At 43.3% G+C, this 144,179-nt stretch overlaps 3 protein-coding genes and 1 non-coding gene across 8 annotated transcripts; 3 read left to right on the top strand and 1 right to left on the bottom strand.

Annotated features, from left to right (window-relative positions):
- The first annotated feature begins 48,095 nt into the window (after window positions 1-48,095).
- Window positions 48,096-73,560, top strand: OVOL2 (ovo like zinc finger 2). 2 transcript variants are annotated; one of them, XM_073236959.1, is made up of 4 exons: window positions 48,096-48,496; window positions 49,171-49,373; window positions 62,154-62,343; window positions 69,144-69,520. In XM_073236959.1, exons 1-4 carry the CDS (start codon window positions 48,397-48,399, stop codon window positions 69,518-69,520), a joined length of 870 nt encoding a protein of 289 aa, XP_073093060.1. In that variant the 5' UTR covers window positions 48,096-48,396. The 2 variants fall into 2 exon arrangements, with proteins under 2 accessions (XP_073093060.1, XP_017496706.1); XM_017641217.3 differs by lacking the exon at window positions 69,144-69,520 and adding an exon at window positions 72,826-73,560 and having other exon boundaries at window positions 48,123-48,496.
- Window positions 69,882-97,627, bottom strand: MGME1 (mitochondrial genome maintenance exonuclease 1). 2 transcript variants are annotated; one of them, XM_073236958.1, is made up of 5 exons: window positions 97,471-97,627; window positions 96,288-96,871; window positions 92,597-92,816; window positions 90,059-90,191; window positions 69,882-70,019 (listed from the first exon to the last, which is right to left on the bottom strand). In XM_073236958.1, exons 2-5 carry the CDS (start codon window positions 96,799-96,801, stop codon window positions 69,981-69,983), a joined length of 906 nt encoding a protein of 301 aa, XP_073093059.1. In that variant the 5' UTR covers window positions 96,802-96,871; window positions 97,471-97,627; the 3' UTR covers window positions 69,882-69,980. The 2 variants fall into 2 exon arrangements, with proteins under 2 accessions (XP_073093059.1, XP_017496711.2); XM_017641222.3 differs by lacking the exon at window positions 69,882-70,019 and adding an exon at window positions 88,531-89,684 and having other exon boundaries at window positions 97,471-97,626.
- Window positions 97,628-97,735: 108 nt separating this feature from the next.
- On the top strand, window positions 97,736-126,392 carry SNX5 (sorting nexin 5). 3 transcript variants are annotated; one of them, XM_037022411.2, is made up of 14 exons: window positions 97,736-97,876; window positions 98,116-98,197; window positions 106,810-106,914; window positions 107,991-108,101; window positions 109,002-109,123; window positions 110,004-110,127; window positions 111,123-111,218; window positions 112,448-112,553; window positions 112,639-112,714; window positions 113,619-113,658; window positions 113,751-113,837; window positions 115,487-115,646; window positions 125,046-125,131; window positions 125,594-126,392. In XM_037022411.2, the coding sequence occupies exons 2-14, from the start codon at window positions 98,147-98,149 to the stop codon at window positions 125,642-125,644; spliced, it is 1,215 nt and encodes a 404-aa protein (XP_036878306.1). In that variant the 5' UTR covers window positions 97,736-97,876; window positions 98,116-98,146; the 3' UTR covers window positions 125,645-126,392. The 3 variants fall into 3 exon arrangements, with proteins under 3 accessions (XP_036878306.1, XP_036878307.1, XP_036878305.1); XM_037022412.2 differs by lacking the exon at window positions 97,736-97,876 and adding an exon at window positions 100,162-100,257 and having other exon boundaries at window positions 97,971-98,197; XM_037022410.2 differs by lacking the exon at window positions 97,736-97,876 and having other exon boundaries at window positions 97,973-98,197.
- Window positions 103,010-103,241, top strand: LOC118973184 (small nucleolar RNA SNORD17). The gene has a single exon (XR_005062421.1). It is a non-coding gene; the product is annotated as a small nucleolar RNA SNORD17 (small nucleolar RNA).
- Window positions 126,393-144,179: the final 17,787 nt, after the last annotated feature.

Genomic DNA, 144,179 nt, shown 5'->3' with positions numbered 1-144,179 from the left:
ACCCCACCAAAAATGAAAATTACAGACAAATACCCCTGATGAACATAGATGTAAAAATACTCAACAAAACATTAGCAAACGGAATTCAAAAGTACATCAAGAGGATCATACACCATGATCAAGTGGGATTCATCTCAAGGATGCAAAGATGGTACAACATTCAAAAATCCAACAACATCATCCACCACATCAACAAAAAGAAGGACAAAAATCACATGGTCATCTCCATAGACGCTGAAAAAGCTTTCGACAAAATTCAACATCCATACATGATAAAAACTCTCAGCAAAATGGGTATAGAGGGCAAGAACCTCAACATAATAAAGGCCATATATGATAAACCCACAGCCAACATCTTACTGAACAGCGATAAGCTGAAAGCATTTCCTCTAAGATTGGGAACAAGACAGGGATGCCCACTCTCCCCACTGTTATTCAACGTAGTACTGGAGGTCCTAGCCATGGCAATTAGACAAAACAAAGAAATACAAGGAATCCACATTGATCAAGAAGAAGTCAAACTGCCACTGTTTGCAGATGACATGATATTGTACATAAAAAACCCTAAAGACTCCACTCTGAAACTACTAGAACTAATATCAGAATACAGCAAAGTTGTAGGATACAAAATTAACACACAGAAATCTGTGGCTTTCCTATACACTAACAATGAACTTATAAAAAGAGAAACCAGGAAAACAATTCCATTCACAATTGCATCAGAAAAAATAAAATACCTAGGAATAAACCTAACCAAGGAAGTGAAAGACCTATACCCCAAAAACTACAAGACATTCTTAAGAGAGCTTAAAGAGGACACTAACAAATGGAAACTCATCCTATGCTCTTGGCTAGGAAGAATTAATATGGTCAAAATGGCCATCCTGCCCAAAGCAATATACAGATTCAGTGCAATCCCTATCAAATTACCAACAGCATTCTTCAACAAACTGGAACAAATAGTTCTAAAATTCATATGGAACGCCAAAAGACCCCAAACAGCCAAAGCAATCCTGAGAAAGAAGAATAAAGTGGGAGGGATCTTGCTCCCCAAGTTCAAGCTCTACTACAAAGCCACAGTAATCAAGACAATTTGGTACTGGCACAAGAACAGAGTCACAGACCAGTGGAACAGAATAGAGTCTCCAGACATTAACCCAAACATATATGGTCAATTAATGTATGATAAAGAAGCCATGGACATACAATAGGGAAATGACAGCCTCTTCAACAGCTGGTGTTGGCAAAACTGGACAGCTACATGTAAAAGAATAAAACTGGGTCATTGTCTAACCCCATACAAAAAAGTAAATTTGAAATGGATCAAAGACCTGAATATAAGCCATGAAACCATAAAACTCTTAGAAAAAGCATAGGCAAAAATCTCTTGGACATAAACATGAGTGACTTCTTCATAAACATATTGCCCCAGGCAAGGGAAACAAAAGCAAAAATGAACAAGTGGGACTACATCAAGCTGAAAAGCTTCTGTACAGCAAAGGACACCATCAATAGAACAAAAAGGTATCCTACAGTGTGGGAGAATGTATTCATAAATGACAGATCCGATAAAGGGTTGACATCCAAAATATATAAAGAGCTCACACACCTCAACAAACAAAAAGCAAACAATCCAATTAAAAAATGGGCAGAGTTGCTGAACAGACAGTTCTCCAAAGAAGAAATTCAGATGGCCAAATGACACATGAAAAGATGCTCCACATCGCTTGTCATCAGAGAAATGCAAATTAAAACCACAATGAGATATCACCTCATACCAGTAAGGATCGCCACCATCCAAAAGACAAACAACAACAAATGCTGGCGAGGTTGTGGAGAAAGGGGAACCCTCCTACACTGCTGGTGGGGATGTAAATTAGTTCAGCCATTGTGCACCACTTCTTTTGGGAAAGTGTTCTATGGCGATTGTTTTCCATCTCTGCAGTTGCAGGGATCCTCTGCCCATACTTTTTTGGGGATTGACTCCTGGATCTTCTGTCTTAGTATTTTGGTTTAAGTTTTCAGCCCAGACTGTCTTAGCTTTTCTGACAATGAATTTGAATTTTTCTTTCTTGTATCTCCTGGTTGATTTTCTATATTTCCTATCAGAAAGAAGAAATGTTGACTCTACTTCATCATTTTAGAACTGAAATTCCCTTTTCAATCTGTGGACAATTATTTTTACAAGACCTCATTCTTCATTTTATTGTAGTCCCTGAAGGTGTATCTCTATAGGTATTTTCTCTTATGCTGACAATTTCTTCAGAAAAGAAACCTCTAACATCCTGCTTTTGAGAAAATATGACTGGAAGTCAACATCCAGCAGGAGAAGGATGCCAGGAATCCCCCTGTTAGCAGGCAGACTTTAGCTCAATTCCCCCATTTTCCAGTAAGGCTTCTTCAGTGCCTGGTGTACCTGAGCAGAAAGATTCTTGGGTTTAGATGCTCCCTTCCAGGGGATGGGCAGAAGTTGCAGGAGAGGAAGGGACAGGATTGAGGCCTTAGGCCTTTCCTTATATGTAATATGCCCCACCTCTTACACCTGGCAAATTATATTCTCCCAAATGCCCCCCCCAACATACATCCCACCTGACAAACACCTTTCACAAACTGATGTTGACACACCTCCACTGAGAGGGAGGGGTCTGTGTTCCTTTCTCGTAAATCTGGATTGAACTTTGCACCTGCCTTCACCAACAGAATGCAGCAGAAGTGATGCTCGGTGACTTCCAAGCTAGGCCACAGGTGATATGACTTCATTCTGGCCCTTTCTTCTTCTTATCTTCAGGATACTCACTGCTGCATGCAGCTGGAGGAAGCTCAGGACACAGAGAGAGGCCACATGTGGTGTTCTTCCCGACTTCCCAGCTAAGGCCCCAGCTAAAATCTGGCATTAACCACCAGACGTGTGAGTGAATGAAGCCACAGGCTACTCCAGCCCCCACCTTTCAGTCTTTCAACTGAGCCCAGACAGTGTGGAGCAGACACTAGCCAACCTATGTGAATTCCTGACCCACAGGATCCATGACAAATAATAAATGGTTATATTTGCTTTAAGCCAGTAAGCTTTTGGGGGTCTCTGTTACTCAGCAGTAGCTAACTAATACACCCTGCCTCCAGCAGTCTCTTGTACTTCTAACTTGTGAGCTGTTCCAGTATTCAAACACAAAACATCAGCTTCCTTCCTTTTTATGCCCCTGTGGAACTTCCCCCAAAACCCTCCCTCCTCATTGCAACAAATCACTTTTCTCTGATGGACTAAGTCCATTCCTGTTTGTCCATCTACTTTGCATTTTTTCAAAACTCTGTTGGCATCTCTTATCTGCATCTTGTCACTTTTCCTGTTCTCCAAGTCCTAATAGAGTCCTCTTATTTTAAAGAAAAATCCCTGTGTGATTATTTTAGTGGAGTCAGGGATGAGTAGGGATAAATATGTGTGTTCAATCCACATGTTTAATTCTTGGTCACCCCGTGTACAATCAGGTTGAACCCAAGGTGATTTCATCCTTTCCTGAACCCTTGTAACATCATGTGATTTAATTTTGGCAATAGAAATGAACTCTGGCTAGCTCACAAACAGACACACACACATTAAGCATTATGAAGTTTTCAGATAATGGAAGGAAGAGTTGAATGACCAAGACATGGGGAGGGAAAATATTTACTGAATGTTCACAGATCTCTTTGTCTTGAGTAATGTTATCCAAGAAACAGAACATGAGCCACACATGTCATTTTACACTTTCTATTTCCATATCAACAATCCAAAAGAGTGAAATTCATTTTCATATATTTTATCTGGCCCAATATATCCAAAATACTTTCCTTTCAACATGAAATCAATATAAAAACTTGTTAATGAGATACTTTACATTTTGTTTTTTCTGCTGGGTCTTCAAAGTCTGGTACGCAATTTACAGTAAGTCTCAGGGCCGACTTGCCACATCTCAAGTGCTCCAGAGGCACATATGACTAGAGGCTACTATATTTCAGAGTCAAGTATGGAAAACAGTTGTTACTGCCCCTGAAGGATCTCAGCTCCTGAAATTTTCCTGCCTTTGTCTCTATGTTTCAAGTATCAAATTTTCAGGAGAAAGAATCTCACTGGTCCATCTTGGGCCCATTCTACACCAATCAGCCATGGCAGAGGGCCATCATGTAATACTGAAGACCTGGGCACTGGGGGCCATCATGGGCATCAGAGAAGGTGGAGTGTCTTGCCAATGGGTTTCAGCCCTGGAAAAGTTCACTATGGAGTCAGTGAGACCAAGAAAATGACAATGGAATCTTTTTGGAGTGACAGGGTTTATACCCAACTTTATTCCCACAGTGGCAGGTCAAGCGCTAGAATCCCATCCACTCAGAGTGAGTCTGCATGCAGCAAGCTGGTCTCTGCCTCTGGGCCTCTCTGTCCCCACAGTTGTCTCAGTCTCTATCATGGGCGCTGCCACCACTCCAGTCCCTGCTCTCCTGCAGCCTTGGGTAGAATTCTTTATATAGAGTCATTAACAATGTATTGCCCACACATGTGTAGTGACCAAGCCAGACAGGGCCAGGTGAGAATCCTGGCCATAGGAGCTCTCACTTTCTCCACATGGAGCTATAAGCTCTTCCAAGAGGGAGCACATCACTCTATGCTAATATTTCAAGTATTTCACATGCAATATCATAGGAATCTTTCTTTAGAATTTTCTGTATTTCCTGATGTGTTGACCTCTGGGGGGTCTAGCTGAACCTAGAGATTCTTCCTCTCCCAGAGTTGGCCAATTCCTAGAGACAGTAAAGGACTCACCTGTGAGTGTGTCTTTCATATAAAAACCACCAGTCCAGAGTCCATACCCCAATCATCAGCTCTGATACTCAGGCCAAGTACCAGGAAATTAGGGACAGCCCCTGTGGCCCAAAGTGCACTTAAGTGATCAAACTAGCCACCCCTAAGCCAGCTTACCCTGCCTCACCTGTCCCTTTCCTTGGAAACTTCAGTAAGGACTCTTGCCTACATTTCCCCCTCTTTCCCTCTGCCTCCTGTCCAACCCTGGTGCTTCCCTGAGGGGTCCCGCATGATGTTTGCAGGGAACCCTGAGCATAAATGTCTTACTTCCTGAGTCATTTTCATATCTGTGTGTCTTACCATACCTAATTAAAACAAGTTCTGGGTATATTTTAAAACAAATTTACTCATTTCACAAGGTTTCCAAAGCACTCAGTGAAAATTCTTCTTCCCATTTTCCCAGTTCTCCCTCTGCCCCAGGTAACCTCTGTCCTAGTTGTTCCCGAATCTTTCCAGAGTTGATGTATATGTAAGCAAATATAAATATCTTCCCTCCTTTCCACCAAAAAGGCAGCATAATATACACAGCAATAGATTTAATCATCATGTGTCCACTGATATCACTTCTGTTCTTGATGTCCTTGTAGGAATTTTTTTCTAATTCTAATATAGTCACATACAGTTTATTTAATTCTTGTATTATTAGTAGTATTTAATTTGCCATACCTATAGATTTCTTCACTGATGTCATATTTTAAATTTCTGTAGGGTAAAACTGTATGTTATTTATGTTTGACAGCCTGTCATCTACTGCAGTGCTTCCCACATGGTAAGTAAAAATAAACCAAATTTAAAGATGATGAACAGATCTTTGTGGAATAAATGAGTTAACATCAGGAAAATGTATATAACATCTATCCTTTTCTAACAGTAACCACTTTCATAAACACTGTGCTTTTCAAGTCAATTTAAAAAAAAACAGTCGTCTCAATTTTTTTCTGCTTGGAATGATTTTTTTGCATTTTAAGGATAGGCTTATAGAATTTAGGGGCTTGGAAGAAGGTAAGTGTCACAATCATACCAGAATGCCATTCAAAACTTAATGTGGGGAAAACCTCCTCACGTGAATGAGTCAAAGTTTAGTATTCTTTTTATAAGGAACAGACTTAAATTTTTCTTTAAGTTTTTGTGAGGAGCATGAAAGCATAAAACAAAGCAAGCATCAACCAAACTAACATGGGTCAAAAGGAAAGAACGGTATGTTCCCAGAAAGCTCTGTTAGAAACTAAATGGTGCACAAAAAAAGACCACGCTCCTCTGATCATTCTGGTATGAATTCTGCTTCTTGCTTTATAGTCCGTGGCAAGTTTTTCCTTTAGAAGTGGTCTGGAGTAAGTAAGGTCTAATCACCTTCCAACCCCTTGGTGGCATTATAAGTACTTTTAAAAACCTTTTTTCCTCTTGAGGAAATGGTCATTTATTCTCATGCAGCTGCACTTTTAACAAGCAGGACACAATATAATCCTGAACTTGGCATTCCCAGTCATACCCTTTGTCACCCACAGCACATAGTCATCAAGGGCAAAGACGGCATCTCTGCTCTGTTCACCTCCCGAGCTGGCACAATGCCCTGCCTGTATTTAAGTGGAGATAAGAAGCCTGCTGTCAAGGAATGAATAGCTAACAGTGAAGTTTAGTGCTTTGTACACCATCTAGACAGACAAATCAGATTAAAGTAATTTTAAACTGTCAACACTTAAAACACTGGGATATTATACAAGTAAAAGTACAAATCTTAAGTACACAGCTTTTACTAATGCAGAAGTTCATGGATCCACTACCAGATCAAGAGGAATCACATTTCTAGCACCCCTGAAGCATCCTTTATGTCCCCTGCAGTCATGATCCTGAATTGTATCATCCCTAGATCAATTCTCCTGTCTTTTGACATGATGTAAGTGGAATCATGCAATAAGTTCTCTTTTGTGTCTGGCCGCTTTCACATAACATTATGTGAGATTTGTCCATTCTACTGCACATACCACTAATTTGTTCTTTTCAGCTCTGGACGGTGTTTGTAATATAAACATGGCACAGTTTACATACCCATTCTCCTGAATGGCCTCTTGGGAGGCTCCCAGTTTAGGCCATCATAAATAAAGTGCTATAAATACTCCTGCATAATAATTTTTAAATGTTCTTTTTATTTATTTATTGACTTTTTTGGTGTGACATTTTATGAGTTTTAACATGTGTGTTGATTTATAATACCACCAAACAATCAAGATTTAGTCCCTTCACCCCAGAGAACTCTCTGCTACCCCTCACCCTGAATTCCCGACCACCACTAAACTACTCTGCACCACCATAGTTTGATCCTTTCTAGAATGTCAAATAGATGGAATTATGTAGTATGCAACGGTTGGAGACTGGCTTCTTTCACTCAGATAATTCCTGTGATATCCAGCAACAGTGGAGTTGAGCCTTCAACAACACGGATTTGAACTGCACAGATCCATTTATATTTGCTTTTTCCCAATAAATGTATTGGAAAAGTGTTTGGAGATGTGCCATAATTTTAAAAAACATTCTTTTTTCTCTAGTTTACTTTATTGTAACAATACAGAATATAATACATATGATGTACAAAATAGGTGTTAATCTACTGTTTATGTTATTGGTATGGCATCCAGACACTTGCAGGCTCTTAGTAGTTCTTAGGGTCGAAAATTATACATGGGTTTTTGACATTCAGGGGGTGAACACTGAACACCTGTGTTGTTCAAGGGTCAACTGTACAATCCTTTTTATTGACATTGTTACATGTCTTTTGATGGACATAAGCACTCACTTTTATTGGGTATATTTGTCAGCATGGAATTACTTGATCATAGTTTCTTCTTATATTTATTTTTGTACATGCAGCCAAATATTCTTCCAAAGTGATTGGGCCAACAGTGTAATACAGTTCTAATTGCTCTCTGTCTTCTCCAGCATTTGGAAACATTCTGGTCCATGTGTATGTAACATTTTACCCATTTTTATAGATGTGTACGTATTAAAATTTTAAGGTTTGTCATAAATCATGGAAAGAATTAGTCATCTTCTGTAACAGATGCTGTTGGTGCCCTGCCCAGCTCCCCTGGGATCCCTTCAAGGTCCCACACCCCTGCAGGTGTGTTACAAACCGGCTCACACCTGCAACTTTATCCAGCACTTGCCCTTGGGCCATTAGAGCTGCCACATAGTCTCCATCCCCTGGTCCCCACCCCCGACACACACACACACACACACTGGGGTGGTCCCAGCAATGACTGGCTATTATGGGGTGCAAAAGCCCAGGTCCCTTGCCTCAAGGTACACAGATTCACAGAGTTGCAATTTATACTTCAGAGTTTCCCCCAACATCAGGCTGAGACTGGCTTCACCTGAGACCACATCAGTGTTTGGCTTTTCCTCTGGCCAAGTCCTGCTCCCCTCACTTCCTTACAAGGCTTTCCTTGTGAGCACCCCCCAAATAAAGCACCTGGACACAAACCCCTGCTTTTGGCTCTGCTTCTAGGAAACATGCTCCAAGACAGTTTTGCGGCATCCATTTCTCCATCATCCTCCCCAAAGGCTCCGTTTTCTGTGCATACTGTCTAGTGAGAAAAACTAGACATTTGACTGAAACTAACGGAAAGCCTGCTAAGCAGTAGCTTAAACAAGCATTTGTTTTTCTCAAGCAAGTCTAGTCTCAATGTGACAAGTGCCAGGCTTCTGGGCAGAACTGTAAGATAAATGAAACTACCCTTGGCCATCCCACTTGCTCTTCAGGACCCTCCCACCTGTGTTGGTCCCTCTTTCTACTTGCTTCCCCCAAGTGTCCCAGTGATCTTGGAATGCATACCCCCATCATTTCCAAACAGTACCCCCTGAGAATTTTCAGGTTCCCAGGGTGCTGCAAGGAGTCTGCACATATATATTAATATTTCATGTTAAATAATAGGAAATTTTAAATCCTGAGATTTTTATCATGAGGTAAATTAATAATTAGGCAGGCAATTTCATTAAACTTTTCAAGATATCCCTCTAGTTACTTCTCTTCATGGTAAAGTTAACTCTTCCATGCTCAATAGTTAATGACATTCATTCATTCTTTGATTCAATTAGTTTTTATAGAGGGTCTGACCCAGGTTCTGAATTAGGTGTGCTACAAATATGAACAATTTGTAGAAGCTTTTTATAAAAGACTCTGAGATGTACACAGATTCCTTTTTTTTTACTCTATTGTGATTGTTAGTTTGCTGGTTTAGCTTTTCCATTAGAATGTAAGCCTCTTGATGTCCTTGTTTTATCTCCATGCTCCTATAACCAGAATAGAGATGGGAACATCAGGTAGTGTGTAGAAAGCAGAGTGGCAGAGAGGGACGAGGGAAGACAGAGAAACAGGCAGGAAAGGGAGGAAGGTGGTCACCCAGAAGCAGAGTCTATTTTCACTTCCCTTGGATCTGGGCTGATTCTGTGACTTGCCGTGACCAGCAGAATGCAGCAGGCATGACACAATTCCAGGCCTAAGCTTCAAGAAGGTCTGGCAGCTTCTGTTTTTGCTCCCTGGGGGAAGTCAGCCCTCTGGAAGAAATCCAGTGCTCTTGAGACTCCCATACTGTGAGGAAGCCCAAGACACCCTTGTAAAGAGTCCACGCAGAGGAGAGCTGAGGAACCCAGCCAACAACAAGGACTGAAACTCACACATATGACTCCAGTTGGATTGTTCCAAACAGATCTCAGCTATTTAAGCCATTCCAGCTGAGACCCTCAGACATCACAGAACAGAGACGAGCTATTCCCACTGTGTTCTGATCAAGTTACTGACTGAGGATTAAGTGAAGGTTCCTGTGGCAGGATTCTCACCTGGCCCTGGTTGGCTAGCTCACTACACACATGTGGGCAATACATTGTTATTGACTCTATGTAAAGAGCTCTGCCCAGTGCTCTGGGTGACACAGTGGCACGGCTGCAAGGCTGCAGGAGAGCAGAGATGATACTGGACTGGTGGCAGCACTGAGGACAGAGACTGAGATGGCTACAGGGGCAGAGAAGCCCAGAGGCAGACTGGCTTGCTGCATGCAGACTCACTCTGAGTGGATGGATTCTAGTGATTGACCTGCCACCGTGGGAATAAAGTTGGGTATAAACCCTTTCACCCCAAGAACATTTTAATGTCATTTCTTTGGTCTCATTGAATCCATAGTGAACTTGCCCGGGGCTGAAACCCATTGGCAAGACACTGACATACAAAATAATGTCCAAATAAAATGTTGTTTTAAGCCACTAAGTTTTGGGATGGTTTGTTACACAGCAAAAGATACCTGAAACTGGAGGTATTCACCATCAAAAGGACAATTTACTATCTCATTATGCTCCCTGGGGGAAGTCATACTTCCATTGAAGTATGCCTGTGAGAAGAGAGCAATTCCTAATACAAAGTAAAAGTTGTAATAGTGGAAATATTTGGGGGCAGAGGAAATACTTATGACACAATTCCTCATGCCCTATCAAGGTTATGGCATGCCTTGGTTCCTCATGTTGGATGCCTTGATTAGCACTAGGAGGGAAGCTGGGGAATCCACTACATGTGTTGAAACTCAATTATCTACTGTGGTCAGGGAGCCATGGCAAAAGAGGGAAGTGGGTCAATCATGGCAGGTGTAGGGAATGAGGGGAATGGTGGAGTGGGAGCTACCAGAACTTAGCCACAGCCAATTATAATCATGAGGGAACATGGACCTTCTGTTGCTGGATCTTCCATTTATTCCAGAAGCAAAAGAGCCATATTTTTTATATGAAATCCCCAGGCTATGGAGTGGAGACAGAGCCTGGAGTAGAGGCAGTATCTGAGGCAAAGGCTGGAGCAGAGGCAGATAGAGAGATGGACTTGCTACTTGTCCACTGCCCTGGAGGTGGATGGGATCCTAGCACTCAACCTAAAAAAAAAAAGTAAAAGAAAAAGAAATCTCCCAAGCTATAAAATTTGTTGGGCTGCCAATCTGAATTCCCTGATCCAGGGAATGAGAGCACTGGATGAGGTGTGACACTCATTGTAAGCATGTGTAACTCTCCAGGCATCCTGTGGCTTTTGAAAATGAAAGTTGATTATCTATGTGCTTTCCAGTGAAGTCCAGCTGGATCAGACTCAGTGTTTGAAGTTCTAAGTGTTGGTAGGGATGTGAAGCAACCAGGACTCCCCTTGCACCTCTAATGGGTGTGTGAACTGGTACAACCATTTTGGAGAACTATTTGGCAATAAATACCAAGACCAAACATATACTACCCTATCCCTATAACCCCACAATGCCACTCAGAGTAAATACCTAAGAGAAATGTAAAATATGTTTACCAAGAGACATGCATTAAAATGTGCATAGAAGCACTGTTGGTAAGGGTCAGATACTGGAAAATAGTGTCCAATGGTGGAATGGATAAATAAAGCATTTGTCAATGGAATATAACACAGCAATGCAAAAAACCCACACAATAGAAATGTATTGCTCGCTTTCTACATGCAACAACATAGATAAATCTCCCAAACAAAAGTCTGAGTGGAAGAACTGGAGGTGGAAGAGTCCATATGGTGTAGTCATATATGGTGTATGAGGCTTCTGGTTGCTCTGCATCTCCAACGCTCGGTATATAACGTTCAGAAATAGGCAAAACTAACCTATGGTTAGGCATGATGATGGCTACCCCTGCAGGGGTGGTAACTCGAGGGGTTATAGGGCTTCTGACACACTGGTCATGTTTTGTTCCTTGTCTGGTTACATGGGCGTATTGGTTTTGTGAAAACATTCACTAAGCTATACACTTTCGATTTGTGCACTTTTCTATATGAATGTCATATTTCAATGCAAAATTTTAAAAAGCAAGATTTGAAAAATGTAGCACTTCCTCAACCGAGGTCCTAAGGTGAGGATAACACCAACTGGGAGAAAGCATCAGCTACCTCACATGGACATGAAGCATGAGAGAGAGCTAAGCTTTTGTTTTCCTAAGTCACTAGAAAATGGAGCAATGCTCTAGAGAACCCTGCTAGTTGTCCTCTCATATCTTTTCTCCATCTTCCTAGGCAGGACTGCCTAACAGGGTGCATCACCCAGCCTCCCATTTCCAATGGGAAACAGGCAGAAGTGAATAGTATGAACAACTTTCTGGTTATCCCCAACTTTAAATGAGCCACTTGCCATAGACTTTTGCATTTACTCTTTCTCAGGTGCCTAATGTGATGGAAGGACCAGTGTTAGACCAAGCAGAGAAAAATAACACCTGAGGGAATGGCAGGGCCAATGCAAAGAAAGCAGATTTCTGAATGACCATGTGACCCAGAATCACCCTGTCATCCTGGATCATCTGGAATGTTGACATGAGAGAAACAAACCTCTTTCTTACTTAAGCTGCTTTATGTTGGAGTCTCTCTGTTACAGCAGCTAAGTCTCTGCCTTTTCCGGGATGTGACACCGAGCAGCAGTCATCACGTACCCCAAGCAGCAGAGACAGGGGGCTTATAGGCTGCAGATGTGGAATGACCTAATGGGCTGACGTCAGGCAGGATGACCATGTAGTCTGGGGCCTTTGTAGACATGTAGATGGAGAACTGAAGGAAATGGCAATGTGTTAAGTGTTGATATAGTGAGATGAACAGCAGTGTTCTCAAAGCCTGGCCCCGGGAACAGCTGGAACTCACTGGGATCTTGTTAGAAATGCAAACTCTTGGGTCCCACCCTAGACGGAATGAATCAGAGTCTCTGGGGATGGAGCTCAGCAGTATGTCTGCTAGCAAGTCCTCTGGGGGATTCTATCGTACACTCATTTGAGAACCACTGGCTTAGAGGGGTCAGCAAAACTCTTCTGTAAAGGGCCAAATAGTACATAGTTCTGAAGGTCTGCAGGTCAGACAGTTTCCACTGCAGGAGTAGTAGACGCCAAAGCAGCCCTAGGTGATATGTAAATGGCTGGGAGTGGCTGGATTTGGCTTAAGGTGGGCCTTAGAGAATTGGGTAAATGCAGGGCAAAATGATTTTCTTATTTTTGAGAAAGGGACTGTACCTGCGTCTCCATCTCTTGTCTGGTCAGTCTTACAGTCTCCACTAGGCACCGTCTTTCTCTTAGCTCAGGTCCCTTGTTTCACTCCCTTCCTGCCCCCCCGAAAAAATCTGCTCCCTGTGAAATTCTGTAATAAATAATTCTCAGATAAGAATTAAAGTCTGACAGTGACTGTGAACGGGTATGTGGGGGGGACTTGGTGAAGGAGGGGAGCCTAGTAAACATAATGTCCTTCATGTAATTGTAGATTAATGATACCAAAATAAAATTAAAAAAAAAAAGAATTAAAGTCTGATAGCAGTTAATTGTGTCATCTCTCCCAGGGGTATTTGCATCTTGAGTTGGGACAATACTAGTGGTGGTGAGAAAAGTACTTTGTCTGAATATTGCATAGGCCAATCAGTAGGTGGGTGTTTTTGGAGTGGGGGAAGCCTTCCTGTTTCCCTGCAGTCACCAACAGAAGACAGACTCTGCTTTCACGTGAGTCCTGATCTGTGTTGGGCTCAGACATTCCTGGAAGAAAAGCAAAAATCTGCTGCCCTAGTCCTCCCTGGGTATTGTAAGGTAAAATCCAGCCGAAATGACCAGGCGAGGAGGCAACAAAGGAGCCAAAAGTTTAATAGGGCAAAATCCTGGGCGATGTTCGGAGAAGTCGCGCCCAGCAGGGCAGGCAGTGAGTTTATAAAGAAGTTATGGGGAGGGAGAGCATAGGTCTACAGTGGCGTGACGTTTGGCTAGCCTAAGACACGTGTCATTGGCCTTTACAGTAGACAAAGGACTAGAAAGTTACTACTCCTTTTCCAGGTTGGGAGGGTGCAGTAGCTGGGGATTTTGGCACGTCATCAGGCCGGAATCTGTAGGTCTCTTTCCCTTACTAGGCCAGGGTTGGGGACTTTGCTGCCCCCTTTCCTTATTTGGTGAGGGCTGAGCTCGTCTGACATGCTCACCCCTCCCTCCGGTGCCTCCAGCCTTACAGGTATGGGCTGCAGAGTGTGCCTCGGGACCTGCGGGCAGCTGATTTTGCTCTGAGTTCAGAGTGCCTGGAGGGAGGAACATGCCGGCCATGCCTCCTTCCTGTAGGCTGGCCCCCTGGGCTGGGATGTCCAGCCCCTCAGGGATCAGAGCAGCCCATGTAGGTTTTCCCTCCTATGTAAGCAGAGAACAATTTCCACCCGTGTCTTTCTGCACCCACCTGCTAATGTCATAGAGCCAAGGTAGGCAAACATCTCCGTCTCTCAGAAAGGAGACCCAGGGGAAGGCCCCCCTTTCTCTTTCTTGTCTTCATTAGGAATCTTTGTCTCAATTTGAATTGGTTTTAAACTAAATAGGAAATTCCTGGTTCATTTAACTGAAAATGAGGAATAATCCGGGCTTGAAGCAGTTTGATTCAGGCACATATCTGTATCTATATATAAAGAGAAAGATCGACTTATTATAGGAATTGGTTCACATAGTTATGGAGGCTGAGAAGACTCACAGTCTGCCATCTGCACCTGGAGAACCAGAAAAACTTGCGGTATCATACAGCCTGAGTCTGAAGGCCTAAGAAGAAGTAACTTGGATGTCTGAGGGCAGAAGAGGATGATGTCCCATCTCAAGAAGAGAGAATTCACTCTTCCTTCGCCTTTCTGTTCTGTCCAAGCCCCCAGTGGATGGGATGACACTGCCCACAGTGGAGAGGGAGGAACCCTTAGTCCATGAACAAATGCTGGTCGCTTCCAGAAATCCCCCCACAGACATACCCAGAAGTAATATTTTACCAGCTCTCTGGCATCCCTGGCCCCATCAGGTTGACACATACAAGAACCATCACAATCCTCCCAGGCTCTGTCAGGAAGACTTCTCCAACTGTGAAAGTCTCATGCATTTCATTGGCTCTGAGTGTGTCACATGCTACCCTCAGGCCAATCCCATGACTGCTGAGAATTCAGTGCTGATTGGCTAGGTTGGATCCACGTGCTCTCAGCTGGAGCTGGGATGGAGCTACTATAGAAACAGCCTGAAAGTTGTGGGTGGGCATGGGGGGTTTCAAGGAAATCAACCCAGATGCTGTTTCTTAGTGTGGGTTCCCCCAGAATCACACCCTGAATCAATATTCAGATGCAAGTAGGTTATTTGCAAAGCAAGATAAAAAGAGAAGAGAACAATAGAGGCTTGTGTTATGAGGCAAGTTTCTTCTGTGGGCAGCTGGAGCCCAGTCCCACTGGGGAACTCTGGGATACAGTGTGGACTCTGCCTCGGAGTTATCCCAAAAGAGACACAAGGAAGCTGGGCTATTTATCCACCAGCCCCTCATCTACTGTAGCTATTTCCAGAGGCATTCATTCTCCAGAACTTTCAGCTTGTCCTGCACACAGTTGGAAAGCTTGCTTTCATGCACCACTCCATGCCCCCCTGAAAAACCTCTCAGGCAGAAGACTTGGAGGTGCTCACAGCAGGGGGCCACAATGTGTGGAGGTGAATGTCGAGGGGATGTGTTGGCGTATCAGCACACCTGCCATAGGATTCCAGGCAGCAAATGTCTATCCTATCGGCTGTGGATCCTTTCCCTCAGCAGGGGTTAGATACCATTCCTTCTCCTGATAAATGAAGGAAAACTTCAAGCCTGTAACAAAGAAATAAATTAGTACCCAGAGCTCCCTTTGACATTAAAGAGCCCTAATTTTGCAGGTATGTCCTGTGTAAGAAAAGGTTTGCAGGCAGCCTGAGCCACAAGAAAACGCTCTCAAAAGTATGTGGTTGAGGGGGGAGCCAAGATGGCGGCGTGAGTAGAGCAGTGGAAATCTCCTCCCAAAAACACATAGAGCTATGAAAATATAACAAAGAAAAATCTTCCTAAAATAGAGACCACAGGACACAGGACAACATCCAGACCACATCCACACCTGCAAGAACCCAGCGCCTTGTGAAGGGGGTAAGATACAAGCCCCAGCCCGGCGGGACCCGAGCGCCCCTCCCCCCGGCTCCCGGCGGGTGGAGAGAAACCGGAGCAGTTTTTTTTTTTGGCGAGCGCTTTTTGGAAGCCTTAGAGGGACGGGCCCCCGTTGCTGGGGAGGCAGGGTGGCGGGACCGGTGAGGAGGTGCCTGGGAATGGCGCCGGAGGACAAAGAATATCCCGCGTTTCTCCCTGCGAGACCTGGGGGCGGGTGCCTGAGACCAGTGCCTGAGGACGGAGGAGGTCGCGCGTTTTTCCCCCTTTTTTTTTTTTTCTCTTTTTGGCAAGCGCTTTTTGGAAGCCTTGAAGGGACGGGGACCCCAGTGCTAGGGAGGCACGGTGGCGGGACTGGTGAGCGGGTGGCTGGGACCGGCGCCTGAGGACAAAGAATATCCCCCGTTTTTCCCTGCGGGACCGGTGGGCGGGTGCCTGAGACCGGCACTTGAGGACAGAGGAAATCGCGCGTTTTTCCCCTTTTTTTTTTCTCTTTTCTGCGAGTGCTTTTTGGAAGCCTAAAAGGGACAGGGACCCCGGTGCTAGGGAGGCAGGGCGGCGGGACTGGTGAGCGGGTGCCTGGGACCGGCACCTGAGGACAAAGAATATCCCGCATTTTTCCCTGTGGGACCGGTGGGTGGGTGCCTGAGACCAGCACCTGAGGACGGAAGAAATCGCACGTTTTTCCCCTTTTTTTTTCTCTCTTTTTGCCAAGTGCTTTTTGGAAGCCTTGAAGGGACAGGGACCCCGGTGCTAGGGAGGCAGGGCGGCGGGACTGGTGAGCGGGTGCGTGGGACCAGTGCCTGAGGACCAAGAATATTGAGCGTTCCTTCCCTGCGGGACCGGTGGGTGGGTGCTTTTTGGAAGCCTTGAAAGGACAGGGACCCTGGTGCTAGGGAGACAGGGCAGCAGGACCAGTGCGCGGGTGCCTGGGACCGGCACCTGAGGAAAAAAAAAAAATCGTGTGTTTTTTCTTTTTTTTTTCCTTTCTGTTCCCTCTCTCATTGTTGCTGTTGTTGTTTTGGTTTGGAGAGTGCTTTTTGGAAATCTTAAAGGGGCAGGACAGGTCACTTAGACCAGAAGCAGGGAATCTGGGGATCTCTGGGCACTCTAACCCCCTGGGCAGCAGGGAGCACAGAGGCCCCTTACGGAGATAAATAGTCTCCTGGCTGCTCCCCCTCTAACGGGGCTCCACATTTTGGAGGAACAGCCCCAGCCAGGCCAAGCCCACAGCAACAGTGGAGATAAACCCCAAAGCAACTGGGCAGGAAGCAGAAGCCCTGTCTGCGCACAGCTGCCCAGCACAAGCCACTAGAGGTCGCTATTCTCCCAGGAAAAGGCTACAAACCAACAAGAAGGGAAGCTCTTCCAGCGGTCACTTGTACCAGCTCTGCAGACTATCTCTATCACCATGAAAAGGCAAAACTACAGGCAGACAAAGATCACAGAGACAACACCTGAGAAGGAGACAGACCTAACTAGTCCTCCTGAAAAAGAATTCAAAATAAAAATCATGAACATGCTGACAGAGATGCAGAAAAAAATGCAAGAGCAATGGGATGAGATGCAGAGAAAAATGCAAGAGCAGTGGGATGAGATGCAGAGAAAAATGCAAGAGCAGTGGGATGAAGTCCGGAAGGAGATCACAGATGTCAGGAAAGAGATCACAGAAGTGAAACAATCCCTGGAAGGATTTATAAGCAGAATGGATAAGATGCAAGAGGCCATTGAAGGAATAGAAGCCAGAGAACAGGAACGTATAGAAGCTGACATAGAGAGAGATAAAAGGATCTCCAGGAATGAAACAACACTAAGAGAAATATGTGACCAATACAAAAGGAAAAACATTCGTATTATAGGGATACCAGAAGAGGAAGAAAGAGGAAAAGGGATAGAAAGTGTCTTTGAAGAAATAATTGCTGAAAACTTCCCCAAACTGGGGGAGGAAATAATCGAACAGACCATGGAATTATACAGAACCCCCAACAGAAAGGATCCAAGGAGGACAACACCAAGACACATAATAATTAAAATGGCAAGGATCAAGGACAAGGAAAGAGTTTTAAAGGCAGCTAGAGAGAAAAAGGTCACCTATAAAGGAAAACCAATCAGGCTAACATCAGACTTCTCAACAGAAACCCTACAGGCCAGAAGAGAATGGCATGATATACTTAATGCAATGAAACAGAAGGGCCTTGAACCAAGGATACTGTATCCAGCACGACTATCATTTAAATATGATGGTGGGATCAAACAATTCCCAGACAAGCAAAAGCTGAGGGAATTTGCTTCCCACAAACCACCTCTACAGGGCATCCTACAGGGACTGCTCTAGATGGGAGCACCCCTAAAAAGAGCACAGAACAAAACACACAACATATGAAGAAGGGAGGAGGAGGAATAAGAAGGGAGAGAAGAAAAGACTCTCCAGACAGTGTATATAACAGCTCAATAAGCGAGCTAAGTTAGGCAGTAAGATACTAAAGAAGCTAACCTTGAACCTTTGGTAACCACGAATCTAAAGCCTGCAATGGCAATAAGTACATATCTTTCAATAGTCACCCTAAATGTAAATGGACTTAATGCACCAATCAAAAGACATAGAGTAATAGAATGGATAAAAAAGCAAGACCCATCTATATGCTGCTTACAAGAAACTCACCTTAAACCCAAAGATAAGCATAGACTAAAAGTCAAGGGATGGAAAAACATATTTCAGGCAAACAACAGTGAGAAGAAAGCAGGGGTTGCAGTACTAATATCAGACAAAATAGACTTCAAAACAAAGAAAGTAACAAGAGATAAAGAAGGCCACTACATAATGATAAAGGGCTTAGTCCAACAAGAGGATATAACCATTCTAAATATATATGCACCCAATACAGGAGCACCAGCATATGTGAAGCAAATACTAACAGAACTAAAGAGGGAAATAGACTGCAATGCATTCATTGTAGGAGACTTCAACACACCACTCACCCCAAAGGATAGATCCACCGGGCAGAAAATAAGTAAAGACACACAGGCACTGAACAACACACTAGAACAGATGGACCTAATAGACATCTATAGAACTTTACATCCAAAAGCAACAGGATATACATTCTTCTCAAGTGCACATGGAACATTCTCCAGAATAGACCACATACTAGCTCACAAAAAGAGCCTCAGTAAATTCCACAATATTGAAATTCTACCAACCAATTTTTCAGACCACAAAGGTATGAAAGTAGAAATAAATTCTACAAAGAAAACAAAAAGGCTCACAAACACATGGAGGCTTAACAACATGCTACTAAATAATCAATGGATCAATGAACAAATCAAAATAGAGATCAAGGAATATATAGAAACAAATGACAACAACAACACTAAGCCCCAACTTCTGTGGGATGCAGCGAAAGCAGTCTTAAGAGGAAAGTATATAGCAATCCAGGCACACTTGAAGAAGGAAGAACAATCCCAAATGAATAGTCTAACATCACAATTATTAAAACTGGAAAAAGAAGAACAAATGAGGCCTAAAGTCAGCAGAAGGAGGGACATAATAAAGATCAGAGAAGAAATAAACAAAATTGAGAAGAATAAAACAATAGCAAAAATCAACGAAACCAAGAGCTGGTTCTTTGAGAAAATAAACAAAATAGATAAGCCTCTAGCCCAACTTATTAAGAGAAAAAGAGAGTCAACACAAATCAACATAATCAGAAATGAGAATGGAAAAATCACGATAGACTCCACAGAAATACAAAGAATTATTAAAGACTACTATGAAAACCTATATGCCAACAAGCTGGAAAACCTAGAAGAAATGGACAACTTCCTAGAAAAATACAACCTCCCAAGACTGACCAAGGAAGAAACACAAAAGTTAAACAAACCAATTACAAGCAAAGAAATTGAAACAGTAATCAAAAAACTACCCAAGAACAAAACCCCGGGGCCGGACGGATTTACCTCGGAATTTTATCAGACACACAGAGAAGACATAATACCCATTCTCCTTAAAGTGTTCCACAAAATAGAAGAAGAGGGAATACTCCCAAACTCATTCTATGAAGCCAACATCACCCTAATACCAAAACCAGGCAAAGACCCCACCAAAAAAGAAAATTACAGACCAATATCCCTGATGAACGTAGATGCAAAAATACTCAATAAAATATTAGCAAACAGAATTCAACAGTATATCAAAAGGATCATACACCATGACCAAGTGGGGTTCATCCCAGGGATGCAAGGATGGTACAACATTCGAAAATCCATCAACATCATCCACCACATCAACAAAAAGAAAGACAAAAACCACATGATCATCTCCATAGATGCTGAAAAAGCATTTGACAAAATTCAACATCCATTCATGATAAAAACTCTCAGCAAAATGGGAATAGAGGGCAAGTACCTCAACATAATAAAGGCCATATATGATAAACCCACAGCCAGCATTATACTGAACAGCGAGAAGCTGAAAGCATTTCCACTGAGATCGGGAACCAGACAGGGATGCCCACTCTCCCCACTGTTATTTAACATAGTACTGGAGGTCCTAGCCACGGCAATCAGACAAAACAAAGAAATACAAGGAATCCAGATTGGTAAAGAAGAAGTTAAACTGTCACTATTTGCAGATGATATGATACTGTACATAAAAAACCCTAAAGACTCCACTCCAAAACTACTAGAACTGATATCGGAATACAGCAAAGTTGCAGGATACAAAATCAACACACAGAAATCTGTAGCTTTCCTATACACTAACAACGAATCAATAGAAAGAGAAATCAGGAAAACAATTCCATTCACCATTGCATCAAAAAGAATAAAATACCTAGGAATAAACCTAACCAAGGAAGTGAAAGACTTATACTCTGAAAACTACAAGTCACTCTTAAGAGAAATTAAAGGGGACACTAATAAATGGAAACTCATCCCATGCTCATGGCTAGGAAGAATTAATATCGTCAAAATGGCCATCCTGCCGAAAGCAATATACAAATTTGATGCAATCCCTCTCAAATTACCAGCAACATTCTTCAATGAATTGGAACAAATAATTCAAAAATTCATATGGAAACACCAAAGACCCCGAATAGCCAAAGCAATCCTGAAAAAGAAGAATAAAGTAGGGGGGATCTCACTCCCCAACTTCAAGCTCTACTACAAAGCCATAGTAATCAAGACAATTTGGTACTGGCACAAGAACAGAGCCACAGACCAGTGGAACAGATTAGAGACCCCAGAAATTAACCCAAACATATATGGTCAATTAATATTTGATAAAGGAGCTGTGGACATACAATGGCAAAATGACAGTCTCTTCAACAGATGGTGCTGGCAAAACTGGACAGCTACATGTAGGAGAATGAAACTGGACCATTGTCTAACCCCATATACAAAGGTAAACTCAAAATGGATCAAAGACCTGAATGTAAGTCACGAAACCATTAAACTCTTGGAAAAAAACATAGGCAAAAACCTCTTAGACATAAACATGAGTGATCTCTTCTTGAACATATCTCCCCGGGCAAGGAAAACAACAGCAAAAATGAGCAAGTGGGACTACATTAAGCTGAAAAGCTTCTGTACAGCGAAAGACACCATCAATAGAACAAAAAGGAACCCTACAGTATGGGAGAATATATTTGAAAATGACAGATCTGATAAAGGCTTGACGTCCAGAATATATAAAGAGCTCACACGCCTCAACAAACAAAAAACAAATAACCCAATTAAAAAATGGGCAGAGGAACTGAACAGACAGTTCTCCAAAAAAGAAATACAGATGGCCAAGAGACACATGAAAAGATGCTCCACATCGCTAATTATCAGAGAAATGCAAATTAAAACTACAATGAGGTATCACCTCACACCAGTAAGGATAGCTGCCATCCAAAAGACAAACAACAACAAATGTTGGCGAGGCTGTGGAGAAAGGGGAACCCTCCTACACTGCTGGTGGGAATGTAAATTAGTTCAACCATTGTGGAAAGCAGTATGGAGGTGCATCAAAATGCTCAAAACAGACCTACCATTTGACCCAGGAATTCCACTCCTAGGAATTTACCCTAAGAACGCAGCAATCAAGTTTGAGAAAGACAGATGCACTCCTATGTTTATCGCAGCACTATTTACAATAGCCAAGAATTGGAAGCAACCTAAATGTCCATCTGTAGATGAATGGATAAAGAAGATGTGGTACATATACACAATGGAATACTACTCAGCCATAAGAAGTGGAAAAATCCAACCATTTGCAGCAACACGGATGGAGCTGGAGAGTATTATGCTCAGTGAAATAAGCCAAGCAGAGAAAGAGAAATACCAAATGATTTCACTCATCTGAGGAGTATAGGAACAAAGGAAAAACTGAAGGAACAAAACAGCAGCAGAATTACAGAACCCAAAAATGGACTAACAGGTACCAAAGGGAAAGGAACTGGGGAGGATGGGTGGGCAGGGAGGGATAAGGGGGGGGAAGAAGAAGGGGGGTATTAAGATTAGCATGCATGGGGGGGAGGGAGAAAGGGGAGGGTGGGCTGCACAACACAGAGAGGACAAGTAGTGACTCTACAACATTTTGCTAAGCTGATGGACAGTAACCGTAATGTGGTTGTTAGGGGGGACCTGATATAGGGGAGAGCATAGTAAACATAGTATTCTTCAGGTAAGTGTAGATTAAAAATTTAAAAAAAAAAAAAGAAAGAAAGAAAGAAAAGGGGGATTACTCCTTAACAGGATAAAACTATTGGTAAATCAAAGATCAACGCATGCTTTAAATATCCTTAATGTTGATCACTTAAAGGGTGTCAGATGATCAGCTATGGAGGTACTCTTTTCTGATAATATTCCTTTCTCTTAATTAAAAAAAAAAAAAAAAAGCAGTTACTGTGTGCTGACCTCCAATGAGTTCTGCACAGTGGTATAGAGGGCATGTCAAAGTGTGGGCAAAGGGTCTGTTTGTTTCTACGCAGAAGATCAAGGCCTAGCTTGGATACCCAGAAAATGAACTAAGATACGATATGAGGAGGAGCTTCCGGCATCAGCACTCTCTGGAGGACTCGTGCCGGGGGATGATCATCAAAAAGCCTCCACAGGGATCCGGACGATGCTGCGGTTGTGGCTGCATCCAGCCCACCATCTCCTGGACTTGCCATAAGAAGGAGGAGGGAGATGTCTAGGCTGGCATGTGCATACAGTGAGACAACGAATTTGACTGGATCTGTACTGTTGGAACTCAACCAGGAGTTGGGAGGGGTGCAAGTTGTAGCACCCCAAAATCTCATGACTATAGACTATCTATGGTTAAAAGAACATATGGGATGTGAACAGATCCCAGAAATGGGCTGCTTTAATTTGTCTGATGGTTCAAGTACAGTTGGAAAATATCCATCATATCATAGATAAATTTTCACAAATGCCTAGGGTGCCTAAATGGTTTTCTTGGCTTCACTGGAGATGGCTGGTAATTATAGATTTGCTTTGTTTATGTCACCGTATTCCTATTATGTCAATATGTGTGTGCAAATTAGTTAGTAGTTTAAAACCTATACATACTTAAGGTACTATACAAGAAGATATGTCAAAGAAATAATCAATCCTCCCAAGTTTCCTTCATATGCTACATCTATAGCTTTTCTTCTTCCTTCCTAATTACAAACTTTAAATAGAATTCGTGCCTCATATCGAATTTACCGAGTATCATAATTCCTCCAGGTGGTAAAGATACCTCGAGACAAGTGCTGGGCATAGAAGCCACAGGGCATAAATCTGCAAAGAAGTAAAAAGCTAACCTTTGCAAACAATATGGCTTCTCTCTCACTTACCAACTTTACATTTCCCTGTATGGCCCCGGAAGATGACTGGTTAGCCAGAGACGGGTAAGATTCCTCAAGGGAGGAACAACCTAAGACAGGCACAGTCGCAGGGGGGCCATCAGGTGAGAATTTGGGGATCAACAGAGGTGAGGCTCAGAACCTCACCCCCCCTGCTTTGAGAGAAATCTTCTGCATCCGTGGATGTCTTGCTGCCCTTGTCTAGCCTGGATTAATACTTAGTCCATAGGCACACACCTGATCATCTGATCATCTACATTTGCCTTCTTACAGCACTAAACTATGTTTTCTACCTTTATCTTGCATCTACCTACCACTTCAGCATTTTATTAAAAATAAAAATAATAATAATAATAGGAGAAATGTGGGATCAACATATAAATCAAGTACAAAAATCAAATGAATATTCATATTTGACCTGATGGTTTATAGGTCATATTGCATGATCAAAACCGAAAGTTTCTGTGATGACTGCCCTTGTACTGTTCACCATGTAAGAATTTATTCACTCTGTAAGAATTCGTTCACCATGTAAGAACTTGTTCGTTATGCTTCAGAAGATTGGAGACTGACGAGAATTAGGCTTGAGATGGATTAATGATTGTACATTGAGCATTGACCCCCCTATACTGAATTTTATTGTTGTTAACAACCATTTGATCAATAAATATGAGAGATGCCCTCTCAAAAAAAAAAAAAAAAAAAAAAAAAAGTATGTGGTTGACTCAGTTGAACCAATGAAGCTAGTTAGAGGCACATGGACCAGGACTGCAGAGTGTGGATATCCAAAGACAGACAACTCAGAGAGGGGTGGATGGATGCTGGACCACCCAAACTCCCCACCCATGCTGGCTGTGATCGGAACTCTTCTATTTGTTGATGTACCAGAATGAGCAGCAGTTCTCAGGTCCACAACATGAATATGACAGTTCAGCATCTTGAAGTTCCCTTCTTCCCCCACTCCTCCCATTAGCTTATTTTTAAAATATCTCTTCATTACCTTTGTAACTTTAAAAAGAGGACTTATGCTTCTTTTCTTTATTCCTTAACTATGGTGGAGCTTTTTTGTTTGCTTTTTAAAAATTTTACTACCGTCTGTTTACTTTGTGGTTCAGGTTTTTCTGACCTCTTGGGGGTAGGGAAGCTTTAGAAAATGTCTTTTTTCTTTTTCCTTCTTTTCTCCCCCCGCCCCCCCTTTTTTTGTACAGTAATTTGTATAACATGGGAATTAGTTGATCCTTATAACTTGGACACCAGAATGGTCCCACTAATAAATTGTTTGGCCCTAACTCATTTTTAAGAAATATTTTAGACTTAAAAAAAATTTTTCTTTAGATGTGTCTTTTTGTAAGGAGTTTATAATTGAGTTGGAAACAAAAAGTACTTACTTTAAAATGGGAGGTTAAATTTTAATTCTTTTTTTTAATAATTTTTATTTTTTAGAGCAGTTTTAGATTTACAGAAAAATACAAAGGTAGTACACAGACTTCCCATATACCCTCCACCGTTTGCCATTTTACCATCACTTTTGATGTGTGGTACATTTGTTACAACTGATTCATCAATATTGACACATGATTATTAACTAAAGTTCATGCTCTAGGCAGATTTCCTTAGTTTCCCTTAATGTCTTTTTTCTGTCCAGGATCCCATGTAGGACACCACATTACATTTAGTCCTCGTGCCTCCTTAGACTCCTCTTAACTGTGACAGTTTCTCAGGCTTCCCTTGTTTTTGATGACATTGGGAGTTTTGAGGAGTCCAGGCAGGTATTTTGTAGAATGTTCCTCAACAGGAACTTATCTGGGGCTTTTCTCATGGTTAGGCTGGGGTAAGGGTTTTTCAGAGGAAGGCCCCTGGAGTAAAGTGCCTTCTCTTCTCATCAAGAGTGCATGCTACCCATGTGACTTTTCACTGTGGATGTTGACCTCCATCTCTACTATAAAGTTTGTCTCTTGTTACGCTGTCTATCCTGTCCCCTTTGGAAGGAGTCATTGTGCAAACCACCCTCGGGGAGTGGAGAGTTAGGCTTCACCGCCAAGATGCTTGATGCAGAGGACAGAGTAACATCCTACCAATATCTCGGCCCTAATGCCAGCACCTGCCAGGGTGTTCTGCAGCAAAGAGAGTTTAGGGATGTGGAGAGTGATGAGAGAAAGAATCAAGGGTGACCTTCAGATTTCTTGCTGGGACCACTAAATGAATGCCGTTTATTGAGATAAAGAAGCCTGGGGCAGGGATACAGAGAAGGAGAGATTAAGGAGAAGCATCAGGATTTTTTCAGACTTAGTGGAATGTTTAGGAGACATTCAGATGGAAATACCAAGTAAACAACCGGATCAAGGGAAATCTGAAACTTGCACGTGTGGGTTGCACATACTACTTTGGAGGTCATGGAATTTAACACTAAGGAATGGGCGCGATCTCCTTGGGGAAGAATGCAGATAAAGAAGATGAAAGGAGCCGGGACCGAGCCTTAAGGAGAAGTCAAGAACAGAAGTCAGGCTGGAGGGGGTTCTGTGGGAGGATTGGTGAACAGAAAACAAAAAGGAATGGGTACATACTGTGGTTCTCACACTCAGGCGGTTATCAGATTCCACCTGGAGGGCTTGTAAAACCCAGATTTCTGGGCTCAGAGTTTTGGTCTAGGCAAGTGCCTGGAAATTTGCATTTTGAACAAATTCCCAGATGATGCTGATGCTGCTAGACTGGGGACCAGTTTGAGAACCATGGTCAGAATGAACACTTTCATATGCTTGTCTATGAATGGGCATCAGAGAACTGGAGCAGTGTGAAGAGAATAGATGATTTCTAAAGACAAAAGATGACAGCATATGTGCTTGCTGGGGTAGTAAGCCAGTGGAGTGGATGCTGCAGAAGGGAAGGGGGTAAATGATGGGACCACACCCTGGGAATCTCAAAGGGGGCTGGATTCGGAGCACCACAGGGGCATTGACTTATGGTAGGAGGATAGACTTTCCTAGAGTACCAACTGTGCACAGATTGAGATTACCAGTCATACAGACTAAGCAGGCTTGCATCAGGGAGCCTCTATATTCTTAGTAAAGAATGGGGAGTTTATGTGGAAGCTTCTATATTCTGTGTTCTCAAGGAAGAATGAAAGGGGCATAGATGTTGACAGAGAGACAATGATGAAGAAGGTTTGAGGCAAAAGGAGAGATATGAACTAGTCATCTTGAGGAATGGGAAGCCAAGTCTCCCAGACCAATAGAACTTTCTGTAAACAGGGAAATGTATCATCTACATTGCCCAAATATGGTAGCCACTAGCTACATGAGACAATTTATATTTAAATTACTTAAAATTAAATAAAAAAATAGAAATCAGTTCCTCAAACTCACTAGTCATATCTCAAGTATCAGTGCTGTAATCATAGAGAAACAGTTGGGTTGTGAAGCTGTGTTGAAGATGTGCCTGTGATTCACAGAACTGGCCAGCCCCAGTATGTAATTTTTCTCCAGAAATGCTCACCAGGCCCAGAGAAGGTGTATGACACAGATCTTTCAGGGTAGAGTTTTTCCAGATAGGTAGGGCAAAGAGCAAGGGGGCCAAAGCATCACGGGCATTGGGGATGGAGTGATTATAATGCTGGACTGTGGAAATGTCTGGTTCAGGACTCTGGACAAGAAGAGCAATGAAGAGGACTCTCAAGTTTGTCTTCAATGCAAACACAACCCTTCCAGAATAAATTATCTTACCTTTTCTATGAACACTATCTCAGAGATAAATTATTGACAAGGGGAAGTTTCTCTTTATATAACATTCCACCTAATAAAGAAAGAATGATAGAATTAGACCAACAATAATCTACAAGTTCCTAATGAAGTAATAGTTAGAGGCAATGCTTGTCAATGGCTGCAAAACCACCCCAAAAGAGGACAGGGTATTGTGTGCCTTTTGATAGAAAACTCAATGCCACCTGCTGTATACTTACCAAAAGAAATCAACCCTAGGTCTGATCAAGCTTCTAGATCCAACGACCAATCGACAGAACATGTCAGCACCATGGGAACAGAATCAGTCAAATATAGACTGTGGGAAATTCTACCTGATAAATGACTCATTTTCTTCAACGAATTAATTGCAAAGGAAAGAAAAGAGATGGAGAGGGAACCTACAGATATTTATGAGACACATCAGCAGTAATGACAATGTGGTCATGTATTTTAGGCATCCAATACTTTAGCAATACATGCTGAAATATTAACAGGTGGAATTACATATCCCAGAAGTATTTCAAAATAATCCTGGTGGGGGCATAAATAAAAGAAGAAGTGGGTATTTGATAATAACAGTATCTTCCTGTCCTGGGTAGTTATCGCTGTGTAACAATCCACCCCAAAATTGAGGAATTTGAAACATTATTTATGGTCTCTGATGGTTCTGAGGATTGATAACCTCAGCTAAGCAGCTGTTGCTTGGTATCCTGCCAGTGGTTGCAGTTAAATGGTGCCCACGGCTTCAGCTGACTAAAGTTAACCCGACTGGCCTTCGCCTGGGGTGGCTGGAGCAGCTGAAGTTGTTCAGGTCCCTCTCTCCCTCTCTCCATGTGGCCTCACCCCAAAGCTAGCCTGGGCTTCCTTCTCAAGCTACTTGAACTTTTTACATGGCAGCTGGCTTCCTCTAGAGTGGCATTCAATGAGTCAGGAGGTGGAAACTTCTGATCTCTTAAAGCCTGGAACTGAGCACATCACTTCCACCATATTCTTTTGGTCAAAGCTGTCACAGAGCCTGCCAGGATTCCAAAGGAGGAGATTTAGTAAAGTACCAGAGAGAAAGTCTCGAAAGTCATTTAGATGTGAAGTAAACCCTACACCTTGTTATAAAAGCCCTTTCCTTTTCTCTTTCTCTCTCTTGCTCCCTATCTTCCAACACCTTCTAAATCAGAAAATTTCAAAATATTAATGTTCTACATATTAATTTGACTGCAAGAAACAGCAGTGTCTTAAATTATAGCCACTCTCATTATAAGGAATATGAGAATAGGCAAAAGCAGGCATTGCTTTAGCTGCTCAAGATTGCTTTCAAAGGTTCATGCTCTTTCTTTCTGTTCTATCAACTTTTTTGGCACCTGGGCTATCATCATCATGCCAGTATCCTCATGGTCACAAGATGGCTGCTACATCTCCGGACCTCAGATCCAAGCAGAGTTCTACTTACGACTCATTGGATAAAACTATGGCCATAGTTGGTACATTTTTATACAACCTAAAATTGGAGGTCTGTTATCAAGAAAAAAGTGGAGAATGAACATTTAGTAGGCAAAAAAACTGTTTGCCAGATTATGTCAGCCTCATTTACATGTGTAGCTCATTGCTCAGTATTTGGTAGGTAGTAAATATGACACAATGTTTCATGGATGGTGGCCCCTGTGGGTTGGAAAGTCAGGACTCCAGGTCACTATCTCTAAGGGAGAGTCCTTACTCCTCATCCTACATTAGAATTAACAGCTACATCTCTGACCAATAATACCCACAGAAACTTTTATCAAAGCACTTAAAAGATGTTGGATGCTTTTAAATTTACATTTTTGTCTCCTTCTACATTGTGGCCCTTTGGGGTCAGGAACCAAGAGTTTTCACCTTTGTGCCCACATCACCTAATACATGTTGTGAAAATGAATGTGATAGTGGGTTATAGGTTTGGTGAAAGTTTTGATGGCAGAAGTTCCTCTTAATAAAAGTGAGGGAGGTCAGAAAACAGAAATATTCAGGACCAGTCACAGAATATAAGAAATATTTATTAGCAAGTAAAGTTACCGTTGCTGATTCGGTAAAGTAAAAAAAAACAAATACAGAAGGTGGTTAAAGAGAACTGAATTGAATTAGAAGCACAAAAGGAAGGGAGGAAAGAAGGAAGAGAAGGAAAAGGAGGAAGGGCAGTTGGATGTACTAGTTTCCTGGGGCTGCTGTAACAATTTGCCACAGACCCGGGGTCTTAAATGCCAGTGATTTGTTCTTTCACTGGTCTGGACTCAGTATCCCTGGGCTGAAATCAAGGTGTTGGCAGGGCCACGCTCCCTCTGGAGACTCAAGAGGAGAATCAGTTCCCACCTCTCACATGTTCTGTGGCTGCCGGCATCCTTGGCTTTTAGCCACATCACTCTGGTCTCGGCCTCTGTGGCCAGGGGGCCTCCTCCTCCTCTGTCTGTGTAATCTTCCTCTGTCTCTCATAGGGACACTTGTGATGGCATTTAGCCCTTCCACCCCCAATAAACTAAGATAATCTCATCTCAAGATCCCTAATTACACCTGCAAAGACTCTTTTTTCCAAATGACGTCACATTCCCAGTGTCCCAGGATTAGGGCACGACTGCCTTTGGGGGAGGAAGCATTTTTTCAGCATACCGCGGCTGGAGAGGATGGAGGAAGAGGAGAGGACACCAACTGTGTCAGCCTCCCCCACTTGAAAGTCACCTTCCTCTGGAACAGCATTACCCCCTGACCATCTGACATCACCCTCAGGGTTTTTCACTCCATGGGTGCACGACCCAGTCTACCCTACTGCGGCCCTGAGAATGTGGTGTGACTGCCAAGACAGGTATGGTTCTCCCTGGGCCCCGGCTGCTGCCCTCTGAAGCCCACCACTGAGTAGGGGGCAAGGCCGTACTGCCCATGGATTCTCTGAACAAGGACTGAGCACAGCAGGGATACTGAGGCAGGTCCCCTCTGGGAGACATGAAGGCCTTGATGAAGCTTCTTCAGATCTTTCCAACTTGTCAGCAGGTTTCTGTGCAACCACCCTCCCTCCCTGCTCCCTTTCCCACTCCCTTTCAGAAGTCTACCCTGGCCTGACAGCTTTCCAAACTGCTCCCAGCTCTCTCTCCATTTCCCCCTGACAAGACTGACCTCTAATGAAGTTCTTGAACATTTAATCCCTTCTTGGTATCTGCTTCTTGGACAGTCTAGAAGAACACACATTACCTATGTAATTCTCATCTTTAAAAATGTCATCATTAAAATAAATATATAAATATATTTTATAAATATATAAAAAATAAATATATTTAGGCGGCGTGAGTACAGCAGCAGAAATCTCCTCCCAAAACCACATATATTTTTGAAAATACAACAAATACAACTCTTCCTAAAAGAGAGACCAGAAGACACAGGACAACAGCCAGACCACATCCACACCTGTGAGAACACAGCGCCTCGTGAAGAGAGTAAGATACAAGCTGCAGCCCGGTGGGACCCGAGCACCCCTCAGCCCAGCTCCAGGTGGGAGGAGAGGAGTCAGAATGGGGAGGGAGAGGGAGCCCAGGACTGCTAAACACCCAGCCCTAGCCATCCGCACCAGACTGCAGACACACAGTGCGTGGGGTGCTGCAAACTAGGGAAACAGGACAGTAAGACCTGTGAGCGGGTCCCTGCAGCCGGCGCCCCCAGGACAAAGAAAAGCCGCTTTTTGAAAGTCTTAAAGGGACAGGGAACCCACTGCTGGATGGAAGCATCCTGGGAAACTTAGCCCAGCAGCTGGGAATCCTTGGGAACTCTGGGCACTTTAACCCATTGGGAAGCAAGGCAGCTTGGAGGCTCCTCACGGAGATAAACAGCCTCATGGCCGTTTCCCCTCCAAAGTGGCTCCACCATATCGGAGTAGCAGCCTGAGGCAGGCCAAGCCCACAGCAAACGCAGAGCTAAACTCCATAGCAGCTGGGCAAGAATCAGAAGCCCCATCTGCACACAGCTGCCCAGCACAAGCTGCTAGAGGTCACTGCTCTCCAAGGAGAGGAAGGCCACAAACCAAAAAGAAGGGACATTCTCCCAGCCATCACTTGCGCCAGCTCCACAAACTGTCTCTATCGCTATAAAAAGGCAGAAATATTTGATACAGAGCAAAATCACAATCCCTGAGAAGGAGATAGACCTAACCAGTCTTCCTGAAAAAGAATTCAAAATAAAAATGATAAACATACTGACTGAGCTGCAGAGAAATATACAAGAGCTAAGGAATGATGCCCAGAGGGAGATTACAGAAGTGAAAGAATCTCTGGAAGGATTTATGAGCAGAATGGATAAAACGAAAGAGGCCATTGACGGAATAGAAACCAGAGAACAGGAATGCATAGAAGCTGATGCAGAGAGAGATAAAAGTATCTCCAGTAATGAAACAATATTAAAGAACTGTGTGACCAATCCAAAAGGAACAATATCTGCATTATAGGGGTACCAGAAGAAGAAGAGAGATAAAAAGGGATAGAAAGTGTCTTTGAAGAAATAATTGCTGAGAACTTCCCCAAACTGGGGGAGGAAATAGTTGCTCAGACTATGGAGGCACACAGAAATCCCAACAGAAGGGACCCAAAGAGGACAACACCAAGACACATAAAACTTAAAATGGCAAAGATCAAGGACAAGGACAGAGTATTAAAGGCAGCCAGAGAGAGAAAAAAGGTCACCTACAAAGGAAAACCCATCAGGCTATCATCAGACTTCTCAAAAGAAACCTTATAGGCCAGAAGAGTATGGCATGATATATTTAATGCAATGAAACAGAAGGGCCCTGAACCAAGGATACTGCATCCAGCACAATTATCATTTAAATATGAAGGAGGGATTAAGTGATTCCCAGACAGGCAAAAGTTGAGGGAATTTGCCTCCCACAAACCACCTCTACAGGGTATTTTAGAGGGACTGCTCTAGATGGGAGCACTCCCAAAAGGAGCACAGAACAAAACACCCAACATATGAAGAATGGAGGAGGAAGAATAAGAAGAGAGAGAAATAATCATCAGACTATGTTTATAGTAGCTCAATAAGTGAGTTAAGTTAGACAGTAAGGTAGTAAAGAAGCTAACCTTGAACCTTTGGTAACCACAAATCTAAAGCCTGAAATGGCAATAAGTACATATATTTCAATAATCACCCTAAATGTAAATGGACTAAACACACCAATCAAAAGACACAGAGTAATAGAATGGATAAAAAAGCAAGACCTGTCTATATGCTGCTTACAAGAGACTCACCTCAAACCCAAAGACATGCACAGATTAAAAGCCAAGAGATGGAAAAAGATATTTCATGCAAACAACAGAGAGAAAAAAGCAGGTGTTGTAATACTAGTATGAGACAAAATAGACTTCAAAACAAAGAAAGTAACAAGAGATAAAGAAGGACACTACATAATGATAAAGGCCTCAGTCCAACAAGAGGATATAATCATTATAAACATATATGCACCCAATACAGGAGCACCAACATATGTGAAATAAATACTAACAGAATTAAAGGAGGAAACAGAATGCAATGCATTCATTATGGGAGACTTTAACACACCACTCACTCCAAAGGACCGATCCACTAGACAGAAAATAAGTAAGCACACAGAGGCACTAAACAACACACTAGAACAGATGGACCTAATAGACAACTATAGAACTCTACATCCAAAAGCAACAGGATACACATTCTTCTCAAGTGCACATGGAGCATTCTCCAGAATAGACCATATACTAGGCCACAAAAAGAGCCTCAGTAAATTCAGAAAGATTGAAATTCTACCAACCAACTTTTCAGACCACAAAGGTATAAAACTAGAAATAAATTGTACAAAGAAAGCAAAAAGGCTCACAAACACATGGAGGCTTAACATGCTCCTAAATAATCAATGGATCAATGACCAAATTAAAATGGAGATCCAGGTACTCTTTTCTGATAATATTCCTTTCTCTTAATTTAAAAAAAAAAAAAAAAAAAAAGCAGTTACTGTGTGCTGACCTCCAATGAGTTCTGCACAGTGGTATAGAGGGCATGTCAAAGTGTGGGCAAAGGGTCTGTTTGTTTCTATGCAGGAGATCAAGGCCTAGCTTGGATACCCAGAAAATGAACTAAGATACGATATGAGGAGGAGCTTCCGGCATCAGCACTCTCTGGAGGACTTGTGCCGGGGGATGATCATCAAAAAGCCTCCACAGGGATTCGGACGATGCTGCGGTTGTGGCTGCATCCAGCCCACCGTCTCCTGGACTTGCCATAAGAATGAGGAGGGAGATGTCTAGGCTGGCATGTGCATACAGTGAGACAACGAATTTGACCGGATCTGTACTGTTGGAACTCAACCAGGAGTTGGGAGGGGTGCAAGTTGTAGCACTCCAAAATCTCATGACTATAGACTATCTATGGTTAAAAGAACATATGGGATGTGAACAGATCCCAGAAATGGGCTGCTTTAATTTGTCTGATGGTTCAAGTACAGTTGGACAATATCCATCATATCATAGATAAATTTTCACAAATGCCTAGGGTGCCTAAATGGTTTTCTTGGCTTCACTGGAGATGGATGGTAATTATAGATTTGCTTTGTTTATGTCACCGTATTCCTATTATGTTAATATATGTGTGCAAATTAGTTAGTAGTTTAAAATCTATACATACTTAAGGTACTCTACAAGAAGATATGTCAAAGAAATAATCAATCCTCCCAAGTTTCCTTCGTATGCTACATCTATAGCTTTTCTTCTTCCTTCCTAATTACAACCCTTAAATAGAATTCGTGCCTCATATCGAATTTACCGAGTATCATAATTCCTCCAGGTGGTAAAGATACCTCGAGACAAGTGCTGGGCATAGAAGCCACAGGGCATAAATCTGCAAAGAAGTAAAAAGCTAACCTTTGCAAACAATATGGCTTCTCTCTCACTTACCAACTTTACATTTCCCTGTATGGCCCCGGAAGATGACTGGTTAGCCAGAGACGGGTAAGATTCCTCAAGGGAGGAACAACCTAAGACAGGCACAGTCGCAGGGGGGCCATCAGGTGAGAATTTGGGGATCAACAGAGGTGAGGCTCAGAACCTCACCCCCCCTGCTTTGAGAGAAATCTTCTGCATCCGTGGATGTCTTGATGCCCTTGTCTAGCCTGGATTAATACTTAGTCCATAGGCACACACCTGATCATCTGATCATCTACATTTGCCTTCTTACAGCACTAAACTATGTTTTCTACCTTTATCTTGCATCTACCTACCACTTCAGCATTTTATTAAAAATAAAAATAATAATAATAGTAGGAGAAATGGGGGATCAACATATAGATCAAGTACAAAAATCAAACGAATATTCATATTTGACCTGATTGTTTATAGGTCATATTGCATGATCAAAACCGAAAGTTTCTGTGATGACTGCCCTTGTACTGTTCACCATGTAAGAATTTATTCACTATGTAAGAATTCGTTCACCATGTAAGAACTTGTTCGTTATGCTTCAGAAGATTGGAGACTGACGAGAATTAGGCTTGAGATGGATTAATGATTGTACATTGAGCGTTGACCCCCCTATACTGAATTTTATTTTTGTTAACAACCATTTGATCAATAAATATGAGAGATGCCCTCTCAAAAAAAAAAAAAAAAAAATGGAGATCCAGCAATATATGGAAACAAATGACAACAACACAAAGCCCCAACTTCTGTGAGACCCAGCAAAAGCAGTCTTAAGAGGAAAGTATATAGCAATCCAGGCATATTTAAAGAAGGAAGAGCAATCCCAAATGAATAGTCTAATGTCACAATTATCGAAATTGGAAAAAGAAGAACAAACGAGGCCTAAGGTCAGCAGATGGAGGGACATAGTAAAGATCAGAGAAGAAATAAATAAAATTGAGAAGAATAAAACAATAGAGAAAATCAATGAAACCAAGAGCTGGTTCTTCTAGAAAATAAACAAAATAGATAAGCCTCTAGCCAGACTTATTCAGAGAAAGAGAGTCAACACACATCAACAGAATCAGAAACGAGAAAGGAAAAATCACAATGGACCCCACAGAAATATAAAGAATTATTAGAGAATATTATGAAAACCTATATGCTAATAAGCTGGAAAACCTAGGAGAAATGGACAACTTCCTAGAAAAATACAACCTTCCAAGACTGACCCAGAACAAAACAGAAAATCTAAACAGACCAATTACCAGCAAGAAAATTGAAGCGGTAATCAAAAAACTACCCAAGAACAAAACCCCCGGGCCAGATGGATTTACCTCGGAATTTTATCAGACATACAGGGAAGACATAATACCCATTCTCCTTAAAGTTTTCCAAAAAATAGAAGAGGAGGGAATCCTCCCAAACTCATTCTATGAAGCCAACATCACCCTAATACCAAAACTAGGCAAAGACCCCACCAAAAAAGAAAACTACAGACCAATATCCCTGATGAACATAGATGCAAAAATACTCAACAAAATATTAGCAAACCAAATTCAAAAATACATCAAGAGGATCATACACCTCGACCAAGTGGGATTCATCCCAGGGAAGCAAGGATGGTACAGCATTTGAAAATCCATCAACATCATCCACCACATCAACAACAAGAAGGACAAAAGCCACATGATCATCTTCATAGATGCTGAAAAAGCATTCGACATAATTCAACATCTGTTCATGATAAAAACTCTCAACAAAATGGGCATAGAGGGCAAGTAGCTCAACATAATAAAAGCCATATATGATAAACCCACAGCTAACATCATACTGAACAGCGAGAGGCTGAAAGCTTTTCCTCTGAGATCGGGAACAAGACAGGGATGACCACTCTCCCCACTGTTATTCAACATAGTACTGGAGGTCCTAGCCATGGCAATTAGACAAAACAAAGAAATACAAGGAATCCAGATTGGTAAAGAAATCAAACTGTCACTATTTGCAGATGACATGATATTGCACATAAAAAACCCTAAAGACTCTACTCCAAAACTACTAGAACTAATATCGGAATACAGCAAAGTTGCAGGATACAAAATTATCACACAGAAATCTGTGGCTTTCCTATACACCAACAATGAACTAATAGAAAGAGAAATCAGGAAAATAATTCCATTCACAATAGCATCAAAAAGAATAAAATACCTAGGAATAAACCTAACCAAGGAAGTGAAAGACCTATACCCTGAAAACTATAAGACACTCTTAAGAGAAATTAAAGAGGACACCAACAAATGGAAACTCATCCCATGCTACTGGCTAGGAAGAATTAATATGGTCAAAATGGCCATCCTGCCCAAAGCAATATACAGATTTGATGCAATCCCTATCAAATTACCAACAGCATTCTTCAATGAACTGGAACAAATAGTTCAAAAATTCATATGGAACCACCAAAGTCCCCGAACAGCCAAAGCAATCCTGAGAAAGAAGAATAAAGTGGGGGGGATCTCGCTCCCCAACTTCAAGCTCTACTACAAAGCCACAGTGATCAAGACAATTTGGTACTGTCACAAGAACAGAGCCATAGACCAGTGGAACAGAATAGAGACTCCAAACATTAACAAAAAACATATGTGGCCAATTAATATACGATAAAGGAGCCATGGACATACAATGGGGAAATGACAGTCTCTTCAACAGATGGTACTGGCAAAACTGGACAGCTAAATGTAAGAGAATGAAACTGGATCACTGTGTAACCCCATATACAAAAGTAAATTCAAAATGAATCAAAGACTTGAATGTAAGTCATGAAACCATAAAACTCTTAGAAAAAAACATAGGCAAAAATCTCATGGACATAAACATGAGTGACTTCTTCATGAACATATCTCCCTGGGCAAAGGAAACAAAAGCAAAAGTGAACAAGTGGGACTATATCAAGTTAAATAGCTTCTGTACAGCAAAGGACACCATCAGTAGAACAAAAAGGTATCCTACAGTATGGAAGAATATATTCATAAATGACAGATCTGATAAAGGGTTGATATCCAAAATATATAAAGAGCTCACACACCTCAACAAACAAAAAGCAAATAATCCAATTAAAAAATGGGCAGAGGAACTGAACAGACAGTTCTCCAAAAAAGAAATACAGATGGCCAACAGACACATGAAAAGATGCTCCACATTGCTTGTCCTCAGAGAAATGCAAATTAAAACCACAATGAAATATCACCTCACACCAGTAAGGATCACCATCATCGAAAAGACAAACAACAACAAATGTTGGCGAGGTTGTGGAGAAAGGGGAACCCTCGTATACTGCTGGTGGGAATGTAAATTAATTCAACCATTGTGTAAAGCAGTATGGAGGTTCCTCAAAAAACTCAAAATAGAAATAGCATTTGACCCAGGAATCCCACTTCTAGGAATTTACCCTAAGAATGCAGCACTCCAGTTTGAAAAAGACAGATGCACCCCTATGTTTATCACAGCACTATTTACAATAGCCAAGATACGGAAGCAACCTAAATGTTCATCAGTAGAGGAATGGATAAAGAAGATGTGGTACACATACACAATGGAATATTACTCAGCCATAAGAAAAAAACACATCCCAACTTTCACAACAACATGGATGGAGCTAGAGGGTATTATGCTCAGTGAAATAAGACAGGTGGAGAAAGACAAGTACCAAATGATTTCACTCATCTGTGGAGTATAAGAACAAAGGAAAACTGAAGGAACAAAACAGCAGCAGAATCACAGAAACCCAAGAATGGACTAACAGTTACCAAAAGGAAAGGGACTGGGGAGGATGGGTGGGAAGGGAGGGACAAGGTGGGGAAAAAGAAAGGGGGCATTACGATTAGCACGTATAGTGTTGGGGGTGGGTGGGCACAGGGAGGGCTGTGCAACACAGAGAAGACAAGTAGTGATTTTACAGCATCTTACTATGCTGATGGACAGTGACTGTGAAGGGGTATGTGGTGGGGACTTGGTGAAGGGGGGAGCCTAGTAAACATAATATTCTTCATGTGATTATAGATTAATGATACCAAAATAACAAAAAAATAAAAAATATAAATAAAAATAAATATATTTTAATTAAGGAAATTTTACATTCACTAACAGAAACGGAAGCCAATATTACTTGCCATAAACAGTGGGAAAATTGAGAATATAGATAGAGATTTATTAAATTTTAGGCAGATACCCATCACTGTCTGCAAAGGATCAAAGTCTGAGGTTGTCTTGCTCATTAAGGGGAGTCTAGCCAGTGTTACTTAGGTGTTAAAGACCCATTAGCACCAAGCTAAGACTTTCTCCTGGACCCAATCAGAAAGATCAAAAGAATTAAAAAGAGAATTACTTTTTCACTTGGAGCTTACTTGTTACTGTTTCCCATAGCCTAGTAAATGTGCCTCAAACAGTCTCAGTGCTTTGCCCATGACTGACAGGCAACAATGATTTCAATGTCAGGAAGCCTTGCGGTAGGAAAATGGCTGAGAAATGTATGTTTTTTTCTAGCAGTAATTTTTCCTCCATCAGCACCACTCAGGTAGATGTTCCCTCATGCTTTGTTGTCTTTGGAGAGGTCTGTGTTGAAAGAGCAAAATCTTTTGAAGTCACCTGTCTTGCAGTTGTTAAAGAAAGCCTAAAGTCATGCGTATGAAGAGAGAAGAGTGGATGCAGGAGCACAGAGGGACAGAGGAGATGTTGTTCAAGCTGAAGAGGTGAATAGATGCCCTAGATCTAGAGGGGGGCAAGATTTAGAAGGGAAAGGTGGCTCCATAGTTCAGGGAGAGCACTGGTTTTGTAGAGGGGAGAGAGCTGAAGGTGGCTTTGTGGCAAATCCACCACATTGGGATGGGACCTTGCATAAGGTTAAAGAAAATAGCACCATGTGACATTGTCCACCCACCCAGGTTTGTGGATCTGGATTCATATACACCTATAAGTATCTTAAGAATATGAGATTAATAACTCCTATCATGATAATCAACTCACTTTCACACCACTTAGCTATTTATATTTGTATTTTTATGGTACTGAAAATGATGGAGATTTGTTGTTTCACATGTATGTCCTTAATTTACAGCATCAAATACTCTGTCCCAAAGGAGTAAGGGAAAAAGGAATTGTGGTCTGGTGGCCTTTGGAGAACCAGCTTGTAGTTCACTGGGAAAGGCCACACCGCTTTTTCCATGAGTCACAGGAGAGAAGCAGAGAAGTGAGTAATTGTCATTTTAATAGGTATTTATTTGAAACTCTTGGCTGCAAACAAAGAAACAAACAACAAAAAACACAACTCCAACTGGCTTAAGCAAAAGAGAGAGAGAGAGAGAGAGAGAGAGAGAGAGAGAGAGAGAGAGAGAGAGAGAGAGAGAGAGAGGGAGAGAGAGAGAGGGAGAGAATTTCTTGGATTACTCCAGGGGCAGACCACTTCAGACAGAGTGAGATCCAGTAATGTCATGAAGGTGCAGTCGTGCTCTCTCCTACTGGCTCTGATTTCCTCGTGTCCTTCTTTCTCAGCAGCTGCTGCTGGGGAAGAAGACTGGTCGCTCCAGGCTTGTATTGCATCCTCTCTCAACCTCTGGGGAAAAGGGAGTCCACAGCAGCTCCTCTGCAGTGCTGGCTTAGTTTAGATCTCATGTCTGTCTTTGAAGCAATTGTTGCAGCCACGTTGAAGGCTCTAATTAGGCAAATTAAGTGCCCGCCTTCCCAGGAGGAGTGGAGCCAGCCTTTCTGGAACTGCATGCTCAGTTACTGGAAGATGATGGAATGGATGCCGGAGGGCAGGTGAAAGCACCAAGTGTCCTCCTCAGGTAAACTCTTCCCTTTCCCACCCTTCCCCAGACACAGGTGCACCCAGGAGGAGGGAGAGCTCATTAGTGCAGAAGAGACACTGAAATCTTATTCTTGGAAAATTCTGAGATCATTTACAGACTGAATTATCCTCAGGTGAGGGGGCCCCCCACATGGCACACCCCAGGCCAGCTGGAGACCCTGTTGGATACACTGCTGATTTCTGCTGAACTCCAGATGCACATTCTTGGCATCTTGTGCATCCCTAACAAGGGGCTTAAGAGCAGGGGTTCTTGACCTCTCTAAACCTTTTTTTTTCTTGCTTGTAAAATGGATATAAAAAGAGTATTTCTCTCCCACGGAGGATTACTTAGGGTGAAACAATGTGTCCAGGGCTTATTACCTGATGTCTAGATCAAAGAAGGCATTTGATTAACATTGGTCATTGTTATTTGAACAATAGAAAGATGCTTCCTATGAGCACATTCATAAATATGGTCCCATATGATTCTCATAGTAATCCTATGAGGTGGTTAAGAGGCACATTGTTGTCCACATTTTAGGGATGAAGACACTGAGGCTCAGAGAATTTAAATATTTTTGCCACATTCTTGGGGCTTGTAGGTCAAGGTTCAATGCCATGTCATTGGTCTCTCAATGCTACCTCCCTGTGAGCCCCCAAATCACAGTGCTGACCAGGAAAGCGTGGGGATGCCTGAGGACAGACTCCCAGAACAATGCAGACTCTTCATGCCAGTCATTAATAGTCCAGACCAGTACTTTCTGGTAGAAATACAATGAGAACCATAGATTGTTATATTTTTAGTAGCTACATAAAAAATTAAAAAAAACAAAAAACAGACAACCTGAAATTGATTTTAATACTGTATACTATATTTTATTTAACCCAATATACCCCAAATATTATCATTTCAACATGTATATCAATATACAAAACTATTAACAAAATATTTTAAGATTTTTTTTTTTGTAGTAAGTCTTTAAAATCCAGCGTGTATGTATACTTAAGGCCCCTCTCAGCTGTCACCAACCACCTTTCCAGTGCTCAATAGCCACCAGTGACCAACTGGCAATTCTTGTTTTGGACAGTGCAGGCCTAGAGGCTGATTAGGCATAAATCTAGGGCTGCAGAACAGCAAGAAGGTGAAAGAAAGGGACTAAGGGAAGAGAGTTTCTTCTTCTACGAGTTTAACCAGAACTTTGTGAATTATTCTAGAAAGGAGAAATCTAAAATGCATATTTCATGGTTTAGTATTGTTTTTATTTTGAATTACAGTAAAATGGGTATGCTGAGACACTGTAAATCTCATTCTTGATCAGTAGCTGAAGTTCCTGATGCAATCCTGGGGACAAGACCACTTGCATAATAGATGACTCAAGATATGGCAACAGAACCCACCCTAGGTAGTTTAATCAGAAAGGAATTCATTAGAGGATGGTAGACAGTTAGTTCATGGAATCTCCAGAAGATCATAGAGTCGGTCTCAGATCACAGAAACCTCAGAGGAGCCAAATACAGTTCCAGTCTTATCCAGTAGGGGCTCTGTTGCTTTCACCCCTGGGTCAGGACACAGCCCCTACCAGCACAGGACACCACCGCCAGGACCTGACCAGGGCCTCCTTCCTAAATGGAGCCTGTGGCTGTATCCCAGTCCTAAAACCATAAAAAGTTATTATGAAATATATCATACAGACAAGAGTATATATAATATGTATACATGATTAAATAATAATAGCAATTATTCCTACCCTCCAGGTTAAGAAATACAAGCTTACCAGTTCTTCAGAAACCCTGCCCCCATTTGTCCCTCTTTAATTTCATACTTGTTCCTCTCCCCAAGTGATCACCACTATCCTGACTTTTGTGTCAAGTCATTTTCTTGCTTTGCTTAATGTTTTTTTTTTAAATTGAGATATAATTAGCCAGAGACGGGTAAGATTCCTCAAGGGAGGAACAACCTAAGACAGGCACAGTCGCAGGGGGGCCATCAGGTGAGAAATTGGGGATCAACAGAGGTGAGGCTTAGAACCTCACCCCCCCTGTTTTGAGAGAAATCTTCTGCATCCGTGGATGTATTATTGCCCTTGTCTAGCTTGGATTAACACATAGTCTACAGGCACACACCTGATCATCTACAATTGCTCTCTTACAACACTAAACTATGTTTTCTACCTTTATCTTGCATCTACCTACCACTTCAGCATTTTATTAAAAATAATAATAATAATAAAGGGAGAAATGTGGGATTCACATATAAATCAAGTATAAAAATCAAACAAATATTCATATTTGACCTGATTGTTTATAGTTCATAATGAGTGATCAAAACCGAAAGTTTTTGTGATGACTTCCCTTGTACTGTTCACCATGTAAGAACTTATTCACTATGTAAGAATTTGTTCACCATCTAAGAACTTGTTCGTTATGCTTCAGAATATTGGAGACTGACAAGAATTAGGCTGGGGGTGGATTAATGATTGTGCATTGAGCATTGACTCCCCTATACAGAATTTTATTGTTGTTAACAACCATTTGATCAATAAATATGAGAGATGCCCTCTCAAAAAAAAAATTGAGATATAATTGACATATAACATTGTATTAATTTTAGATGTATAACAATGATTTAATATATGTACATATTGCAAAATGATTACCACAGTAAGTTTAGTTAATATTCATCACCACAAAATTACCGTTAAAAATTTGTTTTATTAAAGTATAGTTGAATACAGTATTATATTAGTTTCAGGTGTGTAACATAGTGATTTGACAATTATATACATTATAAAATGCTCACCAGGATAGTTACCGTCTGTCATACAAAGTTTTTACAATATTATTGACTATATTCCCTATGCTGCACTTTTCATTGGTGTGAGTATTCATCATGGGAAGTTTGTACCTCTTTATCTCCTTCACCTATTTCACCTATCCTCCCAACTCTCCTCACAATTCTTTTTCTTGTGATAAGAACTTTTAAGACCTCCTCTCTTAGCAACTTTCAATGATCTTTTTAATTAAATTTTTTGTTTTGAGATCATGTAGATTTACATGCCATTGTGTGCCTTTCATCCAGTTTCCCCCAATGGTAAAGTTTATGGAACTAAAGTACAATGTCACCAACACGGTATCAACATTGACACAATCCACAGGTCATATTCAGATTTATCCAGTTTTACTTGTACTCTTGAGTGTGTGTTTAGTTCTATACAGTTTTCACATGTCCAGGTTCATATTCAGCTTTCAACTATCACAGGTACTGAATGGTTCCAAACCTTCTGTTGCCCTTTTACAAATCCTTAACTCCTGACAACCACCAATCATTTCTCCATTTTCATAATTTTGTCATTTCAAGAATGTTATATAAATGGAAACATATAATACAGAACTTTTGAGATTGCTTTTCTTACTCAACATAGCTCTTTAGCAATTCTTCAAAAGTGTTGCTTGTTACCTAATGGTTTTAACATATGAATTTGTATTCCTAAGCAAGATATTTTCTACTTTGATCTGTTTTTAAAAATATTTGAGTCTCATAGTATAATTCTTCTTAACTTGATTTTATTCATACAACAGTAGTTTTTGAAGTTTACTTTTGTTAATGTGAGCAGTGTGGCCATTTATTTTCACTGCATGAATTTAACCAATATATTAATCCAGTCAATGATTGATGGATATTTGGGTTGTGTTTGGGTTTTTATTTTTTTCATCATGATGAATGATGTTACTTACAAATATTTTTGGTGACTCCTGGTGCAAAAGCTCAAGACTTTTCTAGATTAAAAAAATGGAGTGGAATTTCTGGCTTATACAATATGTGTATGTTCACTTTTATTAGAGAAAGTCAAACTCCCAAAATGTTTGAATCAATCTACCCATTAGCAATATCTCATTGATCCATATCCTCTTCAACACTTAGTGTTGTTAGACTTTTTAATTTTGACAGTCTGGTAAACATGAAATAGCATTTCATTGTCATTTCAATTTGCATTTTCCTGTTTACCAATAAGATTGGGCATCTTTTCATATGTTGATGGATTTATTCATGTTTTCTCTTCTGGGAAATGCCTGTTCAGGTCTTTTTGCCATTTTTCTATTGAGTTTGTCTATTTCTTCTTCATAAGAGTTCTTTATGTAATCTGGATTCTAATCATTTATAAGATAAATGTGTTGCAAAAAGTTCTCTCAATTTGTGGCTTAATTTATTATTCTCCTAATTTTGTCTTTGGATAAGCAGTCATTCTTAACTTTTCTGCAGATTTACAAAATATTTTCTTTTAAGGTTTGTTTTTCATGTCTTAAGAAATTCTGTTCTAGTCTGTGGTCATAAAGATATTCTACATTATCGAGCTATAGGTATACACGTACATATTTGAACGCTTAACCCACCAGAAGTTGATTATGTGTGTGTACATTATTCACTTTCCTTTATTTTTCCCCAAATGGATAGCCAGTTGTTCGAATTCCACATAGTGAAGAGCATATTTTTCGCCACTAGTTTGCAGTGCTCTCTCATGAATCAGAAGTTCACACATGTGTGGGTCTATTTCTGGGCTCTCTATTCTCTGCTGCAGGTCTGTCTGTGCACCAATGCTGCACTATTTTAATTACTATTGCTACCTGATATAGTGAATCTATACACTTTGTTCTTATTCAAGAGTGTTTATTCTTTCATATAAATTTTAGAACAGGTTTGTCACTTCCTACACAAAGATCTTTTTTCAAGTATTTTAAAGAACTATTAAATCTACAGATGAATTTGAGGGAGTTTTGACCTCTTTTTCATTTGGAGCCTTCTAACCCATTAGTATGGTGACTCTTCCCACTGGTTAATGTCTTCCAATAAAATATTTTCTAGTTTTATCCACAGAAAGCTTGCACAACATCTAAAAAAAAATTTCAGGACACTTTATATTTTAGTTGCAAGTCATTTCTTTCATTAGACTTAATTTTTTGAATTGTTACTGATGTTTAGAAATGCAACTGACACACACGCACATAGATTTTTCCATAAAACACCCTTGCTTAACTCTTATTAATTCTAATAATTTATCTGTAGATTCTTTTGAGTTTTCTACATTGACAATCATACTGACTACTAATACTGATAGTTTTTTTCTTTCTCTCATAATCCCCTTATTTTTTCTTTTTTGTCTTACTATGCCTGCAAGGAAGCTGTTCTAGTGGTAAATGGAGTGTTGAGAGCAGGTAGCTTTGTCTTATTGCAGGCTGCTGGCTCCATTAAGTGAATTCAGTTTGTGAAAATTTATCAAACTGCGTACTTTGAATTCTGCATTTTTGCTAACACTATGTTATACTTGAATGAAAAGTAAAAAAATAAAATAAAGTTTTAGGACCATTTCTACAACATCCTAAACCTTTCTTTATAACTGTCTGTTCTAAGGATGCCAGGGAGTAGGTTTGTGCTTGTCCATTTTCAACCTGACTATACATTACTAGAGAAAGACAGTGAGAGTACAGATGGCTGCTTTCATGCATTTGAAGAACTGGGGTGTGGGGGCAGTGCAAGCATAGTTTGGCTGGTCAGTGGGGTGGGGAGGCGAGCATGGAATGGGGATGGGAGAGGGCAATGCAGGGAAACAGACTTCCCTAAAGCCTAAGCCTTCTAACATTACTGTCTAACCAAAAAAATAGACTGCTTTTTGAAAAAGTGAGTTCCCCAGCACTGGAAGTATTCAAGCAAGGCTGGATACACACGTACCAAAGACACTATGCAGAGCCACCCCTCCTCCCATATTGGATGGGGTGTGGACCATCTCATGTCTTCTGCTTTGAGATTTTTAAAGAATTAGGGCCATTTCTTATCCTACTTTTAGGAGATGCTCTATTAAACCCTCTCATAAGACTTAGAAAACTGACCTTGCAGAACACAAAACTGTTATTTGAAAATATTATATTGATAAAACCTTCTCAATATTATTAGAGATAATAATGGTCAAGAAAAAAGAGGGAGAAAAAAAAGAGAGGGAGAAAGATAACACATTGGAATTGTTTTCTCCCCAAGAAATATCCAGCAAATATCATAATAGGTGTGCATTCAGCAACTGCTGAATAAAAGTGTAGTTCTTCCTGTTACTTTTCATCCTCAATCCCATAAATGTTGCATTGCTTCTGGAGTTTTTTAGCTTTATATCCCATTCTTCTATAATCTTTCCAAATTATTGTTAGAGAGGTTCAGGCACTCATTGCTCTGAAATCCAGTAAAAGTCACAGACACAAAAAAGCTGTTAGTGGGATTGACTGCCTTTTTGGTAAAATAAAGGACTTTGAACAAAATGAAGTTTTTAAAGTTTTTATGAGGGAGAATAATTTTGTGATTTCATTCAGTCAAACTGCATTCTAGCAAATATCCAGTTTGTTGGCAGACAAAATACATTCGCTGCGTCTCCCATCTGCCTGCAAGATTAAAAAGAAGCCTCGTTTCCTTGAGCTGCTATAGAAATGTCTTCCTTCTCCACCCCCGGCTCACTGGGATCAAAGTCTTTCTTGCTTATTCTCAGAGAAAATCTGGAGTGCAGAAAGGGTTGAGCCAAGAGATGGTGGGCCCTTGAGGGTAGACCCTGAGGCAGGGCGCTCTGTTCCCTCCCAAGACCCAGGAGAGCTGCGACCCCTCTCCGTGCGCGAGTGAGTATTCCAGCCAAGCCGAGAAATCCGTTACCAGGCTGCTGTCCCCAAGGGCCATTCCAGGGCGGAAGAGGACCGGGAAAACCGCTGTGATGATTCCCCGGCCCTGTGGGCCGGGCGGGCTGCGGATCAGGTTACAGACAGGTGAGTCTGGCGGATGGGCGAGCTGCGGGCGTCAGGGAAGCCCTGGCCAGATGCGCCCCCACATCCCCCGGAGCTGGCACACGTCTTATCACCCACTGGAGGGTTCGCCCACCGCAGCCGTGGAAGCAGTGCTATGCGTCCCCGGGCGTACCAGAGCAGGGGCCGTGGGAGGGGCAGCACGCCCCGCATTGTGGTTACTGCTGCTCTTAGAAACTTGGCGTGTTTCTCTTACCAACTCCCCTCCCTTCCTTCCCTTCCAGGTATAAAGGTAGATGAGAGAAACCAAAACCAAAAATAAACATAAAGCTCTTCAGTCATCCCAAGTAGGGGCAGTAAGGGGATGTACCCTTATTTACTTTATTGGGAAAGATACTTCCCAGTATCAGAATTTGGGGATTTTACTTTCATTCAGCCAAACTGCATTCTAGCAAATCTCCAGAATTTGGGGAGCGGGCGGTTAGGGCAGGCAATGGGAGTGGGATAGGATAGGAAATTTTTATCAAAGCTGCGTTTGCATAACATTCGCTTGGCTTTTGTTTCCATTGTGCGTTCAATTAGGGTGAGAGGGCTGTTGTGGGTGTAAGGTCTTGGGGCAGAGGGTGGTTTGGTGGAGCCAGCCGACTTTTTTTAGACTGTACGGCGTGAATCAGTAATAACAGTGTGTGCTAAAGACGCAGAATTAAAAAATTTATTACTACTGTGTTTATTTGGGGTACTGGTGTAGATGATGGGGAGCTTAAGCCCCCAAGTTTCCGCTTTACCAAATCTGAGTCAGGGGAGTCTTCCCGCTACCTCCTTCCTTCCTCCCTCCAAGATTTCGACAAGCCCGGGAACGATCCACCAAGTCCAGAGGAACTGAGCCATTTTCTGACTTGCTCATCGGAGACAAATACGTTCGGGGGATGGGGTGGGGGCAACTCGTAAAAAGCCTCAAATTTGGGGAGCGATGCTTTTTGGTAAACCTGGAGTTTACCTCAAAGAGTTCGCTTTAAGGTCCCTGTGATGGGGAATGAGGCGGCGGGTTGATTTAAAAGCGTCCTTCCTTTTTTAAAAAGGGGAGGGGGGAAGAATCAGACGTTAAATTCTTTTGCACACATTCATGCCTAAGGAAGGGCTGGAACAGGCAGCCCCGGCCGCCGAAACCGGTCGGACAGGTAGCGAGCTTGTTGACACCGTTATGTTGCAGGGCGCATGCTCACTCCCAAGTTTCCTGGTGCCTTTTCTATTCCACCTTATGAAACTTTTTCCTCGGCGTGGTCTCACCCGCGATTTAAGGCATAGGTGTCGCCAAGCCGGGAGGCTGGGAGTCGCGGGCGTGCGGGGCAGAGGCCCGGGCCGCGCCGCGGCGGGGGGCGGAGGGAGAGGGCAGGTTAGGCGGGAAGGTGGGCTGCGGCCGCCGGGAGCCGGGGACCGAGCCGCCGCCGCCGCCCCTAGCGGAGAGCAGCAAGGAGGAGGGGGCCGCAGCCTGGGGAGGGGGGCCCCATCATGCCCAAAGTCTTCCTGGTGAAGAGGAGGACCCCGGGGGTCTCCGTCCGCAGCTGGGATGAGCTCCCGGATGAGAAAAGGGCAGACACCTACATCCCAGGTGAGCGCCGCTCGGGGCCGGGCCTGGGCGTGGGGTTCCGGGGTGGGGGCGGGGGCGGCCGGGTCCGCTTGGTTTCTCGGCCCGGGCTGGGCTCCCCACCACAGACCCCCTCTTGGGGGGTTGGGAGGGAGGTCAGTGAGGCGCGGAAAGACCGAGAGCGAGAGGCTGGGAAAGCCAGACGCTCTGCGCCCCCTTCCCCCTAGTGGGCGCCTCTAATTGCCCGGCGGCCGGACCGTTGGCTGCTGCGCTGGCCGAGGTGACTCAAGAGGGAAATTTGAAGGCAGTAAGGGCTCCCCCCAATCCCACATCCTCCTGGGGTTACACGAGGATTCGTCAACTCCCCTGGGGCTAGATGGGTGAGGGTCAGATCCTTCCTCCGATTCCCAGGGAAAGGAAACTTGGCGCACCGGGTTCCCAGCAGCGCGAGGCCCTGATTCCCTCGTGGGCGCGGGTACTGGGACGGAGACGCTGCCCTCAAGCCCCAACCTCGCTCAGGGGGCCGAGCCGGGGGCACTCTCGTCCACCCCCTTGAGGTGCCACTTGGCGAAGTGCCCAGGTCCGGGGCGGGGCGGCGGCGGGGCGGCGGCGGCGGCACCGCCCGCAGGTCAAACTGCTGCGGGCGCCCGGGCCTGCCTGACGCCGCGTGTCTGTTCGGGGCGCGGCCCCTCCCTCAGTGGGCCTCGGCCGCCTGCTGCACGACCCCCCAGAGGACTGCCGCAGCGACGGGGGCAGCAGTAGCGCGGGGGAGCCTGGAAGCGCCGAGAGCAGCGTGTCCCCGCGCGCCCCGGAGCACGGAACCCCGGAGCCCGGTGACGCCGAGGGCTCGGGTGGACACCTGGAGGCGATACAGCGACCCGTTGCCAGGTCGAAAATCAAGGTATGGTGTCGACTCTGCCCCCGCCGCCACCTGCACCACGCCCTGGCGTCGGGCTCGCGGGGCTAGCGCTGCTCCCTTGCCGCGCCCGCCGCGCACCCGGGCACCCGTGCACCGAGCGCGCCCGCCGCGCCGCTCTTGCACCTGCCTCTGGGCCGCGGCCAGGATGCCTCAGCGCGCCCTCCCGCCTGCTGGGTAGCCAGCCGCCCGCGGCCCTGCGCCCCGGGGGCCAGCTCCCCGAGTCGCCAGTGTACCCGAATGGGTTCTGGAGCTGCTTGGAAGGCTCAGACTCCTCTTCTTCCCTCCACCAGCCCACTCGGTGCGCAGGGTCTGAAAAATAACTAGGCCGTCGGGGTTTCCAGGGTCGGATAAGAGAGATCCAGGCTCTCAGGAATTTCAACCTCTGGGGTTGTTTGAATTCTGAGTCTCACACCCCTTCCCATGCGTTCTGGAGACAGTGGTGTCAGTTGAACACACTGGACCTCTCACAGTGCCCGTTAGACACGAGGTCGGTGCTGGGCACTTTAAATTTGTCATGGCCCTCAAATCTTGCATTAAATTAATGGGTAAAAGGGTTCCTTACAGACTGACTTAGGGTCCTGCCCCCTGTGGGTTGGAGTATTTGTTCTCCTCTGTTATCGCTCTTCAGCCACCAACTCCCCACCCAACCCAGTCTTCTGGAATTGTAGGTGACATCAATACGACGCGCATCTGGCTTTTAGAACATCCATGATTATTTGCTCAAGGATATCTGATAACCTCCAAAATTAAGGAATCCTATTCCACTGGCTCACAGCCAGCTGGAGCCAGGGAGTGGTGTTATAGGTGGGCCGCGGTACGACCCTTTGGAGGCTTCCGGCACTGGATGTAGGCGGTATTTCTTGGGCGGTCCCGACCCTGGCTGGAGTGAAGGGATTGGGGGAGGAGCCCTAGCGTTTGCCCTGGATTGGGAGAGACTAGGTTACTTTTTCTGGAAGAGGCCACCCCTCCCCTATGCATATTCCTGGCTCCTGGGGTTTGCCTGGGGGAGGGCTGGGGAGCATTTGGTTAAGAATTGAGGCTAGCAGTTTGAGCTAGAATCCTTTAGGAAAGATACCTTTAAAAGGATGCTGCCGACTAAGTGCAGGCCTGCCACTTGGTCTTCAGTGGGCTGCTGAGGTTCAACGTCAGCTGGCCAGAAGCATGGGGTTAAGTGGGAGGGGACAGTTTGCCGGAGGCTGGTAGCTCTGCCCTCCAGGAAATTCTACAAAGTGCCCCACTTGCATATTTATCACTGGGCTGGAAGGACAATTGCAACGTTGTTTGGGGACTGACTGCAGCTAATTTGCCCCGCTGTCCCCCAGTTGCCCAGATTATCCTGGGAAAAAAGTGGCAAAGGAGGAAGATCTAGTCCCTTAACTAATAGTTTAGGAGATCTCTCTTGTTCCAGGCAAACAGAAACATTGGAGCTTGGGATTAATGGAATCAGTTAATCAAATTTACTTCCATGATCTTGTCCTTGTGCTGCCCCCAAGCCTGGGAGAAGGGGTGTACTGGGCTCCTCAACCATTAATGTAGTTTCTGGAGGAATTTTTGTTTACTGAGAACATTCAGCTTCCTTCTCCCTCTCAGCTTCTAGATGCAAATAGGAGACATCCTGGTGTTAAGATGACCAAGTTTCCAGAAACAGTATTAGCTGTTTTCAAATGAATGACCAAATTGCCCATGATTTAGCATGGTGTGTAATTCTGGAGTTCTATGCAAAGCAGGATGAGGTAAGAATTAGTTTCTTAACCAGAAGAGGAAAGCCACTAAAGGATGAGGCCCATACATGATGCATTGTTTGAATGACTTAGTTTCAGTGACTTGAAGACACTCACTAGGTAGTTGGCTCATATAGACCTGAGGAAGGGCAAGTTTGAGCCAGTGACCCTGCAGAGAGGCAACATTCTATTAACATGAAGTGCCTTCCGTGTACAAAGCAGCCAGGAGATAAAAGTGCTCCATTCTGGTCTTCCAGGATGTCCTGAGAGTAACAGTTAAGCCCCTAGACTCTGGCTTTGTCACTTATCTGTATGACCTTGGACAAGTTTCTACCCTTGGGCCTCAGTTTCCTTGTCTGTAAATTGGGGATAATAATGAAACTTATCTCACAGAGCTGTGAGGATAAATGAGTTAAGAGTGGGACATAATAAGTGCCTAATAACTAGCTAGAATTATTTGGGTTGTTGGGGAGACACAAATATTAATTATTAACTATTACAGCAAAATGAATGCTAAGCCAGAATCACAAATAAATATGTGATAAATTTTGAGCAGGGGAAGGTTTCTTGATGTGGAAAGAGTTGTGGAGATAGGGGAGCAGCAGATGTTAGGATAGTATGGGCTGAGCCCAAAGCTTGAGTGAGGAAAGGGCTGAAAAGGTATCAGGACTAGAGGATGGAAAACGGGCCTGCTGGGGTCAGGGAATGAATGGGAGGTGAGCAGCTAGGATAGGGTGAGGTGGTGAAGGGGCCAAACCAAGAGGCATGGGCAGAGGAGGGGCTCTCAACATTTTTGAGATGGAAAACCTCAGTTGGGTCCATCTTACCAGCTGGGTCCATGAGATACATTATCTGTCCTGAGTCTTAGTTCTCTGATCTGTGAAATGGAGAAACAATAGGATGGGCCTCTCAGTAGTGTTGCATAGATTAAATGAGATAATGAGTGCAAAATGTGTGGAACTATAAACTGTCCAATAGGAAGTTAGCTGATGTGACAACAAGTTTTGTTAATATCCAATATTTTGTTGCCTGCAGTAAGGACAACTATTTGCCAACCTGATTTCTCATAAATGTATCTAGAAAAGAGTCAGCCGTGCTGGTTAGGAAATAAGGCCTTTCCCAGCCTGTCTGTAGCCTTTCACTGTGTGAGTAAGGGCAGGTTACTAAATTGTCTCTTTACTACTGAGGATCTGTCATTTACAAAACAGATGGAGTGGACAGATTATGTATTTTTTGAAGTGTTGGTCTCAGATCCATGCAGCTTTAAGTCCCTTTTGTGCTGGATCCATTTGCAGGTCTCCAGCTGTGGAACAAACCCCCAGAAACCCAGATCAACATTGTCCTTCTGAAGGCTTATCAGAAACAAAGTAACTCTGAAGTTAAATCAGTTAGTTGACTGATGTTATTTATTCCTGACTCACAGTGGCTGGTGGGACCCAGGAGCAAGTATGGACTTGCAAGTGAATTTGTCTTCTCGCCTCATCCCATTCTGTTCCCTTTTCCTTTGGCCTCTCCCAAGGATTCTTCAGAAGGGATTGAGTATAGTATCCCTTCAAAAGTATTCTTGGTGTTTTACCTGGCTCTGAGTCCACATCTTCTAGTAGTAACAGATGTGTGAACATGGAGCAGTCTGTCTTCCTTTTTTTTTTACATCATTTTTATTATGGAGAATGTCACAGGCAGAGTACTTGTCACCTGGTCTAGCAACCATTAATCTGTGGCAGCCCTGCCCATCCACCCCCAACAAATGATTTTGAAGCAAATCTCACATATCATACTATTTCAACCATAAATTTCTCAGAAAGTGCCTTTAATAATAAAGACCAAAATGCATGATCACACCGTATTAACATAGTATTCGCATTGCCAGTTGTCTCATAAATTCATACTTTATTTTTTCAGTTTGCAGAATCAGGTCCACCTGATGTCCACACATTGTAATTATGGACATGTCTTTCAAGTCTGTTTTAATTTATACATTTCCCCTCCATCTTTTTTCCATGTCCTTACAAGTTAACTGTTGAGAGATGGGGAACTTGCTTTGGACAGTTTCTGGCAATCTAGAGTTTGGAAAAGGCATCGCTGTAGTGTCTCTCATCCTTAGGCCCCTATATCTTCTCTAAATGGGTTTTTGGATCTGTAGCTGCACTGTCCAGTATGGTAGCTATAGTCACATGTGATGATTTAAATTTAAAGTAAGTAAAATTAAAAATTAAGTTCCCCAGAAAGAAAGAAAGGAAAAAAAAAAAAAAAAAAAAAAAAAGAAAGAAAGAAAGAAGAAAAAGGGGGATTACTCCTTAACAGGATAAAACTATTGGTAAATCAAAGATCAACGCATGCTTTAAATATCCTTAATGTTGATCACTTAAAGGGTGTCAGATGATCAGCTATGGAGGTACTCTTTTCTGATAATATTCCTTTCTCTTAATTTAAAAAAAAAAAAAAAAAAGCAGTTACTGTGTGCTGACCTCCAATGAGTTCTGCACAGTGGTATAGAGGGCATGTCAAAGTGTGGGCAAAGGGTCTGTTTGTTTCTATGCAGGAGATCAAGGCCTAGCTTGGATACCCAGAAAATGAACTAAGATACGATATGATCATCAAAAAGCCTCCACAGGGATCCGGACGATGCTGCGGTTGTGGCTGCATCCAGCCCACCATCTCCTGGACTTGCCATAAGAATGAGGAGGGAGATGTCTAGGCTGGCATGTGCATACAGTGAGACAACGAATTTGACCGGATCTGTACTGTTGGAACTCAACCAGGAGTTGGGAGGGGTGCAAGTTGTAGCACTCCAAAATCTCATGACTATAGACTATCTATGGTTAAAAGAACATATGGGATGTGAACAGATCCCAGAAATGGGCTGCTTTAATTTGTCTGATGGTTCAAGTACAGTTGGACAATATCCATCATATCATAGATAAATTTTCACAAATGCCTAGGGTGCCTAAATGGTTTTCTTGGCTTCACTGGAGATGGATGGTAATTATAGATTTGCTTTGTTTATGTCACCGTATTCCTATTATGTTAATATATGTGTGCAAATTAGTTAGTAGTTTAAAACCCATACATACTTAAGGTACTATACAAGAAGATATGTCAAAGAAATAATCAATCCTCCCAAGTTTCCTTCGTATGCTACATCTATAGCTTTTCTTCTTCCTTCCTAATTACAACCCTTAAATAGAATTCGTGCCTCATATCGAATTTACCGAGTATCATAATTCCTCCAGGTGGTAAAGATACCTTGAGACAAGTGCTAGGCATAGAAGCCACAGGGCATAAATCTGCAAAGAAGTAAAAAGCTAACCTTTGCAAACAATATGGCTTCTCTCTCACTTACCAACTTTACATTTCCCTGTATGGCCCCGGAAGATGACTGGTTAGCCAGAGACGGGTAAGATTCCTCAAGGGAGGAACAACCTAAGACAGGCACAGTCGCAGGGGGGCCATCAGGTGAGAATTGGGGGATCAACAGAGGTGAGGCTCAGAACCTCACCCCCCCTGCTTTGAGAGAAATCTTCTGCATCCGTGGATGTCTTGATGCCCTTGTCTAGCCTGGATTAATACTTAGTCCATAGGCACACACCTTATCATCTGATCATCTACATTTGCCTTCTTACAGCACTAAACTATGTTTTCTACCTTTATCTTGCATCTACCTACCACTTCAGCATTTTATTAAAAATAAAAATAATAATAATAGTAGGAGAAATGTGGGATCAACATATAGATCAAGTACAAAAATCAAACGAATATTCATATTTGACCTGATTGTTTATAGGTCATATTGCATGATCAAAACCGAAAGTTTCTGTGATGACTGCCCTTGTACTGTTCACCATGTAAGAATTTATTCACTATGTAAGAATTCGTTCACCATGTAAGAACTTGTTTGTTATGCTTCAGAAGATTGGAGACTGACGAGAATTAGGCTTGAGATGGATTAATGATTGTACATTGAGCGTTGACCCCCCTATACTGAATTTTATTGTTGTTAACAACCATTTGATCAATAAATATGAGAGATGCCCTCTCAAAAAAAAAAAAAAAATTAAGTTCCCCATTGATGAGTAGAATTTCAAGTGGATAATAGCCATGTGTGACTAGTGGCCACTATTCTGGACAGTATAGGTTAGAACATTAACATCATCACAGTAAATTCTACTGGACAACACTGCCCTAGGTGCTTGATCAGGTTTTTTTTAGCTAAAATGTTTCACAGTGGGGGATATCTGTTTCCATCAAGAGGCACATAGTGCTTGGTTGTTTCTTTGTGATGTTAGCAGATCTTGATGCTCAGGGTCTATATATTTTAGATTAGTAGGGGTTGCTAAACAGTAGTATTCTAATTCTGTCCTTCATTTATTAGCCATCATTTTATATAGACACTTACCCTCACCTGCTATTTGGTTTCCCAATGAGACAGGATATTCATTGAGGAAAGGCACAATAAGATTCCCTTTATTTACCAGTTTCCAAGATAATCAGTTGGTTTACCAGAATTCCATAGTGATGGCCAGTCAGTTTATTTTTAAGTATTGTTGTGAATCATGTGGACTTAAGTAGTAAACACCCATTTGATATTTGAAAGGGAACATAAACTCCATCCCTAACTCCTTGCCTATTGTCTTCTGTCTCCCAAGACAGAATTGGGTGCTTCTCTCCCCTGCCCCCGTTGTAACCTACTAACCATCTCCCTGGCTGTGCAGCTGACTGATCAGACTTGACTCCAGAACTAGCAAAGGTAGGGACATTCCTACTGGGCTTGTATCCCCAGCACCTGGTACAGTTAATGCCTGACTCATAGGAGGACAGAAATCAACATAAAGAACTACAGTCAGGAAAGAAGGAGTCAAGAGCCCCCAAATGTAAATGACAGTATTTGGAGGAAAACAGGAAGCAAGAAGAAAAGGGAGATGTGGGAAAATGTTTGGAATTGATGCTCAAAAACAGATGAATTATTAAAAGGGGGAAAAGATAGGAGAACAATGTGTTAAATGCACCAGCCTTTAATTTGAATCTAGGTGAAGGGGTTTTTATTGTTGGACAGGATAGCACCAGTTAGGTTGCAAACAAAGGAATCCACTGTAGCTTAAGCAGAGAGTGGTTAATTATTGGGACTAAAGAAAGATCAGACTGAGCTCCCAGGAATATCTTGCAGAGCCACACTGCAGAACTTGGCTACCTAGGGAGCTACAGCTGCTGCGTCTGGCTGCCTGCTCTTGCTGATGGAAAGTATAAAAAATTTCCACAGATTTGCCTCTGCCCAATTAACTCAGGCGAGAACTCAAATCTCCTGGTAATGCATATAAGTGGTGGAACTCAAGCCACATCTAAAAACTGCAGCTGCAAGAGAGTCTGGGAAATGTAGTTTCTAGCTTTCTATCCTCTGTAGTACAGGAAGGCCCACCTGAGGAGTAGGAATCGGTGCTGAGAATGCCCATCCATGGGATCCACTATAGGGACCTTTAAAGCTTATGTGGCATAATCCCCTCATTTTCAAGGAGAGAAAGGTTTCGTTGAATATCCCACGATAGTTAGTGGCAAAGCCCAGGATCCTTATTTTTAGCATTGTTGTGTTGCATTGGGGGCGGTATCTTTGACACTTTGGCCATTAGTGTTGACAGTCTGACATGAAGGAATCTGCAGCTATTTCTCACCACAATAGGAGACAAACAGCAGGATTCATTCCCCTGCTTCTCTCCCACATCATGCCCAGACCCACAGGCCTACAAGTCACATGGCCATGGTCAGGTTACAGCTCTTCTGGCCTCAGTTTATTCTGGGTTATGAGGATATATTCCCTTCATCATCTCTACATTTGAGAAGGTTCTTTATTCTGCCATATGGCAGAATTGTGAAGCCTAAAGAAAGGGTACATAGAACCAGCAAGGGAATTTTTATCTAAAAAGAATTGGGGCAGTATGCTTAGCATGCTTTGAATGCTTGAGCCTGGCAAATGTGTCAGTGGAAATCTTGTCCAAATGGCCACCAAAAGGTGGCCTGGACTCACAGTACCCTCCCATGGGAAATAGACCATTGATTTGATGAACGTGTTTGGTGGAAGCATCACAAGAAAGTAAAGGATTTTGTTTTGTTTTTCCTTTAGAAGTTTGACAGGTAAGTGACCTTAACCAGCTCTGAAATTGGTCAGAGGGCCAGCCAATGTCCCTACCTCCCTGGATGCTCCTGAAGTTTTTAGCAGCCCTAATAACAATGGTCAGTTTGTTTTGGCTGCAGAGGTGCATGTTTTAGAAGGACTAGAAGGGAACTTTGTCTGTTTTTTAAAATGAAAGCCAAGATCCTGCAAAAAACAGGGCAGCAAGCAAAAAGCGCTGTGCCCTACAGTTGGAGAATTGCTCACTCTTTGTCTTCCTTGCTCTGAATTAATCTCCAGACTGATGTCATCTCTTACCCTCTGTGGTAGCTTCCCCACTTCATTAATAAGCCTTTTGCAATTGTTCATTTTGGATTCAGGGGAGACTATTAAGCTTTTTCCAAAGGTAGCATGGTGTAAGTATCACCCCCAGTAGGGCTGGAGCAATCCCTGTAATTAAGCACATTAGTAATTTACATAGCAAAACACATGAATGTTGACACCAAGCAGGATGAAGTCTGCATAGCTTCATGTCTGCTCTGGTTGGGTTTTATTGTCAAGGCAGATATGTGAGAATGTTGGTTTTTCAGGGCTTTTTGGATTTCAGATTTGCAGGTGAAGGACTGAGGGCCGGGGTAGGGTGGGGTTGGGGGCACTGCAGGCTGGTTCCCTTTTGTTCCCATCAGAAAGAGAAAAATTCAAAAGCCCAGTAGCTAAACAAGGGATTTTGACCAATTACCTTAAAGGATCAGAGTTTTGGAGCTGGTCAAACTTTCAGAGTTAAGGACTTACTGAGCATAAACCTTTTCAAGCAGCTTTTTAAATTTAATTCCCTAACAACCCCAGGAGGCAGATATCCTTACAGTACGTATTTCCAGGTGATGAAATTAAGCCTTAGTGAGGTCAAGTAACTTGCCTACATCCCAAAGACTAAGTGGGGTGTTTGAATTTAGGAATTTGGAAAAGAGACTGCTCTTCGATTCTCCTGGTGTTGAAGAATTCATCTAATAACCACTTTATCATTTTTACCTGTGGGAAATTGTGGCCCAGGGATGGATATTAAATAACGTCACATAACTAGCCTGGTCTAGGGTTTTTATTTGATATTCATGATTTCTTGTCTCTCCTTTTCACTCTCATTTTGTAACTAACAGATAATGTGTAACTAGTTTGGATTTAGCACTTGCAGAATGGAATAACAAGGTAATGTTGGTTAGCCCTGTTTTGAACTTTTAGCGGGTAGAGTGTTAGGTATAAACCCGTGTAAACATTGTAAAGCTGGCCCAGGGACCCAGGGACCCAGGGACGGATTGTCAGTCGTCTGGCCCATGGGATGTCGTCCTAGGAGTCAGATGTGTCTTCTGTGTCATGCAGCCCATCCTGGGGGAGAACATTCCAAAATGTGGCAGATCTGGTGTCCTGGATGTAATGTGATACATCTACTACTATTACCTACTGCTGCTTCACAAATAACCCAAATTTGGTAGCCTCCACTAATTTATTATTCTGTTTTCCAGTTCTGTGGAATGCCTCGGCTCCGCTGGTGCTTCTTGCTTGAGGTTTCTCTTGCTGTTGCAGGCAAATGACAACTGGGGCTGGAGTCTTCTGGGGGCTCACTCAGGTGGCTGGCCTTGACACTTGTCCTTTTTCTAGCTGCTTCAATTATATGGTTCTACAACCTTTTTTTTTAAACAAGTCCTTACTGATGGATGTATATGAAGGTAGTTCCCAGTCTTTTGCTATTATCATGTGCCAAATTTCAAGGCACATGATGTGTGAACTATACTCTGTGGGATACATTTCTTGTTCAAGAACTTATCCTACAAATATTTCTTCCTTTCTGAGAAGTGAACTAGTCTGGCAGAAGCTGGCTTCATTAGCCAAGGCATTTAATTAGCCTTACATCTTCTTTCAGCAAGGTTCTCTTCTGGCTTCACAAAGAATTTGTTGATGTCTGGGGGCTGGATTAGTCATATATATATATATACAGGTGGCAAGCAGTGCTTCATGAATTGGAGAAATTGGTGCCTCAGGAGAATTCCCTAAATGAATCATTGTGTGATAACTCAGTTTTCCATGCTGTGAAATGGGGATGTATATGAAGGGGGAGAAATAGAAAGACTGCCTTTGCTGAAGCATACTTAGAGGGCTTCTGTTTTTGCATCCCTTGGGAATGGGGTACCCTCAGTCTTCAATCCCCTCCCCTATTCCAGTTTTCTCCCTGGTGTTAAAAAGATTTATGTTCATTGACTTTGCGCTCCCTTAAATTGTCACCAATCTCCTTTCCCTCTGCCCTTCAAGATTTTATTCTTTTCAAATGAAATAATGCCATTGATTTGAGATTTTCATCCTGGATTGTAATAGAAGGTATCCATGTTACATGCAGAACATTTAGAAATAGGAATTTACTAAAAGGATTAAAATAAACAAAGAATTCAGATTTTAACTGTAGTTGATGAGTCCTTAGGCATATTGTGCTGCACTTTCAAAAGATAGTTCTAGCTTTCTACATGTTTTTTATAGGAATTACCAGGGTCAGTTGTCTATGTTCTATTTTATTAGCCCCTCACTACCTCTCAAATGACCTCTATCTTGTGTAGCTTTGGCCTTGAGAAGTTCCAAGTATTCAATTTGTCAAGACTTGGGCCTTTTCACACCCTTTAAGGGAAGCAATAACCAGAATGGGGACTGCTGGACAGGAAGGAGACCATGATGAGTCCTTGTGATGAATAGGAAAGCCTTGAGCAGAGATGGGTCTCCCTCAGGACGAGTGCCAGGCCCTACCTGCTTTGGGGGAATGCAGGGCAGGGCTGGGGGGTGCAAGGCTGTTGGAGGCTTAGGACAGCCACTTAACTGGATCATCACGCTCAACCCCTGTGGTTGTCCTGTATTAATGTGACCCCACCACTTGCTCTCTAAATAGAGTTGAACTCCTTTAGGCTCCTGATGGAGAGCTGCAAGGGTGCCCTGCCCTGCTTTGCTACCATAGCTCTCAGGGCTCAGGCCAGCCATGGAGAACCACACACAGTTCCCCCCGTTCCTTCTATCCTCTCCTGGAATTTTCTGTCATCGTTCCCCTGCTCTTTCTTCTCATCTTTGCCTGGCTGCGGAGCTCACTTCTCAAGCTCTACCTCTAGGGTAGATGCCCCTCCAAGGTGCCCCTTTTACCTGGGCTTCCCAGATAGCAGTGGCCTTTTGACTGGTCTGCTCCTCCACTAGACTGGAGCTTCTTGGGGACAAACCATCCTGGTGACTGTATTCCCACCAGCTCTAAGCAAGGCCTGTTGGAGACTGGGCACCAGTTGGTGCCAGCTGACACAAATTAAGCTTGAAGCAGATGAGAATGATGGGAAAACCTCGTTCTGGGGTCTTGTGCCTCCCTGGAGTCTCTTTGTATCTTGCTACCTGCCAGGTTGTTGATACTTTTGACTGTGCACTGGCGTGAGTCTGGGCTTGGGGCCCAGGGGCAGGGACACTGATGACTTCTGCAAACATTTAGTTGAGGAAACCAGATGAACTCTAAGAAAACATTTGAGCATAAGAGAATCCTCTGTAGTGATTTGGAACAAAGTACTGGACTGAGTGAGGGCCACTGCCCTTAGCCTCATGATCTGTGGACCATCACAGTGGCATCTGGATGCTGGTTAGAAATGCAGGAGCTAGACCTGACCACGCCCCCGAACCAGAACCTGCATTTTAACCAGACCCTGGGGAGTCATGTGCACACGAGTTTTTGTGAGGCACTGGTCTTGTACGGAGAACAATTTGGACAGCGGCAATTTGGAGAACTGCGCCAGGAAGGGCACAGTTGAGCAGGGTCTTGGAGGGTGGTGCCCAGGGTGAATGAAAGGGGAGGGCACTGGAGGCTTGGAGGATGCTGAGCTGGGAAAGGACCAGCTCTTCTCGCTGATAACGTTTGTATGAAAATAAGTATTTTAGGCCCTTTATGGATAGAATTTTGGCTGAGCAATTGGATCAGTCTTTCAAAGATCTGATTCATTAACTAGGAAACTTTAATGAATATGTCAGATCTCATGTTTTTCACCACCTAATTATAGATTCAGGTTTCTTCCTCAGAGGCTGCAAACACAGCTGAGAGAACAGAGGACAGCGAGCCCAGAGCTGGGGGTTTGTTGTGGTTCTGCTGGTGGAAAAGCTGTGGGATCCTGACCAAGTCACTCCCCAAGTCATTGTTATATTTGTTGACAGTTTTGTGGGTCAGGAACCAAGCAAGACATGGCTGGGTTAGGCACTTTTACCCTGGGTAGCACTGGCTGGAGTCACTCAGCCATGGGCTGGGCAAGGGGGTCCAGTGAGGCTTATTCATGTCTGGCTCCTTAGTGCTCCTGCATGGGGCCTCTCACGCTCCACCTGGCTGCTTGGGCTTCCTCACAACGTGGTGGGCTTGCACTTATGTGGCTTCCAAGAGGGAGGACATGGAAGCTACCAGGTCTCTTAAGACCTGGAACTTAAACCTGGTCTCCATTTCTTGATTGGTGGAGCAGCTTCATGGCACAGGGAGGAAGGATTTGATTGTGGCCTTCTTTGGAGACTCTTCACAGGCTCCATGATGTCAGGACCTGGACTCCTTTCGTTCTGCTCTTCTCCCTCAGCACTGGCTTCCCCCTTCTCCCAGGGGGCTGTCGAAGCTCTAGCCAGCAGGAAGGGGTAAAGGAGGAAGAGGACGCCATCCTTCCCACTTAGACTATATTTCATCAGCCAAGCTAATCAGTAAGGCTGGGAAATGTAGGCATTTAGCTGAGGGGATGTGCCCAGCTGGAAACCAGAGGTCTGTTCTAAGGAAGAAGGAGGAATGAATGCTGGGAGGAGTTGCCAATTATTTCACCTTCCCCAAAGCCAAAACCTGCCTGGAATTCTAGTGGTCAGCCCCCGGGTGTACCACCTGCACCAGGGCCCTCACAGCCTCTCTCTCTGTCCCAGTTCACCACAGGCACATGCAGCGATGCGGCGGTTCACAGCTGTGATCTGTGCGGCAAGGGCTTCCGCCTGCAGCGCATGCTCAACCGGCACCTCAAGTGTCACAACCAGGTGAAGAGGCACCTATGCACCTTCTGTGGTAAGGGCTTCAATGACACCTTTGACCTCAAGAGGCACGTCCGCACACATACAGGTGAGAAGGGGTGCAGTCTTTGCTTTCGGTTTTGTTTTTCTGGTCAAGAGTACCTGTTCTTTCCCACCAAAGATCAAAGTCACGAGGTGGGAGCAGTATTGGGTTTTCTTGTTTGTTAGTTTTTTGGATGGTATTCTTAATTAATCTGCTGGCGTTGGTGCATGCAGTGTTGTATTTCTGGAAATACAATAGGATGGGGCACTTGGGGCCAGCCCATCTGGGTTCACCCCCCCTGGCTGTGCCATCTACTAGCTGTGCCACCTTGGGCCAGGCAAGCCCTCGCTCCATCAGTGTGTTTTCTCCTCTGTGTGAGGGGATAAATATACCAGCTCTGTGAGTCTCAAGACAATTCACTGACTGGAAGCATCCTGAGAATTGGGCTGCCTGACATGGCGCTAGGGGTGCCATAGTTTAGCCCCTGGTCTGGTTGACCTCTAGAATGTTTCTTGAGGTACCCCCAGTGGTATTTTATGCTCCTTTCTTGGGAGGTAAACCTACTCAGAATAGCGTCATATTTTTCCTGAGAGCTCGAGAAGAAAATGCTTAGCTCACTTCGAGTTGCCTAAGCTTCCTGCTTGAGCCTGGCAGGCAGGTGGCTTCCTTCCTTGGACCTGCCTCTGTTTCCCTACTTAGGAAGTGTGGATGTAGTCCTCATCATTTCATTTCACAGAGAATCTTGGGGCTGCCTGTTGGCACCTCTCCCAGCCCTTCTGATTCGTTATGGCCTCATTAGTTTTAATTTAGAAACATCTGCTGCCCACTTCTGCTTGTGTTCAGCAGGCCACACCTTTGCCATGGTGATCCCTTGAGGAGAAGTCTAAGATTGCCTCTTCCCTGCTAAAAAATCCCCATCTCTGGGCAGGATGAAGTCCGAACTTCATCTTGATGGGCTGCATATAAAGCCCCTCATAATCTGATCCCATCTTAAGATCCCCATCCTAGCCCAGCTAGCCCATTCCACTGCCAATCCCAACCCATTCAACCCCATCCTGGTCACCACTCATGCTCCCTATGTAGTTTCCCTGATCCCTCAAGTCCTCTCAGGGTTTAGGGTTTCCTTGGACACTTTGGTGGAGGTGGGACAATAGATGGGACTCCCAGATCCTCAGTCCCCACACAGGGCCCCTCTCAGATCCTTCATATTCAGATTTTTTTCATAGCTCTTATCACACTTGTGTTCTTGGAGTGCTGGCATGACTATTTCCCTCATTCAGGGAGAGCGTCCTCCACCTTAGAGAGCACATACTAAAAGATTTCTTCTTTTTCTCTTTTAAAAATCCTTCTAAAGTGAAGTTTTCATTTAAACATAATGGACATCCAAGAAAGTACACAGTTGTACAGATATAGGTTAATGAAGTTAGGAATTTGTACAAAACGAACACACCCATATAACTAGCACCCAGACCAAGAAAAAGAGTATTTCCAGCCCCTAGAAGTCACTGTCCCTACCTCAGGCCTCCTTCCAGTCTCTATCCTCTTTCCTCCAGAAGGCACCACTAGTAAGGCTTCTGACAGCATTAATTACCATTGCCGCATTTTGAATGTGAAGGAAATGGAATCCCATAGTGTGGACTCTTTTGGGTCTGGCTACAAGACTTCTCTGTTTTAGTCCCTAGCATCAGTGCAGCAGTAAAATTTGGCCTCTCTGTGACCAGGCTGGCACTTTAGGTTGGAGTGGGGTGGTTGCTTAGGGAGTGACTTGGTGGTGGGGCGTCCTGTGGGGGTGGTGGGAGGTCCTGCAGGATGGTGGAGGTTCCGGAGGATGGTGGGGGTCCTGGAGGATGGTGGAGCAGAGTCTCCAAGCTATCAGCGGACCCACAAGGTGGTTGCAAAGCTGGACTCATAGACAACTGACCCAAGGGGCTGGAGAAGATGGGACCACTCACTCAGTCATTTGTCATTGGTTGTCCTGGAGAGTTTCTCAGCGTTTCATCTCTGTCTGAGGATATCCTTGAGGACATGGCCTGTTTCTTCTGAAACTCTTTGCCTGGTGGGCTCTGTAGCCACTCGCCCACCTTGGCCTTTAAGACAAAGTGAAGGGGGCTCAGAGCATTGCTGGCAGTTGGTAACTTCAGTTGGAATGAACATTGAGCTGGAGGAGCTGCCTCATGTGTAACTATTAATTCTCCATTAATGGAAATATAAGGGAGTGACTGCTTCTCCCAGAAGAGTTTGCAAGTTGAGTCAGTCACACAGGAGTTAAGAACTCCAGATCTGAGCTAGCTGATTGTGCGGCCTTGCCTAAATTACTTGTCTTTTTGCATTAGTTTGTCCATATTTAAATGGGCATGGTTTTAATACCTCTCACCTAAAGTGATGGGTATGAGTTTTCAGGACAGTAATTACATACAAAGTGCTTTACATATTGTAAGCATTTATAAATGCTATTAGTAGTAGTGAAAGTTCAAGTAATTGGCAGAGGTTTCCAAAGACCTGCTATGTGACAGGCCCTCAGACTCACCTGCGTGCTCATGGAAAGCTCAGCCAACATAGGGAGAAATAACTCAAACATCTGACTGTGACACAGGAAAAACCGCATGTGCCAGACAGAAGAAAATGTGGGTGGCCTGGAAAGTGCATTGTTTCTGACAGGACACCAGCGAGGCTTCTCAGAGGAGGTGTCCTTTTGGCTGGGCCTTGAAGGATGACTAAGATTTCCATAGCTGGAGAGAGGGAGGATGGGCATTGCAGATGTGGAATGTCTTGTTTTGGGTTCCCCCAGGAGGGGACCCTGACACAGGCACTCTAGTGTAAGCGGTTTATTTGTGGGGAGATTCCAGGGGGCACAGAGACTGGGGTGGGGAGGGGGCAAGAGAGGGGAAGACAGCCAAGAAAAGCAAGTGAATGAGGACCCTCTGAAGAGCCACATGGAATGCACCCCAGGATAGTTGCAGGGGTACAGAAACTGGGGTATTTTTCAACTCCCACCTCTCTGTGTTTGGGGGTCCATCTTGGGACCCTCAACTCTGAGGCAGTTTCCCCCCCACCCTCCTGTGTTTCTCTGGGACCATCCTCATGCAGAGAGATGCAGGAAGGGGCAGAGAGTTACATTGTCACCTTAGGTGGCAGCAAGCCACAAACGGTCCCTTTCCTTCATGCCAGGCCCTCAGCACCTACCATGTTATCTCAAACAACCCCACAGAGCTGGTGTTGTTGATACACCCATTTGACAGGTGAGGAGAAAGGGCTCGGGGAGGTCAGATGACCACAGCTGGTGGAGTTGGGGACCAGATGGGCTGGGCCTGATGTTCATGACCTTCTATCTGCCACAGAGTCCCTTTCTCTGACCCCTTTTCGTCCTGTGCCTTCCTCACTCAGCATTCTCCCAAGGCTGGGGTGTCCCGCATTTCAGCTTCTAGAAGCCTGCTTGCTCTACAGGAAGGTGAGATCAGGGGAAACTCAGGCCTGGCACAAGCCGCACACTCCAACCTGAGGTGTAGCAGGTTGCAGAGGAGCTTAAGCATGTGTGTTCAGTGGTGCCTTCTGTCCACAGACTGAGCAAGAATGGGGTGGCCTGTACCCCCCAGACTCCCAGCTGCTCTACCTCCTGTTTTTCAGCAGTGATACTTCCAGTGACTCTTATAGGAGGGGCTGAAAATCCGTTTATTGCTTACAAACTGCAGCCCAGGGCCTTCTCTCTCCTCTGCTCCAGAAGGAGGCAAGTCAGCGAGCAAGCCAGCCCCTCCCCTTAACCTCTCAGGTTCAGACACGCCCTCGGTTGCCCAGGCAATTACCCATTGACATGGAGATGAGCTTCTCTCCACCCCTGAGGATATGCAAATGTACTAAAGCCAGGCGAGATACTCTGGAAGTGTTACAATTTTGCCCACAGTTCTTTTGGAGCAGGACCCTCAGGAGAGGCCTGTAAGGGAGGAGGGTGAGCAGGGATTGGCCTCAGCCTGCCCCTGTTGGGTCTGGAGTGTGAGGGCACTACAGGCTTGCCCTGTCTACCGACAAGTGATGGACATTTCTACACCCATGTCAGGCACATAGTGGCTACAGGCTGTCTCTCCCTGGAGCGGGGAGGTCAGTTGCCACGTGTCCATTCCTTGGAGAAAGGAACAGCCAGGAGCTATTGCTGTGAGCACGCATGATAACTGGGGAGTGAAGCACTGGTTCGGGAAAGAGGGTCTGGATGCGGGACCCCCAGCATCTACTGCACACATAGCAGAGGGACTTGCTCTGTGTAAGTGAAGTTAAACAAGATCACTGAGGCCCACGTGCGAATTATGGGTGTTGACCCACCTTTGGTCAAAATAGACCAAAGCAAGCCATAAGCTTTAAAGAAATCATTTCTCAGCCCGTGAAAAATATCATGGGTTTTTCTTTAGAGAATATTCTTTTGGTTTTTTTTTAAATGTTCAGGTTGGATTACCTGGGATGCACCCTAAGAATGGCCATTCTTGGAAAGAAGTGATTAGTTTTTTAAGTGGGGGGTTAGGTCTGTATTTTAGAGTAAATAATCACCACCACTTGCAGGGGCAGACCCGGGGCTAAGTGCCTGGACTCCTGCTTCTTGGACAAGCACCACCTGGGAGCATGGTGGGAAGGCAGAGTCACGTTTCTTGAAGGCCAGCTGGGTCAGGTGTGGTCTGGGCCCTTGTTTACCAAGATGGCCAGAGGTGCCAGCTCATCAGACAGATACAACGTTTATTGAAAGTATTTTATGTTTCTAGTTGTAAAATGACTACTTATTCTGTATGAGACTTCAGCCGATATAAAAGTGGTAGAGAAGAAAGCGTAAGCCACTATAAACAGTTGAAAAGGGCCCACACATCTGTGGGGTCCCCAGCTCAGTCTTTGTGGGGAGGTGCCAGGGGGTGTAACCCATATTTGTTGCAACTGTAGGGCTCTGACTAGAATAAAGGAGTCAGTTCAAGGCACCTGCCATTCCTGTAGAGGCATGTGAGATCGAGAGAGAAGTGGAGGAATTGAGACTGGAGGTCAGGGGCAGCAGGGGGTGGAGGGCACCGTCAAAGCTGCGGTTATCTCCCCCACCCCCAGCGCCCTCTGGCTTTATCTTCCATCCACACTGAGAGGGATGAGAAGGCAAACAAATCCCATCTTGATTGAAGAAGAGGAAACAATGGTGTCTTTGTTTGGAGTTTCAAGGGAAGGATTGACTGGATTGGGAAAAATGCAGATTGGGAGAAGTTTGGGGTTGGGGTAGACGGAGGGAAAGAACCCATATCCCCAGTGAGTTGAGGGCTGCCGTGGGGGATTGCCCTCTTCACTTATTAAATTCTCTCTCTTCTGTTTTACTTTGACTCACTTTTTAACTAAAAAAGTCATAGGAAAGGGGAAAAAATGAAAGAAAGAAAGAAAAAAATAAGCCTTCTTCTCCATGCCAAGCCCATTTCCACTCTGAATGCAGACCACCATTTTTTCCCCCTGGAAGTTCTTAATACATGTTACTTCTTTGATGTAATCTGTATCTTGGGGATGTGTCCTGTACCTGGGTGGGGAGACACAGCTCACTTCTTTCCACAGTTGTCAGAGTGTTTCTTACTGCAAGATGATGACATGATTTCAGATATGGAGGCCCCATCATTTTCCCGTGTCCAGCTGATGGCACTTTACTTCCACTTTGGGTTTTTTTCCTGTTATTTCTCTTCTTAAAATTTCAGACACAGTTATCCTTACAGATCCTCTGCTTACCTGTGTGAGGCTTTCTGTAGAGAATTTCCCTGAAGTGGGCTAAAGGGTAATAAACACGTTATGATTTTTTAGGCATAGCCACATCACTTCTGAGGAGGTTGCCCTAAATACTCCCACAGAGGCCTGTGGAAAGCTTCTTGCTGAAGTTCATGTGTGGATAAAGTTCAAAAAGGAGCACTTAGCTACAGCAAGGGAATCCTGCAAGCAGAAAGTGCCAGTAACAAAGAATTTTCTTTGGAATTGTGGGATATGAAGTTTGATTTCCGTAGTGGGCATAGAAAATTTGAAAAGAAGCCCTTTTTGATAACCCAATATAAAATATTTTTTGGACTGGGTACTTCAGGCCTGTGGCCCAGTGTTTAAAAAGGGTGGTTAGTGAAGGTCTCATTCTCTCTCCCCCAGACACCTAGGAAACAGATTTGTAAAGATTACTCTTTTTCTGTGAAATAAATAACACATCATCTGAAATAAATAACACATCCAAAAATGCATGCAAAAATAACAAGTGTACATATAGGTACAATTTAAAGACACGCTAAATACCCACTGGCCAGTTCATGAGTAGAGCATACTTGGCATTTCCTGGAGCCGGACTGTAAACTCTGGAAGCTGTCTGTATCCCACTGAGTACTTAGTATGTGCTTGCTCCTTTGAATGTGATGTCTCAGTTAATCCTCAGAGCAGCCTTACAAGAGGGTGTGAATATTATCCCCATTTTACAGGTGCGGAAACTGAGGCGTGAAGGGGTTCCCACGAGCTAACCACGGCCTCAGTTAATGAGTAGCAGATGTGTGTGCAATGCTGGGCCTTTCAGTGGCCTTGGACTCTGTTCCTGTGTGGGTGTCAGCAGTTAATTATGGCTGGTGGGGGTGGGGTCGGGGGTGGTTTTCAGTTCCATTATTCTACTGTAGACACGGACAAGATTGGCCTTTGCTCAAGAACACCAAGGGGAGTTCATGGCGGGTGGGGCTCCAGGAGGGAGGGGCTTAGGGGGCTGCTACATGATTATGTCTTCCTGCACCAATGAGTGAGGGATGAACGTGGTTATTTTCAGAGAGAGGAGGGGAACCAGGTTTGCTTAAAGTCGAATTGCAGTAACTAGAGCTTTGAGAGCCTACTGTCTTCTAACTTCATGTTTGCAGGTCACCCGTTCTCCAAGCCAGTCTCAAATCCCACTCCGACCTGGGGGGAAAAAAAACAAACCATCAGTCATCCCCGTTTTCCCCATTGTCTGGACGACGCAGGGCTCTGGCGTCATCAAGCCTTTGCTGCCCGGCTGCCCTGCCCACAGAAGACGCTTGGCCAACCTGCCCTGTGTGAAGAGAGGAGGGAGCCTGACATTCGGTCCTGGCACCCAGCCCCTGGGCAGAGGGCGGGGAGGGGGCTGGGATCAGGCGGAGCAACCCCTCGCCTCCACTTCCCGTTACCTTTTCAGGTCCCCGCTGGGGGTGGGGACCTCCGTAGGACTGGAAACATCCCTTTCCGGGATCCTGGGCTAACTTCTGGTGAAGTGTGCTGATTGCCACGTGCTTAGTTTGGATGTTGTAAAACCGGTTATTTCCAATAACCGGTCTCCGGGTGAATTTCTGTTGATGAGCTGCGGGTTTGAAATGATGATTGTCGCTTTATCTGCCAGGGGTGGGGGGGGGAAGCCAGCTGCCATATGAGCCAGAAGGCCTGGAAAAACACAAAGCCCTCTACGGCACAAATGTGAAACCTAAAGGAGGCAAATTCCTTAAATTTGTAGAAACCTTGCCCTAAAGATGTGAGCACACTTTCCCTGTGCCAGTAGGGTTCATTCAGTCGTTCATTTAAAAATTACTGTGCACCTATTATATGCCAAGTATGAGGTTTATAAAGGAGTTACTTAACTTGGGGCAGTTTTTCTTGAATAGAATACAAGGTAGGACTGCGTTCTGCTTGAGGAGGCTGGAGTAACATCTGACAGCTCACCATCACATTGATCCACCAGTTTTTTATCACAGGATTTGCCTCACATGTGTACTTTTGGACTTGACCTGGAAGAAAAATGAAAGTGGTTGATTGGTTCAGGTGGTTGGATGGCAGTGGGGGAATGTTTTCCTCCATTTTGACCCCTTCATCATCTGTGTACTTAAAGACTTCATGAATGGAAGTGGTTCTTTTGACCCCTCTCCACGAGCCACCATTAAGGGACTGGGGACATTTAGCCTCAAAGGGAAGATGTGGAAATACATGGCTGGCTGCCTTCAGATCCCCGAAGTGCCTCCATCTGCTTACTTTGGCGTGGTTTTAGACCTGTGACTCTCAAAAGAGGTCCTGGTAGGAGCAGCCTCAGCCTCACCTGGGAGCATGTTAGAAATGCGCTCTCAGCCCACCCCAGAACCAGAAGCACCAGGGGTGGGGCCTGAAACTGCATTCCAACAGGCTCCCAGGTGAGGTGATATAATGTAACTGCTGCTCTGTGACCCGCCCGTTGGTACCAGGTTGTCCAGGGCAGGGTGATGTGATGTGATGTGAGGGTGCACGCTGGAGTTGTGCTCCCTCCGTCTCTGGTTTTTAAAGGATAGGATTTGGGTGCATCTGCAAATGGTGCCACTTGCAATCACCTGGATGGACCCCGAGGGCATGATGCCATGGTGTGGTTGCAAAGGAGTGACAGGGAGCTGTAAGCACCAATATGGAAAAATCCCTAGGAATGTTGGTAAATTAAAAAAAGTTGATTTTGAAAATGTCTTTGGATATGTTTGCTTCCATTAAAGCCGGGATAGTAAAATCATAATAAATTCTATTTTTGTGTAAATAAAATATTTAAACATTTTAAGGTGTGAGTTTTAATACACCTACTTTTCAATACTTTTCAACAACTAGAACATTCTGGGGAAAATATAACCATTAAAAAAAAATACGAAAACATTTACATAGGGGCACACATTTTTCCTCTCACCTCAAGCCCCAGGATGGTGCAACATGGGACTCTCGGATCCTGTCCTTATTTAAAATCTTGATAAACTATTCATCATGGATTTGTTATTCATCATGGATTTGTTTGGTATGTATTTTGATTTTTAAAATATTACTCATCTTGACTGATGAGGTTTGGCTTACTCTTAAATTTTGTGCCTGAGGCTTTAACAGTTCCCCCTAGGCAGTGGTCCTCCTGGCCTCTGGGTCCTAAGACGGTCTGAGGGTGGTGGCAACGCCTGTCTGCTCTGTGTACTCCCAGCACAATATTCACCCTCCCTGGTGCTTCTGTGCTTATGGGGCACTGTGCTTCCTTTACAGCCTAGGTCACTTCCTTTAGAGCCTGAGTTAGGTCTTACTTGCACCTCTCTATCTGACATTCCAACCTCACATCAGGGTGAGCATCAATGGTGGAAACGGGAATGAGAGCTCTGATTAGGCTGAGCTCCCTGGAACATGTGACACAGTAAACTCTCCATCTAGAAGACAGGCTCCACTAGGATTGGCCTGATTCTAAAGCATGCCTGAGATCTGGATTGGAAATGCTTTCCCAGCTAGCAGGTGTCATCAGTGTCCTGCCCATGACTCCTGCCATCTTTGGGCACACCTGTCCATGTTGCAGCTGTCCACACCTGCGACCCTGCTGGAACAGGTGAATGGAGACCCCAGCTCCCAAGGGGCAGGATTACGGGAGGTGCATCATCTGTGCTCTGCCCCCACTTTGCCCAGTGGAATTGGACTCTGGGGGCCCACAGCAGTGATTGGCTTGCTGAATGTCCCTTGTAGGGACTCCTTCCAGTGCCTGCCTCACTTTACTCCCCTGTAGGTGCTGCCTGGGGTCCTCTCCCATATCCCTTTGTACTGGAATCTTTGTTGCAGTGTCCGTTTCCAGAAAAGGCCAAACTAAAATAAAAACTAGATTACTTTACCCACCATAAAATCAAAACATGGAGGCATAAAGTGGGGAGAATAAAACTCCCTTCCCAAAGCCAGGTAGTGGTTTTTTTCTTTTTGCTGTTTGCATCCATTTTTGTTGTTTGCTCACATGGATGTTGTGAACCTTTGCATAGTTTTGTCTCCTGCCTTAATCATCTTTCTCATGTTGGATCCCTGGTTAGGATGATTTTGTTTTTCTCTCTATTTCTTCCACCCCTCAGCCCCTGGCAACCGTTTTTCTTCTGTTTCCTATGTGTTGAACTTTTCTGCAAAGAAGTGATACCATGCGGGATTTGTCTTACTCTGTTGTCTTATTTCACTCGGCATCGTGCCCACAGGGTCCATCCATGTTATTGCAAATGGCAGGATTTCCTTCTTTCTTGTTGCTGAATAGCATTCCATTGTATTTATGTACCACATCTTTCCATTCATTTGATGATGGACACTTGGGTTGTTTCCTTATCTTGGCTGTAGTGAATAAAGCTGCAGTAAACATGGAGGTACAGATATCTCTTCAGGATACTGATTGCAGTTCCTTCAGATATATACCCAGGAGTGGGATTTCTGGGTCATATGGTAGTTCTACTTTTAAGGCACCTCCATACTGTTTCCCATAGTGGCTGCACCAATTTACATTCCCACCAACAGTGCACCAGGATTTTCCCCATATCCTTACTGGCACTTGCTACTTGTCTTTTTGATGAAAGCATTCTAACAGGTGTGAGGTGATAAGCAACTCCCTGATGAGTGGTGTTGAGCACCTTTTCATGTACCTGTTGGCCCTTTGTGTATCTTGGAAAATTGTGTATTCAGTTCCTTGGTCTGTTTTTGAATCAGGTTTTTTTTTGCTATGGGGTTGTGCAGGATCTGTTTAAATGGCTTCCTAGTTGGGAGGCTCTGGCGTGGCCGTGACCATCTGCTGACATCTGCCCATCGCCCTTGCAGGCATCCGCCCCTACAAATGTGACATCTGCAGCAAAGCCTTCACCCAGCGCTGCTCCCTGGAGTCCCACCTGAAGAAGATCCACGGCGTACAGCAGCAGTATGCATATAAGCAGCGCCGGGACAAGCTCTATGTCTGTGAGGATTGTGGCTACACGGGCCCCACCCAGGAGGACCTGTATCTGCACGTGGACAGTGCCCACCCAGGCAGTGCGTTTCTCAAAAAGACATCCAAAAAGCTTGCGGCTCTTTTGCAGAATAAGCTGACGTCCACACTCCCAGGGAATACCAGCCTGAGCGAGGAGGAGGAGAAGTGAGGGGGCTGGGGAGACGCCAGTAGGGCCACGTTTACACCGAGCTTTGGTTTTGAAGGTCCCCCCCTCAGCTTTCTGATTGCAAGTGTTTGGTTCATCTCTGTCCTTTTGGGGCCTCAGCAGGGGGATCTGCTGCAAGGCTCTCAGGCCCCTTGAAACTCATGTCCTGTTGAACACAGTTAACAGTAATGAGAGTCTGCGGATGGCCGTGATCACCATGCAGGACTTGTTTCTTTGGGTTTTTTTTGGATTTTCACATGTGGAGGCAGAGGTGTTCTTAGACCATCATTTTAGGTGCCTTGAAATAAAAGTACTCCCACTTGAAATGCTACTCAAGCAAGGAAAATGAATTTTACTGTTCTGAGAGTTTATAGGAATTATTTTAATAAACAAAATGTTCTTGTGAAACTATATAAAAACAAAACAGGAGAGCGTTGAGCTACAGCTCCATGTTTAAAGCTTGTTGTGTGACGTTCAACCTCAGATTATGTCGAATTAGTGGGTGGGTTTGAAGAAGCAAGTCTTGAGCATTGGGTAGGAGAACAGATGGCGTATGAAAAGTTAGTGCTGACCAGCTGCCCCTGCTGCTGACCGGCAGAGCCACCCGGGGTCAATGGGGCAGACAACTTGCCATCGCTTTGGCTGCTTTCTGTGGCCCTGGGCTTCCTGCGGAGCTGCCTCTGGCTTTCTGGGGCTGGGACTCGCGGGCTAAAGGCCCTTTTCCCTCCTTGAGGCCGGCACTGGGGCAGACGTGGACAGCGAGGAGTGCTCGCTGGTGCAGGCAGTGCTCTTGGGTGTGGGACAGTGGTGTCAGCAGGCTCCTTCAGGGCATGTGACCACTGAGCACAGTGACCTTTGGCCACCTGCATCTCCTCCTGGGAGGCCTGGGAGGTTAGCAATAAAGCCAACTTGAGATGGAGACAGGGCAAAAGGGGGGCAGCAGACCATGGGGGAGAGGGGTGGTGACCGGTCTCAGGGTCCTAGCATGAGGGGGGCAGCAGACCACGGGGGAGAGGGGTGGTGACCAGTCTCAGGGTCCTAGCATGAGGGGGGCAGCAGTAAAGGCCCAGAACCCTCAGGGCACCAGTGACCAGGAGATTCACCCCAGTCCCACAAGTGGCCTCCTGAGCTGAGGGAAGAGCTGGGCAGCTACCACATTGTGCTCTGGCCACTTGCCCCTGTCCCTGGTGCTGCCTGGGCTGAGTGCCTCCGGTCCATTTCCACCCTGGAAAACCTGGAAAATCTTGCTTTGGGACCAGCCTCTCCTTAGTCTAGGGAAATGTTTGGATGTTGGGCCGTGTTCTTATTACTTCCTCCCTCATTGTCCCCTCTGCCTCCTGTCCTGTCTTCCCCCTGCCACTCCACTTCTCTTCCTGCTTTGATCTTCACACTGTGGGCCAGACATTAAGCCAGAGCTGGACAGTTTAAGTAGCATATCCTATAACTTGACTTAACATTTCTCTCCCAGGTCAGCACTTCTCTTTCAGAAGGAAGGAAATGAACCCTTTTGTTGGGCATCTGTGGCATGCTGGGCACTGAGCTGGGCATTCCTTGCACTGCGTTCTCTGGAGCACCCCCCGGGGGCCAGCATCCCCATGCCTGTGAGCAGATGTTTTTTAATTAGCAGAGAGCATCATGCATACTGTTTGGAACCTTGCATTTTTCCTTTAATAATGCATCTAATACGCTCTTTCCATAATAGTACAAAAAAGTGTTCTTGTTCTTGATTACATCTATCTATATTGTGTTGTATGGATATACCATCATTTGGGTTATCAGTCTTCTATGGATGACATTTATATTGTTTCCAGTGTTTTGCTACTATGAAGAATGCTACAGGGAGTCACTTGGTACATATGTCATTTCACACACATACAAACATATCTGTGGGATAAATTTCCAGAAATGTACTTGTCAGAGTTATGGATGTACTCACCCAAACATTGATATGTCCCAGTTCCCTAGCACAGAGATGTACTAATTTGCAGTCCTAAGATTTGGAATTTGGGCCAATCTGAAGAGGAGACATAGTTTATCAGTGTGGTTTTATTTTACATTGCCCTCTTATTATGAGTGAGAGAAAGACATTGAATGGCTTTTCATATGATTAAGGGTCATTTGGAGCCTCTTTTGCTGTGAACCCCCTGAATGCTCAGGAATGGATTGTTGGCTTTTTTTTTTTTTCTGCCCAAATACAGGAAGTTTGTTTGTTTAAATACACTGGGAAATTCAGCTCTTTGTGATGGAAGTTACTAATTTTCCTCCCAGATTGTCATTTATCTAGCAATTTTGCTCATGCTGGGTTTTGTTGGCCAAGCAGTTTTGTGATTTTTTATGTAGTTTGAATCGATCCATCTTTTTCTTTTATGATTGCCCAAGATTGAGTTATAGTTCGAAAGGTCTTCCCACTCTCAGGTTACATCAGAATTCTGTCGTGCCTTTTTCTAGGACTTTAGTGGTTTCATTTCATCATGTATAAATCTTTGATCCGTTTGGACTATTTCCTGCCATATAGTGGGAGGTATGGATCCAACTTTACCATTTCCCAGATGGCTGACGATATTTTTTAACAGGGAGCTGGTCCAAAACACACTGAAGAACACGTTCTTCAGGAAAAGGTCATGTGCCTCAGCAGAAGGTATTGCAAATTATAGTAAGAAGCAGTTGTCTTTAATTAGCAAAGATTCATTTGTTCAACGAATATTTACTGGGCACCCACTATGTGCCAGGTACTTGTCTAGATACTGAGCTAGGAAAAAATAAACACAAGTCCCTGCCCTCCAGGAGCTCTCAATCTCGTGGAGGAGACAGGGAAGAAATAAGCAAGTAAATATACGCTGTGTTAGTTAACAGAGAAAGATCACATTCAGTGTTCCAGTTGCCGTGACTATGTAACAGATTGTGCCAAAACCTAGGTGTTCTGTGGGTCAGGAATGTGGACAGGGCTCAGCACAGGATCTGGGGCATGGCTGCTGTCTGCGGTGTGATGTTTGGGCCTCCAGTGGAAGACGTGAAGGCTGGAGCCTGCGAGCTCACTGAGGGCTTGCTCACCCTGGCCTCCAGTGGTTAAGGCAGTTGTCCGGGGCCTTGATTCCTCCCCACATGGGCCTCCCCTTACAGTCTCTCTGTGTGGCTAGTTCGGGCTTCTCTGACGTGCTGTGTTCCGAGGGAGAAAGTCCAGAAAGGGAGAGTCAGGTGGAGGCTGTACTGCCTGTGAAGAGCCGACCTCAGGTGTCCTGCTGTGTCACTACTGCCACATTTTATCTGTCAGAAGCCGGTTCCTGAGGCTGGTCTCTACTGTACAGGAGGGGAAGAAGACTCCTTTTTGATGAGAGTGGTGGGACTGTAGAAATTGCTATGGCTCTTCTAGAAGAGCATGTGGGGCCGTACAAATTGCTATGGCCATTAAAAAAAATACAATCTGCCACATAAGGCAAGGAGGACTGGGGTAAGGATGGACTGGTGATGGTGGAGATTATTGGCACTTTATAGAGGGCCCTCAGGGACTTGTGGCCTGAGGGAGGTAAAGGAGTAAGCCCCATGGTTATCCGGGGAGCATTTAAGCAGAGGGAACAGCAAAGGCAAAGGCCAGGAGTGTACCTGATTTGTGTGAAGAGCAGGATGGGTGCAGCACAATCAGAGGCGAGATGGGGACAGTGCAGTCGAGGTCAGGACCTGGGGGAGCACGTGGCTGCTGCAGGCTGTGCTATGGACTTCAGCTTTTCTTCTGAATGAATTGGGAAACCACTGAGGATTTTGAGCAGAGGAGGAACATGATCTTGCTTTAGTTTTAATGGCTTTGCTGTGGCTGCTGAGAGAACAGATTTGGAGGTGGGAGGTGGGAGTTAGGAAGCTGCTACAAAACTAATGGCAGGATGAGGTGAACACTCAGCCTGGGGCCATAGTGCAGGAGGGCCTGAGAGCAGCTGAGGCTGGAAGTGTTTTATATACAGAGCTAATTGGTTTTGCTGATGAATTGGGTGGGTTAATGGCAGACCAAACCTACTTGTTATTTGGACAGTTCCACTGTCCATAATGAATGACTTGGTCATCCTGGTTATGAGAAAAAGAGGCATGGAGAAAGGCTCTGAAGTCTGTGACCTGAGCAACTGGAAGAATTGTGGGCCACTTAACCAAGATGAAAATGACTATGCAGAGCTGGGTCAGGGGAGGGATGGAATCAGGAATCCCAGTTTGGATTTTTTCAAGTTGCTTCAGAGACTTCCAAGTGCCTTGTAAGCGCCAGAACCAGTTGAACAGGCCGCGGGGATCCCAGGCCAGGACCTGTGGTGGCATTTGAGCCTTGGACCACGAGGCTGGCTGCAGCCAGAGCCCAGTGATGAGAGGGGCCCTGGGTGCACCAGTGTAGAAGCTGTACAGTGAAGAAGAGCCCAGGCTGGAGAATAAGAGCTGCCGGAGGAAAGGAGGGCATTCACAGTAGGGCAAGTGCACTTTCAAAGGTGTTTTGGCACTGGGTGGGCACCTGCTGTTTGCTTTGAATGAAAATCTTTCTTCCATAGGTGTACTCCCTCACTTTAAACAGAGGATAATGAACACAATCTGATCTTTGCAAAGTGACTTAGTCGTCATTGTAAATATGGCCTGTTACACCATTGCTGGCATGGCTTCATGGGCGACAGGCCTGTGCCCGGACTGCTCCGCTGTGCATGTTCCACGTCCATTTTGAGTTTTCTGCCCTCTTCTCACTGGCAGTTGTCATTTTCCTTCTTGTCTGTCACAGCCCCTCCTCCCTAAAGCCAGGGCTTTCCAGGCTACAATTGTTTGATACCTGGCTTCTCCTGCACATGAGAATCGTAGGTGAAGTCAGGGGCTGTCCTGTGAACATTAGTCGCTAGATGGGTTGTTTTGAAGACTTTTTCCTTTTCTTCTTCATTTTTGCTGAGTAATTGTTTACTGGAAGGTAACTTTTGGAAAAGTAGAGTGGAATTATAAGTTATTTTGTTCCCAAATAATCCAGTAGTTCAGTATTAGCTAGGCACACCCTCTTGACATGTCCCAAAAGGTGTGTTAGCTGGGGTTGTAGAGAATGATAATTAGATGTTCATGCAATAAATATTAGTTGTAGGTCTATGAGCAAAACAGACAAAAGTCCCTGCCTGTTTTGAGTTGACAATCTAGAGGGAAAAGTAGACAATACATAACTTAGTAGTTGGTGCTAAGTGCTATGGAGAAGTCAAGCAGAGAAGGTGCACGGAGAGTTCAGGGGTGAGGAGGCTGCAGTATAAGTAGCAGAATCCTGGGAGGCTTTAGGGAGATGAGGGGAGTCTCGACTGGTGCAAACTCAGGGGCTGGCAGCATCCATTCAGGCGATCGTTGGCGATCATGACACTCCTAGTGCTGCCCGTCACACTAAGAGTAGCTCCGGAATCCCTTTCCGTGGCCTGTGGGCTGAGGCGCTCCAGCCCCTGGCTGCCTCCACCTCAGCTCCCTGCTCAGCCCCAGCCACAGTAAACTCTGCATTCCTCACACCCCCACGCACATTCCTGTCTCCGGGCCTCTGTGTGGCCTCTTACTGCAGCATCACTTCACTTTTTCCATCTCTCTGAGATCAGAGTGCCACACCATCGCTGAGGCCTGGGGAGCTGACCCCCAAAGAGCCCTGCCTCCCAGTGCCCACCCCTTATGGGGTCCCCTCCCACACTTAACCTCTTTTGGCCCTGTGGCTCGCTTCAACCAACAGAATGTGTCAGAGGGGACGCTGTGCCAGCTCTGCACCTTAGGATGGCCTGGCAGCTTCTGCTTTTGATTTTGGGGAGCCCTGAGCTGCCATGTAAGAAGTCTGGCTCCTCTGCTAGAAAGGCCATGTGATAGGCCACATGGACAGGCTACCCAGAAAGGACAAGGCCCTGAGACCACATGGAGAGCGGGACCCAGCTGTCTTGACCTCACAGCGGAGCCCAGCCTTCCTGCCATTCCATAAGACACCAGACATGAGTCATCATGGACATTCCCACCCAGTCAAGCCTCAGACAACTGCAGCCCTAGTGAAAATTTGTGGGGAGCAGAAGACCCACTTTGCTGAGCCCTATCAGTCCACAGAATCTTGAGAGATAATAAATGATTGTTGTTTGAATCACTTAGTTTTGAGGTGCTTTGTCAGGCAGCAATATATAACTGGAACCTGACTTCCAGCTCAAATTGCAGCCCTGTCTCTCTACTTCATCTTTCCTCTGCTGTGATTTCCTTCACAGCACTTTTTCCTGACATTTGTATGTACATTTACTGCCCATCTCTCCCACTGGACTATAATCTCCAGGAGGTGGAGAATTTTGTTTGTTCTGCTCACAGCCTTATTCCTGGAGGTAAGGACAGGGCCCACCTCATGACAAGCACCCAGTAAATATTTGTTGAATGAATGACTATATCAGTATTCGCTCATCTAAAAGCAAAATAGCTTTGGTTTTAGAGTAAGCCTTTTCCTCTGAGAAAGAACATCCAATCTCCAGTTCATAAGGGCACACACTGTTCCATGAGGTACATCCTGTAACTGACAGGCATGAAACCCACACATTGAACTCCTGCTACATGGAAGAATGACTAGAAAAATAACAGATAAACATTTAAAGATAAACAGCACTTTAAGCAAATCCAGTTCTGTGTTTGAGTAATCCCTGGTTGCCGCAAAGCAGTGCAGATGCAAAGCCAGATAGAGGAAGGGGCAAAGAGCACCCAGGTACCAGGTAGGAGAATGGAAGGCCCTGCCCCAGATGCTCGTGACTCCAGGGCCCGCCCTGCACCGCTGCTACGTTACAGTCCTCCCAGAGAGGCCTCTGGGCTCCAGAGCCGTGCCTTCCATGGAAATGGGCAGATTCATGGTCCACAGAGACTTGCTGGGCTCCAGAGTCCTGCCTTCCATGCAAACAGGCAGATTTGTGTGGTCACTGTGGTCCACACAGTTGCTATTTCAGTTGTCTCCTCTGTTGTCCCCGCCTGACATTTTCTCAACTGATTCCCGCCAGCACACCATTTTAGCTGACGTGGGTGAGTGTGTCGTGGGGACAGCAGATGGATGGGATGACAAATAGCAGGATGGTGGGGACAGCTGAGAAGTGCTTTTTCCTGTGCCAATGCTGTTGGCTGTGCACATGCTCCAATGTCGTCTAGACACTGCGGAAGCAGCAGCATGTGAGAGGGGACAGGCAAGCTGGCTTCCATTTCTTTCTTTGCTGCTGAACATCCTTATCCATACATCCAATCAATCAACTCACCAACCGTCCCAGAAGCAGACCCAGAGACAGTAGTGTATTTGACTGCAGAGAGTGTGATAAGGCTGTGGGGAAGAGAAGAAAGCCAGAGAGGGTGTGCTGGTGGGCAGGTTACCGCTGTGGGCAGTGAGGCCTCTGCCCAGTTTTCCCACCTGCGTGGGAGAAAGCTGGGCTGCACATCCACCACTTGCTGTGTCCCTTGGCTAAGTGTTGCCCTCAGGGAGCCAGCCCCACAGAGATGTGGCCTGCCCTGCTGCCAGACAAAACCTTTAGGCAGTTTTCAGGTTCTTATAAGAAGCCATCCATCTTACTGCTTTTGGGCTGCACAAAGTACCATAGACTGGGCAGCTTATAAACAGTAGGAATTTATTTCTCACAAGTTTTGGAGGCTGGAAGTCCAAGATCAGGACTGGCTGGGCACCTGTGTGGTTGGGGTCTAGTGGCCTCTTTCAGGTGGCAGACTGCTGCCGACTTCTCATTGTTTTCTCATGTGGTGTAAAGAGCAAACTAGCTCTCTGGCTACCTCCTGTAAGGGCACTAATCCCATTCATGAGGATCCCACCCTCATGACCTACACCTCTCAAAAGGCCCCATCTCTAAAGACCATCACACTGGGATTAGGGCATTTGGGGGACACAAACACCCAGTCCACTGCCCCATCGACTGGAACAGTGAGTACTGGGGAAACACAGACAGGGCAAGACTGTGGTTGCTATGCTGACTGGCACTGCCTGTGCATCTGCCACTGGTCAGGCACTGCACTGGCTGTAGGGCAGAGAAAACACAAAACTGGATCCTTGCTCATAGTCTCACGGAGGAGATGGTTATACAAGTAGATGTGGGGAGCCCTGCGTCAGATGCTGTGGGAAGCACAGCACCACTGAGGGTACCAGGAAGCTTTGCAGAGCAGGGAACATGACCTGGGGCTTGAGCAGCAGCTACGAGTTTGGGGTTATATACGTGGGTAGCAGTTCACAGAGTCTCTGCACTTGTATGGTGGCGGCCTTCTGTGATGTGGGACAGCTGGAATTCCTAACGAAGGAACTATTCCCTGGGCATTCAAGGAAAGCTATACCTGATGGGGGCAGAGGGCTTTCAGGCACTTCCATATCCTGGCATGCTGGGGGCTGAGGGAGAGTTGGCTGATGGCCCTGGTGACAAATCAGGGTCCTGGAATTGGAAGGTGGGTGGACAGGCCCCTAGTCTGGTCTTCTGACCTATGTCCTGCAATGGGCTGGCTCCTTGATTTTAAGGTCTCATGGGAGGGGAGTGTCTGCTCCTCTGTCATCTGTCCTGGTGCTCTGGAGCAGACTTTTTCATCCTCAGCAGCTCACCTGTTCAGGCCACTTCCCTGTGCCTAGCCCTGGGGAATATCCTATAATCTGTTCTCTTTATATGGCATTTTACAGATTGAGAAGCATGTGACATACAGGCTCAGTCTTGATTCTTGTGGTGACTCTGTGAGGCCCATAAGATGTTACTAACAGCATTTTTCAGTTGAGGAAACCAAGGCCCCCATCTATCAGATGCCTGGCCTGAGTTCACGTGGCCAGGAAGCGGCTGGTCCAAGAGGCATGCCCAGGTCCCCCCATGTCCCTCCTCTCACACCTCTCCAAGGCCCACTGGCCTTCATGACAGTGGGAAATTGTTAAACAGGTGATTCTCTCCCTCTTGTCTCTGGTCTGGCCTCGTGTTTCCTGAAAGACTTCAGACCATTTTACATTCTAGATAACAATAGAACACATGGGAAGAGTCCTTCTGGTTATTGAGAGGAAAACCTCTCTCTGAAAGGTTCTCTTCGGCTCCAGTCTTTTGCTCAAATCCCCTCTTTTAACCAAGAGATGAGTAAGCCTCAGATCTGGCCTTTGGAAGGCAAGAGAACCAAATTAGAATGAATAGCACTGTTTTGCTTCTATTGTATCTGTTTTATGGTTGCCTTCTATTTATGGCAAGCCATAGCCAATTTTTATTGTAGTCATGAGATAAATTTGCTTTTGCAATAAATCTCTTTAAATAAAAAGAATGAACCTGTTTAAAGAAAAAAACTGTGTGAATAATAGTCTAAGTGGTCCTCAGATGTAAAAATCCTGGTGGCACAGGAGTGACTGAAGTTTAGGAAATACTAGGACCCCATGGGGATTAAACTTTATTATTCAGGATAACAATAAAACAACAACTACTGAGTATGTTATATGCCAGGGACTCTGAATTTGTTATTTGTAATCTTTGTAAAAACCCTATGAGGTAGTTATTGTCTTACCCATTTCTAAGGGAGGAAACTGAGAATCAAAGACTATATATATACTTGCCTGAGTTATGCCATTAGTGTGGTTGATGGTAAAAATGTCCCCCGTTCTTCCTTTCCCTGGATCCACAACCTTCTGCAATGTGACTTTCTGGTTTCTCTGTTTAAATATAGCCAGCAGTTTCCCCCTTGGATCTGGGCTCAGCCCCATGATTTGCTTTGGGCACTGGGACATCCTAAACGTGGCCGGCAGAGGCTTTACAGGCACTGTGCACTGGGGCTTGCTCTTTTGCTGCTCTTGGAAACTTTCACCCTTTTGGATGAGCCCAGGCTAGCCTGCTGGAGGACAGAAGACCTAGGGCCAGGTTGTCTCCACAGCCCTCGCTGACACCTAAATGAGTGAGGCCATCCTGGGTCAAGAACCAGCCCCAGCAAGATCCCCAGACCAGAAGCACCCTGCCTGTCTTCTGACTCTCGAGAGGTAAGTTGTAAACCACTGATCTGGGGTGATTTGTAACACAGCAAAGCTAGCTAATCACTTAGTAAGGAGGAGAGGATGCAACCTGGTTTGTTCTTCCTCTAGTCCTTCCCATCTCAGCAAATAATACCCAACTGCTCAAAGCCCTGAACCTAGAAGTCACCTTTCATTTACACCTCTTCCATACTGTACTCACCCAGACCACCAGGCAAGGCTCAAAATACATCCCCAGTGTGGTTCTTTCCCAGCATCTCCTGCCATCCCTCTTGCCCAAGTCACTAGCTTCTCTCATCTAGTCCAGGAGTCCGCCAATTTCGTATGTAGAAGTCCAGACCGTGAATATTTTAGGCTTTGTAGTTCATACTAAAAGGCCTGTTGCAAATATTTAGCTCTGTAGCCAAAGACAGCATGTAAACAAGGGGATGTTGGTTGTGTTCCCATGACTATTTATAGATACTGGAATTAGAATTTTTATAATTTTCATGTCACTGAAAATTCATTTGATTTCTTTTAGCCGTTTCAAAATGTGAGAACAATTCTTAGCTCAGAAACTATGCAAAAACAAGGAGCAGGCCAGATATGGCCCACTCGCCACAGTTGACCCCTGTCCTAGACTAGCCTAATAGCTGTCTAGCTGCACTCTGCTTCAACTCTTTCTGCCCTCCAGACAAGACCAATCTTCTGGAAAGGGAATGAAATGACTTGATTTCCCTGCTGATCCTGCCTTTTCATCGCACTTAGAATAAAATCCAAACTTATGGCTCCTTCATGGTTCCCTGAGTCTGGCATGAGCTGGCTACCTTCCCTTTCCCACTGCTTTCTGGCCAGTCTGAAAGTCTGCACCTCCTCTGGACTGTGAGCTCTCTTTCCTGCCTTTAAGCCTGAGGATACTCTTGCTGGAGCTCTTTCCACTGCTAGCTTTACACCTTTCATCTTTCAGGCTTCACCTTGCATGTCACCCCTCAGAGGAGCCCTCTCTGACCACCTGATCCAAAATTTCAATTCCCCTTGCTGACTCAGTGACTCTGTTCCTTCATGGTACTTCTCAATCTGTAATTTTTTTACTTCTTGTTTTTACTTATTGTTTGTCCCTCCTTAGGCTGTAAACTCCATCTCTGTCTTGTATCAGTGTCTTGCATAAGCTGGCACAAAACAGACACTCATTATTAAGTGTTGGCTGAATGGATGGATTAGCTTCTAACACACAGCCTTGTGCTTTTTGTACTATCCTGTCCTCTGGCCTGCCTCATGAGTCCCATTTTATGTCTTGACTCACTATCTGGCTCTCCTCTAGTTCTACATATACCTTTCAGTTTGTGGAGCTCACAGGTGAACCCACAGACTATTAGCAAAGGGCTAGCCAGAACTAATCATAATAATGTTGTTGGTGGGCCATTCTGATCCCCACCTCTTTTTCTGCTGTTTTGGGGAAGGGCAGTCTCCCTTTGTTGTTTGTCCCTCCACTTACCTCTTTTAAAACTGTTCTGTGGGGCTTTGGTCTATTTCTTTTACTTTCTTGATTTTGAATTAAGACATACCCAGGTCTCTCAGCTTGTGACCACCTGTCTTCTTTATCATGTTCCGTGGTAACTGCCTGTCTTTGATTCTTAAACACACCTCCACCTTAAGTTTAAGTGCTGACTATGGTAATGGAAAAAGGAAGCATCCACATGTAGGACAGTTCATTAAGTAAGCAGTACAAAGTTGCTTATCTGTCCAGCTGAAGTCAGTTCCAAGGTAGAGGGAACTAAGATTTGCCCAGTGCCCACTCCCCTTCCACCCTTGTCCACACATTTCCCCATGTTAATTGTTCAGACAACACTGGGGTCAGTGATATCCTCAAATTACTGATGAAAAACAGGCAGAGGGAAGTGAAATGACTCACCTAACATTGCAAGATTAGGACTTGAACCCAGGTCTGCCTGCTTCTGAGACTCCTACTCTCTGCACTACACCATCTCTTTTCTGGCATTGTTGGTAAGACTGACATTAGGTAGATTTGGGGTTCAGGCCCAAGCACTTAGAAAAAAGATTTGGCTGAACAAGGGAAGGAAGGGAAGCTATTTTAGGCAAAGTCATCAGCACTAATGATAGATTTGAAATAGTCATGAGCCTGGTGCTGTGGGACATAGTCTGGATCAACCTGAAGAGATGTTTCTTATTACGGCTGACTTTTGCTTGTTGTTTAGGCCCTTAATAGCCCGTTAATTTAGTGATGGTACTTATTTAAAGACATGTTATATAGCATTTTGACAATATCACTTTATTTGCACCCTTATTTTTCATGGAACATTCTTATACAGATCTTTTAAAATGTACCTATTTCTTTGATGATTAATATTTAACATTTTCATGCACTCTTAAATCTTTTTAGGCTGTGATTTTAGAAGTCTTCATAGCAGACAGTACAAGCCCCTGTTTGGAAAAACAACTGAGACTGTCAGCTCAGCCCTTTGTGGTGGTTTGAGAGAAGGGCACTGATGCGTGAACTTGGCCAGGGGAGTTAGGATCACTCAAGGAAAGCCCGCCCTGCTTGGAGCCGCAGGCTTCTGCCAGTTTGTAAATAGCCTCGTTCTAATTTATCTCACTTCTCTTTACGGAGCCAGTGACCTCGATGCATTCAGATATGGGGTCGCGTGGGGCTGTGCAGGCGGGTCTCTGTGCCATACGGGAAAAGGGCAGACTAGCATAAACTGCCTAACAGAGGTGGGAAGATAACAGAACCCTCACGCAGTGGCTTTACATCAAACCAGACCTGTGGTAGCGACTAAAATGCCCAAATTACCCCTAGACATGCAAATGATTAGGTGCACCGGCATTTGGCTTCTGCCCGGTAAATGCAGCCTACTTTTCCTACCACTAGATGGCAATACCGTTTGAGAGCAGACTTTATTCTAGGAATAATACTGTTCAAAATAACAAGTGAAAACAAACTGTTTTCACCCCATCGTGATGGTAAAAAAAAAAAAAAAGTCTTGAAACTCGTCTCTTAGTGAATATGTGGAAAAGTAGGAAATTTCAGAAACTACGGGTGTAGAGAGAGTTGGTATTGCTATTTCAGAGAGGAATTTGTCAGTAATGTTCATGCTGTGACCCAGCAAAGATGTGTACAGGTTTGATCGTGGGATGTGTATAGGTTTGATGGCTAACGTCTATTTTGTTCCCATAAGGTGCCAAGTGCTGTCCTAAGTGCTAACTAACTCTCACACCTCTAACAAGTAGGCACTGTTATTTCCCCCAATTTACCAATGAGGAATTCAGGCACATAAAGGTCAGGTAACCTGCTCAAGGTCAGAGCACTATTACCCTGTTTCCACTACTTGCATGTGTTTCGTGTATACTGGAAACACACACACACACACATGCACACATGATGCTGTCTTTTCCCTGCAGCTTTCTTTGTAGTTGCGAAACATCAGTTAGCCTAACAGCCCATTAGTGAGACAGTAAAGCTGCAGAGCAGTTAAAAGCTATGCACTAGATCTAGGAATGGATAGAGCGCCAAAACTAACGTTGAAACAAAGAAAGCAAAAATAAAAAATACAGAAAGCAAAACCACATATAATTCATGGAGACCACAGGTGGTAAAACTATAAAAGGACATGCTGGAAAGATACACACCAAACTTAAGACAGTGCTTGTCTTGGGAGAGACATAAATGGGATCAGGGAATTGAAGACAAGGGCTTTTACATTTATCAGTATTATTTTGTCTACCTACTGCTGCTCTCTTGAGCAAAAAGGAAAACACTCAAACCCTATTCTAACCCAGACATCATTTTATCATTGGATCTTGACAAATGCATCACTCGAACCTGACAATTGTTGTCAAGGCAACATACAAACCTTTTGTTCCATCAGGGTAACTACCCAAGAGATTTTCTCTAGCTCTCTTCTATGGTATCAGTAACTTAGGAGGCTCATTGGTTAGACTTTCAGCAGAAGCACCTCACCATTGCTTTGCTTAACTCTAAGCTGCTGAGGCTGGAAAGGGGAGGGAAAGGGGAGGAAGGCGGTAGGAAGCCAGTTCTGCCTTAGTGATTGGTTTACATGCTTTTTAGAGCACTAGCTCCAAACACTGAGGTCTTTAAAAGTAAAGTTTTTACTATTCCTTGCTTCAGTTTTTGTTTTGTTTTTGGCGGGAAAGGGCAGGGAGAGCAGGTAAGGTAGGTTATAACTAAATGTTTAATTGCTTAGGTGGGAAGACTCAATAATAAAACAAATTACTCCTCTCCAACTTCATTTAAAACCAGTAGGCAAATTAGTTACCTAGAAACACTATTTATGACTAACCCTCTTTCTGTATTTAGCAGGGCAATATAAGAAACCCTAGGTCATGTGTTGACAAGTTTTCCTAGAACTGTTAGGTTTATAGGTTAATTTTCTCAGAGCAAGAGGCCAAGTCTGAGGGGGAAAAAAGTGCAATGTTTTTGGAAAAACTTGAAAATTGGTTTTTAGTGCCAGCTTAGGAGCTTTTTTCAGCTGCTAAGTGAATTAATGAGTGTGTAGAACTGCAAGGAAAAATGTGGATTGTCTTGAATCTAATGATTGTCTCAAAGCTCAAGAAGCCTTTTCAGCAAGGCAATTTATACCTTTTAACAATATTTCCATCATCTTCAATTAGAAAATCTCTCCCTGTGGCAAATCCTGTCTCATTTTGCTGGAATTTAATATGCCATATCATTTAGTGGGACAGGTGGTATCCAAAAATTAGAACAAACATGGTAATTCTTGAAAAGTTATGACTCATTTAGAAACTCAGATTTGGCTTTCTCCTCTTATGCCTTAGTATCAAGAAAATAACTTTTTCCACTGACATCCCTCTCAGAGGATTGAAAAGCCTTTAGTTAATGAGATCTGAAAGATATCAGGATTGTAGTGAGAAATGGGTGTGCTCTCGTGTAGTTCAGGGATGCCTGCTCAGGGATTTGCCTACACTGTTTTCATACCAACCATGTCTTTCTGGTCAGACTCTGAGGGTCTTTTCTGTAACTCCTGTTAGCTTGAGACTCGGCACAAAGTGACGGGTCCAAGGTGCATTGATATTAACCCAAGAGAACTCTACTAATGAGGTCTTGCTAGGTCTAGTCTCTTAAATCTAGGATGAGTCGTTTTAGAGCAGTGTGACAAAATCTGCTGATACAACTTTTAATTATCTCACTTGATTTTTGATTTTGAAAATTATAGGCTAAAGGAATATATGCTACTTGAAAAAAATGCAGAAGTGTATTGAGTCAATTCCTCCTCTATTGGAATCTCATTTTGCATGCTGGGTGACAATGGTTGAGAACACCTCCTTCTCATATGCATTGACATAGAACACATACCAAAGTTACTAGTCCAGTGCTAAAATTCTGAATTTCTAAAACAAAATCTAAACAATTTCCAGGTCTATGAAAGTATTCAATATACACACACACACATTTAAATAAAACCACAAGCCTCATTATTTTACTCACACCTTGTATTTCTTATAATTAATGGCTAATAAAAGATAAAAAGTGACTGTAGTGCTCTACTATTTGAAGACAGCAACTGAAACTTAAATGCTAACCCAATCCATAAAACAGGGAACCTTTTTCTAGGGCTGTCTCGGGCACTTAGGGCTCCTGAACCCAGTGACAACTAATAAATTTTATTACTTACCAAACACAGAAAATTCAGATTTTACTATTCTTCTTCACAGCTGAAAGATCCCATAAATGACATTTTCTCTATGTACATGACCCACTGATTCAAACCAGAATATAACTACTAGAATCCCTGTAATTACGACTACAGACTGGGATTCTGGCTACTTTTGGCAGTTAAGTGGCATGCCAAGGGATACTGCCAGTGACATGGTGAATATACTCTATCTTTCCAGACAGCAATGCTTATATAAACTAAGGAACCATGTATTTATTTTTCAAATATGTTAAATGGAAGCTTTCTCTTATGAATAAAATATACAGACTACCTCAAAATAGAAAAGAATGTAAGGAAACTGCACTGGCAGTAGTAGTTGGGTGATGTGCACTCTCCTTCCATACACTCCCTGGCATGCGTGGCTCCTTCTCCTCCTAGTGTACCCAGAGGAAATGCTTGGCTTACCAAGCCTCACTGCCTTCCAATCTCAGTTCAAAGACTGGGCATCCTGCCTAGGTCAGAGAAAGGTCTACGGGGGAGCCCAAGAGCCACCTGCACTGTGCTGACCTGCCTGCTGGTTTTTCAAGTATGTGACAGTCAGAGGGAGCATACTTAGTCTTTTACATGCATAAATCCAGCTCTTTAAATTTTTCTGGCTTTTTGGTTGCAATAAATTCCAACAAATTAATATTTTCACTCATGTTAATGTAGCTCTCAGATTCTGTAGCATCTCTATTTCTACAGCAAACTGCAATAAATCTTCCCAAACTGTGAGAAAGTATTGAATGTTCCCAAACAGTGTCCTGCTCCCTAATCTGATTTCTGAATATTCTGGCTCTTTTCCTGTTTTATATATTCTTCTAGTCGAAGAAGCCACTTAACCCAGTACTGGGAACAGAGCTCTGTGTCCATGAAATGTGGGTGGGCAGGGGATCCATCTTTGTAGGCCACCACAATTAAGCCACTCTGAACCTAGGAAGAAACATAGGGTGATTCCAATATTTCTTTAATAGGACCAGTTTAGGTTCATTTCCTTCTTACTCCAGGGCAAACTCAGAACAAAACAATCTACAGTAACAGCCCCTCAGTTTCTAGGATGGGCTGATGAAACCTTGTGCCAGGACATATAAGAACACAAAGGTGAGAGTATAAGACACTGAAGAATGGACTGTGACTACTAAAGAACTTAACAACAAAAAACACAGGTCAACGGGGGGGAAGTGCTTTTTGAAGGTGGAAGGACAAGGAACACAGTAAGCAGTGGGATACAAACAGAATAAAAACTGTAAGGACTTGAGCTATCAACAAGCATGGAGCAAAGCTTTAAGTAGAGGCTGTGTCCTGACCTGAAAGTTATAGTTGGTATCATGGTTCATGGCACCAATGTATGCCACAACCTGCAGGGGGTTGTCAAATGTATTTCGGATAGCAGGTTTTGGCTTCTCTGATGTCTTCCAATCAATCACACACAGCTTGCCCCTTAGAAGAAACCAAAGGAGGTCTTTGTAGGTAATAGTTTGAACTGAGAAACTCTATTAAGTTAAAGTCTTTTACATACAACTTATGACTTGTCACCTAATGACCATTGCTTCTTTTCTCCATATTCTAAAGAGACAGCTCCCCTGAGCTTTATTTCTTAGGATTAGAAAGGGAACTAGAAATGTTCTCTTTCATTTTTCAGGTCAGTAATGGGTCTGTCATGGAAAATGCTTCCCAAAGTGCATGGATAAGGGCTACAGGCACAGGCCCCCCTGAGCGTGGTGGAAACAACCTTCCATGGTTTCAGTTTCTAAACTTTCTCCAATTCCTTTGGACCTCCATGGCCTGCTTTCCATTAACAGTTGACAGGGGAATTGAAACTACATCCATTATTATCTTAATTGATTTTGCTTCAAATGTCTATCAGAATAAACCTCAACAGACCAGTAGCAGAGTCTGCATCATAAAAGATAAGCATCATGGTGCCTCAGAAATATCTTGGTCATAAACCAAAGCTGGGGCTCAAATCCATCAGCATTCAATAGTCACCAACTATATACAAAAATACAAATAAGAAAACCTAGTCCTTGCCTTAAAAGTTTATACAAGGGTAGGACAGTTCACTACTAGGGATACTGGGAAAATAAAAATTCCTGCCACTTCTATTTTTCAGTGAAATAACCAGTCATTCCTCTTAACATGAAAAAGAATAAAACAGGAGGACTCACACTTGCTCATTTCAAAACTTACTACAAAGCTACAGTCATTAAAATAATTTAGGACTGAAATACACAAAAATGAAGTCAAAGTGGATCTATGACCTTACTTTACATACGGCTTAAAATTATATACAACTCTTAGAAGAAAATACAGGGCCAGAGCATAATGACACTGAATTTGGCAATAATTTATTGGATATAACACCAAAGGCATAGGCAACAAAAGAAAAAATACACAAATTGGTTTACAGAAAAATTTTAAAAACTTGTGTATCAAGATACTGAGGCAATCCACAGAATGGGGAAAACATTTCAACTCATTTATCTGATACAGAAAACTCCTGAACCTCAACAAAAAACCAACACAATTGAAAAATGGGCAAAGTACTTGAATAGACATTTCTCCAAAGAAGATATACAAATGGCCAATAAGCTCATGAAATGATGCTCAACATCACTAGTTATTAGGGAAATGCAAATCAAAACCACAATGAGCTACACCTAATACTCATTAGGATGGCCGCTATTAAAAAAAAGTGACAAGTGTTGGTGAGGATGGGGAAAATTTAGAACTGTTGAGCACTATTGGTGAGAATATAAAATGGTATAAGTCCCTGCAGAACACAGCACAGCAGATTCTTCAAAAAATTAAAAATAGAATTACCAAATGATCCAGTGATTCCACTTCTGGGCATGTATCTAAAAAACTGAAAGTATGTTCTGTAAGAGATGATGGTACTAAAACCTTGGTTTCACAAATGTTCAGTACTCATCATTTCAATGTTGATGCTCTTCACTTAAAGAGCAAAAAACCAATAAACAGCAGCACTGTGGGCATATTTTATAATCCCTACAGAAAGTGTTTGGTGTCAGGAACTTCTTGTAGGCCTGAGGTAGAAATGATTTCATGGCGCCAAAAAATTACACATTAAATTTCTAGGCACACAGGGCACTTCTCAGTTGAGGCAGCTATGGCACAGAACTGTTAGGTGGCCTAAACAGTTTCCACACTAATGAATAGTCTGTCATTCTCTTAAAACAAATTTTAACTAGATCTCCAAGGGTTACACTGACAGATCCTACCCTGTACCCCATCCTGTTGTACTGCTCAAGTTTTTTTTTTTTTCGAAATAGGGGTATCTGCAGGTTCTATCTATCCTTCAAATCTGGAGTAAGTGGTAAAAAAAAGTAACAGCAGCAATTTAGAAACTACAGGAAGCTTTAGTAAAGCTTGGAGCTGCTACCCATGTCAAACACTGCCAGAAAGGCAGGAAGAGTTGATTTTCAGGTCCAATAGATTAAGGTGATATTTTTAGTAAAACAGGACAGAAAACGCAAAAATCAGACTGGATCTTATGCTTAGTACCTTCCTGAGAGAAAGGGGAAGGAGGAACATGTTCAGAAACAGGCTATCCTAGGGATAATGAAGTTATACCTTTTCTCCACCAAATACTTTGATTTTGAAACAAAGATTTACATGGATTATGTGGCTCTTCCCTCCTGTATCCATGATAACCTTCCACCCCATGCCCAATTATTTTACAGTATCACATAGGTTTTGACTTTAAGAGGCTGCCCCTTAAAGCAGGAGTTAAGAGAAAAAGTAGTGTATGACCGGCACCATCTATCTGTCTCACTCTGCATTAATTTACCTCCACACTTTGATGGAAAAAATGTAATACTTACTGATACTCAGCTACACAGTCCAGGAGACCTACATACTTTAAGGTCTTATGCTGCACAGCACTTTCAAGAGCTCGCACTCCACTGACATCTTTCAGGATATGCTGGACACTTTCGATGTAGCCAGATTTGAAGAGATTTTCATCTCTCTCTTTTAAGTTCCCCTGGGGTGAAAGTATGCTTTCCAAGGCTTCGTGGAACCGTTTCCCTTGTAAAAATATGTCTGAAAAGAAAATCAGGGGGAAAGGGGACAAAGAAAAAACCAAAGTATTACAAAATAATACTTTCTAAAAGACTCTGAATAAAATTAAAAATTACACAAGAGTTATCTTTAAGTGACAGCTCCTAAGATATCACATTTTAGCCTCTTGTGACACCTAAGAATGCACTTGGAAAACTAAAGGGACTAGAATAGCATAGGCAATAAAATGGATCAAAATGAAGTATTTCTAGTACAATTAGGCCAAAGCTAGAATTAAAGATCTGGGGGTTTAAGGACCATACCTAGTGTATGGTTCTATGAATCTATCTATCCATTTTAGTAAGTTAATTGGTTGTGATAAATAATTTTAAGACACTTAGGGAACTGTACTTCTGTTTAAATTTTTTTTACAACCAAAACTTAACATAGGTGGGGAAATCCTTTTACTAACAGGTTTAGTGACTGGCAAGGAATAAAAAGCAAGGCACATACAAATAAAAAAAACAACTTAGATGTTGTGGGACTGGGGATGGGAGTGAAAAAATGTGTGGCATTCTTTTTCTGCACTTTTTCTGTTTTTAGGGCTAGAACAGCCTAAGACAGTTGCTCTGTCCTGAATCTTCTTCCTCATACACTTAAAAAAATTTTTTTGACATACCTTAATTAGTATCAGGTGTATGACATAATGACTGGTATTTGTATATCTCTACACTTTTAAGAGAACATAAACATATTCAAGAGATGCAAGGTATACTATGTATTCACTTGATTCTTAATATGGGAAGGAGAGAAAGGACATTGTTGCACTAAGCAGTGGCCATGGCATTAATACTATCTAACTTTCAAACTCAACAATCTAGCAAGTTAAGGGTTGTTACCCCTACTTTAATGAATAAGGAGGCCTCAACAGTGCTGTTAATTTGCCCAAAAGCTAAAAGCTGTACCAACAGCCTGGTACCAGAGTCCATGTCTATTCCAGTCCACCACACAGCAGAGCCAGGGAGGCAAATTCAGGGACCATCATTTAGATACAAACAGAAACTGAGTAGGAAATACTCATGCTTGGAGACAGACACACAGAAAATAAGGAAAACAATCTCATCAAATGAAGTTATATCAAACGAGATGACATTGGTCAAGTGCCTTTTACAAAGATTTTGAAAGGTAAGTTGTACCATTGGCAAAAAATGGAATGCTTCCCAGAAATTACTTGGAGAGTTACATGAAATTCAGTTGAGGAACTAGGTTATTCTATTCCCAATTTACTTGGCTCAATTGGACTTATTATTAGCACATGAAGATTACAAGAAATTTGAGGCTGATAGTATTAAAACCTAGAGAAAAGAAGTACAGCATTTCACCTACAGACTAGCCTAATGAAGCAGAACATAAACATGATGAAAACAGGAAGAAAAAAATTGCTTTATCAACTGCCAAGCAAATACACAACTCATTCCCCACTGCTTCACCCCTGGCTAAATGCTTCGCATATAAGAGACAATAAACATTGGAATGTAGATTACAGGATCTCTTAGATTTCAAGGCTCAAAAACATTAAACATGAATCAATTTGTGAAATTAAATTTAAAAAGATTCATGACTTATTGCAGATAACAGCAAGTTGGAGTATTCACTCAGTAAATTAAAGGTATGAAAAGGAACCATTTTCAAGGTCCAGAATATAAGTGCATTAAAAAAAATGTCATGAATAGTCCTGACTTATGTAACTGGAAAGACGGGTAACATTTTAGGAATAAACAATCAGTGTAGCAAAAAGCTGAAAAAAATAAACCCCAACTCTTTCCACTATGATCACTTGAATGTAAATCAGAGTAAGGCAGACTTTTATCTTTGGCAATCTTTAAAACATAAACTGATGCTTGGGTAATTGTTTGAGAATGCCAGCTCTGGGCACATCTCTCTGCTCCTGCCTTTGGTAAGACCAAGCGGAAGGGAATTTATTAATTCAGTATTTCAAAAAATGTCTCTCCTGACCTATTAAGTGCGCTACAACGTGATTTTTGTTTTTTTCTTTTTGGCGGTGATGGGGTCATGACACCTACCTGCATGTGATTATGATCGCCTCCTTAAGAAAAAAAAGTGATTCCACCCGTTTGTCAAGGTTATCCAGAGTTAACTGAAAAACACATCATGGTAGTAGCCTGGATTGACAAAGTAGCCTAAGGAAAACCATTACAGTATTCTTTTTGCCTGGGGTTGTGAAGTTCATTCACATTCCAAACAGAAGTTCCTGTCCTTTACAAAGGGGGACACCAGAGCACTCCTTTGTGCCAAGAACTACAGAACTAGGTTCCCACTTGACCCAGCAGGTCTCTGCCTTTACCTTTATTATCACTAATTTCAGGATTCCCATGAGCTGTGACATTCCTAGTTTAAGGAAAAATCCAAACAACTTCCCATGAGTAAGCAATGTAAATTCTAAACTCCAGTGGTACAAATAAAAAACTTAAGATGCCATTAAAATTTTTTTTTAAATGTTGCTTTAGAAAACGGAGTTTGGTGGTTGTTACTAATTAAGACAGTTAGTCCCCGCATATATTCCTTGCTGCACACGGCTGAGGGATCTTATAAGGGGCTACGTCCTTGACCATTTTCCCATATCTGGTGCCACCTATATAACTATTTTTCTTTAAATCACATGTGATCATATATTTACTATGACCTACCCACATACAAGTTTTGCTAAGATGGCTCAAAATAAGTGCATTACTCTTAAAATGCTTGTGTACCAACGAATACTAACATGTACCCACGAGGGGTACATGTACTGCTCCATGGGAAGCATAGGCTAAGGAACAATCAATGTAAAATTTAGCTTTAACATGAAGACGACTATATAATCCTGATGGGACCAGCTAATTCACTTGTGCCAATGGTCTTTCATTTTGCTTTAGAATGTAATGTTTTAAGGAAGCTATTCTCACTTGGCTAAATTGGTAAATTAGGAGTTGAAAGCTAAAGTTTATTTAATCCCAGTTACTAATTAAGTGCATCTGATTATCTCAATTTACCAAGATCTAAATACAGATATGTGTTCTTGCTTATTGCCAGTCTTTAAATGTCTAAGTCAGTTAATGGTGGTAAGTAGGATGGGGAGTTATTTACTAGACTTTGAACAGAATGCCTAGCAAACAACTATAATTTCATTATCAGGTGATTGTTTTCCATACTCAAAGAAAACAGGAAATTCTCTTATGTGAGTTCGTAGCTTATAAACTTTATAAATCATCTAGTCAAAGTATTTGACCTGTGCTTCAGTTTCATCTGTGAAATGGGGCTAATAGTATCTATGCTTCACAGGGCTGTCATAAGGATTGAGTAATATACTTAAGTGCTATTTAATGCTAATTATTATCATTTGAAAGTAGTTCCTCACTAGTTAAAGTTAAAAAAACCCTCGTTCTTTTGACACTGGTGCTCTATATTCTGGAAAACATAGTAACCATACAGAACCAGGATTGAGAAAATTACTTGAAGAATATTCTGCAAAGCCATCCTCTCCCAATTCCAGAGTCATCCGCTGTTTCCACCTCTCCAAATAAAAAATCTGTTCTGATGTCATGGTTTGCTGAAGGACCCGGGTCACACTTGGGGTCACCGTCTTTTGCAGAGGGATTTTCAAAGGTAGTGTAGGCTCACTTGTTGCATTTGGTTTGACGTTTCTCTCTGAACTGAGGAGAGGAAACCAGTTTCCTGGAACTCTTGCTTCCTCAGCTTGCTTTGGGGGTTTACACTTCCTCAAAGGTCCATAGAGTAAATTATCTTCCTCGAACAATGATTCTGGAGTCTGAGCACGGCCTTTGAATGACAAGACAGACCGTACTATAGCAGAGTACTTTCCTTGGTCCACTTCCTCGTAAGGGTTCAATTTTTTCTTCCGGCTACACGAGTAAGCAGAAGTGGAGAAATACACATGGCGGGTTGGTTCTACAAAAAACCCCGTGGAACTTCTGAGCTGCCTGCAGATGGTCTGAAATGCCTTCATCTCTAGATATTTTTTTCACTTCCCTCTAGTCGACTTGCAAGGTAAGAGGGCCTTTTTTATTTTTGCATTTCTATTAAAGAGAAAAGGGATGTTAGATACCAAATGTTAAATATTTAAACTACCAAAGTGAAACCTGCATTAGTATGATATTGCACATTTAAATTGTGTTCAATAATCTTTTTTGAAGAGTTTATACAACGCTATTCCCAGACTCTCATCAATACCAGAAGGAACAGTACTTAATAAATGCGCAAGAGTAGACAGTTTGGGGCAAGAGGTCCCCAGTATTCAATCCTAAGAAACGTGACACTTAGGGAGACGTGAGACACAAAGAAAACGGGTCGAGCCGTTCTACAGTGGCCACAACAGTTAACTAGATCCCTAACCACCAGGTTCTTTGCTAAGTATTCCGTGTGGAGATTTTTCATTTAACCTTCACCCCCTGCATTACTGAAACACCATTTTACAGACGTGGAAATCGAACTTCGGAAGAGTCCCGTCAGGTCCGAGCTGGTAAGAGGTGGTCAGCAGCGCCCACCAGTGATCCCCAGAAGGCAGCCTCCTTCTCCGCCATAGGGGAGGACAGGGCCGCTGGGGCCCTTCGGGTGGGAGTTGAGATTAGGAAAGAGCCGATTTAAATGAAGCCCAGCCTATGGCAGGTACAGGTACCTTGGAAGCCCCCACGCTCCGCGTAACTCCCAGAGCGCAAACGACCTCTTGGGACTCGTACTCTCGTCCGTCCCGCGCTTTGGTCTCGAGTTAGGCTCCACCCACGGCACGGCAGTCCCAGCAAGCACTGCGGCGCGCACGCCCCGCCCCTAACCTTTTTACGTCCCTTAGAGGCTCAGGAGATCGTGATTCGGGCGGAAGCGCGGGCTCCTCAAAGCGCGCCCCTTTCGCTCTCACGATATCTTGTTACGTCACAGCTCGTCGCCATCTTGGACCCTGGCTGAGTAATAAATTACCCCGCACTTTTAGCGCGGTCTTCTCTAAGACGTGCCTCGCTGGGAGTGTTCTTTGCCTCGCGTCCCCGTCGCAGCCGCGGTCGGCGGTTTCCGCGTGGCCCGGAGCGAGGGTAGGCCCCACGTAGCTTCTTTGCCCGGCTCCAAGATGGACGGCAGTGGGGACAGGGGAGGCCGCTCTGGGGGAGCACGTGGCGCGCCGCTGGCCTTTCCCGGGGCAGCTGGGATGGTGGCGGAGTCCTGAGGCCTCCTGCAGCCGTCCGGCAGGGAGGTTGGCGGAGGCGGGGCCGCGGCCACCCCTGAGAGGCACCCCGGCGGCGGCGGCGGCCCAGCTGCTTCTTTCCTCGCACAGCCAGACGGCTTCGCTCGAGGCCCGCGTCGCCATGGCCGCGGTTCCCGAGTTGCTGCAGCAGCAGGAGGAAGATCGCAGCAAGGTGAGGCCCTCCCTCCTCCAGGCTCCGGGGGAGGCTCGCCGGAACCCCGCACCCCTCCCTCACCCTTCGGGCGCTCGGGGGCTGCTGGCGCCGCCGTGAGTGCGGCCCCACCGAAAGGGAACCGGCGACGCGGGGCTGTTCCTGGTAGCCCGCCCCCGCCGTCCGGGCCCTCGCGCTCAGCTCGAGATCCCAGGACGCGTTCTTAGCGTTGGAAGTTCTTACAACTTTCCTTGTTGCTGTGAGGACTGGACTGAACGTGAATCCACCTGACGTGCAACAAACGGCAGTTGGTTTTGTTGCGTCCAAACCCCCGGTCCGCTCTTTGAGAAGACGTTTTGGCCCGAATACTGGGGAAATTCCACCAAGTCAGAAATCTGAAGCGTATTCTTTAAAACTTCACAAACACTAAATGCGTCACTGGGAGTGCTGTAATTGTTAGTAGGTGTTAAAATACTTGTTGAACTCAGGTTCTTAATTTTAAAACTTGAGTGTTTATGCAAATCATCCGCATGCGGCTTACATCTTGGGGTCTAAAAAGGGAACAAATGCAATAAATCCAGGTTTACTACATCTAATTAAAGATAAGAGACAAGCCTCTGCCCTTTTATTGGCCGCTTAGATTTGTTTAGCAATTCATAGAGGTTGGTATGAGCCACAGCGTTCTGTGCAGAATCAACAAAAGTTTTTCTGATAAAATGAATTAAAAATACAAAGCGCTCTCAAATTTAACACAAATGGCATCTTTAAAAAGGGGTATAGTGGCTGTATCAGTTCCTGAAGTGCATGCAGCTTCGTGCGTGAGGGTCGGGTCTTGGTGGTTTTTTTTTGAAAGCTGAAAGAAGTAAATTATTTATTTAATGAAAAACGAAAGTGGGAACTTGAGACTACGATCCTTTGTTGAATATTCCAAAGGTAGCTTTCTCAGTTAAGTTTAGGTGCTTAATAGGAATTTTGCCAGCAATTTGGTTTTTTTTTTCCTGATAATTACTGTTCCTGATCTGGAGTCGGCTTTGGACAGCTGTTTAAAAGGACTTAACGTCTTAAGCCGACCTTCCCATTGGTACAGCTGGCTTTTCAAATAAATTCCCCACCATTCAGATCCTCCAGCAAAATCAGGATTATGAAAGCTATTTTCTGACTCCTGTATTGAGTGGTTACAGGGAAGAATTACATAGAATTATTTTCCTCCTTATTTTGTTAAAATTACAGAAGTAAGGGAATAATAAAACTTAATAAACTGTTACTCTTACCCGTGGCTCCATCTTGCTTCCTGATCTCTGATACTAGTCCTCTGCAGTGGATCGAGTCTAGATGCTTTGTTGAAGAAAGTTCACCCTAAGGGAGTTTGGGACAGGTTTAAAATAACAGGAAGCAAACTCCTGTAACAGCTTTGTTAGTCAACTGAAATATTTTACATTTTACCAAAAATGTCCTAAGTTTAAGCTTTCTGATTATTTGTTTTGGAATTTCCATAAGTATAGGGGCTCATGGAAATGAGACCCACTAATAATGTAGGGAACAACTGATGAGGATTTGTGAATGTTCATGCAGTACCCTTTGGCTAGTTCAGCAAAACTGCAAGGAGTATTGGCTTATATCTGGTAGCCTGACACATTAGTCATGTGTGTTAGATGAAGGTGTGAGGATTTGTCTCCTTAACCCAAAAAGCAGTTTAGGGGAAGAGTTACATGATTTAACATGGTTTTTAATTAGTGCTCTGCTGATGGAAAAGATTTGTGTTTTAACGTTTAAATTGAGAAAAGTAGGGTTCTACCAAGTTTAGCCCTGAAAAAGTTAACAAAATTAAGTCCCAACCTTGTGATAAAGGACTGCATTCCCCCATCCATTTCCAGCAATCTCAGGTGACTGCTTTTTAGTGGATAGCAAGAAGTAATTGGAGGTTGTGCAGAACCTAGTTCTCGTAAAAATAATAGTTGCCCATCCCTTCATTTTGCACCTTTTAGGATCTCCAGGCTTTCCATTTGCTGAAATACCATTTAAAGAACTGTGCATGGTGCTGAGGTTACCACTCCGAGATCAGTGTGTGCCTTTCTATGGTGGTGAGTCTGTTCCATTAGTTTAGTGAACCTATGGCAAATGGAGCATGGGTCCTGATTGCCTCCTGGGTCGTTTTACAATTCTAAATTTCTAATGGACTGAAGTTAAGTTGAGAGCATAGAAAATGCATTGCAAGGTCTGGGTGATGGCACTTCCCCACTTGGTGCTATTAGGCCTGACCTGAACTTTCACTGGTGACACTGGGTGTGTCGCATGGATGGTGTCTCTTTTGAGAGCAAGTCATTGATACTGATGTTCATGTGGCTGCTCCTCTGGTTTGCAGATACATTTTTTTAACTGTTGGGGAAGTTGTCTTTAGGGACACTTAACTCCACCAACCAGGATGTGTCCCTACAGTTGACAGGAGTGTCCTACAGTTTGTGTTGGTGAAGGAACAATCCTGAACTTGTACCAGTACTGTAGCAAGTCCAAATTTACTGATTTTTGTGGACTGAAGTTTTCTGCTCTATTTAATACTGTTTTTTCTTTTTTAAACTTGGAACATATGATTTACCAAAGCTGTTCAAGCCTTAGTTCTGGGTCAGTAACTTGTACAGTGTCCTAAGATCCCATTTGTGAATACTACTTCATGTCATGATCCATTTAAATTTTTTTGGCTGTAGGAAGAAATGGCCAAGAGAGTGTATTAAAGAAATTTCTAGATTTTGAGATCTAAATTTCTCAATTGGCGTGAGACCTAGTGAGTAACATCTAATCTACAGCCTTAGTTTTAAGCCAAGAGGTCTCAGCCTGAGTACTGTTGACGTTTTGGGCTTGCTGGTTTGTTGTGGAGAATTGTCTTATGCGTTGTAGGGAGTTTGAGCAGTATTCCTGTCTTCTATTGTGTTACATTAGCTCTCTTCCTCCCAGGAGTGATGGTCAAAAGTGCAGGCAGACACAGTCAGTCAGATGTCCCTTGGTTGAGAATCAGGTTTAAACTTTTGTTTCTAAAGCAGTGATGGTTGTATAACAGAGGTTAACCTTCCTTTATTGTGCCAGTTTGTTTCAAGTTTTTTTGGATCTGATTGATAAATTCAGAGGAAATAACATGCTATATAGTACATAAGCACTGTTGACTATCTGGTAGAATGTTTTCCCCCCTATATTGAGCTTATTTAGAGATGCTAAAAAGGTAGTTTTCTTCAGTGGGTTCTGGGCAGTTGAGGGTTACAAAGGGACAGCTGTGTGTTTACTTTTTGTTGGAGTTGATTGCTCACCTTGGACAGTGGAAACTGAGGCTAGGCTGCCCATAGCACTTAGCAGTATTGTGGGCCAGAGCTAACTTGACTGAGATACACGGCTGGGTAGGACTGTTTAAAATCCTGCTTTTTAAACATTTTGTTTTCTGTTATCAGGGCCTAGAGCAAAATTTAGGAAGAATAGTTCTGTAGGTTAGTACCCTGAATGCCTCAAATAGCCAGTGATGAAAGGCATGTTAGGTAGTATTTAGAGAAACATTGTACAGTGAACCCAGTTATTTTGAGGAAAGTAATTCAGAGCTCTGTAAGTTCGGCTGTTTCTTTTTGAAATGAGATAGCTGTAGGACGTCTTGTCCCACATGTATGTGGCGGTCTTGTTAAATTAAGTTTCTTTGCATAATCTAGCTTTCCAAAGGGTTTCTTCATCTATGACACCTTTTCTGATTGATGTCACCTTTGAATTACTCTTAAAAGATGCCCTTTCCAAAAGAGGGACATGTAATTTGTCAGCCATTTCATACCCTGAAGGCAAGCATACACAGGGAGGAGTGTAAGTGCCGATTGGGATGTAGAGGAGGGACTGAACCTCAGTTTAGAAATTGAGTTGTTTGGCTTGATTCCTCTCCCCTTTCCGTTTACAGATTTGTAACTTTTTCAGGCACTGCTGTGTTGTCTGAAGAGGAAAGTAACTAGCTGTTTATGTTAACCTGTGTTAAGCATTTTGTATGTGAACAGGTTATCTTTACTTGTTTTTGAGGGCATTCTAGTCACCCTAAATGGCGAGGAATACAAATGCAGGTGCTGCAAGCGTCCTGTCTTCTGTGTGGTCTTTGGTGATGATGGATACTCATAGCTGGGGAGTGTTAAAATAAGGAATTGGAGTATTTACATCTGAATGATCTGGGGAATGTGTGGTGTCTCTGACTCACAGTGGGAAAGAAATTCATCCTGAGACAGGCAGCCTTTTCTTCATGCTGCTGCCATTTGTGTCGCAGACTTAAGAGGAACTAAGTCTCAGCTGAGACAGCTCTACCTGTGTTGCCGAGTCATGCTGGTGAAGGTAAATTTTATTCTCAGACCTATTTGTTTCACCTTGGATTGATCATAAAGTAAGACCATAAAGGTCAGACAGTGAATGTTTTAAATAACCCTCATCAACATGAGTAATGTGTAATACATCAGATTTATAGCGGATGTGGCTGTGGACTTTTGATATGTACCAGGGAACCTTTGGGAGGGAGCCTTGATGGGCTTGGGTGAAACCCATCAAGTGGGTGAAGATTTCATTTAGCTTTGAGTGAAAAAAATGAGGTTTTTAAAATTTATTGTAGCTGCTTCCTCTAGCAGTGTTGTTTTGAATCCCAGTAGAGTTTCTGTGCTAGGAGATAATCGTATAGTTGAAGCCTTTCACTTTGTGAACTCACTTGAAAATAATCCAGGTACCTAGTAATTAGGTGGATTTCTTGAAATGAATGTTATTTAAACTAATGATTGAGCTTAATCTCTCTTTCTGGTTCCAAGTAGGGATTTGAGTAGTTCATGGGCTTGCAGCCTTGTGAAATGATGATTTGGTTTATCCATTCGCTGAGTGCCTGCACTGACCTTCCTAGCTTCAGTTCCTGTTCTAGGAACTTGGGGCTTTGTAGCCTCCAAATGCCCTGCGGTCTGCGGTGTTCTACCACGGACAGTTGTGGATTGGTGGACTACCGGTAGGAATGGTTGGTGTCAGCAGGGTTGGGTCCCTCTGGGTCCCATCTCACCAAGATGAGTGGTGGAAATCTGATCACACTGCAGCCTTTTATTGTTTTTTAATTAAGCTTATGACTAACTTCCATAGCTATAATCTATGTTAGGAGATGTAGATCTTACAGAAGCCTTTGTTTCTGTTTTTGAGGACTAAGATGTTATACTGGCAGGCTTGATTTTTATTTATATATATATATATATATATATATATATATATATAGGAAGGGAAGAACCAGTTGGTCTATAGTTGTCATAACATTTAACCTTTATTTAATATTTGTTCCTCCTGTGGGTCCTGAATTAGAGATTCCAGGCTTCTGTGTTGTCCACATAGGTGCACTATGCCATAGGTGAGCCATTAAACCTCTTGAAGAGGGAGCTCTGCACATGGTGTTAAGTTCTGTACCAACATGAGTTGTAAGCAGGATTGGATCAAAGTGGTCCTCAGCATCCCAGAGCTCTGCAGAGTTGTCCTGCATTCAGTGTTAGGCGCCCCAGCTGGGGAGGCTATATGAGCAGGTAAGGAAATGCATAGGAATTCTTTATCAGTTTTCCCTCCATTTCAGACTTGTACTAAACGTTGAGATTTCTTGAAACGGTTAGAAATTTGCTATGTTTGTTTATACCTTAACTCTCTTCTCATGAAGATCATTATAAACCTTACTGTAAGAATTAATCTGGTAGGAAAGTATTACATTGGGAGTTGAAACCCTAAAACTTTGGGTATGTGATGCACTGGGTTTCTGTGGAAATTACAAAAAGGGCAGTTTTAAAACTTACATGCCATCTTTTGAGGGCAGTTACATTTAAAATTTGAGTCTTACCGGTGAACTAAGGGAACTGGGAAATGGAAAATTTTAATGTGGTTGGTTCTGAAGCCTGCCTTTCCCCACTGATTTAAACATCCATTCCAGGTGTTCTGACATCTGTGGCCCAAGTCAGAGACTCAAGGTGTTTGCCAGCAGGGCTGAGTGGTACTCTGGCTGCTCACTCAGGATAGGGGATAAAGGTGGGTGAATGGGGGAAAGCATATGGAGGAGTGCCTCCCATTCCTTAGGCCCTCCATCCTGGTCATTTATTTACCAAGTGCTGTGGCATGGGACTATGGTGTGTTATTGTTGACTAAGCAGAAGGAATGCTGAGCTTTGAATCACACTTGGTGCATCCGGAGTGAGGTTACAATGCTGACTGAGAAGCTTTAAACGTTTCACAACTTCTTACTCCTTGATGATTTATCTGTGGCAGTATGGGAAATTTACTTGTTGATGGGGCCACTGAGTTGATGATTGCCTGAATGCTCTGAATTTTGCCAGTGTCCTTTTTTCCAGACAGTTCTTTGAGGCCCAGATGCAGACTCTTGTTACATAGATTTTTTTGTCAAGACCGTCATGCCAGGACACGTGGTCAGATTCTAGTTCGATTTCCCTTGATTACGTGATAGGTTACCAAAAGTGGTTACCATTGGAGAAGCTTGGGTGCTTGTTACCCTTCTGCAGTGCAGTCTTTCAAAACCTCTAGTGGTTTTCATTACTCCTTTGTGTCCTCATTGCACTCTTAATACAAAAAAAAAAGTATTTCTATGCTGACTAGAAAGGAAGATAGTTATAAATAGTCTGGGCTATTACCTGTTTGGTTCGGAATATGGGAAAAGAGGTGAAATGAGATCATTGTTCAGTAGAACAAAAAGTTGCTGGGAGAGTCTGTTGTAGTTTTGACTTGTGCTTAAAAGAACCCCATTTACTAAGTAACATTCCCGTTGGGTATTCCAGCTCTAACTCCAAAGGTAATTCCATGTGGAGCTTGCAGGCTCACTGAGTTTGTTTTGTAGTGAGCTAAAATGGGATTGTTAACATGGTCAGAAACTGAGAGATGGCTAGAAACTAGGATTTGTGACTTTTGAAAATGAAATCTCAGGGAACATGGCAATTATTTAAATGCACCTTAGACCTGTGGGCTGCCCAGTATTTCCACCAGTGCCTATTGTGCCTTTTACACCTCAGACACTTCACTGTACTCTTGTACTGACTTTGACAGATACAGACGTAGGTGGGGTGATCAGTATTCCCTGCAGTTACATTTTAGTGTGAACTTTGAGGTCTTCTTGAACACTGTTTTGGCCAAGGGGTGAATTACCAGAAGGAAGGAAGTTTTTATCAGAAATAATGTCAGAGCCAGAGTCACAGTTGTGATGAAACATCCCTGACTTTGAAGCTTTATCTTTGTTTGCAGAGATCTCATAAGTGGGCATGTGAAAATTAAGCCAGACAAGCAAATATTTCATAGGAGTCATCAAGAATTCATTTGGAAGAAGTATTTAGGCTGAGAAGTTGGAGACTGTTGCTAAGTATATTGCAATCCTTCTAATTCCTGATGTTAAAATCAGGTTCTGGTGACAGAATTTACAGCTTACTGCTTAGAGGAAAGCCAGTGTTAAAGGGCTAATTCCGGTATTTGCAGTTAAAATTTTTTCTTAGTTGCAATGCTAACGGAAAAAGGGAAGTGCTGACAGCTAAGATAGAAAGGAGAGGGGGGACTCCAGGCATTTTTAGTAATAAATATATTTAATCTTTTTATACCTGATGGAACCAGTTTTTCTAGTTTCTGAAGTAAAGTTCATCAGTCCTTGGTTTTGAACTTGTTATTTTGTAGAAAAGAATCCAAAGGGAAATTTAGAGGGAAGTACCTCGGTGTTCCCTGTTTTCTCATCCGTTTAGCTCTAGTCTTCATTTGGCATTCTTGTGTTCAGTGAGTGTTAGGACAAGTTTATTTTTTGATCTTATAGTTTAAGAGGAGGCGGACATGAGATGGTTAGTCCATGGAGCCTCTTATGACTTGTGTCAGATCTTTATCTTGTCTGTTTTAAGAATTAGGAATGCATCATATTTAAAATCAGTAGTGAAGCCAATTTAACTACTTTAGCCTAACAGGCCACTTCTTCCAGAAATTCTTTTTAAACTGGCAAAAATGGAGTTAGGTATTATTTTTCCTCTGAATTTCCAACTCTTAGCCACTTTTGCTTCCAGGGCAGTGTTCATACTTGTCCCTTACGTGTATCTGCAGTGGGATTCTCCTAATTAAGGAATTGTTTTTAAAATTCACCTTTTGTGTCTAGATTTCTCATTTTTTTTGAAACAGTCCCTCAGTGGAATTAGGTCCACTGTTGAGCTGGATTTCTCTTATCTTCCCACCCAGGATCCTATCCCACTTAACTGTTTGCTGTGTCTTCCCTCTATTTTCCCCACTCTTCAGATAAATGTCTGATCTGTTTAATGCCTTGGAGTGTTCTTGTAATTTGGGCATTTGTGTAAGAAGTTCAAGACTTCATTTTCTTCAATTCACTCCTCTCAGTACAGTTCTTTGTATTTGAGTAAGTGAATTTTTCATGTAGGCATAAAAAATGTGGCATTAGAATAATATAGTTGCTTTGTTCAGATTACAAGAATAATTTGGATCCACCCTGCATTTAAGAGCCGGTTTCCCCACAGGTTCAAATAAACAAGAGGTATCTCAACTGACTTTGTTCTAAATGATCTTATTATAGATTGCTTTTGAATTACTAGCTTCTACTTTAAAGTGACTTTGAGACTAATAGCCAAAAATGTGTTTCAGCTGAGATCTGTATCTGTGGACCTGAATGTTGATCCCTCGCTTCAGATTGACATACCTGATGCACTCAGTGAGAGAGATAAAGTCAAATTTACAGTACACACCAAGGTGAGTGACAGAATGACGTTAGTAATGAAGACATTGCTAGATTGCAGCCCGGTCATTCACTGTGTTTGTGAGATGAGACTGCCTGGACTGAGATGGTTGCTGTCTTGTCTGCAGTGTACCATTGCTGCTGGGTGGGAACCTCCCTCATTCTGCTTGTTGTAGTGAACATCAGATAAGTGCTCTTCAGCATTTCCCCTGGGGTGGAGCCCGACGGCTGTGGGCATTGCTGCTGTCTGGCATGGCTTGTGCTCCCTGAAGCACACCAGGCAAAGTGATAATAGGTGAAGCCACCTACCTAACACAGCTCAAATCTTCCTCGTTGTTTGACATGTGTGAGAAGTGCTTGCTTTTTCCCATGTTTACTGAGCTGTTGGCTTTCACCCCACCTGTTTCTTGTGATTTGAGACTTCTTCCTCCACATTTTAATTTTAACAAAAGAATTATACCATTGTGAAATATGTAGAAAAAAATGTAATTTCTCAAAATCAGTTCCTTTGGGAATATTTTCAGCCTTTCTCCTTCGTACTAGTTAAAGTATATCAAATGCTTATCTTATGTCAGACAGAAAAGGATTTAATTTATGTGGTTTTCTCTTTACAAAATCTTCACAAAAATCTTGTGATGGTGTTCCATGACCTCCATTTTACAGGTAAGGAAACTGAGGCACAGGTTTGAATAAAGTAAATAGCTGAGGCACAGCTTGAATTAGACAGCTTGATGCTGCAGCTCTTGGCATATGCCGTCTTCAGCACCCACACATGCTGTCTGTAAGGTCCTCTCCCACGTGCTTTTCTCTTAACACCTTGTGGCTTGATTAGGATGTCTCAGGTACATGAATATACCTGCCTGAGTTGACCTGAAAGGTAGAGTATGTGAAAAGAACCCCCTGAGGAGCATGGTGGGTCTTAGCTGTGACTTGTGGTGGCGGGGAGCCCATGTATTGTTGCTTTGTTCTTGACAGGATCTCACTGTGATACTTTATTGTGCAGAATTCTCCCATAGTGCAGCCCAGGACACTTAAACCACTATCTATAAGTGGTGGCTGCCAGTTTAACTTCTCACTGCTTTCTTTACAGACCACATTGCCCACATTTCAGAGCCCGGAGTTTTCTGTTACACGGCAACATGAAGACTTTGTGTGGCTACATGACACTCTTATTGAAAATATAGACTATGCTGGGCTTATTGTAAGTGCATTTTGGAAAATCAAATAATTCCTGAAGCCAGTTTCTTCTGTCTTTTGTTTAAAGAGACTTTTACGCACTTTTATGAAACCTGTCTGATTCATGTGCCAGTTAAGAGTATATGCTGCTACTGGTAAAGGCTAAAATGTATGAGAATAGTATTGTAGCTCTGAGACAAAGCATATTTATTGTCTTCTGATGTGTACAATAAATATAAGAGGGCAAACAGTTTAATGATTTCAGTGTTATCCACCCTTGGATTTGGTATTTAATGTCTTCTTTGAGGCATCAAGTAAAACTGATAGATGGGAAAACCTCAGTATTGATGGTATGCAATGGATTTCTCAAGTTTTGCAGTCTCTGCTCAAGGAGCAAAGGAGGCAGTTGTCTTTATGCTCAGCCCTTGAGAGTTAATGCATGACTGCAGGAAAGGACATAACTTGATTTTAAAAGAATTTTGTCCTGTGAACAAACTGAAAGAATATAACCAAATAATTTAACAAAGTTAGTTCTGAATCTTGTGTCTAAGAATGCCCATTGAAAATTAGAATCTTTTGACTTTTCTGTGGAATTAAATTTTTTTTGAAGTTTAGAGACAAGAGTTGATACTTTATCCATTTCATTTTAGTGTCAATTGAAATATATAAATTTTAAATTCTTCTGACACTGAAGCAGAAGAAATGCTATTGTACCCTGCCAGTCGACTGTAATGGATAAACTGAACAAATGATTTCAAAGGGAGGGCACTTTTTTGAGTGCCCAAAAGGAGTAAGATAAGGTTAAGAGAAAAATGGAGGTTGACATTTAGGTAGCTCCACTGGGCTCATTGCTTCCTGTGTGCAGGCAATGACTAGGACGTTACTGCTGGGACAAGAGTGCTCACGAGTTACCTGTGTCTGTTAGATTCCACCTTCTCCTACAAAGCCTGACTTTGATGGACCTCGAGAGAAGATGCAGAAACTGGGAGAGGGTGAAGGGTCTATGACCAAAGAAGAATTTGCTAAGATGAAGCAAGAGCTGGAAGCGTAAGTGAATTTTCTTGATGGGGTTCTGTAAGTCTAGCAGTTAATTAGTGGCCTAGTGCAGTCTTCTAAAACTACGTTTAATAGTGTGGGGCATGGTCTTTGTACTTGAGATGTTGGTTCCCTAGAGGCCACTGACACTGGATGGAGCCATTGTTTTCCCCTGTGTAGGTCATATTTGTCAATGGAATGATGCAGGTCTGGCATAGTAAAGAAGTAAACCTTTGTGTCTTATATATAAATGATTCTTCATGCTGCTGATAAATATACAAAACTTTCTTCCCTAAAGTTTGGATACTTGAAATATAGTTGAAACTAGATTGCAGTGAATGCTGTTACAGACACATTCTAAATGATCACATTGCTGGTTTTTAAGAAATCCAGGTCTGCAGGAAGTATATTTTAATCTGGTCTTATTTATTATTTCAAACAAAAATGAATTACTCTAAATTGTAGTTGGAGGTGTTAATTTTTTTTAAATTAAACCATCCTTGTCCTTTTTGTCTTGTCACCCTCCCCTCTTCCACTATCAGCATATTGGAATTCAGGTGCCCAGTACAGCAGTTCTCTTCAGTGCTCTGCCCCAAGCCCCTTTTATCTGGGGCCAGTATGCACTTGGGTGCCTGTCACGACCATCTCTGAGGATGAAGCACACAGAACAGACTCAAGTGTCTGCTATTGGGAAGTTGATGACACCACTTCCCCCTTCCTTGGTTCATTACAGTTTCCAAAACTGCCTTATTACCTAATTAGATAAAAAGTTACACCAGAGTGTTCTGGTTTGGTGCAGATACTTAGTGGCATGAACAGAGCATGAGCAGGGAGCAGTATTGGTCAGGCAGTTGAGTGAAGCCAACTGAAGGCCTATGTGTTTCTCTTTCAGTGAGTATCTTGCTGTTTTTAAGAAGACCGTGTCCTCCCATGAAGTCTTCCTTCAGAGGCTTTCTTCCCACCCTGTTCTCAGTAAAGATCGCAACTTTCATGTTTTCCTCGAGTATGATCAGGATGTAAGGCATTTTTATTCCCTTGATCCAGTTTTATTCTATTCCATGATTCAGTTAAAATTTATAAGACCAAATTTTAAAAATACACATGATATATTTTCTAAAAAATTGACTCTTAAAAAGTTCTTAATTTCTTACCAACACAATGGAAACCTTTTAGATGTGACTTTCCCCTCCTGCTTGGATCCATTGTGTGAGCTGTTTTTATAAATCACTGTCTTCTAAAGGCTGATCTTCTCCCTCAATTGAATTTGAAACTGAAACCAGTTTCTTCTATCTTTTGCTTAAAGAGACTTTTACGCACTTTTGTGAGACCTGTCTGATTCATGTACCAGTTAAGAGTATATGCTGTTACTGGTTAAGTCTAAAATGTATGAGAATAGTATTGTAGCTCTGAGACAAAGCATATTGTCTTCTGATCTGTACAATATATATAAGAGGGCAAACAGTTTAAGGATTTAAGTGTTATGCACCCTTGAATTTGGTATTTTTCTAATGTTTGAGGCATCAAGTAAAATTGATAGATGGAAAAACCTCAGTATTGATGGTATGCAGTAGATTTCTCAAATGTTGCAGTCTCTGCTCAAGGAGCAAACAAACTGAAGTCCATCAGCGTTTGTTTTCTTCCTGGCTTCCTTGTTGAAAGAGACTTGTATGCCTTTAAAAAAAAAAGTATGCACACATTGTTTCTTCTTAAGAGATTTCCTCAGTGTCACCTTACCACTGAGATTTAATAAACATAGGAAAACAACAATAATTCTACCAAGGATTAAAAAGCACTTAAGATTTGATGCCTATATAGCTTTTCAAAATCTTTCTGAAGTCACACTTGTAGAATTACGGCCTGTGTTTATATTTTAGATGTGGAGATGAAATTAGAGGTGTATTATGTGTGTGTCTTTACTAGTAGCAGCATTACTTGGAGTGTATACAGGACTTTTAAAGAACCTAGAAAAATGTATATATCATAAATTATTTTTTTGGAATTCTTTCTTCAGCTAAGTGTTAGGAGGAAAAATACCAAAGAGATGTTTGGTGGCTTTTTCAAAAGTGTAGTGAAAAGTGCTGATGAAGTCCTTTTTTCTGGAGTTAAGGTAGGTGGCTTTTAGTTGTATTAGAAAGTTCTTGATTTTTGTGTGATTAAGCGATCTTTTATTTCTTAAGACATATTTGTGAAACAAATGGTATTAACTTCTCAGAAATGTAAATAAACTTCTCAAATTTTAGATATTTTCATCTATTCATTGTATGTTCACTTACTTTCTCCAAATACCCAGTTCTGCCCTAGGAGGAGTAACAAGTGTCTTCCTTCCCACACTTAATTCTTCATTTTCTCCTTTTTCTCTAAGGAGAAAGGCTACTCAATTATTTTTTAATAAGATAAGTTGCAAGATCAGTATGCCATGCTGTTCTTCAGAACCACACTGTCCCTTTTGGTAGCCCCGGCCACATATGGCTGTTAAGTACCTGCTATGTAGTTAGCTGGTATAATTAAGGAACCACATAGTTTGTTCACATACTGCATTTCAAGGACTTGATGTGAAGGAAAAAAAACAGTTCTGTTATTTGGATATAATGAATTAAGGAAATACTAAGAGTAATGCCACCTGTTTTTTTTATAAAGTGGCTACTAGAAAATCCTTAAATGGCACATGTGGCTTGCATATTTGTACTGGACAGTGTTGTTCTAGAAAATCAAATTACTGTACAAGTCTCGTAACCCTTAGAGGTATTACTTATTTCTTGACTCCTCAGCTCCCTCCATTTTTTAGCCCAGTTTCCTTAACAGTGTCTGCCTTTGCCACCTGAAGGCTTGAGTGAGGAGCCCAGAATGAAGATGCTGAGCAGGGAGGGCAGTGTCAAAAACTGGGATACTCTTGGACTATTTGTTTGGCACAGTCCAAGGAGGATGGGACTGCCCTGTACCCACGGTGCTATGGGATGTTTGGTGTCCCTGCTCAGTGCCCACCAGATGCCATATACTTTCCATTCTGGAACCAACCAAATTTCATCCCTCTGCCCCCAGATACAACATGTGGTTGCAGGTACCCAAGAGTAGGTAACAACCCACCAGGCAGAATCATGGCGGATCTTACTTAGAGCATTGCTTATATGGCTCTTTAAAATGGTTCCCTCTGTTGACATTTTCTGACTGCACTTGATTTTTGCTAATCTTGAGTATGAAACAGTATCTTGTCAATTTATATTTCTCTAGTCCGTAGAGGTTAAATTCTTATGCAAGAACTTACTGTTTCTTCTAACACAAAATATGTATTCATATTCTTAAAAGTGTTGCTTCTTAAATTTCTTTCTTTTCTCCTAGGAGGTAGATGACTTCTTTGAGCAAGAGAGGAATTTCCTCATTAACTATTACAATAGGATCAAGGATTCATGTGGGAAAGCTGACAAAATGACCCGGTCCCACAAAAGTAAATACCACTCACCTATTAGCCACTTAGCTTTGCAGATCTGCCAGCTCTGTTCACACAGAAAGGGCTGTCTTTGTTCCTGTAGGTGTCGCAGATGACTACATCCACACTGCAGCCTGCTTGCACAGCCTGGCTTTAGAGGAGCCTACGGTTATCAAAAAGTAAGTTTTAGTTGGAAAAGCATTTTCCCTAATCCCCTAACCAGACGCTACCTCATGGTAGAACTGAAAGTATAATGAGTGATGACTCTATAGACTTCTGCTCTACAAGCTTGTCATAGGTGATGGTCTAACGCACGTATCTCTCACACCCCTGGAACACGGGTACTTCTGTACCAGATGTGGCAGCTGTTGCAAGTCAGAGCTTTTCTTACTTACTGTCACACTCTCCGTTTCTTGGTGATTTTAATTTTGGAATGATCTTGGAGTGGTTTGCCTTGTGTGTTCTCTGGCAGATGGTGCTTGCCCCTTCACACGGCTGCCCTGGGCTACCTTGACACTTGGTTGTGATGGGCACAAGGATAATGTAATACCCCCAGTCTGATGTCTTCAACTTTTTTTTTTTTATGTGAATTGTTTTAGTTTCTCCACCTGGGCATTTTTGGTGTGAGACAGTACAGTAATCTACTTAACACCTAGGCTTGGTATAACAGGTGGTAGTGTATCTGATTTGAACATGGAAGTCATGCTAACACAGAACTGTGAAGAAATAGCGTGGTTTTGGCTTTGGGATGCCCCTTGTGGTGGCTCATTAGAAACTTATCTTGGTTAACACACAGCTTTGGCATTGGGCAAAAACTGTGTTGGAGACACAGGTTTTCTGTGGCAAGATGGCCAAAGGGGCACCAAGAGAGGCTGGTGTCCATGATTGCGGCACTGTGAACCTCTCAGTTTGTAGCCATCTTCACTAGATTGGGCCAGTTGTGATGAGAGCACTACTTTGGTCAGAGTAAAGCACCAAGACTGCACTCCTGAATTTACCCATTCGTGTCTTAGAATATTGATACAAACATAATTTTGATACATGATTTAAGACCTTAGAGCAAAATCATGTGTATATTTTCAGGTACCTATTGAAGGTCGCTGAACTGTTTGAAAAACTTAGGGTAAGGATTTTTATGTCGATCTTCATAATTTGTATTTTATGATCTGTAGATTTCTGCTTAGATGGTGATGACCTTCACTTTTATTATTATAGAAAGTAGAGAGTCGTGTCTCCTCAGATGAAGATTTAAAGCTGACAGAGCTCCTCCGATACTACATGCTCAACATAGAGGCTGCTAAGGTAAGACAGGAATTTAACTCATTAGAGTATAGCAAGACCACCTTGACAAGACCAAGAAATCTGATGTTGGAAATGTTTTCTTTTTGTTAAAAATGGAGGAAAATAGGCAACTATCGGAGTTGTCTGTGTAAGTCATGTCAGCATAACTAAAAAAAAAGTAGACTGAAGAAAGCTTGAATTACCAAAAATCTGAGTTTGGGAATAGCAGAAGAATTGTAGTTCAGGACATGCATGCTATAGCAAGATACAGGGAGAGTTCATTGAGAGTTTGGGCTGGGTGTGTTTAGGGCAAGGAGTGTAAAGGGGGTTGTCAAGCCAGAGTCTAAGCAGTAAGTTCCTTTGCAGGGATGCTTGTTCATAGTGGGAAGCGCATTGGTGTGTGTGCACTAGTCAGGACATGTGTCTCAGTTTTCTGTAAATCGGGTATTTACGGGAAATTAGTCTCTCAGTTAAAAGTTCTCTTCTGAGGGCACATTCATGAGAGTCTCTCTTTTCACATCCTCTGGTGCTATTTTAGGTCTTTTCACATTGACGAGCCTTTTTTATGGCTTTCTATCCTTAGTTTGTGTCCCTTGAGAGCTGTAGAGGTGATGTCCAGTAGGCAGGCAATTTGGGGGGTTATTATAGATTTTTGGATATGGAACATAACACATGTCACAAAGGGCCATTTCTGAGGCAAAAAAGGTTTTGGGATTTGTTAGTTTTCATTGAATTGTAGTTGTCCAGTAGCCTTTGAGACATAAAAAGTGTTACTTACCAAAAGCAAGACGGAGAAGTAAGCAGAATGACCTTTGGGGATGACTTTCATTCTTCTGTCTACACTGTCCTGAACTAAAATGTTTAAATTATATTTTATATAAAATACACTAAATCGGGCAACATAAAATTAGATACAGAAAATATATAATGAGAAGTGTCAACAAGAAGTAGAAATTATTTTCCTCATAGTTGATCTTAACTAAAATAACATTTGGATGTGTTTTCTTAGTCTTTGGTTATATTTTTTTTACATATGTCAGACTGTATCTTTTATAGTATGTCTTCTGCTTTAATGGATTTAAAGCTGATTAACACTTAGGTTTTTTGAGTATATATCAAAAAAGGTAATTGGAGACCTCATGCATCTGTCACACCTGTATCATGACTTCCCCATTCTAGATCCAGAAGTAACTTCTGCTTTGCCATAAGGCTGCAGACTCTATTCCCGCAGGATCCTTAGGGTAGATCCCTAAGGTGGGATTTATAGGATGAGGTTATTGGAGTGTTTCTCACTCTGCCTTGCTATCCATCACTTGACTCACTCAGCAGGACCTGTGTGTTGTTCAGTGCACAGTGGTTACTTTTCTGAAATTAAATTCCGTTATTGAATCAACTAGAAAAATTGTGTTGGGGGTTTTCCTTGTAATCTACATAAAGAATTCTGAAAAAGCTCTCAATAAAGCCCTAGGAGTTGCTATTCCCAAGCTAATCTTGAGATTAAAAATAACAACGTAGATGTAGATTGGGTTCTTGCCATGTAGCATATCAGTGCATCAGCACCTCAGTACTTGGGCTGTTTTTTAGTGCACTTCAGATATTTACTCTCCCTGTTTTGTTCTATAGAGATTTTTCAGGATAGACACCATGTCATCTGTTGATTTTCTTTTCAGGATCTCTTATACAGACGCACCAAAGCACTCACGGACTATGAGAACTCAAACAAAGCCCTGGATAAGGCCCGGTTGAAAAGCAGGGATGTCAAGGTGGCTGAGGCGCAACAGCAGGAATGCTGCCAGAAGTTTGAACAGCTTTCTGAATCTGCAAAAGAAGGTTGAGCAGGGCCAGTCCTTCCTTTCTGTTTTGTATTTGGCAATAATTTCAGCAGAGTTGTACAGATAGTGCAGAGAACCCCCTCACATCCCTTACTCGGCAGCCCCTTGCTGTTTGGTCTACCCTTCTATGTTCTCACTTGCACATGCCTGCATCCCATGTGCTTTATAAACACATGGGGTTTTTTCTTTTTTTGGTAAACCTTTTGAGGTTAGGTTGTATATAGCATGCTCCTTTTATTTTAAAAATTTGGCTGTGTATTTCTATTAATGTCCCTATAGTTAACCTGCTACCGTTGGTAACTTTGCATTGGTAATCTGGGAAACAATACCATACAAGCTTCTGCTTTTGTTCTTGCTTTGGTGCTTGTCTCAATATCCTTCAGTCAAATGTTGCATTCACTTATTATAGGTCTTCAGTCTCCTTTAATTTGGAGGGAATTCTCAACTTTCCAAGACGTTTTTGAAGACCATGGTCTCTTCTTTTTTTATTTTTTATTTTCTTATTTTGGTATCATTAATCTATAATTACATGAAGAGCATTATGTTTACTAGGCTCCCCCCCTCACCAAGTCCCCCCCACATACCCCCTCACAGTCACTGTCCATCTGCGTAGTAAGATGCTGTAAAATCACTACTTCTCTGTGTTGCACAGCCCTCCCCGTGCACCCCCCACCATTATACATGCTAATCGTAATGCCCTCTTTCTTTTTCCCCACCCTTATCCCTCCCTTCCAACCCATCCTCCCCAATCCCTTTCCCTTTGGTAACTGTTAGTCCATTCTTGGGTTCTGTGAGTCTGCTGCTGTTTTGTTCCTTCAGCTTTCCTTTGTTCTTATACTCCACAGATGAGGGAAATCATTTGGTACTTGTCTTTCTCTGCCTGGCTTATTTCACTGAGCATAAAACCCTCTAGCTCCATCCATGTTGTTGCGAATGGTAGGATCTGTTTTTTTCTTATGGCTGAGTAATATTCCATTGTGTATATGTACCACATCTTCTTTATCCATTCGTCTACTGATGAACATTTAGGTTGCTTCCATACCTTGGCTATTGTAAATAGTGCAGCAATAAACATAGGGGTGCATCTGTCTTTTTCAAACTGGGCTGTTGCATTCTTAGGGTAAATTCCTAGGAGTGGAATTCCTGGGTCAAATGGTATTTCTGTATAGTTTTTTGAGGAACTTCCGTACTGTTGTCCACAATGGTTGAATTAATTTACATTCCCACCAGCAGTATACGAGGTTCCCCTTTCTCCACAACCTCACCAACATTTGTTCTTGTTTGTCTTTTCGATGATGGCGATCCTTACTGGTGTGAGGTGATATCTCATTGTGGTTTTAATTTGCATTTCTCTGATGACTAGTGATGTGGTGCATCTTTTCATGTGTCTGTTGGCCATCTGAATTTCTTTGGAGAACTGTCTGTTCAGCTCCTCTGCCCATTTTTTAATGGGATTATTGGCTTTTTGTTTGTTGAGGTGTGTGAGCTCTTTATATATTTTGGATGTCAATCCTTTATCGGATCTGACATTTATGAATTATTCTCCCATACTGTAGGATACCTTTTTGTTCTATTGATGGTGTCCTTTGCTGTACAGAAGCTTTTTAGCTTGATATAGTCCCACTTGTTCATTTTTGCCTTTGTTTCCCTTGCCGGGGAGATATGTTCATGAAGTCACTCATGTTTATGTCTATGAGATTTTTGCCTGTGTTTTTTTCTAAGAGTTTTATGGTTTCATGACTTACATTCAGGTCTTTGATCTATTTGGAGTATACTTTTGTGTATGGGGTTAGACAGTGATCCAGTTTTATTCTCTTACATGTAGCTGTCCAGTTTTGCCAGCACCATCTGTTAGAGAGACTGTCATTTCCCCATTGTATGTCCATGGGCTCCTTTATTGTATATTAATTGGTCATATATGTTTGGGTTAATGTCTGAAGTCTCTATTCTGTTCCAATGGTCTGTGGGTCTGTTCTTGTGCCAGTACCAAATTGTCTTGATCACTATGGCTTTGTAGTAGAGCTTGAAGTTGGGGAGTGAGATCCCCCCTACTTTATTCTTCTTTTTCGGGATTGCTTTGGCTATTCGGGGTCTTTGGCAGTTCCATATGAATTTTTGAACTATTTGTTCCAGTTCATTGAAGAATGCTGTTGGTAATTTGATAGGGATTGCACCGAATCCATATATTGCTTTGGGCAGGATGGCCATTTTGACGATATTAATTCTTCCCAGCCAGGAGCATGGGATGAGTTTCCATTTGTTAGTGACCTCTTTAATTTCTCTTAAGAGTTTCTTGTAGTTTTCAGAGTATAGGTCTTTCACTTCCTTGGTTAGGTTTATTCCTAGGTATTTTATTCTTTTTGATGCTATTGTGAATGGAATTGTTTTCCTGATTTCTCTTTCTATTAGTTCTTTGTTAGTGTAAAGGAAAGCTATAGATTTCTGTGTGTTAATTTTATATCCTGCAACTTTGCTGAATTCCGATATTAGTTCTAGTAGTTTTAGAGTGGAGTCTTTAGGGTTTTTTATGTACAATATCATGTCATGTGCAAATAGTGTGACAGTTTGACTTCTTCACCAATCTGGATTCCTTGTATTTCTTTGTTCTGTCTGATTGCTGTGGCTAGGACCTCCAGTACTATGTTGAATAACAGTGGGGAGAGTGGGCATCCCTGTCTTGTTCCCAATCTCAGAGGAAAAGCTTTCAGCCTCTCGCTGTTCAGTATGATGTTAGCCATGTGTTTATGATATATGGCCTTTATTATGTTGAGGTACTTGCCCTCTATGCCCATTTTGTTGAGAGTTTTTATCATGAATGGATGTTGAATTTTGTTGAATGCTTTTTCAGCATCTATGGAGATGATGATCATGTGGGTTTTGTCCTTTTTTTTTTGTAGATGTGGTGGATGATGTTGATGGAGTTTTGAATGCTGTACCATCCTTGCATCCCTGGGATGAATCCCACTTGGTTATGGTGTATGATCCTCTTGATATGTTTTTGAATTCGGTTTGCTAATGTTTTTGTTGAGTATTTTTGCATCTACGTTCATCAGGGATATTGGTCTGTAGTTTTCTTTTTTGGTGGGGTCTTTGCCTGGTTTTGGTATTAGGGTGATGTTGGCTTCATAGAATGAGTTTGGGAGGATTCCCTCCTCTTCTATTTTTTGGAAAACTTTAAGGAGAATGGGTATTATGTCTTCCCTGTATGTCTGATAAAATTCCGAGGTAAATCCATCTGGCCCGGGGGTTTTGTTCTTGGGTAGTTTTTTGATTACCTATTCAATTTCTTTGCTAATAATTGGTCTATTTAGATTTTCTATTTCTTTCTGGGTCAGTCTTGGAAGGTTGTATTTTTCTAGGAAGTTGTCCATTTCTCCTAGGTTTTCCAGCTTGTTAGCATATAGGTTTTCCTAGTATTCTCTAATAATTCTTTGTATTTCTGTGGGGTCTGTCGTGATTTTTCCTTTCTCATTTCTGATTCTGTTGATGTGTGTTGACTCTCTTCTCTTAATAAGTCCGGCTGGAGGCTTATCTATTTTGTTTATTTTCTAGAAGAACCAGCTTTTGGTTTCATTGATTTTTTCTATTGTTTTATTCTTCTCAATTTTATTTATTTCTTCTCTGATCTTTACTATGTCCCTCCGTCTGCTGACCTTAGGCCTCATTTGTTCTTTTTCCAATTTCGATAATTGTGACATTAGACTATTCATTTGGGATTGTTCTTCCATCTTTAAATATGCCTGGATTGCTATATACTTTCCTCTTAAGACTGCTTTTGCTGTGTCCCACAGAAGTTGGGGCTTTGTGTTGTGTGTTGTTGTTGTCATCTGTTTCCATATATTGCTGGATCTCCACTTTAATTTGGTTGTTGATCCATCGATTATTTAGGAGCATGTTAAGCCTCCATGTGTTTGTGAGCCTTTTTGCTTTCTTTGTACAATTTATTTCTAGTTTTATACCTTTGTGGTCTGAAAAGTTGGTTGGTAGAATTTCAATCTTTCTGAATTTACTGAGGTTCTTTTTGTGGCCTAGTATATGGTCTATTCTGGAGAATGTTCCATGTGCACTTGAGAAGAATGTGTATCCTGTTGCTTTTGGATGTAGAGTTCTATAGATGTCTATTAGGTCCATCTGTTCTAGTGTGTTGTTTAGTGCCTCTGTATGCTTACTTATTTTCTGTGTGGTGGATCTGTCCTTTGGAGTGAGTGGTGTGTTAAAGTCTCCCATAATGAATGCATTGCATTCTGTTTCCTCCTTTAATTCTGTTAGTATTTATTTCACATATGTTGGTGCTCCTGTATTGGGTGCATATATGTTTATAATGGTTATATCCTCTTGTTGGACTGAGCCCTCTGGCATTATGTAGTGTCCTTTATCTCTTGTTACTTTCTTTGTTTTGAAGTCTATTTTGTCTGATACTAGTATTGCAACACCTGCTTTTTTCTCTCTTGTTTGCATGAAATATCTTTTTCCATCCCTTGACTTTTAATCTGTGTATGTCTTTGAGTTTGAGGTGAGTCTCTTGTAAGCAGCATATAGACGGGTCTTGCTTTTTATCCATTCTATTACTCTGTGTCTTTTGATTGGTGCATTCAGTCCATTTACATTTAGGGTGATAATTGAAAGATATGTACTTATTGCCATTTCAGGCTTTAGATTCGTGGTTACCAAAGGTTCAAGGTTACCTTGTTTACTACCTTACTGTCTAACTTAACTCACTTATGGAGCTATTATAAACACAGTCTGATGATTATTTCTCTCCCTTCTTATTCCTCCTCCTCCATTCTTCATATGTTGGGTGTTTTGTTCTGTGCTCTTTTTAGGAGTGCTCCCATCTAGGGCAGTCCCTCTAAGATACCCTGTAGAGGTGGTTTGTGGGAGGCAAATTGCCTCAACTTTTGCCTGTCTGAGAATCACTTAATCCCTCCTTCATATTTAAATGATAATCGTGCTGGATGCAGTATCCTTGGTTCAAGGCCCTTCTGTTTCATTGCATTAAATATATCATGCCATTCTCTTCTGGCCTGTAAGGTTTCTGTTGAGAAGTCTGATGATAACCTGATGGGTTTTCCTTTGTAGGTGACCTTTTTTCTCTCTCTGGCTGCCTTTAATACTCTGTCCTTGTCCTTGATCTTTGCCATTTTAATTTTTATGTGTCTTGGTGTTGTCCTCTTTGGGTCCCTTCTGTTGGGATTTCTGTGTGCCTCCATAGTCTGAGCAACTATTTCCTCCCCCAGTTTGGGGAAGTTCTCAGCAATTATTTCTTCAAAGACACTTTCTATCCCTTTTTATCTCTCTTCTTCTGGTACCCCTATAATGCGGATATTGTTCCTTTTGGATTAGTCACACAGTTCTCTGAATATTGTTTCATTCCTGGAGATTCTTTTATCTCTCTCTGCATCAGCTTCTATGCGTTCCTGTTCTCTGTTTTCTATTCCATTAATGTCCTCTTGCATCTCATTCATTCTGTTTATAAATCCTTCCAGAGTTTGTTTCACTTCTGTAATCTCCCTCCAGACTTCATCCCTCAGCTCTTGCATATTTCTCTGCAGCTCTGTCAGCATGTTTATGATTTTTATTTTGAATTCTTTTTCAGGGAGACTGGTTAGGTCTTTCTCTGCAGATCCTCCGGTGTTGTCTGAACTGTCTTGGACTGGACTAAATTTTTTTGCCTTTTCATGGTGGTAGTGGTGCCTGTAGGCAGGTTTCGGGTATGTCAGCTGGGAGAAGAAAGTCCTTTCCTGCTTGCTGGATGCCTTGCCCTTCTCCACTGCCTGTGTCAGTTACCTGCACTCCTGGAGCAGCCACTGGGTTAGTCCCCTAAGCTGCTGTGGGCGGGGACTCTGTCAGAGTAGTGCGGAGCTCTTCCGGGAGTGGCAGGCACGCCAGGTGCGCTCCTCTGTGATAGCGCTCCTGCCAGGCAGCTGTGTTCCAGCAGTGGCCTTTGGGTCTGGCCCAGGCGGCTGTGTGTTGGGCTGGGATTCCGGTCGGATGCTGGGAGAGCGCCTGCTCCCTCTGGCTCCGCTGCAGGTACCTGCAGGGCTCTCCTGTGTCGGCCTCCACTGGGCTAGTCTGGCTCCACTGCCGCCAGTGCACATAAGCCACACCTCGGCTGTTCCGTTGCTGCCACTGCAGGCTCACACAAGCCTCTCCTGGTCCCCTCTGGCACCGTTGGCGCACGCGATCTCCTGGTCCCTTCTGGTGCCGCCGCCCCCGGCACATGGAGCCACTCTCCCGCTACTGCTTTTCCATTTCTCTAATATCCAGCACCCTGTGCACCTTGTGTCTATGCTCCGCGTGTGGATTTCTAGAGCTGGTTGTTTAGCAGTCCTGGGCTTTCACTCCCTCCCCATTCCGACTCCTTTCTTCCTGCTGGATTCTGGGGTGGGGGGTGCATTCGGGTTTCGGCTGGCCGTGGCTCTTATCTTACCCCCTTCATGTGATGTTGAGTTCTCACAGATGTAGATGTATCCTGGCTGTTGTACTGCATCCACTGGTGTCTCTTTTAGGAATAGTTGTATTTGTTGTATTTTCATAAATATGTATGTTTTGGGGAGGAGATTTCCTCTGAACTGCTCATGCCGCCATCTTCCCATGATCCTCCTGCACGTCCTCTTCCTTAAAATAGAATGAATGTTCCTCATTATTGGATGGCCCATTTCCTCATATTTAGGTTCTGGTTATGCATTTCCAGCAGAATCCTGAGTAAGTAATGTGTCCTTGGGACCCATTCATCTTCCCTTCATGTTCATTTGGATTACCCAATCAGATGTTGTCCAATTTCTCCACTGTGTAGTTAATATTTTCCCCTGGTGCCAGCAGTTAGCAAAAATACTCCCCCTGATTATGGGCATATCCATGCGGTGAGACAATCATAAGACCATACATAGATCCTATTTTTCATCTGGCATTCTCCCTAAATGTAGCCTGTGTTGATTGTTGCTTGCACCAACCTTTGATGGTGTAGAAAGGCGATTTCCCTTCCCTCAGTTCTAGCGTTCCCTGCATTCCCTTTCCAAGGCAGCACCTGGTGTAATCCTTTAAGCACAAGCCCCCCATCTCTCTCACACTTCTTTCTTATTTTGATTAGAATCTTGGAGTCCTACTTTTGAAAACAGTTCTCAAATACATTACTGTGCTCAGTTATTTTGGTGTCCAACCTGTCCAGATCTAGCCAGGTAGCACCTTTGTGCTGGCATGTTCTTATAAATACCCCCCATTCTTTTGAGCAGTTAGATAGATGTTCTGTGAAAATCTTTTCTACTCTAGCCCTGGAAATTGCAATTTCATCAGGAGCCTAGGTTGTTTTTCTTTAGGGAATAGTACAAGCTTTGAGTGCTAAGTGTGCTCATTATTCCTGGGATGTCTCTGCTTAAGGCCCTTCAGTTGACAGTCAGGGAAGTAGGGGTGTGCACATGCATATACCTAAATACACACTCCCCCATTCCCTTTCTTGCTTTCCCCTATTCTAGAGTAGGGAACTTTTTAAAATGGCTTAACTTTAATGGGAGATGGTAAACCATTTCCATTAAACTTGAGTGTAATAACTAAACTTTTCTTTAGGGGAATCTCACTTCCCTGTAGTTCTCAGGTGCCATGGAATATGCCAGAGCAAAAAATAAACAGTGTGTCCTCTACATACAATGTGGATGTAATTATGGTGCTCTTGTACTTGATTTACCCTAAAACTTGGGTTTTGAAATCCTATCTCCTTTTAAGACATTTTCCCAGAACATTTTCTTCCCTATGGTTCCAAAATCTAGGCATGTCTGGAAATGTCTTGATAATAGCAGTGAGCGATTAAAAGCTCTGCTCATTTGTCTTGGCTCGTATCTGTTCAGAATTAATGCTTTAACTGTGAGGGACAGAGCTTCTCTGTACAAAAACTTTGCAAATGGCATGCAGATAACACATGGGCGTTGTCATGGGTTTTTTCAAAGTAACCTCCCTGCTGCCCTAAAATTCTTGCCTTTTTTTTCAACAGCTAATTTAAACTTATAAGGAAAAGAACATACCCAAACATTCTCAGTTGAAATGTGAAGTTATTATATAGGCTAGATTTAGGGGTTCTCACAGGTGAGGGTATTAAAGAAAAACCACAAAGCTTCAAAATGATGCCAGCTTAGACCTGTTCTTAAGATTGGTACCTGTGTTGTCAGATCGTTAAAAATGTAAGCTTGGATGTATGATATTTTAAGTACAATAATGCTGAGATTAATGGGTCTTAACCTTTTGCCTTTGGTTCAAGTTCTTCCTAAGTTTTGTGGCTAAACTAATTAGACTCCATTGAATAAGCATAGTACAAATGATGGTGTGGGCAGGCATCATGGGAAACAGTGCTGAGTTCTGGTCTGTGTGCAGGCCAAGAGAAAGGAGGCAAGCTTGACTTGACATTGGGGCAGACCTTCTCAGCCTAGTGTATCCAAGGTATCATTAACAACACATAACTATACCATTTTTTGCAAGTTTTTACTTTTTAATGTGACTGCTTGCATCTTATTTCTTTTGGACAGTGCTTTACAGACATGGTGCAGGAGGTATGGGCTTCTGAGAAGCCCGGAGCCCCAACTTGAGCTCTGGCGGGGGGGTTTGGCCAGAGGCATAAGGAGGAGGGCTGCAGGGTGGAGAGCCTAAATCCACAGGGTTATGGGCACACTGGAGGGAGTGAGTGGCTGCTTTCAGTCTTTCATAATTTCTGCTAAGGCATTAAATCCTGAATTCTGGGTGGCAGTAGGAAAAGAAAGGATGGCTTATCCTACAGATCACATCCACAGAAAAGCTGTTTTAAACAAGAGTAGCAATTTTCAAAATTTAAAAATAATGAACACCCCCCCCACCCCCCTACACACACACACATACACACAACCCAAAACCCTTGCGTTGGTGCAAGTACGTGTGCCTCAACTCCAGCCATCTTGCCACAAGCATTGGTACCTGGACATTAAGGGCAAGGCTGCTTGTTAGGAGATGATCCAAGTAATCAGTAGCAGTAACCGATGTCCACATTTTGACATGCGGTGATTGGGTGGTGGAGCTAATTTAAAGGCAATAGCAAGGACTTCTCAACAGCATAGTGCAAATGATGGTGTGGGCAGGCATCCTGGGATACAGTGCTGAGTTCTGGTCTGTGCAGGGTGAGAGGAAGGAGGCGAGCTTGACTTGACATTGGGGCAGACCTACTCAGCCTAGTGTATCCAAAGTATCATTACAACACATCACTATTACGGTTTTTGCAAGTTTTTAGTTTTTGTCTGTAAATTTCTGGTGTTGGTCCCAGTTGAAGTCACAATAAAAATGTGAGAAAGTGAGATGCCTCAAAGCCTTGAGGTCCTTTATTTGTAAAAATGATGTTGGAATGAAAATTGTTCAATTACTGATAAACTTTTTTTTTTTATAGAACTAATCAATTTCAAACGAAAGAGAGTGGCAGCATTTAGAAAGAATCTAATTGAAATGTCTGAACTGGAAATCAAGCATGCCAGGGTAAGTGTATTCTTCAGATTAAGCCAACAACTCTTTAGGGTTTTTTCAAGTTACTTCTCAGTTCGCACTGTCACTGGACAGGTGGGGTTGGTTTGTGGTCTTAGTCCCCTGTGCTGTTCGTGCAATCTCATCTGTAACTAATTTTTAGCGACATTTTATTTTGTCTTTCCAAGACCATCAGCTTCAAAGAAAACTCATTTATGCAACATTCAGGTCAACTCCAGCAAACCAAATTGGCAGGACTGGCTTGGGGTGGGCAACAGTCCCAGATCCAGTGAAGGAGATTAGCTGCCTAGTATGAAATGGGGTGAGGGGCAAAGGTTGTGGTTCAGTGTCTTCACTGAAGAAAGTCACCAATTCTGGCTGTTCCAGTTTTCTTGTTAAAAGCTGAGGTGATGGGTTTGAGGACACCTTGGCCTCCAGGTTCATTTTATTATCTGCCTTGACTTTGCTTTTCTCCAGAACAACGTCTCCCTGCTGCAGAGCTGCATTGACTTGTTTAAGAGCAACTGATCAGCCTGTTCTCTCAATGAAGGACATGATGGGAAAGCCAGTGTACTTGCACTTAAATCATTACCACAGAAGACTTATTACCTTTGACTTCAGTTTAAGATGATGTGAATAAATAATTTTGATTTCTAAAAATCTTAACACTTAACCATGTTGGTTTAAAAATATTTCTATTGCATGCTACTTGGACATAACTAATCTTTTCCTTATGTATTTAATACTTCAAAGTGGGTAGAATCTTACATACTGGGTTCTCCTGTAACTTGGACTTTTTTTTAGGAAAGGGTGAGGGAAACATGTGCCTTTTGGAAACAAATAGACAGTTGCCTGGCACATGCTGTCTCACTGTTTCATGTGTCCATGTACCTGCAAATGAGTTATTTTAGGGTAGGTGCCAATGAAAACCAGTAATTCAGCTGCCTGTTGCAGGTACCATAGACATATCCATTCTTCACTGAGGTAATTTCCCGCCTTACTCTCATGGCTCCTTAGTTATCTTGTGAATTTGTACTATAAGAACAAGAAAATCTCATTTATCTTTATACACCCTTTTCAGCTCCATTTTTGTAGTTGGGATATAAATATTTGAAAAGAGACAAGTGTCTTAAGGTTATAAAAACAAATAATACAGCCTATTAAAGAATTTGGCCAGATCTGCATTAAGATGTGAGCCCTCTCCCTAATGATGGTGGGGGGGTATGTGTGTGCTTGGATTTTTTAAATAAAATATATAATAAAATAATAAACCATGCTACCATAATGGATTGTTTTGTGGAAAACAGGGCTCATGTGCCCCAGGACTGCAGCTGTAGTGAACCCTCCCTTGGTGGTGGTGAAGCCTTCAGCATCTCTGCTTGGAATCCTGGCTGCTGCTCTAATTATAACGTATTTTTACAACTACCGGACCCTTTTGATAAGGGCCCCAGATGTGGGGAGCTTTCTGCTCATGATCCATTCAGGTTTGCATCTTTGATGGGATTTAACATAAGTGGTGCTGTGTCCTTGGAAAGGACCTGTCTGTCCATCACTGGTGGTAGAGCACTTGTGCCTACCAGGTTTTCTCCCCTCTGAAGTATTACATCTTGCTTTTGTCATTAACTGTTGGGAAGATACTCTTCTGTAAGACTTCTAGAAGTCTTGCCTCCCAGCCAAGTCTAGGTAGTTAGAAGATTTACTAAATGGGCATGGCACAGTAGCTTCTAGCCCCTTCGTTTCAAACATGGTGCATGAAATGAGTCAATTTAAACACTCCAATTTAGGTTCCTAACCACATCTGTCCTTACCCATCACCCCATTCTCCCCCATAGTTGCATGACTGTTGTATGTGGTTGGGTGGGTGATTCTTTAGTGTAGCTGGGTCATAACTGGTGCCTCTTGCTTAAACTGGTGCCTAGTTGCATTTTGCACCAGGTCTGCTGGGTGTCAGGTGGCCAGGGTGCTGGCGTCTGAGTCCTGGCCCTCTGCTGAGCAGCCTTAGCGGACACCCGCACTGAGCCAGGCATATACCTTCTGTAAACAGCAGTAATGGTTTAGGTGCCCCTCTAATTTGTACCCATGATCTCAAGTTTTAGGATTCCAGGTGTGTTTACCTTCTGTACTCTAGGCCTTGGATAACAAAGTCACAGGGGTCTGATAAAATTTATGAAATTGGGGTTCATGGTGAGGAATATTTCCAGGCCCTTTACTACCCATCCAGTCAGATGAATAGCCGTTAGGAGCAGTCTGATACTCAGTGTTACGAGGAACCAGGGGGCCAGCATTCTGAAACATGAGGGCAAGATCCCAACTGAGCAACATGCAGCAGAGCCTGTCGGGGGAGGATGCAGGTCAAAGGGAAGGTGGCTTCTGTGTTGGCCTCGGCTGCAGGGAAGGCAAGTGGGAAGCTACCTGGCTAAGATGCAGGTGGGCTTCAGTAGGACATTTAGAAATACCTATTCAAGTCAATGGGTGAATTTGGGCTACGAGGATAATTTGGTGAGGTCTTTGTTAGGGTGTTTTAAAGCCACTGAGTACTTTTAGGGTGAGGGTTACTTTGAGAGACTTAACAGATACAGGGAAGCTGCGTTGTGGCACATCCAACTGCAGTTCATAGGTCATTTTTCCCTAAAGGGAGATGGGATGCAGATAAAGGAAGGCCACCTGGTCTGTAAAGTTTTGGTAGAAAGTTGAGGTGAGTGACCTGGTGCTTTCATTGCCCTCAAAATGATAAAACACAAGCGGTGGGCCAGCTGCTGCCCTACGTGTCCCCTTGTTCAACCTCCATTTTTCTGGGTGTCTCAACATTCACCTTGCCCACTTTGGTGGTTTGTGAGGTTAATTTGAGAGAGTGCCTGGACCCAGCGCTGCACGGGAGTTCCATGTGGAAGCTACTGTCCACAGATGGGAAGTAAGCACCTTGCACCACCAGCCTTCACCTGTAGGCGGTAGAGGCACCCAGGGCAACTGCACCCTTCGGTTGGGGGGCAGCTGCCAGGGAGGACGGGCCTTCCCACAGAATTGCTCAAATGATGGTGTAGCAGGAAGAGAAATGCCATAGCATCAGAGATGGCACGTTACTCCTGACGGTGTCGTCCCAAACCGCAGGTCTCCAGGATTCATGTGGGGCTCAGATTCCTGTGACCCAAGACAACCTGTTGAGGCCGCTCCTTCCCTGCTGGGAAGTTGACTTCTGGGACTGGTGTCAAACAGCTGCAAGGTAATGAGGGTTCAGAACCAAGCCATGTGACATGCAAGTAAGGAAGGCAGGATGCATCAGCTGGCAGTGACTGGTTATGAACTCAAGCCTGGGGATGGAAATGTCGAGGGGGTACCCTCCCTCATCCCATCCCCTCAACACAGATAGGTTCCCTTTGCCCGTGGGCAGGGTGGAAATTCCTTAGGCAAATTTTGGTTTGTAACCCTTCAAAGGCCTTTACCGTTTCTTGATCTTCATTTTTTACTTTAAAAGCAGTGCTTTTATAAAACATGCTTCTAAGGAATTCAAACAATACACACATGTATAGACCAAAAGTAAAAGTCCCCTATTTTTCTACATCTCATAAGAGTCAATTATTAAATATGTTTCTGGTTTGTTTTCCTATCTGTGTATGTATTGTGTTTTACAGGAAACAATTCAGGATGCCAGAGTCGGGTCATTTCTGGAGCTTCCTAACTGCTGAGTATCTCTCCCTTTCTGATGGTCTCCACAGTCCAGAGGCCTGAGCATCTCTTTGGCATCTTTGTCTTTCGTTGCCCAGGCAGGACCCCTGGAGACAAGGTGTAGTGGACGCCCAAGGCATCCTGGCCCTCCTGGCTGGCCCTCCCACCCTGCACCCTTCTCCTGCAAAGCATTTGCTAGTTAGAATGATTTACATAGCCATTTTAGGATAGTTTAAACTTTAATTGGGTTTTACTTCCATGCTGTACTTCATGCTTTACAAAGCTCCTTTAAAGCTGGTTAAACTGAGACCTGTAATACTCGAAACACTCAGGAGAAGAGCCCCAGTCCCAACCCACAGGTGTTTTTATTTCTGTTGGTTACCTTCCAGCGTTCATTCATCTGGGGCACTCCCAGCTAAAGGGGGATTGTTAGCATCCGTCATGGAGGAGGTGGGGCTTGGGGGACGAGTGTAGGATTTCTGCTGAAACTTTGCTGCACAGATTACATACAAGGCTGGCCAGCTGCTTATGTTTCAGGAACTGTTGATTACTGGCCTTATTTTTTAACTGCCACATCACAAAAATGACACATCCCGTTATTTTGGTGGAGTTTGGAGATGGAATGGGGATTGTGTGTTCTTTGTCATGTTCTCTCCATGCTGCAAAACCACAGGAGGGAACTCTTCATATCCCACAGGATCGGCCTAAGAGAAGGCAGGATTCTTAACAGCAAATGAAAGCAATGCTGCTGGGGCGTTAGGCTACCACCATTACTCCTGGTTCAGGCACAGCACACCTGGTAATTCTTGGCATACTTGATGGGAGTCCCAACTCCCACTGCCCTGTCACGCCAGTAAGGGAGGGTTCTGCAAAGCAGTTGAGTGGTTTGCTGGAGTGTGGAAACTCTGAGCTAGAATCAGCCTTGGAGATTCCAGCTGGCTCCAGCTGCAGCTCCTGGGGCCTCTCTGCTGCTCAGAGCTGCTGACTGTACCAGGAGCCCAGGATTTGGTCATGTTGGAAGGCAAGCAGCTGGACATGTATTTGGGGGCAGAAAAAGGAGGAAAAATACAGGGAAAGATCCTCAGACGACAAGGGAAGAAGGAGGCAGTGAGCACATACAGGTGATGATGGATAAAGCCCCATTCCTTCCTTCCCTGAAGTTGATCTTGGCCTGCTCAGCGACTTTCCCCATGAGATAGGAAATCCCGAGTCTGGAAGGTTGCAAGGGAAACACTGGAAAGGCCTGCTGAGAATCCCTTTAGGGCTTGCACGAAGTGTTTTTTTCTAAAATCTGGTTGACTGCAGTGCCTTTTGACCCCGTTGTACTGTCTGCTAAAGCACTAAGAGGGGCAGGGGACATGAAACTGCCCAGGTATGACCTGCTTTAGAGTTGGTGGCCAGAGATGAAGCCCGTGTGAGGTGCCACTGCAAATGTCCTTGTCCAGCAAGCTGAGGGGGAGGTAGGGGTAGGAGGGCTGGTCTGGTCATGGCACTCTGGCCTCACCAGTACTGGCGGGTATCCGATTCAGCTTAACTGTAGCCTAGATAAGCTCTCCCTCCCTAATGTCATCTCACATTTTAAAACCTAAGTCTGATCAGGACCCTCCTCTACAGAGCACCTTCCCATTACTCATGTGATGCAGCATCAAAGCGCAAAGCCGTTCTGCGAACAACTACCCTGCCCTGTCAGATTTGCTGCCCCCTGTTGGGGTTGTGTCTCCCAAAGGTGTCTGCAACAGTGTTTTCAGCCCCATGTGTTCCGTCTGCTTCCCCGTCATGGGGATCTAATTCCCCTCTCTTTAATCTGGGCTAGCGTGACACATTTGTGATCATACAACGGGACAGAAGTGCTGCTATGCTGGGAGAAGCTAAGTCACATGCAGTAGAGGCCACATTCCCAGATAAACCCATCCTTCCAGTCATCCCAGCCCTGGAACCAGGCTAGTGAGGGAAGGAGTGTGTTGGGTCACTGGTGTCCAGTATAAATTTCTGTGTGATGAAAATGCTCTCTATCTGTATTGCCCCCATACAGTGGCGATAAGCCGCATGTTGGCTAGGGTTTAGATAAAACTGAACATCCTGTTAAATTTGAATTTGAGATAAACAATAAATACTTCTTTGGTGTAAGTATACCTCATGATATTTGGAGGATACGTATACTAAAGCAATTATTTGTTGTTTATCTGAAATCCAAATGTACCGGGCCCCCTGCAATTTTATTTGCTAAGTCTGGCACTTGGAATGCAGCTAGTGCAACTGAGGAAGCAACTTTTAAATTGTTCACTTTTAATTAATTTAAATTTAAATACCCACATGTGCTGGTGGCTACTCTTTGGACAGTGCACTCAGAGTAATTCCAGATGCAGTGAAGTGATTCTTGTCACTCCAAAAGTCATGTCTGCCCAGATGAAGCCCCAGACATCATATAATAGAAACAAGCTATTCCCACTGACACTGAACTCCATCCTAACTTTTGACCCACAGAATTCCTACCATAAAAGGATGGCAGTTGTTTCATGCCCTGAATTTGTGGCAGTTCCTTCCTCAGCAGTGGTGGCTGGAATGCCCCTGACCTCCCTGAGGAGAGACCTTCTCTCCTTGGACCCCTCCTTCATTCACACTAGCAAACCACAAGCACACATCTGCCTCAGGCCCTTTGCTCTGCCACTCCCTGTACTGGAATTCTCTCCCTGTATTCCCTTGGCTCGTTCTGTCTAGTGCTTCTAATCTCTGCTCAGATCTCACCTTTCTGGGAGGCCCTCCACACCACAGTGTTTAATTCCTGATGCACTTTACTCTGTTAAAAAATTTTTTCCCACAAACTTCATTGTCTTTACTCTCTCTGCAGAGCTTGTTTTCCATCTCTTGTGAACTCTAAGAGCAAGGAGAGTAGGCACGGCTTGTCAGCTTTAGGATCTGACGTGCCTGGGTGCTGGAACAATGCCCATCCCACAGGGGTGCCCAGCAGGTGTTTGTGGAACCAGTGAAGGAACACTGAGTGTTGAGGTCTTTCCAAATGCCCCTCAAGTGCTGGGCACTTTGCTTGACTCCCTGTAGGCTGAAGGTTTTATTCATTCAGCAAATACTCTGTGCCAGGTACTGTCACAGGCCCTGGGGATACAGAGTGGCCATGACAGGTGAGGGCCCTGTCCTTAAGTAGCCTCTATTCTAGGAGGGGGAGGGCCTGGGAGGGCGACCCCCAAATAGGCCATGTAACTTGGTGTTGGTGAACCAAGGGGTTGTGGCCACTTCCACAGGTCTAGTCTCAACCTGGCTATCCCTGTGACAGAGTTCTTAAACGCTCATGCCTGGGCCCACCCCCAAAGGTTCTGATTTCCATGTTCCAAGTACAGCCCAAATCATGGTAGTTTACAAGACTCACTTGGTAGTTACGATATGCAGGTGGGATTAGAACCACTTTGTCCAGGTGAATCCTAGTGATTGCCTGTGGAGCCAGGGGTGCTCATCACCCCCATTTTATAGTGAGGAAAATGAGGCTCAGAGACTCAGCCAAGCTGCCCACAGTCAAAGGGTGAGACGTGGTGCAGCCAGGAGTCCCTCGGGTCTCCCCCTGCACAGAGAAAAGGATGTCTGACCGGAAGGCAGAGGCCTGCAGCTGGGGCCCTGGGCTTTGGAGGGGCCTTCGGCCGGCAGGTGACAGATACCCACACAACCCCCAGGGCCTGCCTCCCTCCAGGGGCCTCTCCCCATAGCTGATCAGCTAAAAAGAGGCTCCAGGCCTCACCCCTCCTCCTCCTCTCTGATTTTATTGCCTCCTCAGCAGTTTCCCGAGACAAATTGCGGGTGGGGAGGGTCCATTTTCAGTGGGAGGCCCCTCCCAGGCTGGATGAGAGGCACTGCTTTCCTGAACCTTCCTGGGCCCCTGGGGTGGTGGGCAGGGGGCGGCTCCCAGGCAGAGCCCCACAGGGTGGGAGAGGCAGCAAATGTTTTAGAGTAGGACGTAGGGACCTTCTGCCCACCAAGTTCGCCCCTAAGTGCCTTTTCAGACACTTTTAGAAATACCACAATAGCAGAGAGAGCAGGGGCAGGCCCCTGGAGGAGGCGCGGGTAGCGTCCCGGGTGCCCACAGCTGGCTCTCGGCTGTAGCCTCTCCTGCCTTGTGTCAGGGTTACCTGCTCTTGCCCATTGTCCTCTGGTCTTGTTCTCCCCCAGTGTGAGAGTCCCCTGAGGAGGGGGGAAGCTGTCAGAGGCTTCTCTGCAATGAGGGATCTTTTAGTCAATATTAGGGACAGGGCAGACCCCAGGCCATCTGCAATGAGGAGAAAAGGTGGGGTCTCCTGAAGGTGGGGCGGGGAACAGTAGCAGGAGGTTCTGTCCAGTGGTCTGAGGGAGCTCTGGGTAAGATGTGCCTCAAAATACCCCAATCTTACTGTGTAAGTCACTCATCCTTGGGTTTCTCATGTGAATAATTAGGGGTGGGAGTGTCCTCACAGCAGATGGAGGGAAAGGGGCATCAAGTAGATAAGCATCCAAGTCCTTTTTATGCTCTAAAGGATGTGAGGTGCCACATTTGACCACAGTGGTCAAATGCAAGGAACAGTGATTCAGAGGAGTGAGGGTCCAGAGCAAGGCACCAGACGGGGGATGCCCAGAGCTGGTCTGCAAGAAGTGGTCAGTGACCAGCGGAGAGGAGTCGAGAGGTAGGAGATGAACTCATCATTCACCCTACAAACCACGGGCCCCACCACATGCTAGGCATCAGGGATAGCAGGAGACAAAACAGACAGGGTCCCTCCGTCATGGAGCTTATATTCTACAGCAAGAGTAGGGACAAGAGAAACAATAAACAATCACATAAATGAGGTGAGGTGAGGGAGAGTGAGGGGGTTGCTGGTATCTTTTTTGTCCCACATGGGAATAACATAGAAGGAAAGAGTGGTTCGTAGGAGGTCCAATCTCTGGAAGGGTCAGAGAATTTGGAGATTGACATTTTTTATTATAAAGAACCAGGACAAGCTTATGGATTAAAGACTGACTGCCAGATTTAGGTGGATCTTAAATGCCAGAGTGAGGATTTGGATGGCAGGTAATGGGGAGCCACTGAGGGTACGAGCAGGGCTGTGGTCTGTGTGTGGTGACCCGCAGGGTCTATGGCTGGGCAGGCCGCCGCACCGGTGGGGGCTGGAATTCTGGGCAAAGAGTTAGCATGCTGGGCTTGGGGTGTGCTGATGTGAGGGGTGTTGAGTTTGGAGTGGTGGGTGGGGGCATGAAAGCAAGTAGCAAACCCTTTAAAGGCAATCAGGCAAAGAAAAGGAGAGGTTGTGGGTGGCACCAGAAGGCAGAACCAGGTGTGGCGGGTAGGAGAGACGGGGAGAGAGCAGTGGACTCCACTCTGAAGAGCTCCAGTCATCAGAGCAGCATTCATGATGGCTGAACCCCCCTGTGAGGTCAGGAGAGGGAGATGGACATGTGCTGGCTTTCGCTTACCAGCTGACCTCCTTCCTTTTTGCAGAATCCCCTGATTTTCCCTTGGGGTGCCTCTCCTCCATTTCCATACTCTGCCCTTCTGGCATTGCAGTCCCCAACCTGTGCTTGCAGTCGTGGCGGGTGCACTGAGGTCTAGCCCGGGAGAGCCTTCTCCCCCTCCAGCCGCAATGATCGGCCTGCAAAGACTTGGTCACAGACAGACACCTGACCTTGTCAGGCCAGTGAGAGGCAGCCCTAGGGCTCTGGCTGCACTGTTGATTTGGGGACATGCTCACTGTCAGAGCAGCCAGGTGGGAATGGGCTTGTGTGTGCTGCAGGGAGACCCCTGTCCACATGCCAGGCACCATGCTGTGTGGGGCATCCAAGCGTCGGTGGTTCATCACATTCCAGTGTGGACAGTGCCAGGAGAGAGGGAAGCCCAGGGGCTGGACTAGAGGTGGGGGCTCAGGGATGCCTTCCCATAGGAAGGGATTGAGTCACCCGAAGCCCGGGGGTTATCTGGACAATGTAGATTGGAGGGAGACATAAGTGTTCCCAGCCCACGAAGGAGGCAGGTCTGACTGCTCCACTCTGTGAGGCCATGGAGAGGTGAAGGCCAGGACGTCCAGCTCTCTTCCCTGGCTGCTCTCACTCCCTGGGTGAGACCCCCTCTCTGGGTCCCAGCTTGCTCTTTTGTTAAATGCCTCTATTGGGCCTCATCTCATGGGGCATCTGAATCACAAAGGAAGGTACTAAAATATACATTCCTGGGCTTCATCCCTGAGAGTCTCAAGGGGCTGGAGGGGTTCAGGAATGTGCATTTTTAGCTAGCACACTAGAGACCACATTTTGAGAAGCTCTGTCTGATAATGACAGCAGGCCCTTTGGACCTGGGGGCCCAACAAGCACCCTGCTGAAGCAGGGCCAGTGTTTACCCAGAACATTATGGCCCTGGCGCTCTTCATGGATTACAGGCGGTCTCTTTGGGCCACACCTTTGCCAAACATGGAAGGCTGAGCCGCTGGCATGGCTCACCATCCAGATGGCCTGACTCAAAGTGCCCCAGGATCTTGGAGCATCAGCCAAAAGGCATTGAGGACCCCTGTAAGAGAGGCCATCCAAAGCCCCTGGGGAGGGGAGTGCGGCGGCCTGGGGATTCTCTGGAGCTCTCTCAGGGTCCCTCTCTAAGCCACGCTTGCTCTGTAGCCTCACCACCTGGCCTTGTATGCTTCTTGCCTTTGTCAATATTTATTTCTTCCCTAGCCTCAAACAGCCTGGTGTTTGTTTAAAGGGTAGAATAGATGTGGCAGAGCTCGCCTCCACTCCCTGGCATTTCTGTGGGGGCTGCCTTGTTCTCCACGTATTTACCTGCTCCAGTGCAGGGCCCCAGGCCTGATGAGAGCTTTTTCATGTCACTCTTGGCTCTGTTTTCCCTCAGAGACATCTTGAACCTGTCCTCTGGCTCCACTCACATCGTTATCAGACCTATAGGCCTAGAACTGAGGTACTGGAACATTCTAAAGGTTCCTAAAATACCCCTCGATGGAGCACTGGCTCCTGATCCAAATTCAAGCAAGCCAGAAAGAGGTTGTGGCAAAAGTTTGTATAGCTGAAACAGATGTACATCGTTTTCTATGAAATCAGGTGCCAGTGTTGGCTGTGCCACTGCTCAGGCCAGGGGCCTGAGCACGGAGCCCCTGCTGCTCTTGATAAAGGTGGGAAGCCACTGGGCAGGCACCGAGCATTGTTTCTGCCTAATTTGTTGAGATGAGATCTTGTGATTTTCACCTGCTGTGAACCTTCAGGCATGTTTGAAGGATAGGAAATGCCTGGACTCTGACTTCTCCACTCCCACATTTCAAAATATTTTGAGATCCGTTGCCTCAGTTTTGAGCATTGCTCTAATCAGTGCAAATGTGGTGACCATTCCTATTCCAATAAAGACACTGCTGACAAATTGGACACTTCCTGCTATGTTTTTTAACTTTTTCTTTGAACTTTATTCTGTATTTCTATATTCTGTATTCAGAAATGTAATAGTAAAAAGAGGTAGTGAATGTAGTAGAAAAGTTTCATGAATAGCACAATTTCCCCATACCGCTCTTTCTACCTGCTCATACCCTTCAAAACCAGAGCCCACTGATCAAAACCAGCACATTAACCTTGGTACTAATAATACCCTTTCTTTTTCCCCTTTAAAAAATTGTTCAATTTATTTTTATTTTTCCAATTGATATATAGCTGATACACAATATTATATTGGTTTTGGGTGTACAACATAGTAATTCAACAATTATGTACGTTAGTAAACACTCACCATGATAAGTGTGGCTCCCATCTGTCCCCATACAGAGGTATTGCAATATTGTTGACTATATTCCCTATGCTGTACTTCCATCCCTGTGACTAATTGGTACTGACACCCTTTATCAAACTAAAGACCCTGTGAGAATCTTATGTGCTTTTCTACTAAAATCCTTTTGCTCCAGGAATGCATTCAGGATCCTGCATTTGCATTTAGCTGCGTTTTCTCCCTAGGGTCCTGCTGTGTGCAACTGATCCTCCTTCATTCCTTGTCTTTCAGGACCTAGATGCCCTCAAAGAGTACCGATCAGTTACTCTGCTGAATGCTCCTCTACTCAGGGCTGTCTGGGTCTCCTTGTGATCGGGAGGAGGTCGTGACTGGCAAGGGCACCCCACTCATGGAGCTCGAAGCACCGCGTCATGGGGTCATAGTGCTGATGTGCCTTATTTCTGTCAGGATGGCCTGGATCTCTGGTCAAGTGGTCTCTCTCTGAAAGGCTTGATCTGAAATTAAATTTGTGAAGCTATTTCTATCTCCCAGCTCCTGCGTAGTCAGAAGCATCCTGGGAGAGATACCTTGAGACTATGCAAATCCCTTTGTCCTCAAACCTTCTACAGATTCTAGCATTTATCAGCAGATCTTGTCTGCAACAGCCACCTTAGGATGTCTGCCTAATGCTTATTATCACTTCCTTCCACATGTATGGATTACATTCCATTGTGGGAAAGAGCTGTCACTGCTGCTCCATCAGTTTATTTAATCTAGTAGTCTATATCAGTATGGACTTATGAATATTTTATTCTGTGGGTTATTGGACACTATTATTATTTTATTGTTCAAATCATTCCAGCTCTAGGCCCTTGGGAGCTCCTTTAGGGCTCCTGTATTCTCTCAACAAGCCTGTCTTTTTCTGGTTTTACAAGAAGTTCAAGGATTTGCTGCCAGCCTTTTTCAGCTAGTTGTTGGATACCCTCTATGAGTTCTGCAAACATTGTGACATACTGAGGCCACAGACCACATCTTGTTTGGTATCAGTTATGGGTCATATTATGCACAAATCATATCCCTTGGTTGACTGCTGTGTTGGCAGAGCTGGTTCTTTGGAAGAAATTCCCACCATTTGGGGACTGATAGTTGTAACTGTTGTGTTGGGAGCCAGTAAAATCAGGCAGGACCCAGGTAAGCTCCAACTCTACTGTCTTCTGTAGTTTATATTCTTTCTAACTTAAGTCTTCACACTGAACACTTAAGGGTGCAAAAGTCCCAGAGTCCCCAGCTCACAGTGACCCAGGCTCCCTTTGCAGGGCACACAGAATCATGCCAAGATTTCATGATGATGACCTTGACCTTTGTCCAAGAGCTTTGCTAGATCTTACCAACAACTGAGAAAGTAAGTTTCTAGTTTAGGTGTCCCTGAAGCTGACCTTGTTAGAAGGATTCAAGTGCAAGTACTTTCTGTGGCAGGAGATCTCAGTGGGGTGCGGATAATCAACACAGGGAATGAAGAGGGGCATTACTTTTATTATTAAGCACATCATCCCTTTGTGCAGCTGGAGCCCAGCTCCACTGGAGAGCCCTGAGGGAGACAGTGTAGAAGCAGAGCTGTGGGTTCTCCTGCCCCATCAGGAGCTGGGGCACTTATACATGGAGTCCTGTAGTTTTTCATTGAGCATTGCACCTGGGCATCTTAATTCTCCAGCACTTCTAAGCACTCAGGCAGAGCAGGTGCTTGGCTCCCCAGGAAGTACTCAGGTGAAGCTGGGCTTGGAAACAGTAAGATTCCCCAGGATAGAGGTGGGCATGGCACCCACTGTGGGCATGTCTGCATTTTATGGATGAAGACACAGAACACTTACAGGTGCAGAGAAGCAAGGTGCCTTCCCTGGGGTCTCAAAATGGAGAGCTGGTACCTGAAGCTGGGAATATGGGTAAGGACTGTGTTAGATGGTTTTAAGTCTCCACCCAAGTCTGAAACTTCCTCCCTCTGCCTTTGCTTCTCGAGGCGAGTTCTCCACTGCTTGCTCGCTTGCCAAGAGGTGCACTCGCCTGACAATGGCCTCCCAGGCTTGGCAGGTGCATATTTGCACAAAGACACGCCCAGCAAAATGAGTGTTGGTTTGGCCCAGTGTCTTGGTAGTTGCATGTTCACTGTTTGAGTTGGAGGGGGACAAACCCCTGTATTTTTTCAGGAGGCTTCAGTCTTGTCAAACCACCAATCAGCAGTGATGGAAGATTAGGTGAATACACAGAAGCAGCTCTTGGCTTCTTGTTTGCTTAGACTGTGGGCCAACAGAGGATCTGTTCCACTCTGGCCCCAGGTTCCTTGGACACGTCCACGAGACAGAATTTCTGGGCACTGAGATGCACTGTGCTGTGCTCCCATTTCTCACTGCTCCCCTCCTGGCCTTCCAGATCTAGTTCTTGGTTCCTATTTTGACTACCCCTCTGCCCCTGCCCCAGTAGATTCCCAGCCTGTCCTCCCCAGGTACTATAGCACCAGAGCCCCCTTTGTGCATCTGGTAAAGGAGGTCTGAGCCAGCAGGCCAACAAATATACGTGCACAGCCCCCACCTCCATTTCCCACAGGAGGAATCAGTCGTTAAAGAAGAAATACCTTTGCCTGGTCCACCTCCCAGGACTGCCTGGACCTTCAGAGGAGATGAGGTTACCACAGGATTATCACAACCAGCACCTGGCTGACTTCTGGGCTTGAGGCTTCAAAAGATATATAAACAGACAATAAGCATCTAAAAAGAAGCTCCATCTCATTGGTATTCAGGAACAGGGGAACTGAAGCAAGATAGCAGCGATGGGGGGCTGAAGGGGACCTAAGCCCTTTATGAGGGCAAGTTGACTCTGTTGACTACAATAAAAGCGTCCATTTTCTATAACCCAGAGAATCACTTCTTCAAATCCACAGCAAAGAGACCCTGGCACACCAGGATAGACACAGGTATGCTCAAGGCTGTTCGCTAAAGTAGCACTTCTCAGCAATCTGTCGGCAAGATCCAACCTTTATTTCCCATCTGTTGCAAACTTGTACTAGAGAAATGAAATCTTAAAAATCAAAGACTTACAAAGTATAAGCCTCCGATTTTTATTGTGGGATTCAACATAACATTACTCTGTACACATGCTATAACAGTTTCTCAAGCTTACTCCCTATTTCTTTTCTTATCTCATCGTAGTTTGCAAATAAATAGCTTGTGGGCCAACCTCAGGCCCTGGACCACAGACTGAAGAGTACTGCTCTGCTGTGTGGCTTGCAAAACAAACAAAACTGGAAAGAAGCTCCATAGAAAAATGACTGTATAAACGTGTAATGTCCACAACCATAAAATCCATGTAATAGTGAAAAATAAAGATGGGAGGTTTGTAAGATCTGATGTGGAAAGGTGGCTGAGTGAAGCACATTACTGAGTGGAAAACAAGTTACAGAGCGATGCACAGTTTCCTTAGGTGTTAAATGTAAAAAAAAAAAAGAAAAGAAAAGAAACCAAACTGTATTTGCTATGGGTACATGAATATGTATGAAAATGTATAAAAGAGGGACTAGAAATGCATGTGCAACTTTGAGATTAGGAATGGTGGGTAATGGGAGAACTTTTGTGCTGGTTTAAATTTTTTTGGTAATGGTTTAATTTTTACAAAAAGAATGCTTTCAACTATTACTCATATAATTAAAAAAAAAATCTAACTTCCAGGCAAGGTTGATCTAAGGCAAGCAGAAGCCTCTCCTCACCCCTCAAGTTACTCTGGAAATTGAATATTCCAGACACCTCCCTATCTCTCAACAGAGGGACACACCAGCCCCTTTGCAGTGCAGGTGGAATATGGATTAAGTGAACGGAAGGATCAAGGGCAAATTCATGAGAAAGAGAAGGCATCCTGGCCTGGTTGTGGTGTGAGGGGCTGGTAGGGGGACTGGATGGTTGGCTACACTCGAGCCCTTCATGAGGTGGCCTGAGGCAGAAGAAAGAATAAAATTCTGCCATCTGACTTCTGTGTTGCCGGTAGATTGAGCACAGGTGTTTAGTCTCGGCTGCCTCTTGAATCTTGGCTCAAATGACAGTAAAGGGAGACAAAACCCAACAGAGATGGACAGGATGGAGCTGGAAGGTGGATGGAGGAGTCGTTAATTGACTAGGCAGACAGAAGACAAGGGAATCCTCAGGCAGCAGTGGGAAGAGGAAAGTTACATGACTTGCCCACAGAACCCCATAGAGACCCTGAGGTTTTTTCCTCTCTGGGTTCTTTGAGCCTTGAGTTCTGATGTTTTATGGATTTACCTTTATATGAATGTTTAAATACGGAAAATACCCTTCCATCTGGTAGTTTTATGGCATAATTTCCTTGATAATCTCTTCCCCCACTATTTCCTCTGTTCATTTTCTGGAACTTTTCTTAGCTGGATGTCAGACCACCTGGACTAATACTGGATATTTCTTACGTTTGCTTTCCTAGTTAACAGGTCATTTTTTGTGCTGTTCTACTTTGAGAAAATGTCATTGACTCCATTTTCTAATTGGATTTTTTTTTCAAGTAAACTTGTTTGTTTCTGAGGTAACTGTAGACTTACATGTAGTTGTAAGAAATAATACAGAGAAATCCTGTGTACCTTTTCCTCTCCTCCCAGTGACAAAATCTTGCAAAACTATAGCACACCAACACAGCCAGGACACTGACATTGATATGATTAAGAAACAGAACTCTGTCACCACGAGGCTCTCTCATGCTTCCCTATGGTAGCCACATCCACACCCACTTGCCTCCTGCAGCCATTCCCTCCTTGACCCATTTCTATAATTTTATCATTTCAACAATGGAATCATAACTGACTCACAACAGCATGCAACCTTTTTCGATCAGCTGTTTTTCCCACTCAGCAAAATTTTCTGGAGATTGATCCAGGTTATTGCTTATATCAATAGTTCATTCCTATTTATTGCACAGTAGTATTCCATGGTATGGATGTACTACCATTTTTTAAAAGTCTTTACCCCTTAAAAGACTTTAGTTTCTTTCCAATTCTTGGTTATTATAAATAAGGCTTCTCTAAACATTCATGTACAGGTTTATCTAGGAACATAAGTTTTTGTGTCTCTGAGGTAATTTAGCAATATATAATGTGAATCATACATAATGACCAATTAAGCTTTATCTCAAACAAAATATTTGAATTCAAGGCTGGTTCCATATTTTAAAAATATATCAATGCAATCCACTATAGTAACAGTCTTAAGAAGAAAGTCATATGACCATGTTAATCAGTGCAGAACAGCATTTGACAAAATCAAATTCCATTTATGATATTTTAAAAAACTCTCAGAAAAATAGAAATAGAAGGGAACTTTTGCAATTTGAGAAAGAGTATCTACCCAAAAAGTCACCACTAATGTTATACTTATTGGCAAAAGACTAAATGTTTTTCCCTGTAAGATCAGGAAAAAAGCAAGTCAAGGCGCTCTCATGGTTCTTATTCTATGCTGGAAATTCTATCCAATGCAATAAGGAAAATAAAGGGGGGAAGGGGAGACAAAAAGCACACAACTGGAAAGGAAGAAATAAAACTGCTCTGATTTTCAGATGATATGATTGTCTATGTAGAAAATCCCCAAGAAATCAGAAAAAACATCCTAGAACTAATGAGTTCAACGAGGTCTCAGGATGCAAATTAATGTATAAAAATCAATTGTATTTCTGTTTACCAGTATTCAGCAGTGGACACCAAAGTCTAAAATACAGTACTATTTATAATTACACAAAAAGGTGAAATACTTGGGTGTACTTCTAACAAAATTGTACAAATCTGTATGCTGAAACTATAAAATACTGATGAAAGAAATCAAAGCAGATCTAAATAAATGGAGAAACATAGTATGTTTATAGATTAGAAAACCCAACATAATAGAAATGTCAATTCTCAACAAATTAAATATAGGTTTAAAGCAACTCATATCAAGATCTTAATTAGACTTTTTTAGATATGGAGAAGGCTATTGTAAAATTTATATTGAAAGACAAAGGAGCCAAAAAAGCTATAACAATTTTGAGAAAGAAAAATAGAGGGAAGAATCAGATTTCAAGACTTTTTACAAAGACTGCAGCAATCAAAGCTGTATGATCTCTATGGAGAGATAGACATACTGATCAATGGAACAGAATAGAGAACTCAAAAACTGGTACACACGGACTTGCAAAAATACTCTGGTTTTTGAAAAATGTGCCAGAGCAACTCACAGACAATCATGTCATCCATGAAGAGTTATAATTTTATTTCTTCCTCTCCAGTATGTATATGTACCTTTCAATTCCTTTTCTTGTCTTATTACATTATCTAGAAGCTCCAGTATGATTTTGAAAAGCAGTGGTGACAAGGACATTCTTGCCTTATATCTGATTTTAGTGAGAAAGCTTTGAGTTTTTCACCATTAAGTATGATATAAGCTGTAGGCTTTTTGTAGACAATCTTTATCAAGTTAAGGAAGTTCTCCTCTATTCCTAGTTTACTGAGAATTTTTATCATGAATGGTCTTAGATTTTGTCAAATGCTTTTTCTGTATCAATTAATATGATCATGTGATTTTTCCTTTTTAGTCTGTGATGTATGGGTTACACTGAACTGATTTTTGAATGTGGACCAGCCTTGCATACCTGGGATAAATCCCATTGATCATGATGTGTACTTCTTTTTATACATTGTTGGATTCAATTTGCTCATATTTTGTTGAGGATGTTTGCATCTATGTTCATGAAATATATTGGTCTCTATTTTTTCTTGTAATATCTTTGTCTGGTACAGGGTAATGCTGGCTTCATAGAATAAGTTAGGAAGTATTCACTCTACTTCTATATTCTGAAAGAGATTGTAGAAAATTGGTATAATCTCTCCCTATATGTTTGGTAGAATTCACCAGTGAAACCATCTGCGTCTGGTACTTTCTTTTTTGGAAGGATGTTAATTATTGATTTGATTTCTTTAATAGGTATAAGCCTATCCAGGTTGTCTGTTTCTTCTTGTGTGCTTTGGCATGCTATGTCTTAAGGAATTGGTCCATTTCATCAGGGTTATCAAATTTGTGGGCATAGAGTTATGCATGGTATTCCTTTAACATCCTTTCAATTTGTGCAGGATCTATAATGAATTCCCCTCTTTCATTTTTGGTATTAGTCATTTTTGTCTTCTCTTTTTTTCTTAGTCTGGCTAGTTTATTGATTTTATTGATCTTTTCAAAGAATCAGCTTTTGGCTCTACTGATTTTCTCTCTTGATTTCCTGTTTTTAATTTCACTGATTACTGCTCTTTTATTTTCTTCTATTTACTTTGGACTTAATTTGCTTTTCTTTTTATAGTTTTCTAAGGTGGAAAAATACATAATTGATTTTAGGTCATTCTTCTTTTCTAGTATATGTATTCACTTCCATAAAGTTCCCTGTAAGTTCTATTTTTGTTGCATCCTACAAATTTTAGTAAGTGTGTTTTCATCTTAATTTAGTTCAAAGTATTTTAAAGTTTCTTTTGAGGTTTCTTCTTTAGCCCATTGTTATTCAGGAATGTATTGCTTAATTTCCACATATTTTTGGATTTTCCAATTATCTTTATGTTATTGATGTCTAGTTTAATTTTACTGTGGTCTGAAAGTAGACATTGTATGCTTTCTGTTCTTT

Source organism: Manis javanica, chromosome 5 (assembly GCF_040802235.1).
Source record: "Manis javanica isolate MJ-LG chromosome 5, MJ_LKY, whole genome shotgun sequence".
Classification (NCBI taxonomy): Eukaryota; Metazoa; Chordata; class Mammalia; order Pholidota; family Manidae; genus Manis; species Manis javanica.
Note: the sequence above shows the minus strand (reverse complement) of the source record. Positions and strands in the feature narration are given on the sequence as shown.

Bases quoted from the DNA above. Each gene is read 5' to 3' on its own strand.
- OVOL2 (XM_073236959.1), top strand. From the start codon at position 48,397: ATGCCCAAAGTCTTCCTGGTGAAGAGGAGGACCCCGGGGGTCTCCGTC. The intron at 49,374-62,153 runs GTATGGTGTCGA...TCTCTGTCCCAG, and splicing joins TTGCCAGGTCGAAAATCAAG to TTCACCACAGGCACATGCAG. The intron at 62,344-69,143 runs GTGAGAAGGGGT...TCATGTTTGCAG, and splicing joins GCACGTCCGCACACATACAG to GTCACCCGTTCTCCAAGCCA.
- MGME1 (XM_017641222.3), bottom strand. From the start codon at position 96,801: ATGAAGGCATTTCAGACCATCTGCAGGCAGCTCAGAAGTTCCACGGGG. The intron at 90,192-92,596 runs GTAAGTATTACA...GTTTCTTCTAAG, and splicing joins GACTGTGTAGCTGAGTATCA to GGGCAAGCTGTGTGTGATTG. The intron at 89,685-90,058 runs GTCAGGACACAG...GTTTCTTCCTAG, and splicing joins ATACCAACTATAACTTTCAG to GTTCAGAGTGGCTTAATTGT.
- SNX5 (XM_037022411.2), top strand. From the start codon at position 98,147: ATGGCCGCGGTTCCCGAGTTGCTGCAGCAGCAGGAGGAAGATCGCAGC. The intron at 113,659-113,750 runs GTAAGGATTTTT...TTATTATTATAG, and splicing joins AACTGTTTGAAAAACTTAGG to AAAGTAGAGAGTCGTGTCTC. The intron at 113,838-115,486 runs GTAAGACAGGAA...TTTTCTTTTCAG, and splicing joins TCAACATAGAGGCTGCTAAG to GATCTCTTATACAGACGCAC.